The sequence below is a fragment of the Oryza glaberrima genome, chromosome 11 (genome assembly GCF_000147395.1).
Source record: "Oryza glaberrima chromosome 11, OglaRS2, whole genome shotgun sequence".
NCBI classification, from domain to species: domain Eukaryota; kingdom Viridiplantae; phylum Streptophyta; class Magnoliopsida; order Poales; family Poaceae; genus Oryza; species Oryza glaberrima.
Window position 1 is genome coordinate 17,590,160 of NC_068336.1, and position 140,323 is coordinate 17,730,482.

At 42.0% G+C, this 140,323-nt stretch overlaps 12 protein-coding genes and 1 long non-coding RNA gene across 18 annotated transcripts; 9 read left to right on the forward strand and 4 right to left on the reverse strand.

The window, feature by feature from the left end:
• Positions 1–4,119: 4,119 nt before the first annotated feature.
• LOC127753683 (uncharacterized) lies at positions 4,120–6,368 on the reverse strand. The gene is made up of 5 exons (XM_052279098.1): positions 6,333–6,368; positions 5,273–5,338; positions 4,761–5,119; positions 4,539–4,684; positions 4,120–4,306 (listed from the first exon to the last, which is right to left on the reverse strand). The coding sequence occupies exons 2-5, from the start codon at positions 5,315–5,317 to the stop codon at positions 4,152–4,154; spliced, it is 705 nt and encodes a 234-aa protein (XP_052135058.1). The 5' UTR covers positions 5,318–5,338; positions 6,333–6,368; the 3' UTR covers positions 4,120–4,151.
• Positions 6,369–24,694: 18,326 nt separating this feature from the next.
• LOC127755622 (uncharacterized) lies at positions 24,695–30,601 on the forward strand. Its single transcript, XM_052281313.1, has 10 exons — positions 24,695–24,843; positions 25,967–26,047; positions 26,226–26,256; positions 28,116–28,513; positions 28,627–28,871; positions 29,601–29,742; positions 29,826–30,093; positions 30,175–30,301; positions 30,384–30,473; positions 30,551–30,601. Exons 2-9 carry the CDS (start codon positions 25,986–25,988, stop codon positions 30,425–30,427), a joined length of 1,317 nt encoding a protein of 438 aa, XP_052137273.1. The 5' UTR covers positions 24,695–24,843; positions 25,967–25,985; the 3' UTR covers positions 30,428–30,473; positions 30,551–30,601.
• A 5,605-nt stretch (positions 30,602–36,206) lies between these two features.
• LOC127753806 (uncharacterized) lies at positions 36,207–40,110 on the forward strand. Its single transcript, XM_052279231.1, has 4 exons — positions 36,207–36,242; positions 36,481–36,567; positions 38,479–38,835; positions 39,129–40,110. Exons 3-4 carry the CDS (start codon positions 38,488–38,490, stop codon positions 39,738–39,740), a joined length of 960 nt encoding a protein of 319 aa, XP_052135191.1. The 5' UTR covers positions 36,207–36,242; positions 36,481–36,567; positions 38,479–38,487; the 3' UTR covers positions 39,741–40,110.
• LOC127753807 (protein ALP1-like) lies at positions 37,278–38,470 on the forward strand. The gene is made up of 2 exons (XM_052279232.1): positions 37,278–37,713; positions 37,794–38,470. Exons 1-2 carry the CDS (start codon positions 37,542–37,544, stop codon positions 38,252–38,254), a joined length of 633 nt encoding a protein of 210 aa, XP_052135192.1. The 5' UTR covers positions 37,278–37,541; the 3' UTR covers positions 38,255–38,470.
• Positions 40,111–40,679: 569 nt separating the features above from the next.
• On the forward strand, positions 40,680–46,896 carry LOC127754144 (protein HASTY 1-like). Of its 2 annotated transcripts, none has more exons than XM_052279617.1 (14): positions 40,680–40,844; positions 41,007–41,111; positions 41,676–41,816; positions 41,925–42,005; positions 42,097–42,166; positions 42,245–42,309; positions 42,411–42,574; positions 42,654–42,725; positions 42,801–42,843; positions 42,980–43,255; positions 44,005–44,114; positions 44,232–44,499; positions 44,636–44,787; positions 46,665–46,896. In XM_052279617.1, exons 1-14 carry the CDS (start codon positions 40,794–40,796, stop codon positions 46,774–46,776), a joined length of 1,710 nt encoding a protein of 569 aa, XP_052135577.1. In that variant the 5' UTR covers positions 40,680–40,793; the 3' UTR covers positions 46,777–46,896. The 2 variants fall into 2 exon arrangements, with proteins under 2 accessions (XP_052135577.1, XP_052135580.1); XM_052279620.1 differs by having other exon boundaries at positions 44,358–44,499.
• Positions 46,897–47,273: 377 nt separating this feature from the next.
• Positions 47,274–55,538, forward strand: LOC127754145 (uncharacterized). 2 transcript variants are annotated; one of them, XM_052279621.1, is made up of 18 exons: positions 47,274–47,520; positions 47,644–47,793; positions 47,901–47,981; positions 49,631–49,747; positions 49,830–49,919; positions 49,987–50,085; positions 50,172–50,228; positions 50,303–50,371; positions 50,438–50,524; positions 50,857–50,949; positions 51,034–51,117; positions 51,210–51,290; positions 52,934–53,014; positions 53,091–53,186; positions 53,293–53,349; positions 53,500–53,544; positions 53,644–53,709; positions 54,852–55,538. In XM_052279621.1, the coding sequence occupies exons 1-18, from the start codon at positions 47,407–47,409 to the stop codon at positions 54,861–54,863; spliced, it is 1,479 nt and encodes a 492-aa protein (XP_052135581.1). In that variant the 5' UTR covers positions 47,274–47,406; the 3' UTR covers positions 54,864–55,538. The 2 variants fall into 2 exon arrangements, with proteins under 2 accessions (XP_052135581.1, XP_052135582.1); XM_052279622.1 differs by lacking the exon at positions 49,631–49,747.
• Positions 55,539–58,394: 2,856 nt separating this feature from the next.
• LOC127755530 (uncharacterized) lies at positions 58,395–70,115 on the reverse strand. Its single transcript, XM_052281207.1, has 24 exons — positions 70,011–70,115; positions 69,683–69,793; positions 69,434–69,559; positions 69,244–69,347; positions 68,692–68,950; positions 67,526–67,671; positions 65,994–66,744; positions 65,785–65,922; positions 65,622–65,702; positions 64,965–65,081; positions 64,790–64,879; positions 64,623–64,718; positions 64,391–64,450; positions 64,233–64,301; positions 64,074–64,160; positions 61,930–62,028; positions 61,752–61,838; positions 61,589–61,669; positions 60,118–60,198; positions 59,944–60,039; positions 59,807–59,860; positions 59,653–59,697; positions 59,485–59,550; positions 58,395–58,745 (listed from the first exon to the last, which is right to left on the reverse strand). The coding sequence occupies exons 1-24, from the start codon at positions 70,113–70,115 to the stop codon at positions 58,734–58,736; spliced, it is 2,961 nt and encodes a 986-aa protein (XP_052137167.1). The 3' UTR covers positions 58,395–58,733.
• A 16,925-nt stretch (positions 70,116–87,040) lies between these two features.
• Positions 87,041–91,484, forward strand: LOC127753678 (uncharacterized). Its single transcript, XM_052279092.1, has 2 exons — positions 87,041–87,655; positions 90,512–91,484. The coding sequence occupies exons 1-2, from the start codon at positions 87,092–87,094 to the stop codon at positions 91,184–91,186; spliced, it is 1,239 nt and encodes a 412-aa protein (XP_052135052.1). The 5' UTR covers positions 87,041–87,091; the 3' UTR covers positions 91,187–91,484.
• Positions 91,485–98,413: 6,929 nt separating this feature from the next.
• LOC127754379 (RNA polymerase II C-terminal domain phosphatase-like 3) lies at positions 98,414–104,926 on the reverse strand. Its single transcript, XM_052279881.1, has 11 exons — positions 103,981–104,926; positions 103,743–103,881; positions 103,619–103,674; positions 103,463–103,523; positions 101,979–103,367; positions 100,840–101,451; positions 100,623–100,769; positions 100,266–100,534; positions 100,064–100,175; positions 99,672–99,976; positions 98,414–99,590 (listed from the first exon to the last, which is right to left on the reverse strand). Exons 1-11 carry the CDS (start codon positions 104,655–104,657, stop codon positions 99,530–99,532), a joined length of 3,828 nt encoding a protein of 1,275 aa, XP_052135841.1. The 5' UTR covers positions 104,658–104,926; the 3' UTR covers positions 98,414–99,529.
• Positions 104,927–108,892: 3,966 nt separating this feature from the next.
• Positions 108,893–111,094, forward strand: LOC127755188 (uncharacterized). Of its 3 annotated transcripts, none has more exons than XR_008012971.1 (4): positions 108,893–109,371; positions 109,473–110,136; positions 110,245–110,528; positions 110,620–111,094. It is a non-coding gene; the product is annotated as an uncharacterized LOC127755188 (long non-coding RNA). The 3 variants fall into 3 exon arrangements; XR_008012972.1 differs by having other exon boundaries at positions 109,473–109,631; positions 110,054–110,528; XR_008012970.1 differs by having other exon boundaries at positions 109,473–110,528.
• A 3,030-nt stretch (positions 111,095–114,124) lies between these two features.
• LOC127755604 (acyl carrier protein 1, chloroplastic-like) lies at positions 114,125–116,112 on the reverse strand. The gene is made up of 3 exons (XM_052281290.1): positions 115,943–116,112; positions 114,977–115,078; positions 114,125–114,619 (listed from the first exon to the last, which is right to left on the reverse strand). The coding sequence occupies exons 1-3, from the start codon at positions 116,015–116,017 to the stop codon at positions 114,350–114,352; spliced, it is 447 nt and encodes a 148-aa protein (XP_052137250.1). The 5' UTR covers positions 116,018–116,112; the 3' UTR covers positions 114,125–114,349.
• A 3,952-nt stretch (positions 116,113–120,064) lies between these two features.
• LOC127755129 (acetylajmalan esterase-like) lies at positions 120,065–122,689 on the forward strand. The gene is made up of 5 exons (XM_052280767.1): positions 120,065–120,411; positions 120,516–120,728; positions 121,584–121,732; positions 121,952–122,225; positions 122,343–122,689. The coding sequence occupies exons 1-5, from the start codon at positions 120,162–120,164 to the stop codon at positions 122,576–122,578; spliced, it is 1,122 nt and encodes a 373-aa protein (XP_052136727.1). The 5' UTR covers positions 120,065–120,161; the 3' UTR covers positions 122,579–122,689.
• Positions 122,690–124,952: 2,263 nt separating this feature from the next.
• LOC127755540 (coiled-coil domain-containing protein SCD2-like) lies at positions 124,953–138,412 on the forward strand. 2 transcript variants are annotated; one of them, XM_052281214.1, is made up of 17 exons: positions 124,953–125,354; positions 132,088–132,227; positions 133,382–133,460; positions 133,590–133,631; positions 133,719–133,781; positions 134,279–134,328; positions 134,408–134,435; positions 134,649–134,723; positions 134,796–134,906; positions 134,998–135,058; positions 135,263–135,379; positions 135,461–135,579; positions 135,721–135,790; positions 135,981–136,022; positions 136,196–136,236; positions 137,102–137,228; positions 137,966–138,412. In XM_052281214.1, the coding sequence occupies exons 1-17, from the start codon at positions 124,968–124,970 to the stop codon at positions 138,154–138,156; spliced, it is 1,743 nt and encodes a 580-aa protein (XP_052137174.1). In that variant the 5' UTR covers positions 124,953–124,967; the 3' UTR covers positions 138,157–138,412. The 2 variants fall into 2 exon arrangements, with proteins under 2 accessions (XP_052137174.1, XP_052137173.1); XM_052281213.1 differs by lacking the exon at positions 124,953–125,354 and adding an exon at positions 130,139–131,401 and having other exon boundaries at positions 132,092–132,227.
• Positions 138,413–140,323: the final 1,911 nt, after the last annotated feature.

Sequence of the window (140,323 nt, forward strand, 5' to 3'; positions counted from 1 at the left end):
CTCGAAGACTTGTATTGAGTTTACTATCAGTGAAAATGAATTCCTTATATTAAGTTATGACCTGGACTCGCATGAAATCAAACTACACAATAAGCAACAGAATATATAAGGACAAGTTATATGAAATGGAACTACACAATAAGCAACAGAATATAAGGACAAGTTAAAGTTTTTTTTTTTCAAAAGGTCAGCGCAGGAGGCTGCCATTATATTGATAGCAAGAACAAAGAATAAAAACAGCCTAGAGGCTAACTGTACATGTAGATTACCAGCAGGGAAGCCTAGTTAAGTTACAGTGATTTGGGAAGGAAATAAGGAAATCAGGGTGTGGAGCAGAAGGAAACCAAAGTAGAAAGCCTAGTTAAGCTACAGTGATTTGGAAGGAAATAAGGAAATCAGGGTGTGGAGCAGAAGGAAACCAAAGTAGAAAGAACAATAGTAGAAATAGAAGACAGGAACTCATTTCATTTGATGCTAAACTTAGTATAATTCTCCCACATCATCCAGGTTCCACTTGTCAGTGTTTCATCCAGCACAGCTGTAACACTAGGACTGTTGTGATGCAACCCTGACCCATGACAAAAGATTAGTTATCTGCAGTTCTTAGCTGGTTCGACCACCAAATCTAGGTGCTGCCAAGCCTGCTACTACGCTGGTGCCATAACACCTATGTCAGTGGTATGTCTGCTCCATAGAGCCGCCATAACAGGTACTTACATTGATACAAACTGGACAAAACAAGCTGTAAGCGACGCAAAGTTCACAAGAGGTTTTGAAGGACAATCACAAGTTTGACACAAACTTTTACTCGTTAAAGGTTTAAATACTGGAAGTCTCACTTATTGACTTTTCCTAGTTAGTTCAAAAAATAGTTTGCGTATCAAAAAGGGGAATTTGGATAAGTGATATTCCAAATATTGCCACTTCAAGAAATCACCCAAAACGTGTGTAATTGGATATTGGCAAATCTAGCTAATCTTTTGTAATATATACCAGCATGTGAACCACACCAACAATCCAACATAACAAGATAGTGATGCCCCTGCCAAATAAATATAATCCTAGGGAGTCAAAAGTGATCGGACTGCTAACTAAGCCATAGGCCCCGCGTCATCCTCCCTCACGGGCGACACGGGAGGCGGACACCACCGCCGCCGTCGTCTGATCCCCCCTCCTACCTCTGCCGCCTCGCCGCCGCCCGAGCGGCCGCTGGCAAAGCCGCTCGGCCACAAGGACGGCGGCGGCGGGGCTTCGTCTCTCCCTCCCGTTGGCGGTGGGGACACCGACGCGGCCTGGGGCGCGAAGACGGTGGCGCCGGCCTGCCCGGCCGGCTGGCGAGGTGAAGAAGGCGGCGGGGTGGAGGAGGCGGCGGCGGGGTGAAGGAGGCGGCGGTGCAGTAGAGGATGCAGTGGCAGCGAGGGCGTAGGAGGCGAAGTTGGCGGCAGGGTAGAGGCCGTGACGGCGGGCTCGCCGACGTGCGGCGACACCGGATCTGGCTCCCCTAGCGCCGGATCCAGCGCTCCCCCACTTGGATTTGGTCTCCCCTGCGCTCCCCGCGCGGCGGAGGCGTCCGGCGACGGGGAAGGAGGAGCGGCCGGCTTCTGTGGCGATGGCGTGGGCGGCGCCCGGTGGTGCGGCGGCGGGCGAGGCCGACTCCGCGGCCAACAGAGGCGCGCGGAGCCCGTGCGACGGCGGCGGCTTCGGCTGACGCAGCACTGGCGGGGCGGCTCGGCCAGCGACGGCACAACCCGGCACGGCACGGGCAGCGGTGCGTGGCTGGCGGAGGCCGGCGTGGTGGCCGCGGTGCACGGCAGGCGAAGGCCGGCATAGTGGCGCTGGTGGCGGCGGGGTTTGCTGGCTGCTTGTGGCGGAGGGCGACGGCGCAACGGAAGCTTTAGCGGTGGCGGCGGTTTGCGGAGACGGCGGCTGGTGTCGGCGGCTGGTGACAGTGGCAGCGGCGACGGTGGCCGGCTTGCGGCGGTCGTGTCTGTGAGGCGGTGGCGAGGTCACCGGATGTGACAACGGCTGGCGACGTCATGCAGACGATCGCCGGCGACAGCTAGTGGAAGCGGAGGAGTCGGGTGCGAGGTCTGGATGGCGATGGGCGTTCTGCAGCAGCGGCTGCGGTGGTGGTGACCGTGTCTGCGGTCACCGGAGGCATGACGGCTTCGGTCAGCTAGCCGAGGGCATGGCAGACGGCTACTTCTGGCTGGCACGGCATTGTTTGGAGGAGGGGTCGGAGACCGGCTTGGCGCAGAGAGGCGCAGCCGATGGCAGCGGAGGCCGGCTCGGCACGAGAGGCGCGGGCGGCGGAGAGGGAGGCCGCCGTGGCGCGAGAGGCGCGGCCGATGGAGGGAGGCCGGACTGGCGCGAAAGGCGCGTCTGGTGGAGAAGGCCGGCTTGGCGCGAGAGGCGACCTCGTTGTGAGGGAGAGCTGGCGGTGGGTGTGGCGCGGTCTTCGGTGCACGAAGGCTGGCCGGAGGGGGCGCCGGTGCAGGGGTCCCACATGTCGGCAGAGCTTGAATGGTGGTGGAGCATCGGGGCACCAGCCGTGGATTCGCAAGACCCCTCAAGGGTGGTTGTCGGGCGAAAGCCCAGTCTTGGCTTCTTTGAGCCCCGACGGACGGCGGCGGCGGTTCTTCCGTCGCTTTCTTCTTGAAGACGTCGTTTTGGCATCCCCTAGGGGGCGATCTAGTCTAGGTTCTTTTGTTGGTCTAGCGGCGGTCGGTCACGCTTAACGGCGGCCGGTCCGGTGCTTGCCTTCTCCCGGGCTTGTGTGTTGGCACTGTCGATGTGTGGGTGGTGGTATATTTTTTCCTTTTTTCTGGTTACGACCCTCCAGGTTGTAATCTTGTAATTTTTTCCTGCTCTATCAATAGAACTTCGCACCGTCTCGTGCGAGTCGTTCAAAGAAAAAAGTGATCGGACCATACAATCCATGTAGCCGGTAATAATAATAATATATTCCTTTCTTCCTGAACATTTTCTGTCTTTGTGAGTTTACTCGGATGTTTCTTTGATCTTCTTGGTCTTTGTTGACACTACTGTTATCAAGAAAAAAGTTTGTATGGGAATTGAACTTGGATATGTATAGCTATATTAATATGAGACTATCTTTTGCATGCTGTCCAGGAACAGTACATGCAGCCTGTAGTGAACTGGATTCAAATTCACAAGAAATTAACAATTCATTGTTGAAACGTAAATAACTTGTTCAATTAGAGAACATAAATAATCCGTCAATTAGGGAACATCCTGCAAAAGGTAATCAGGAGTGTATTCATTTCTTACAACAACTTCCACTGCATAGATTGTTACTTCCAAGAATGCTTAATGATGATATATGCATCATGTGGGTTCATACTTTGAGACCAGGAATATTTCTCTCATCAGGCCATTCCATTAAACAGATTGGTACAAGTACTACTGAAGTTAGGACATGGCAGAAAATATTCAGTTATACATGTTTTGGGCAGCATCATAGTAGAGTATTACTTCCAGGAATGTTTACTTATTGATCTATGCATCATGCAGGTTGAATACTTCTTTGACCAGGGGCATTTCCATCTCATTAGGAAATTCTACTATACTGATTGGTAAAGTACTGTTAAGAATAGAACAGAGTGGCAAATATTCAGGGTCTGTTTGGCACAGCTCCAGCTCCAGCTCCACCTCTCCTAGAGCTGGAGCTTAGCCAAACAGTTTCAGCTCCATCAAAACTGGGAGTGGAGTTGGGTGGAGCTCTCTCACAAAATGTACTAGAATTGTGGAGCTGGGTTTAGGCAGCTCCACAACTCCACTCCAGACTCAACTCCTGGAGTTATATTTAGGAGTTAGAGCTGTACCAAACAGGCCCTCAACTAAACATCTTCTCAAACATTCAATGCCATTATACTAGTTGTAATCTTTGAGCTGGCATGTCTAGAAGTGGCAATTGTTCAATTTTGTATATAGCATGGCTAAAGGAAAGAAAACAAGGAAATGTGGAAATCAACTAGTTCACAGAGACACTTCATGCAAAGTTTTATTCGCAGTGTATCTCAATAGCTACGGTATGAATTATCAAAACATAATTTCTTTCTCAGCCAAGAAAAAAATTACATATTTTGTAGCGCTAATATCAGTTCTCCAATTTTCTATAAAAACATAGCTCAACATTCGAAAAGAGAAAGGATAAGAGCATACCCTTCAAGTATGCCTTTGTTTATCTTAGTGCACAGATCTTCAATTTCTATAGTAAGGCATTTGTGGTCAACAGCAGTCTTTTTAAGTAATTGTCCAAGCCTCCTCCAATCAGTATGCTTATCTACAATGAGTGCAAGAAACTAAAAAAAATTAGAAATGATCGCTTCCATTTATATTGGAAAAGTAGTATGCATTTAAGGTAAAACAACTTGTAAGATGGGTACAAAGTCCCACAACTTCTATGTTGAACTTGTTATATGGGTGTGCTTAAGCAGTTTATATAATGTGACTTAGTTACAGAAAGTCTATAAAATTTGTACTCTGATGCACAATAAATGAAAAATTACAGTTACCTCCTGTGCAACCTGTGCAAATGCAGAAATGCCATATCTTCGCACTGATACAATTATTCTCCTTGAAGATAGCAATATGTTTGCCCTCCAGGTTTGGACAGCAAAATCCTTTTTCTTGCAGAGCTGACATTCCATGGACTACCTGGCTATAAACATTTAAATAACCAAATAAATTATAAATTTTTAAATACATGCATATAATTGATGTGTAAAAGAACTTACCTAGTCAATTGAATAAATTCCGGTGTAAATCTCTTGAACTCAAAAGTTTTATTGCTCTTCTTGTCTAGATAGTCAGCATAGGTCGTGTCAAAATAAGGAAAAGGCAGAACATGATTTGGAAGGTGTTGGTCGAAACAAATCACATCACCTAAGCTTCTCATAATGGACGGGTGGTTCATTAAATTCAACTTATCAACTGTGTCTTGTGCACTTCTATTATCCTCAAACAAAAGGAAAGTTGTCTTTATTGAAGATGAGATGTCAAATCCATATCGAATAGAACCTTGACAGTACTTTAAATCATCATCCATTCTTTTCACATCCGCATCAATCAAATAACACTCCAGCATGTCAACAGCCTACAATTAGTTGAAAAATAAAATAAGAAAATGTGCTTAAAGCACACACACATTTATGACTGTATGCAGATATAATTAAGTGAAGTAATAAAGATAACTAAAAAAAGTTATCTGTTAGATAAAGGCATGGTTTGGAAAGTACTGATTGCATACTTTGGTTTTTACTGAAAGAGGTGCATCTGTAATCACTTCTGCCATTTTCAGAAGATGTAGAAAAACCTGCAAACTTCAAAATTAGCTGGTCAAGACAACATATATTGGAACATGAACATACTCTACAAACATATCAGCATTTAAGCCCAAAAGAAAAATATATGCTTCAGCGGACAAGTTAGCTGAGCAGGAAAGGAAAGTTCATTGGTTTCTTTGCTCTTCAAAGCAAACGGTCCAAACATACCCAAGCAATCACTCCTTACTGGATTACTATGCTAGTGGTAGAGTTGGGATTTGGTCATGAGGAGGTGAAGTTGTTAAGCGCCAATGATCACATAAAAATAGTGTAGTAACAATATGCGTACATTCCAAGGCTTTACATGGTATATAGTACATTATGACGGTTTGACAACAGACAAAAAAATTCGTTTGCATGCCTATCATTTGGTCTCTATCGGAACACACTACATACATATTTACATAGATACATATCAGTTAATTTTAAATGTAGCACTATGACTATCAACCAGATCATAATTAACATTGATAATTTCATTAGAATTAGCATTTGCCGCTAGTGTAAACTATCATTTCCTGAAATTGAAGTGAATCGCCAACCATATCTTAAGCTAACGAGCAAGTGATTATCAAAGGTTTGATTTAATGTTCGAATGCCTCATCGGCTCACTGGGTGTGGCTTGCAGAAATGAGAAAGCAGTGTAGCAGTGCAATGAATTTGAAGGAGAAATTTGGTTAGAACATGGAGTTGCATAGGGGAGAGGGAGAGAGAGGGGGGGGGGGGGGGGGGGGGGGGGGACTAGGAGACAGAACGCCTGAAAATTTAAACACAATAAAGTAGTATCCAGTGCTCGATTGGAGCAGCCAGGCAGCCAAAATTTCAGTCCCCCATAACTTGATAGCATTTTATCCAAATGTAGTCAACAATGCTTTCTTTCAGAATTTCGGACAACATATGAATGTGAATATAAATATGACAAAGCACCTCCAATATTGCATTTATAGCTATGGGTACTTACTACCTGTTAAACTAGTTTATTACCTATATTTAGTATCACCAAATTAGATTGCATGGTGGGAGGCGTTCATTAAGATCAATATGGAATTTCCTGAAGTACCATTACTGAAAAAAATCAACACGATGAGCACTTTAAGAATCAAGTTTGTATGAAATTGTCGTTCAAAAAGTTTATATGAAATTATCTACCAGTAAACTTTAAATCTGAAAATATGTATGCGTTAGTAACCTTGCAACTTGTAGATTGAAAATGCACAATCTAGTTTCAGGTCATGGCACTTACGGGCGCGCACGGCGAGGGCGAGCACTTGAGAAGGCCGGCTGCGCGCCGCCGGGAGGTTGAGCCTTGGGGGAGGCAAGGGTCGTGCCCCGAGAGAGAGGTGTTAGGTAGAACCTTCGGGAAAGCTCCCGCGCGCTGCGGCGAGGTTGAGCGAGCCTTCGGGGACGCCGCCGACCGTGAGCAGCGCCGCCGGTCGTCGAGGTACGCGGTTGAGGCGGCGGAAGTGGCCGCCCGTCCGCACGGAAATGGGATTCACCTGTCGTCTCGGCACGCGGCGCGGCGGCGGTGGCGGCGGGTGCTTCACGGGAGCCGCTGCTGTTCGGGGCCCCCCGCGCGCGCGGAAGCCTCCGGTCGTCTCGTGGAGAGAGGCCTGCCTGCGGCAGGAATGGAGGAGCCGCCGGGCGTCGAGGTCCGCGGCTGCACGGAGCCGCGCGCGATGATGGGCCGCGTTCGGGTGGTGGCCTGTGCTCCGAACGCGAGGAGCTGCGGCGCCGGCTAACCGTCGCGCGGCGGGCGGGGCGGGGGAGACCGTGCGCCGCGCTCGCGAGCCGCCGTCGCCGCCGCCGCCGGCCAGCGAAGATTACGCAAGAAGGGTAGGGGTGGGTTGAGTTCGTTGCTGCGCTAGGGCGCGGGGGATGGAATGCGGGGGAGGAAGAGACGGCGGCGGCGGAGGCGGTGGTGGTGAACGGTGATCGTTCGCGGCCGGGGCCGGGGCCTGAGAAGAGCCTAGATGTTTCTAGAACCCTCCCGGATTAAAGGCTTCGCGGTGTCTCTCCTCTTGCCGGTGGGCCCAAACCCGAGGCGGAGAGGCAGGCTGTGGGTCCCGCCGCAGGCGAAATTCGACCGAGATTACACGATCTAAGCCGTGGGATCTCGATCCAACGGTTTCTGACCCCTGTCTTGCTCCGTCTCCTAAAATATTGAAATGTATTATTAATACTGTTCTCAAACTGAAATGTAGGCGTTCGTGTGCCGAAAATGTTTTAAGTATAAACACACATTTGAAGTATTAAACGTAGACTAATAACAAAACAAATTATAGATTCTGTCTGTAAACTGTGAAACAAATTTATTAAACCTAATTAATCCATCATTAGCAAATGTTTACTGTAGCATCACATTATCAAATCAAGGCGTATGTAGGCTCAGAAGATTCGTCTCGCAATTTACATGCAAACTGTGTAATTGGTTTTTTTTCACATTTAATGCTCTATGTATGTGTCCAAACATTTGATGTGATGGAATTTTTGAAAGTTTCAAGGGAACTAAACACTGTGTCTAAATATTTGATGTGATGAAATTTTTGAAAGTTTGAAGGGAACTAAACGCTGCCATAGTAAATCGATTTGTTTGGTACTCCCATTGTTGTATTTAGGATGGTGATATATCCTATAATACTATAAATATAAATAATTGGACAAAAGGCATAGAGGCCCAGCTTATGTGAAAAGAGAGTAACAGTATTCAGGGATGCCCATTTTACAACTTAAGCCCCAGCAAAAAAATTGGCACAACAAAGGCACCAAGTCAAAGTTCAACAGAGATCGAACAACTAACTATTAAACAACCCAACTCATCAGTAGGCTAACAAAATACAGAGTAGTAAAATAGAACGTAGAAGTCGCCAGCCTAAAAGGACTAAGTAAGCATCTCAACCGATCCCAGCTCTCTGCGTATTCAGTGTTGTAGTCGCCAATGCCTCAGATACCATATCAAACCCTTCAGCATCCTTGGCACTAAGGGATTTCCACTGCTGCAAATGAGAAACAATTTGAAAAGGAATGATAAGCGGGGAGCATATCAACTTATTTCTGAAGATTATATTATTTCTAGTGGTTCGCAGCACCTAACAAACAGCCACTAATAGAGCAATAAAAACTCTAGATTGAGAATGCTTAAGAGAGTTAATTAGTAAGAAAAATTCACTGAAATCTCGAGGTATTACACTCCACCCAAAAGCATCTCTGCAGATACACCAGATAAACGACGCCATGGGACACATGAAAAGGATATGATTTGTGGATTCCAAAGTACCACACAAAAGGCATTTTTCAGAGCCTTCCCCCTTCTTTTTAAATTGTTCAACTGACTGGATTCTATCTCTCATAGCTTGCCAGAGAAAGTGTTTCATTTTCATAAGGCTAGGGGACTGCCACACCTCTTGCATCTTCAAATCTCTCACACCTCTTAATGTTATGGCTTTGTATGGAGATTGAGTTGTGAAAGATTCGGTAGTTGTGAGTCCCCGTCTCATAATGTCAGGATTTGGACTGAGCTCTAGGTTATCAACCACTTCTCTCAGTGTGTTCCATTCCTCGATCTCACTTTCTCCAAAAGCTCTTCTAAAAGTCAGACTACCAAACCCTAATCTCATCACCTCTGAAACCAGAATGTCTTGCTGGTTGCAAGTCTCAGAGATTTTGGAAAAGGTCACTTTCAAAGGACAGGAACCCCACGATACATCATGCCAAAACCAAATGTGTAAACCATCTCCAATGAGCCATTCAAATCCTAGTTTCACCCAGCACCTGACCTTTAAGATCCCTGTCCAAAAATAAGAACCTCTTAATGATTTACTTCCTCCGTTTCATACTATAAGACTTTCTAGTATTATCTATATTCATATAGATGTTAATGAATCTAGCACATATATATGTCTAGATTCATTAACATATATATGAATGTGAGCAATGCTAGAAAGTCTTATAACTTGAGACGTAGGAAGTATATTGGAAGACCCCACACTCTTGCAAGCACTTTTTCCTCAATAACTCAATGCACAAACTATAAATATGAATAGTTGGATTAGTTGTCTAGATTCGTAGTACTATTATACCATACTAAATACATTTATATTAAAATGAAAGGAGTAGTATCAGAGCTAACGAGTTAGGCCGAGAACCACGCATGTTTGATGGTGTGGGCAAAAGGTTGAAAGCGATTGCAGATTGCAGCGGAGCGAGGTTTAGGATTATAGCGTTGATGAGATTTAGAAGAAAAAAAATGTGATTGGTGAAAAGCAAGATAATAAATTGGAATCCTTTAAAAAAATGAAGATAATGATTAGAGAACAATATCCTGATCAGATTGTTTGCCCTCAAGTTTGCCAAACCCTTTTCAAAAACTTGTTTCAATAGTAGGTTGTGCCACGAAACTTATGTCAAAAATTTCACTGGGGTTCAACATCTATCATCAATCGTAACTGGCGGTCCAATTTGGCATTGAGGTCAGAGCTGAGGTTGGGAGTTTAGTACGCCAAAGCGCTCAGCACTCACACCTTTTAGGTCGGCCATTGCTAGCGGATAGCTGAGATATTGAACCACAATGCCATCGGGTTTAATGTTGAGGTCCTGGCTTATTTTTAAATAAACTTTTGGTGCTGTGTATTTTTAAAATAAGTTTTTCAGAAAGGTCAGTTTGTCAACATTTTAGAGCTCTCGCTTCTTTTTATACATTTGGATCGATGCATGACAATCATGTGTGCGTGTTGATTTGTCTCGCATATACTGCAATTTTATTAGGGTTCCCATTATTGTATTTCACAATAGAAATCAAAATTGTATTTTGAAGAGGATATCAGTGTCCAACATGATACAATTCTATAAAGATAGGGAGTGCGTATGTTTCAAAAGATAGATCTAAGGTTTTCCTTAAAAAAATAGATGTGTTTGGATAATGGGAAATTAAAGGTGGGATTGAGATTGAGAAATGAATAAAGGGTTAGGATTAAATGAAAGATGGAGAATGAATGATTAGAATTTAAAGATATCTTTTGGTGGGTGGAAAATCATTTCACTATCCCGTTAGCCAAACATTGTCTAAGGGTTTGTTTAGTATCACTCTTGCTTCTTATTGCTGTGACCCTAACTCTATTCGAGTTGAATTCCTAGGAGAATCAATTTATAAAGCGCTTAGCTTAGTATGTTGAATCTTCTTGGATAACTCGAATGGGTTACGAGGGCCATATGTGACATTGTACAATTGGCACAGTCGCGACGGCTACAGCTAGACCTGGATGATCCATCACCCCTACGGACTGGTTTTGCACGGGCGAAATTCATGTGGGCTCTCTCTGGTTTGTGTGCACGCGTACATCGGTACATGCCTCTAATTGGGTTGGAGGCTGGAGCTTAGACACGCCCGATCATAACTTCATGTCAACGGCGACATACGCATAAGGGTTTTAGACCTTACGGTTTAATTAGTGGCAACTTTTAACAGAGATGGTAAAGAATGTTTGGGAATCAAACATGTTTCCAAAATCTTTGGTTACACTTGAGCGAGTTTAAGGAAATTTTCTTTGTCTCGATAGTATACCTGTGGCTACAATAGAACATCTACTAAGTTGATCAAACTTATATAACATTAGGCGTACAAATTGTGGCTGACAATCAAATACACCCTTAATATAGTGTGGCAATTAAGGCTATGTTCGGCACCCCCTGTAACCAACCCCTCTCCCTCATTTTTCATGTGCATGCTTTTCAAACTGCTAAACGGTGTGTTTTTTTCAAAAAGTTTCTATACGAAAGTTGCTTAAAAAAATCAAATTAATCCATTTTTTTAAAAAAATAGCAAATACTTAATTAATCACGCGCTAATGGACCGCCTCGTTTTCCGTGCGTACTGTTTCGGTTGGGAACAAAGGATACCGAACACAGCCTAAGTAGTATTGACAAGCTAGTGATGGTAAAGTGTAGAGAACCAAACAAACCCTAACGATAGTGGTTGTTTGTACATTCATTTCAAGGAAGAACATGCAGCCTGTCTGCGTTCTCGACCGTACGTTGCATCTACAACCTGACGGAGCCATCCGCCATCCGAAGAAAATTTCGTAGGACTTCAGTGCTTCCCTCATCCGTAAGACTTTGCCTCTTTGTTTGACACATGTCCGCCTACCATCTCAAATAATACCACCCAAAAAAACCTCTTTGAGTCGTATGACCCACTACCAAAAAAAAGTATTTTTTTTGCAAGCGAGCAAAAACATGTTTTCATAAGTGGCCAGCAATGCCACTTGTACCTCAACACAAGTAAAAGTCTTGATTTTCCTATGCGGGCAACTGGTCCATCTGCGAAAGAGATTTTGCAGCGCTTAAAAAATACACAGTCGATACCGTTTCAGCCAGCCACAGCTTCCCATTCCCCATGCAATTCAATCCACTTCCCATTCCCCACCAATCCAATCCAATCAAATCAATTTCATAGAAGCATCATAAATTCAAAAAAAAAAACCAATCTGTAGCATGACACAGGTATCGGTGATGGTTGTCATCGGTGGAGCTAGGAGCCACCATCGCCACGCTGAGAGGCGTGGTCGCAGTAGCCAAACCACCGCCACCTTCCCCTTTTGTCGTTGTTGCTGGCCTCCTCCCCTCCAGAGGATATGAGAAAGGGAGGGGAGAGAAGGGGAGGGGAGAGGCCATGACATCCCCTCCTCTGTCAGCCACATGCTGCTGCCATTGTCACCCTCCTTTTGTTGCCGCCAGTCACCGTAGACCGTGACCTCGTCCTCTCTGACTAGATGTGGAAGAGGGAAGAGAGGGGATAGAAGAGGAGGGGATGGGAGTTTCTGCTGCCGCCCCTCCTTTCCCCTACCACCGGTGGACGCCGCAAGACGTCGCCGCGTTGCCAAGCACACCTCCAGTCAGGGAAAGGAAGAGGAGGGGATATGAGAGGATAGAGAAGAGAGGAGAGCCTCCGCTGCGGCCCCTCCTCCTCCCTACCGCCAGGTGCTGCCGACCTACCTCCGGCTAGATTTGGTGGGGAGGAGCCGACGCCGCTGCCCTGCCGCAGGGGAGAGGAGTGGAGGAGATGGGAATCAATTGGGGAGAGGAGTGAGGCATGATGAGAGAGGGGAGAGGAACCGGTGGAGGAGGAGAGCGCAAGACTTAGCATATTTTAATAATGCCCCACACTTCGTAGGCGGACGACTTTAGAACCCATCTACGAAAATCAATTTTTATTTTCTGAGGCGGATATCTTTAGACCATAGCGGTAAAAATTGATTTTTGCAGGCGGGGCTGATTTTATGGGGGTCTCTTAGTATTTTTACAAACGATAAAAAGCATGAATATTTTTAGTCTGCCTAGAAAAAAAATAAAATCCAGTATTGAGAAAACTGCTTTTTAGTGATCCTACATCTTCGTTGTCCCACGTCAGAGTGACAGACACGCGCCGACACGGCAGACGACCGGGCGCGCGGCTTGATCGACTGCAAATCGGTGATGAGGAGGTGAGGTGAGTACGTGACTCAACATGGATGGTAGAGTTGACGTGAGATAAGATGCAGCTTCAATGCATTGTGATGCAGCTTCATGCTTGATCACCATTCCCCAACCTAGTGAATCAGCGATAGCACTGTGGTAAGATGAACTACTACCTCTATATTTTAATATATGACGCTATTGATTTTTTTTTCAATGTTTGACCATTTATCTTATTCTAAAAATTTATGTAATTATCATTTATTTTATTGCGACTTGATTCGTCATCAAATGTTCTTTAAGCATGACATAAATATTTTCATATTTGCACAAAAACTTTAAATAAAACAAATGGTCAAACGTTGGTTGAAAAGCAAACGGCGCCATATATTAAAATATGGAGGGAATACAACGGAACTACGGAAGGAAGGCCATCCAACGAGATTTTGAAATCATGCATGTTACTCCATATGTTAAATTCATGCGCTCATCACTACCTTCTTGCTAGGGGTCTCTATGAACCGTCTCTCCCCTTTGCTATATAGGAAAATTCACTGACATGACTGAGAGAGAGAAAAATGGAGAAACATTGATGTTTTGCATGACATCGAACCAACATCGACCCTGTTCGCTAAAAACACGATGATGTTGGAATTAGTAGATGGGCTAAGGCCCATTCAAAGATTAATTCTTTGGAAAATTATAAAAGCCCACCTCATGAGATGGCATGCATGTGTAGTTTAGTATCACCTTGCTTATTCTACGAGAGGGGGACCTCCTTAAAAGGGAGGATGCCATCGCCTGGCAGGGCAGGCGGCGCGCGTGCACGACGTAAGCGTCGAATGGTCCGCAAAATTGGCTCCTCACCCTTGCGCAGATGCAGCCTCCTTTTGCAGTTTTGTTTTGCTGCGGGATTGGATTCGGATTTGTTTTGTTTTGGAAACATTCCGAAAAATCTGGTGCGTGAAAACGGCATGGAGTCCGGATAGGTTACGCGCGACTTATCCGGTTCGGTTTACGCGGGCGCCCTGATCAGGCGATCTATCTCTATATAAACCGAGCTGCCGCCTTCACGCAACACACGCGAAATCAATCTAGGGTTTGCCTCCTACTCTATACTGCGCCGTCGCTCGTAAACTACTCCATCCCGCTCGCCGGCGTGCACCGGCGATCGGGAGAGCAGGTCTCCGGAACCTCTGCCTTCGACGTCCTGCACCGGTAGAAGGCGGCAATAAGGTTTTTGAGAAGCGCTTCGCGCGACTGCTCCCTGTTCGTCCGCGACGGCTCGCCTTCCTCTCCGCTCGCGTGCTTCGCGACTTCGTCGACGCTCGCAACCGCGAGTAATTCCTGCCGAGCAACCGGTCTTTCCGCCTCCTCGGTACGTGTTCGACAAGTTGCGCATATTTGATCTGTTCATGTTTTACTGTTTAGTTTACATGTGTAGATCTAATGATGCGTTCAATCTAGTTTACATCTGCAATGTTATGATTTATTTATGGAATAAATTAAATCATTATGTGCTTATAATTTCAACAATCCAAAAACCTTATTATAGGCGCTGTGATTTTACTATGGCTGGTTTTCCTGATGCACTGAGGCCGGATAAATTCACCGGTGTGCACTTTAAAAGATGGCAGATCAGGGTCACTCTGTGGCTGACGGCTATGAAATGCTTCTGGGTGAGTACTGGCAAACCTGAAGGAATTCTTACTGCTGATCAGCAGAAGCAATTCGAGGAAGCCACTACTCTCTTTGTGGGATGCATTCTTAGTGTTCTTGGCGATCGTCTGGTCGAGGTGTATATGCATATGACCGACGCTAAGGAGTTGTGGGATGCACTGAATACTAAATTCGGTGCTACTGATGCTAGCAATGATCTGTATATCATGGAGCAGTTTCATAACTACAAGATGGCTGACAACCGTTCTGTAGTCGAACAGGCTCATGAGATACAAACCATGGCTAAGGAACTCGAACTCCTTAAGTGTGTCTTACCCGACAAATTTGTGGCCGGGTGCATTATTGCGAAACTACCTCCATCATGGAGAAGTTTTGGTACTGCACTCAAACACAAGAGACAGGAATACTCCGTTGAGGGGTTGATAGCTGTGGACCCCCGTTTTTATAACAAGAATCAATCGTGTAAACAGTAACATTTCCCTGGATCAAGTAGTCTGGTATACACGAGTTTATAGCTGAAATACCAAATGCACATACACGAGAGTCTAGTGCGAATTATTACATCATAAGCCCGCAGGCATAGTCTTAGATCATCGAACCGAGCGGTCCGGAATACATTCCAAAAGCAGAAATAGTTAAGGCAGCGGAGTTAAGGCAGCAGCATGCCATTGCCACAGGCAACGACCGTAACTAAGACCTACTGAGCGCCATCGTCTTCATCACCCTCCTGGTAATAGGCATAGGGATCCTCCGAAGCTTCATCTCCGATCTCTGATTAAGTTTATATGGTGCAAGGGTGAGTACCAACCGTACTCAGCAAGCCACCACAGCAACAATGCACATGATAGGGGTATTTCAAGGATGGTTATGGTTCTTTTGTGCAAAGCAAGTTTTGTAATTCTTTTCACAAGCCTAAGACCTAGCATTGACTGATCAAATTTTAGTACCAGTGTTCACATTTAAACAATGACGGTTCTGTCCACCATCCATTGTGATCCCAAGGGTAGCTTCCCGCCATTGAGACGTCATGGTTTTCTGAGGACGACCACCTTCCCACCTCTCAGGAAGTGGCTCCAACAGCATAAAAATCATCATGCAATATCCCATCCCACACAAGTTAAGAATTTTGAGTCTAGCCAAGTGTAATACACGTCCCGGTGCTCAATAACCGCGAGCACGGCTATTCGAATAGATTGAGTTTACTCACACTGCAGTGGATGTATACTTTACCCGCACTCCGCGACTGCCCAACACATGAGCCTCGTCCCAATACATGAGACGCGTCACGGCAAAACTTTTCGATAACCTCGCATTGGCAGTACCCGCTCCATGAACTTTAGCCCTCATGCACTCTAGGCGTCATACATTTCTAGCAGTGAGAGGAGTTCTGGCGCTCCCGGGAAAGAGAAGTCTCACACACATATTAAATTATGGTTTAAGTTAAGTTCTCTCTCTCACACACTCATGGCAGTCCTACCCATGGCGACACCGATGTAGGGCACGACTCTCGGCCCTACCTTAACGGCTGTCCCACGGTAGCGCACCTGCCTCACTCAAGGGTGAACCATCTATGCAGGGATACTGCCTCCGTTCGGCTATTTAATCCGCTAGGTCTATACCCATACGAGAAGTGCGGTTGTACGGGGGTCGTTTCATGCTTAACTTCATGGCTCAGTCCTTAATTGACCGGGGACGGTACTAGCCTTTCCTAGATACCACCCAAATCCATCGTCCGCCCCAGTCTAAAACAAGTGTTTAATTTCATTTCTACTTTCACAAATCATGTCATCATCATCATGGCAATGTGGCGCTCATGTCTCCACATGCCGCATCTCAATTACCTTCCCAAAGCATATAGCATTTGATAAAATATGAGTGTGCATGAATCTAAAGTAGCATGTCTAAGCATGTGTCATAATTTACTAAGGACTCATACGTAATTATAGTTACAAGGATTTAAAGGTAAACAATAATCAAGGCATGGCATAATCACAAGTAGGATGTTCATCATTGCATGCAATCTTATTTGTAAACAAGATAATTTCGCAATTGGGATCAACATGTTCAAAGAATAGTGATGACTTGCCTTGCTCGAAGTCTTGCGGGTCTTGACCCTCGCTCGGATCCGCAACTCCCTCGGACTCTAAAATTACGTGCGACGAAATGATTTGAATTCAATTAGAATTAAAATAAAATCCAAATAACCCACATAAAAGTCGAACGCGATTCGATCGTTCTAAATTGACTACAAAGTTTGCGGAACCACTTTATTCGAATTGTTGGGTCATTTAACCTAAATTATTTATTTCCTAGGATCTCAACATAATTATTTATTTCCTAATTAAATCTAAATTCCTACCGTGAATCGACCTCTTATAGAGTTTACCGGAAATAATCTATAATCATACCAACATTCTACGACTCTAGGTTATAATTAACCTATAATTAAATTCTAATTATTCTAAATTTTCTAAACTTCTTAATCTCCCACAAATTCCTATTTTATTCCCCCTTTCTTTTCCTTTTCCTCTCTTTTTCTTTCTCTCTCTCTTTTCTTTCTTTTTCTCTCTTTTCTCTCTTTTCTCTACCCCCGACGGCAACAGCGGCGGAACGAGGGGAGGGCGGCGGCTTACCGACAGCGGCGGTGGCGGCGACGACAGCGACGGCGGCGCAAGGCGTGGCGCGGCACACGGCGCGGCAGCGGCGGCACCGAGGGCGGCGGCGCCCCGACACAAGGGCGGCGACGCGGTGGAGAGGGTAGGGGAGAGGAGGAGGGAATGGAGTGGGGAGAGTGGGGAATGGTGGAGCTTTTATAGGGGAGAGAGGGGGAAAAGGGAAGAGGGAAGAGAGGGGGGCGGTAATTGGTGACGCGACGGCGGCGCGGTGGCGCGGGGCGCGAGGCGGCGAGGAGACGGGTGCGCGGCGAGGGGACTGGCGACGCGACGGTGGGACGGGGCTCGAGGCGACGGTGGTACGCGTGGCGCGGCAGCGGGATGGCGACGGCGACGGCGCGGTAGCGGCGGCGCGTGGCTCGGAGCGACGACGGGACGCGACGACGACGGCGCGCGGTGGCACAGGGCGCGAGATGACGCGACGGCGATGGCGACAGCGACGGCGACGGCGCGCGGCGGCACGGGGCGCGAGACAACGCGACGGCGACGGCATGCAGCAGCACGGGGCACGAGACAACGCGACGGCGGGCGGCGCGGCGCGGGGCGCGAGGCGATGGGACGGCGGCGCGGCGACGCGACGGCGACGGGCGGCGATGGCAACGGTGGCGCAGGGCTCGGGGCGGCCAGGCGCGCGCGGCAGAGAAGGGGATAAGGCTAGGGACCTCGTCGAGCACCTAGAGTGCAATGAACAGTGTACTTTCCTATTTATCCCGATTTTAGCCTATTTCCTGTATAAATTCTATTCTATAAATCCTAATTTTTGCATAAATGAGGTTTACTCAATATTTATGTTATTCCAACTGATGGATCCACCCTAGATTAATATTACCCATATTTTATTTATATAATTTATTTAAATTTTTAATTAGGCAAATTTTTATTCCACCGCACTTAAATTTAATTTATACTAATATAGTCGCGATAATATTTTATTTATTTCCAACCTCACCTAATCTTTATTTTAAATTATATTTTAATCATTTATTTTGCCAATTTAATTTTAGGGTTTATTCCTAATTAATTATTCCTTATTCGCGATTGATAAACTTCGAAACCAAATTCCAATGAAATAGGCGAAGAAAATCGGCATGATGCAATTTATTTAAAAAGTTTTTGAAGGCCCATATTTTTAGAGTTTTGATTTTCGTTGGTCGAATTTTCAGGGTGTTACAATAGCGTCTCTTGATGTTGAGGAGAAAACTTGGGAAAAAGACGTCGCGTCCAAGGGCGATGGTGGGCAGTCCAGTGCCAACGTTGTGCACAAGGCCCAGAACAAGAGCAAGGGGAAATACAAAGCTCAACAGACCACCAACTTCAAGAAGCAGAAGAAGAACAACAACAATCCTAAGCAGGATGAGAGGACTTGCTTTGTGTGTGGGCAACCTGGTCATCTGGCTAGGAAGTGTCCACAGCGCAAGGGGATGAAGGCACCTGCAGGGCAGACTTCTAAGTCTGCTAATGTGACCATTGGCAACACTGGAGATGGAAGCGGGTATGGTAATTTACCTACTGTTTTTTCAGTTAATCAGTCTACTAATTGGTGGGTTGATACTGGGGCCAATGTACATGTTTGTGCTGACATCTCATTGTTTTCTTCTTATCAGGTCACATGGGGTTCCACCGTCCTAATGGGGAATGGGTCACATGTTTCTGTTCATGGTGTTGGCATGGTAGATCTGAAGTTTACTTCGGGAAAGATCGTGCAGCTGAAGAACGTGCAGCACGTCCCTTCTATCGACAGGAATCTTGTTAGTGGCTCCCGTCTGACTAGAGACGGATTTAAGTTGGTTTTTGAGTCTAATAAAGTAGTCGTGTCTAAACATGGATATTTTATTGGTAAAGGTTATGAGTGCAGAGGCCTGGTCCGCTTTTCCCTTTCTGATTTCTGCAATAAGTCTGTGAACCATATTTGTGGCAGTGTAGATGATGAGGCTAATGTTTGGCACTCACGTTTATGTCATATTAATTTTGGCTTGATGTCTCGGCTTTCCAGCATGTGTTTAATTCCTAAGTTTTCCATTGTCAAAGGTTCTAAGTGCCATAGTTGTGTGCAATCGAAGCAACCTCGCAAGCCTCACAAGGCTGCCGAGGAGAGAAACTTGGCATCACTAGAACTCCTACATTCAGATCTTTGTGAAATGAATGGGGTGTTGACGAAGGGTGGAAAACGATATTTCATGACGTTGATTGATGATGCTACTAGATTTTGCTGTGTACTTGTTGAAAACGAAAGACGAGGCTCTAGACTATTTTAAAATTTATAAGGCAGAAGTTGAAAATCAACTTGACAGAAAGATAAAAAGGCTTAGGTCTGATCGTGGTGGAGAGTTTTTCTCGAACGAGTTTGACTTATTCTGTGAGGAACATGGCATCATACATGAGAGGACGCCTCCCTATTCTCCCGAGTCTAATGGGATTGCTGAAAGAAAGAACCGCACACTGACTGACTTGGTGAATGCCATGTTGGACACCGCGGGACTACCTAAGGCATGGTGGGGGGAGGCATTGTTGACCTCAAATCATGTGTTAAACAGAGTTCCTAACAGAAATAAGGACGAAACAACATATGAGATATGGATTGGGAGAAAACCATCACTTTCTTATTTGCGCACATGGGGGTGCTTGGAGAAAGTCAATGTACCAATAACGAAGAAGCGCAAACTTGGACCTAAGACTGTGGACTGTGTCTTTCTGGGATATGCTCATCATAGCATTGCCTATAGATTTTTAATAGTTAAATCCAAGGTACCAGACATGCATGTTGGTACAATTATGGAGTCTCGTGATGCTACCTTCTTTGAGAGCTTTTTCCCAATGAAGGATACACATAGTGGTTCGAATCAACCCTCTGAAATAATTCCCAGTTCAATCACACCACCAGAACAAACTGAACATACACATGAACATGTCTCTAAGGAGGATGTCAGTGAAGCTCCTCGAAGGAGTAAGAGACAAAGGACGGCTAAGTCCTTTGGTGATGATTTCACTGTGTACCTCGTGGATGACACTCCTAAGTCAATTTCAGAAGCATATGCATCTCCTGATGCAGACTACTGGAAGGAGGCTGCCCGTAGTGAAATGGATTTCATTATCGCTAACGGGACTTGGGAGGTGACAGAGCGACCCTATGGGTGTAAACCTATGGGGTGCAAGTGGGTGTTCAAGAAGAAGCTTAGGCCTGACGGTACTATTGAAAAGTACAAGGCTCGGCTTGTTGCTAAGGGCTATACTCAGAAAGAAGGCGAAGATTTCTTTTACACTTACTCACCTGTTGCTAGATTGACCACAATTCGTGTGCTACTTTCCCTAGCAGCCTCATATGGTCTTCTTGTTCATCAAATGGACGTTAAGACAGCTTTTCTTAATGGAGAGCTGGATGAGGAGATCTATATGGATCAACCTGATGGGTTTGTAGTTGAAGGTCAAGAAGGCAAAGTGTGCAAATTGTTAAAGTCTTTATATGGTCTGAAACAAGCTCCTAAGCAATGGCATGAGAAATTTGACAAAACATTGACATCTACAGGCTTTGCAGTCAATGAGGCAGATAAATGTGTGTACTATCGCCATGGTGGGGGTGAGGGAGTTATTCTGTGCTTGTATGTTGACGACATACTGATATTTGGGACAGACCTTGAGGTGATAAATGAGGTTAAATCATTCTTGTCTCAAAATTTTGATATGAAGGATTTGGGAGTAGCTGATGTTATCTTAAACATTAAGCTAATTAGAGGTGAGAATGGGATTACACTCTTGCAGTCCCATTATGTGGAGAAGATCTTGAATCGCTTTGGCTACATTGATAGTAAGCCTTCTCCAACACCTTATGATCCTAGCTTGTTGCTTCGCAAGAACAAAAGAATTGCTAGGAATCAACTAGAATACTCCCAAATCATTGGCTCGCTGATGTACCTGGCTAGTGCAACTAGTCCTGATATCTCCTTTGCTGTGAGCAAGTTGAGCCGGTTTACCTCTAATCCGGGAGATGATCACTGGCATGCGCTTGAGCGAGTAATGCGCTATCTGAAAGGTACTATGGAATTGGGGCTTCACTATACTGGGTATCCTGCGGTACTGGAGAGTTATAGTGATTCTAACTGGATCTCTGATGTGGATGAGATCAAAGCCACTAGTGGATATGTCTTCACACTGGGTGGTGGTGCTGTTTCGTGGAGATCTTGCAAACAGACCATTTTGACGAGGTCAACCATGGAAGCAGAACTGACAGCACTGGATACTGCTACTGTTGAGGCAGAATGGTTGCGTGATCTATTAATGGATCTGCCTATTGTTGAAAAACCGGTGCCGGCTATCCTTATGAACTGTGACAATCAAACGGTAATTGTCAAAGTGAATAGTTCTAAGGATAATATGAAATCGTCTAGACATGTGAAAAGACGATTGAAGTCTGTTAGGAAATTGAGAAACTCCGGAGTTATAACGTCGGATTACATCCAAATAGCTAGAAACCTGGCAGATCCCTTCACGAAGGGACTATCACGAAATGTGATAGACAATGCATCGAAGGAGATGGGTTTGAGACCCATGTGAGTTATACTATGGTGGTAACCCAGTCTATGTGATCGGAGATCCCGTGAATTAGAACCTGGGAAGAACAAACCATTAGTAAACTAGAGGAGAGTACCAATCTATACCCTCTCTAAGTGAAGATGCATGTACTCTCGTGAGCTGCAAGGCAGGTTGGCTATGCCTTAATGAGTTCTATTGGCTTTAATTAGCGAAGATGCTGTCCTGCAGAGCAGTCTTGAAAGAACTCACCTTTGTAAGCTTGACTGTTGGTCGCAGTCTATGGAAATTTTGGGTGAATCTTAGGAAGCTTACTAAAGACCTAGGAGTATGACTTATACGCTCCACCCGAGGGGTAGTCTACAGACGGTCTAGTACCAGATAAGACTCTAAGTGAAACTTGCTTGCACAAGACTTGCAATTCAAGGCGTAGTCCATTGTTCAAGTTGTGAGTAAGTGTAGCTTGGAGTTCTAGGTGGATGTTCAATCTTAATCGGTCTCCATCGAACCGCTGGTATATAAACAGTACATTGGAAAAGGCAAATCTCAGTGGGATTTTAAGATTTGGTGGGGGATTGTTGGAATTAGTAGATGGGCTAGCTGTTATTATTGGTATTACTGGAGTAGAACTTCTCTAGCACTCTAGTGTTCCTTTTTCATCTGAACTTGGAGTTGCCACTGTCAAACTCTAAAACGAATCAGCCTTTACATGCTTAGTTGTAGTTTAGTTTCACATTAAAATTGAAAGTTTGAAAAAATTGAAACGATGCGACGAAAAAGTTGAAAGTTTATGTGTGTAGAAAAGTTCGATGTGACGGATAAATTGAAAGTTTGAAGAAAAAAGCTGAAATCTAGACAAGGCCTTAGCATCACCATTGGGTTGGCGTTAAGGTCTAACATCCTGTTGCCACCAATGCTAACATCTCCTCAGATGTGGGAAAAAAAGGAAAAATTATTTTAGGACATAGTTTTAACTTTTAAGACAGCTGATCGACGAAAACGATGAGAAAAGCACCTAAAACAAATTTTAAAATCTAGTTTAATGCAAAGTTTACTCAGCGGGAGGTGATAGAAAGAGTATGTTTCATTTTCCACGTGCACGCTTCCCGAACTACTAAACAGTGTGTTTTTTATAAAAAATAAAATTTGCTTTAAAAATATCATATTAATATATTTTTGAAGTTTAAAATTTTACGTTTTTTCCCAATCTTCTTTTTTCCTCTCCTCCTTATGCTAATGGCTACTCCCTTCATTTCTAAATACAAGGGATTTAGATTAGATGAGACACATTTTATTACAACGAATTTAGACATAAAGCACGTCCAGATTCGTTGTACTAGGATAAGTCACATCCAACCAAAATCCTTTATATTTAGGGATAGAGGGAGTACATAAGAAGCATTAAATTTCTATCCCATCGGCCTAGGCCTTGTTTAGTTCGCGAAAAGAAAATTTTTGGGTGTCACATCGGACGTTTGATCGGACGTCGGAAGGGGTTTTTGGACACGAATGAAAAAACTAATTTCACACTCCATCATTAGCGCATGTGGGTTACTGTAGCACTTACGGCTAATTATGGACTAATTAGACTCAAAAGATTCATGTCGCAATTTCTATACTAACTGTGCAATTAGTTTTTTATTTTATCCCTACCTAATGCTCTATACATGTGTTTAAAGATTTGATATTTCTAGGAAAAGAAATGTTGGGAACTAAAAACATGCCTGAACAAAGAGGTGAACCATAGGAGTAGTGGATTTTAATGGGATGGAATAGGAAGAGAATGTGATCACGTGGGTGTTGGACGAAGAAGCAACACATGAGCAGAAAGCAGTCGTTGGGCTCTCTGCCTCTCTCTCTCTTGTCGCCCCCAAAAAGCTGACCGCCTGCTTCTACAGTGCAGCTGCTCAGCGAGAGAGTTGGGTATACTTAGAGGGTGTTGGAAAATTAGGGAATAAATTTATTCCCTCTTATAAAAATATAAGTTTTTATGGTAGAGACTTATATTTTTATGAAACGGACTAAAGTTTAGCCCCACTTCAGTCTTTCCAACCAAACACCACTAGCCATTTCAATTCGCAGTGGCTCTGTCAGGTGGCGCCCACCAACGAGGGTGGCCCACATGTCAGTGGGTATCGAGCGCCAAAGAACGTGGGTGGCCCGCATCTCAGTGAGTAAAGGGGGTGGATTTCAAAATTCGTGTACTTGCGTGTGTCGATTGTTTTCTACTCCACTTTTCTTTCTCTCTCGGTCTCTCCCCTTGCTTCCCTCTCTCTCTCTCTCTCTCTCCATGGCCTCGCCCTCGCCTTCCTACCAAAGTTAAAATACCCACGTCACCACGTGAAGTGACGTCAGGTGGCCGTGGCCTCAAACCGCCTATCAATATCTCTCTCCGGCGGCGCTGCGGCGGCTGCGATCCTCTCCGTTGAGGGGGACGACGAAGCCCTAGGTGCGCCGCCGCCGCCGGCTGCCGCGCGCAGCGCAGCGGGAGGGAGGGAGGACGAGGCCGGCCGCCCCGCGCCCACACGCTGCGGCGGCTTCTTCTTCTCCACGCAGCACGCCGCGCGCGCGGCGTCGTCCTGCGCCACCGGGCAACGTGGGGGGGCTGCAAGCTTCCCACGTGCTCCACCGGGGGCGCGCGCGCGCCGTTGCGGGGGAGACTCGAACCCCTCCGCCGCCACCCGCGAGCTGCTGCGGCTCGGCTCCGACACTACAGGCTACACGCGCCGCGACGAGGCGCGCGCTCCTCCGCTCCGATCCACCACGCGCCGCGCGCCCGGCCGGCCGCACGCTGCTGGCCGTTGCCGTCCGTCACAGCAGGCGCCTCGTCCTGCGCCGCCACACGGGCTGCTGGCTTCCGAGTTCAGCGACCGCCACCACCCCACCACACCTGCCGCGGCCGCGGTGCTTCGACGCCAGGCCCCCCGAGGTAAGCGATCTCTGCTTGCGCGGCGCCGCGCGGCGAGGCGCTTCACCTGTCTTCACACTGGCTGGTCTCTGCGTTCTCCCTTGGCAGATCCCGATCGCCCATCGAGCGCCGCCCGCTAGCTAGTCGTGGCCGTCCGCCTCCGCCGTCAGCTGTGGGTTCCTCCTCTCCGTATCTGGATCCTGGAGTTCTTCGTCGCCTGCTATCTGCTCTGATTTTAGTCGATTGCTGCTGGGTACGTGACAAGGTACGTGACAAATTCTCACTGGTGGAAAAACCCTTGACAAATCCATGGTTGTATTATGATACCGATGAACTAATTTCTCCTAGCTCCGCCCGTCTCTAGCAATTGTTGCAGGCAATGCGTTTCGCTTTGTTCTTATGCAATGCCGTGCTTGTATGTGTTAATTCGCACGCTTTTAGATTTGCTTCATACGCCACCAACAATATTGGCACAGACGCTCCAAATGCAGATGCTATTTTCTACTCTAGTAGTGCAAGTTCATTCATGGCAATATTGGTTTGAATTGGATGATGTCTCCAATAATATCATCTGATCTTAATTCTTTAATGGGGTAGTGTCAGTTGAATGATCTTGATGCATCCTTTTTTTAGTGTTGAAGCTCTATACTACCTGGATTTTTGTACTTCGGTCTGCTTTATTTTGCCTCTCTTAAGATAGTCCTAGTTTGATTTTCTTTCATCAACAGCAAAATCAGATACGGAGAATTATGAAACCAATTTTACCAATGTTGTTTGACAAAGATATCCTCGACAAAACATATTCTAAGAATGGATCTGAAGGTTCAATAACGTTGGCACTGACATATACTACATCTTGGCTCGAAACTGAAGACCCTGACGGCAACATGTAGCAGTTAAACTAGCGGAGCATGCCTAGAAAAGAGGTCTCATGAGTCAAGGTCATGCTTAGAAATCATTAGTGGTCCTCACAAATGGCTTTAGCAATAGTAGTCCCAAAAATTACATGCAGGTTGTTTCTGTTCAGCATACAAAAAAAATGGCCAAGGCACCTTAGCAGTATCCACACTTCAGAGTGGAGCATTATAGATTGGTGTGCTAATCTAGGAGGCAGGCGTCAGGCGTGTAGCATTGTCTTGCGTATCTTTAGTTTTACTTCTAAGTCATATATGTTTTTGCAACTAGAGCTATGTCCATGTTTGACAAGAAAAGAAAAGATAGATAACTATTCGTATTTATTTACTAACAGAGTTCCATTTCCTGTGTAATAATGGAGGAAGTATTAGTTCCATACTCTAACATAGGAACACATAAAAATTCCATTATTTTTTCAATATTATTTGTGCTCGCGGCATCTAAACTAAGAGTGGCTATTTCATTGAATACAGGAATTTTATACCATTCAAGATGGCTCCAACAAGGAAAGGAAAAAAAATTGAAATTCCCATCAACAAGGAAACTGATGCTGTGTAAGTTGATCGTTCCGGTTCTTTTCCTTCTACATTTAGTGATAATCATATTATCATGAATCTGAGATGATTTCTTGAAACTTCATCTTGGTTTATCCTTCTCTAATTTAATGCAATATTAATTAAATATATGTGCAATCACTGTATTTGTAATATAAATATATTTTCTCTATCTCAGGTTTCCAATGGGGCACCATGGTGATGTCATGGTAACTGCTAAACCCCTTTTTTTTTGCGGGAAGTGCTAAACCCTTTGTCTTGGAAAAAGAACTATTTTACACTCCTCAGCTCTTACGAGAGTCTAGATTTCAACCATAAGCTCAAAAACAATACTTGTAACTCCTCAAGTATTGAAACCGGACAAGACTATTAGCATGGCATGGTTGCTTACAACTGAAAAGAGACTGCAGCTTTCGAATAGGTCATGCATAGAAAGAACAACATGACTTATCTGTCATTCACAAATCACAACAATGTTGGCTGCGGGTATGGCAGCAGTTGCTTTGGTAACAGGCCCGGCTCTGGGGCAGGGCAAAGAGGGCGACGGCCTAGGGCCCGTCCTGGCTAGGGGCTCATGTCTAAATATGAATGTTGTATGAGCCAAAGTGGTATTTAAGATTAGTGAATAATTCCATACTAGTATCTACTACTCCTGGTTATCTACATAATACTGATTAGTGAATTAATAAAGATTCTAGATTCAATAATCAAAATTGTATGTATAGATAGATTCTTGTTGATAACCTTTATAATTTTAGGTGCTGAAAAATTGTAATTTTAGTCAAGAAGCATTTTTATGGTGCTAAGTAAATAAATGGGAAAAATAAACAAGATCAGTTTAAGTGTTGATATTTTTCTATTTCTAAGAACATATATATGAATTGTTATCAATGGTCATTTCTCTCTATGATTAGATTTGAAAACACACTTTGAAAATGAAGGGGATGTTTAGATTGTAGCCAAAATAAATCTTACCAAATTTTGGCAATACCAAAATTTTGACAATTTAGCAATATTGTAAAGTTTTGGCAGGATTTGGTAAAAAAAACTAAATGAATGTATATTTTTGATAACTTTACCAAAAATTGATATGGTTTAAAATGACATCAATCTGAACAACCCAAAAAGTGTGAATATACATGTAACACGTCTCTCTGTAGGGGAGAGAGGGTTAAGGGTCATCTTGTCAAGTTTGCCCTAGGGCCCTCAAAACTGTAGAGCCGGCCCTGTTTGGTAAGAAATGGTGAGGCATGAATGAGCATGATGTCCTGGACAAATGAACACAATTTGGGGGTATCTTGGTGGTAGAGAGCGTAGCAGGAAAAGTTGGCCGTAGAATGTAGATTGTGGGAGAGATGCAAGAACTTATTATTGGGTATATCATTTGGTAGATGCTTCTAGAGTGATATATCTTTTTTTAGATTAGTCTGTTTAGAGTAGAATTCTAATTGATCAAAGTAGTAGTAAAATTATTCAATGAGTTTTTGTTTTTTTTTTCTTTAGATTAGTCTATGGAAATCATAAAGGTCAAGAGTGTTTGCTCCCATTAACTAAAAATGGAAAGGGCTGAGAAGAATGTGAGAAAAGGTTTATATAAGAGGCTAGGAACTCGATCATGGCGTTCCTTTATTCCTCACCATTCCATTATTAGATCCCGCTGTTGTCATACTACTACCAGTCTACCACCATTGTGCCTATCAGATCTAGCCATGATGTTCCTTTTTTAGATAATAGCCATGATGTTCCTGCCAGGCCAGGATCGACCTTCCTGAAAACCACCACCTACTTTTATTTCAAAGCAACTGGGAGCATGTTTGTGTTGTAGTAGTCTTCACCTCTTCACCATCTGTCATGCCCTGGTTGATGATGTTGTCAATTAGTCACCAACAAGGACAAAACCAATGGTGAAAAGGTGTTTGGTTTCAACACTTTCTGGGTGAAAAGTGTTCAGTTCAAGTGTCTAAGAGTTGAGTGGTGAAAAGTTGATCTCTTATATAAATCGTTGAAATACATGACCGTCATTTCTTTAGAGCTAACTTTTTAGGGTCTCTAAATCTTTAACATACAGGTTTGTTTATCAAGGAATTACAGGAGATTGATTGTGTACAAGAAGCTGATTCATGGTACCGTTCTGCACTATGCTGCAATCAACTGTGGAGATTTCACTTTGCAGTATTGCGCTGCTCAGCTTGTACAGAGATTGGATGATGCAGAACATATGTATGGACTCCTGAACAGATGTCAGCACCCGAATATACTTAAACCAACTGGTTTTTGGCTCTGGGAACACTTTGATGCGCTGAAGAAGCATAACAAGGCTGAGGCTTTTATCACATATCCTCTTATTGATGGGTCACTATTGGATGTCCCCATGGAAGACTTATTTTTGATAGAGAAGTTTATTGAAAATGACAAGCCCAAGTGCAGAGCTTATGGATTTACGGATGAAGGCTCCAAAGATATCTGGTAAGACAATTGATGCCATACACACTAAAAAGGTTAAATCAATTAGTCAATTTATTTGGTTTGTGCATTTCTCTCACTCCCTTGTTTGATATCCTATTCGTCAAAATTTTCAGTGATATTTTGAGCGCTGTTTCCTACATAAATGACCAACTTCCTACAACAATCAACAGTGGATCCACTTCTTCTAAGTATGAAAATGAATCTCAAGGGACATCATTTCCTTTATCTCCACTACGGATTTATAATGGTCAAATCTATTATAACAAGATGGCTGAGGGACAGTACCAAATTTTGTTTGGAAATTTCTACACTGAACTTCCCAACCACATGAGAGATAAAAATAGTCGTGGCCGAAAAGGTAACTACAATAATACCGCAGTTGGCTTATTAATTTATTTCTGGTACTACTATGTTGGAATTTGCTATTTATTTACTAGATTATAAATTTTGAAATTAAGTGCATAGATAGAAATTTGTCATCCTAGAAAGTGTACTAAAACAATATCATATGTTTCTAAGCTCTATTGAGTCGATGTGTATGCAAAATTTCTTTGGTAGCATTCAAAATTCAATTTGTTAAACATCATGTATGGAATTCAACTGAAGTTTCACAACTTTTCATAACTTCAAAAATTTTGAATTCTAGGTAGTCAAATTTCTTTACATAGCATTGAAGTCAATGATAATTTTATTTTTGAGTATTTCAACTTTTGTTTTTGCGTGGCAGTGTTTCAGTTCTTGATCGTATTTCAAATTCCAACTTGTAATCTAAAACTTAACTTTCTTAGGTTTGAATTTTATGCTCCAAAAGTTAAAAAAAAAAGTTAAAATTACAAAATAATTACCACATCTGCTAACAGTTAAATGGCATATGCTAAATAAAGATCTTGACATGATTCTAGGATTTGAAGAAAAATATTTAGTTGTATTCAGGTGATAGAATGAAATTACTTCTTCAACATGTAGTTTAAGTTATTTAAGTTCACATTATGAGCAGCTATACAGTTCAGTGACTTCTCAATAAGTAAATTTGATTAACTTTAGCGAGTTTATTATATTTGTTTTCTAATATACAATTTTTTAATAGCGCCTACTGTTGATGTTATAAAACGTCTTAACTGGGAAGCAGCAGCTACGTTTCTTGATGAACTATTACATAAGAATATGCTCGAACCCAATGATGAGATGAAACATCTCAAGGATAAACTGAAAAAAAATCCACCTGCAAAGTAAGTTAATTTGCTTGTCAAGCTGCAATTTTTATTTTTGTATAAAGCAATTTTTTGTTATGTAAGACTAATTTTGGATGCAGTTATTCTGACCTGCTATGGGAACCCGGCCTATGGACAACATATGTGAAGATTCATTTTCTTAGAGAAATATTTTGGTGCATTGAAAGCGATGAAGTTACAAGGAAGCTTGTACTGAGAAAAATGGATCCTCTTGGAATTGATAGCTGCATGGTAAAACTTGGCTATAGTGCTGGCAAGGAAAAGAGTCTTCTACATTCAATTAAATTTCTGAGAAAAAGGGTAGTGGCTCACCAAGATACGACCTACCTGAATTACAAAGGGGATAAGGTAATTTTCAAGCTCTATAGGCAGGAGGCTTTACCAAAGTTTCATTAAAAGCTAAGAATAACTGAAGTTTCTTTTCTCCAGAACGATGTTGGTGAATGCAAAAGATTGGTGGAATTACTTGTGCAGAAATCGAAGGCAGACTACATGATCGAGCTGGTATCGCATATACGCCAACTTGGCTGGGTGATGGAGTCCCCAATCCTGAGAAGTAAAGTCTTCAAAGCAGCTTCAATTAGTTGAGTGCCTTAACTTCTCCTTAACGTTTCACCTGCCATCAATATTACATACAGGTAAAACTCTGTATATGGAAGCGTTCAGGCAAAGTAAGAAGTAATAGGTAGCAGTTCTTCATCAGGTGTAAGGTTGCCAAGGATGATTGGGTGAGATATGCAGAATAGCTTATGTGTTAATCATTTATACTCCATCAGTATCCATAGCCATCTGATTTGTACTTTAGTTGGGCCTCTCTTCTCCAGGTTTGTGATTAGCTCGGAAGTTAGGAGGGCGGAACATCATTATGGGTCTCGCAAGGAAGCAAGCTCCAGATTTGGATGGAGAATTTGCACAAGACGTTTGGAGTGAAAAAGAGTTTAGGAGTATAGTGATGCTGAGTTCTTTGTTTTGCACTGGCAGTCAAATAGGCTTACCCTTCTTATTTTGTTTGTCTGTGATCCGTTGTTCTCTGTAAAGGATGCCCTGCAGAAATTCGTTAGTCTTTTCCTGTTAGGGTGCTGCTCCAGTAAGGGGGTTGCGCTAGCCTGGCTTTTCTTTTACTTTCGAGCTCTTTGTACTCGTCGTATCATTTCTAGTAATGGAAATGGGGGCTTTCAGCCTTAGTTAAAAAAAAATCATTATGGGTCTCGGCTCATGCTTTCTGAGAACATCTTGGTAGATGTTTTTTTTCTTTATCTTCTTGGTTTCATGTAAGTATATGCTTTGCTGTTGTTACGATTAGTCGGTTCTGCCCAAGCAGGCAAACACACATTCGGCCAGATTATGTAACACCGGTACGTGTCTCGATGTTCTTTTTTCCTTACATATAGTAATATTAGTTGAGGTGGCATTACTGTATTTTTTTGTGATGGTTTTGTCCCTATATCATTCATGGTTTTTTTTAAGCGAAATACATGTTGGTCCTTAAACTTGTGGAGTGGTGTCACTTAAATCTGTGAACTTGAAAATTGCATGTTTAGATCCGTGAACTTGGTTTAATATATCACCCCCCGGTGCAATCGTCATTTGACCATGTTTGACCACCAATGTAGCAATGCCATGTAGGCAACACTTTTGTGTTCAGTCCGCTCCGCATATACCTTCGCACATACCTTGCCCTGACCAGTGCATTTCAACCCAAATCCCCTGAAATATCCCTAAATCGGCTAGGGTTTCAACGGTGAGGTTAGCAGAAGGAGGCCAAGAAGCAACGCAATGTGGCTTGCACGCTAGGCATCCTATGGATTCTCCAAGCTCGTTCTCGTCTTAAAGTCGCTGAAAGAAGGTGTTGTTGATCAAGTGCCCGTTGTGCAAGGATAAGGTCATTTTGGAGTGCAGAGCAATGGTAATTGCTAATCGGGACCACATTTTCTATACATGCAAGGAGAAGAATGAGAGGAAATAACGATTTAAGATTTTTTTTTATCTAGTGTCACTATATAGCTACAAGGAGATATATGCGACGTGTTGTGATGCGGAGGGGGCTGAGAGCAAAAGTGTTGCATGAAAGGATGTTTGGACCGGGGCTGGTATATTAAACCAAGTTCACGGACCTAAATGTGCAATTTCAAGTTCACGGACCTAAGTGACACCACCGCACAAGTTTAGGGAACTGGCCATGTATTTCGCTCTTTTTTTGACGATCAACACCATACAGTAGCTTTTAACTAATAATTATACTAACTATATCTATACTAACTATTATGCATGTTATATTTCTAGATTCATATTTTAAAATACTTTCATGTGATGCTAATTATATATTTGTTGGGATTATAGAATGAAATAAAAAATTGGTCAAAGTATGCTATTGAAGACCGTGTAAAAAAATATAGGTCTTATAATTTAAGATAGATGGAGTAACTATTATAAACTTAAAAATAAATTTATTTGATTCTTTCAAAAAAATCTCTGTATATATTTTTCAGAAAAACTCACCATTAAAGTTCAGAAAGTGTGCTAATAGAAAATTCGGAAGTTGTTATTTAAATTTGCAACCAGGGTTCATAGTCCCGATACCGGATCAATGCTTAGGAGCAATATCATTGGATTTTGTGGAATCCGTCGATAAACCGACAAAAACTGATGAAATTCGAAAAAAAGATGTCAGAAATTTAAAATCCAGTTTGAATTTTCTTGAACTACCGAAAAATCGAACAGTTTGTACTTTCGACCCAATCCGAAAAATCAGGATACCACAAACTCCGAATCGGATTCCACTGAAATTACGAACATATGCTTGCAGCTTATCCGAAGTGCGGAGTACAATATAAAAGAGTAAATTGCATCCAAGGTATACGAATTTGTCAGGTGGGTGCAATCTAGTGCACGAACTTGTAAATTGCTCATTTTAGTGCATGAGCTTGTTTGGTGCGTGCAAAGAAAGGCGAAAATAACACTACATGGATAATAATTGATTTAGGGGCGGATTAGAATACTATGTAAACATATATATGAGAATGTTGCTATTAGCCATACACTTCTTCAATAAAAAGATAGAATGGGATACAGTGAATGCAGAAAAATATATGAAAAAAAATGAGCAATGATATATGGGTTAGATATATATGACATTCATCATTTCCATGATGAAGAATAAAGTAGAGACCAAAATTATAAATATTGTATGCCTTATGCATACTCGTTACACGTATGCACGTCACACCCTAGCGAACATCAGCTTGTAAAATTAACATTGCAAGCTATTTTGGTCCTCGCTCGTACGAACTAGACAAGTTCGTGTACCGAAACGAGCAACTTACAAATTTACATACTAAATTACACCTACCTAACAAGTTTGTGTACCATCAATGCAATTTACACATATAAAACTACGAACAGTACTAGAATTCCGCCGCAAAACCGAATTTGTACTAAGGTGGTGTTTGAATCTCCTGAAGATGAAGATGAAGATAAATATTAAGTTTTTCATGCAAAACGAGGTGGTAATAACATATGATTAATTGATTTTAATTATTACAAACTTGAAAAATGGATTAGCATGATATTTTAGAGCAACTTTCATATAGAAAGTTTTCGCACGAAACAAATCGTTTAGCAGTTTGAAAAAGCATGCCACGAGTATCAAAATTTAATCTTGTGCTTGCAGAAGAAACGAATAGGGCCTAAGGCTGTGTTTAGTTCCACGCCAAAATTGAAATTTGAAGAAATTAGAACGATGTGATGGAAAAGTTGGAAATTTATGTGCATAGGAAAATTTGATGTGACGAAAAAGTTAAAAGTTTTTTTTAAAAAAGTTGGAATCTAAACAACGCCTAACCTCAGCGAGTCAGACCCTGTTTAGATGGGACTAAAACTTTTAAGTCCCTATCACATCGGATGTTTGGACACTAATTATAAATATTAAACATAGACTATTAATAAAACCCATCCATAACCTTGGACTAATTCGCGAGACGAATCTATTGAGCCTAATTAATTCATGATTAGTACTCCCTCCGTCCCATAATATAAGGGATTTTTAGTTTTTTCTTACAATATTTGACCACTCGTTTTATTCAAAAAAAAATTTGTGCAAATATAAAAAACAAAAAGTTGTGTTTAAAGTAGTTTAGATAATAAAGTAAGTCAAAAAAATAAATAATAATTCCTATATTTTTTGAATAAGACGAGTGGTCAAACAGTACAAGCAAAAACGCAAAATCCCTTATATTATGGGACAGAGGAAGTATATGTGATGCTATAGTAAACATTCTCTAATTATAAATTAATTAGACTTAAAAAATTTGTTTCGCAAATTAGCTTTTATTTATATAATTAGTTTTGTAAGTAGTCTATATTTAATATTTTAAATTAGTATCTAAATAAGTAAACTAAGGTGGTGTTTGGTTGGAGGGACTAAAGTGGGGCTAAACTTTAGTCCCTATCAAAAAAACATAAGTCCCTACCATAGGGACTTAGGGGGTGTTTAGGAACTAGGAACTAAATTTAGTCCCTCTCATAAAAGTATAAGTCCCTATGTTTTTGTGAGAGGGACTAAAGTTTAGCCCTACTTTAGTCCCTCCAACCAAACACCACCTTATGTTTTTTTGAGAGGAACTAAATTTAGTCCCTAGTTCCTAAACACCCTCTTGAGGGGGGCTGCTGCTGCGCGCGTACACGCCAGCAATTTAGCTGGCGCGCACGTCAGTGGGGCCCCGTGCCCTTTTCTTTCGTTCTTTTCCTATCTTTTTTCTGTTCGTATATTTTTTCCCGATTTTGACGCGCGCGTTCTTTTTTTTTCCGTTTCTTTCCTTTTTTTAATCACCTCTTTACAAAAACAGAATTGAAAGTTTTAAATTTTGGTTTGAAAGATTTTAAATCTTGACTTGAAAGTTTTCAAATTTGGGTTAAAAGTTTTCAAATAGGGGTCGAAAGTTTTAAATCTGGATTGAAAGTTTTCAAATTTGGGTTGAAAGTTTTTAAATATGGGTTAAAAATTTTCAAATCTGGGTTGAAAGTTTTCAAATCTGGGAGAAAAGTTTTAGATTTGAGTTGAAAGTTTTCAAATCTGGGTTGAAAGTTTTAAATCTGGGTTGAATGTTTTCAAATCTAGGTTGAAAAGTTTTTCAAATTTGAGATGAAAAGTTGAAAGTTTTAAATTTAGAATATAGTCTTAAATTTGAAAAGTCAAATAAAACAACCAAACGAGATAATACAGAGGAAAAAAAAATCTAAACTAATCACAACCCTAATCACGTTTTCTAATACAACCTATAAACGATACGTGGTCTCTCTAGGCGAAAAAAAAACGATTTTGCTATATCTCACTCGAAAGATTTTTTCTTATCTCTCACTCGATTTTCTCACTCAAATTTACAGTGCATTTTCTTGTAAGTTACAGTGTAATTTATGAAACTTACACTGTAACTTTTGTAAGTTACACTGTAATTTTTGAATCTTCACATGTAAATTTTAAATTTTGTATTGGATTTGGTCTTTTTCTTGAGGATATGGTAATTTAGTGTCCATTATGGTGTTTCTTAATTGCTTTTTGCCTTTTATTATATCTATCGGATTTTAATCCAAAGATTAAAAATCTGTGTGATACGATCATAAAAATCTTTCGAAAGATGTATAGGTACTTAAAAAAAAGATGATGCGACAGCACGATGGTTTGGGCCGCATGAGACAGATGGGCCAGAAATACGCGCGATATAAGTTTATAGCGCGTAGGCACTAATTAGCAAAAAGTCCCTCGATAAGGGCAACACCAATGTATATAGCTAAAGTAGTCCATATAGATGGGACCCACATTTGTGGATTTTAACTATTGCAACATTCACAATGTATATGGTTAGTAAGTAGTATGAGGAGGAGAGAGGAAATAGAGACAAATGACATATTTTATTCTATATGGGTAGCCCATATGCTTATGGATGACTTTTGTTATTTCTCTCCTATGGACTACTTCCACAATGTGGTTAGATAGCTGAATGTATTATTTTATTGGCTATGGACTGGTTTTGAAGTACATTGTGGATGCCCTAAAGCACCACCTCAGCGTGGACTAGCTAGGGGTTGTTTGGATCGGTGACTCAACTTGCCACAACTCAACTTAGCCATGCCATAACTAGTTAGCCTAGTGTTTGTTAGACTAACGCACCTTAGGCTGCCAAAGAAAATGTGGCAGCTCTCAAGTACATTGCAGTAGCATTTTGCGCCAGACTTGTGGCGCTGAATTCGTTCGCCTCACTTGCGGCTCACTTGTGGTGTGAAAGGTGAGACTTGTAAAAGCTGGTGTTATGCTCACCTGCCCAAAGAAAATGGCGCGAAGCAGTGGCGCGAAATGAGAAAAAAAAGGCGGGAGTCTCCTGGAAAAAGCATCTGACACCAACAGTGCTCTCTCTCTCTCTTATCATCTCTACTCCCACATGCTCTCTCTTCTCTCTCCCCAGATTTTTCTCTCGAAGCAACTCAAGCATCAGGAGCATCAGGCAAGTATTCCCTTCTCTTTCCTCTTTTATCCTCTTCCATCTATCTCATGCATATACCATTTAGGTCCTCAACTTTTTTTCTCGAAATCCCTAACGCTAATATGTTCCATTGAGAAGTGTTGCCGTTCGAAAGTTTTTTTTCTTAAAATCGCCCCCCTCTTCTTCATTCCATTTTGATTTGATATGTATCTTCCTTTCCTTTAATCCCATATTCTATTTAATTTGCTCCTTTCATCAGGCTTGAGTCATGGTCTAGGCTGCAATTGCAAGTTCATATTGGTGAGGAGTCGCTGGTGTGGCTAGAGTAGGAATTGGGACCATCACGGTAAGCACACTGCATACCTGCTTATTCTGTTCTTCTTTAAAGGGATTGGGGATTGTTCATTTTTTCCTGTCCTGGACCTAAGGTTTGCTCTGTGACTCCATTATTGCAAAATCCTTTTAGCTTTGTTGGCTAGATGTGGATTCCCAAAACTATGAAACCGATAAATTTATTACAAATGGTAATGTGAAAAAAATGTTGATTGTTCTATGTAATTATTGTATGGTAGTTTTGTTGTTTTATTCTAAATATTTATTAATGTAGGATCTCTTAATTATTTAGATGGACCAAAGGAAACAAATATATTTACAGTACTACTTCAGCTACTACTACCAATATGACATATGGAGGAGAAGGTTGCTTGTTGCTATTGTCATATGTGTAGCTAGTTACTCATATTTGCTTGACATGAGAAAAAGGCAGCGAGAAGGTGTAAGATATTCTCCCATGCTTCTTAGAGATGTGGAGCGAGATGCACGGCTAAATCGTTTGTTTAATGGTACCGAGGCCAATTGTGTTTCTGAGCTACGGATGCGAAAAGCCATTTTTCATAAGCTTTGTGGTCATTTCAGATCGCGTGGTTTTTTAGTAGACACCTTGCATGTAACAGTGGAAGAACAGATTGCAATGTTCATGCATATAGTGGGACATAAATGGTGTAATAGGTCAGTTGGTTTTGAGTTTTTTCGATCGGGTGAGACAGTCAGTAGGTACTTCAACGCTGTTCTGGATTCACTTGTTTCAATTTCTAAGGAACTAATATACATCAGAAGCACTGAAACACATCCAAAGATCACAAGTAGCCCAGGAAGATTCCACCCGTATTTTGAGGTACACAACACAAGTTTCTTTTGTAGAAACCTAACCATATAATCCATCTGCTTGATAGACTAATTGGGCATTCATTATTTTTCTTTTCTTAGGGGTGCATAGGAGCTTTGGATGGTACTCATGTACCAGCATCTGTCCCTGCACATATGCAGGACAGATTTAGGGGTAGAAAGAAATCTCCCACTCAAAATGTCCTTGCGGCTGTTGATTTTGACTTGCGATTTATTTATGTCCTTGCTGGATGGGAGGGATCAGCCCATGATTCACATGTGCTTCAAGATGCTCTAAGCCGCCCTAGTGGTCTAAAAATACCAGAAGGTAGGACTTTAATTAGATCATGTACATCAACCATGAATTCAGCTTGCCACCACTGACTATAAGACATGTTCGTGTTATAGGAAAATTCTTCCTAGCCGATGCTGGATATGCAGCAAGACCTGGTATACTACCCTCATACCGTGGTGTTCGTTATCACCTTAAAGAATATAAAGGTGGTAGAGAACCTCAAGATTACAAAGAACTATATAACCATCGTCATTCGTCATGTAGAACAACAGTTGAACGGGCATTTGGAACCCTGAAAAATCGATTTAATATCCTCAAGAGTCAGCCAAATCTCCCTTTGAAAACACAAGTGAAGACAGTGATTGCTTGTTGTACGCTTCACAATTGGATACTGGATAATGGTGATGATGAATATGTATATGACCATGAAACCTGGTATAGAGTCTTGCCAAGGAGCAATAGGGTATATCAAGATATCCGTGAGGAGAATGAGGCTTGGGTGCTTAAACGAGATCAGATGGCACAAGCTATGTGGCAAGATAAAGCTGGGCAATCTACTTCAGCAGCTAATTAAGATATATAAAATGATGCTAGCTAGCATGTAGTTGTGGGTCTATATTTATCTTTTCTGAAGTATTGCTTAAATTCCTAGTATGTGTTCTCCTAGATTCTTGCCTTGCAGCAAAGTTCTTTGTGCCACATCAGATTTATGTATGAAACATCTTTTATTATTGTGAGATGCATGCTATTTTATCTTGCTGATATGTTACTTTATTATACTTTATCAACTTGTCATAGCTGGAATAAATGGGGAAAGCCAAGGGAAAGGGGAAGGTTGAGACTGAAGGGTCTTCTCGTGAGAGATCCATTAGTTGGGATGATGAACAAACTAAGTTCATGCTTGTTTGGTACATCGAGTACAAGAAAGACCAACATGCAAACTTCATATGGAAATCTCAGCACCATATGAAATGTGCTGATGCCTTAAACAAAGAGTTTGCTATGGGTGTAACGTCTGCCCAAGTGACCCGTCACTATAGGCACTACAAAGAGAACTGGAAGATAGTTGAAACGGCTTTAAACAAGAGTGGCAATGGTTTTGATGCTATTAAATGTAAACTGACCATATCAGAGTCTGAAAAGGCTACTCTCAAAGTAAGTGGCTGCTATAAACATTTAATTTTTTTTTGCCATTAGTTCTATGAGGTCAACTGTTTTGAGGATTTTATCAATATATACTTTTCGTAATGTGTAAATGGATAGTTTTGATTGCTCATGAATATGTGCCAATTTCTTGTAAAAAATGTATTGCCATGCTTTTGTACAGATTTAAGTTAGCAAGTATATTATAACACAATACTTCTGCTCACATTTAAATTTAGCTTTCTTGAGAATTATTAGATTCTTCCATGGTTTGCTTTTTTACTAATTATTCTATCAACATGCAGGATAGGGATAGGCGTTTGCTTTCTAAGCCAATAAAATACTTTCATGAGATGCAAGAGCTTTTCTCAGGTAGTAACGCAGATGGCTCTCTTGCCATGGACCAACAAACATGTTGTGACGTTGATAACAAATCTGATAGCAGTGACGACGAAGGATTGAATGATATTTCCAGCTATGCACGTCCTATCGACATTGCTGCAGAAGACTCGGACACATTACCATCTCCCACATGTGCAGATAATGGCTCTTCTAGTACATCTCGAGCTGGTAAAAAGAGACCAAGAGGTTCAAAGTCCCCAAGTAAGAAGCAGCAACCAAAGCCTAAGAGCCGTTTCACAGATGCCACTGAGAAAATTAGCAACACAATGGACCGTTTGGTGGATCAGCTTGGTAATCCTCCTCCTCCACCTCCAGTGCCACAGTTTTGTGACCCTTATGCTTCATTGTGGAAGAGGATTGATGCATTGCCCATTAGTACTAATGGTAAGGTTGTCGTTGGAAATTATTTGGGACGCCAAGAGAATGAGGGGGTGCGGGGATTTCTTGCTTCTTCTGCTGACACGACTGTGGAGACTTGGGTGTACCAGTTCATGTGCGACCGAGATGGTGCGTAGGAAAAATGAATCTAACTGTCAATATTTGGATATGTTGTTGACCTTTTGCTCAGTTAGAATAGCTGTACTAATCAGCTATATTAAAACCTTGTGAAATATGTTTATGTCCAAGCAAATAGTTACTTTTGGGAAAACACTATACTAGATGTGGGAGCACTAATTAGGTTATCTTGGATCATATCAATATGTCAGGTTCAAGCTGGTAGCTTCTTTTGGTTTCTAGAACTGTCATTATATAGTGATGATGCAAAAGTACGAACTTTCTGCTTCAGTGTGCTATGTAAATTTCTCTAGTGATTGAGTATTGTTGCCCATCTGTGATATATTTCGAAGCTAAAGTTAATTATGTGGTTTGTATATATATGTGAAAGTTGAGTGTTGCCCTCCAATGATATTTTCATATGCGCTTCTGCATGCACTTCTGTAGTGGCTATTGTCTGGTAGTATTTTGATTTATCTCACTTAAATGTTGTTGTCTAATTTGCCAATTATATATTATTTAAATATGATTATGTTTCATTCGACAACCTATATAATATGTTTTCTAATTAATCACTGAATAAAACATGCAGCAACATGTTTATTCTCGTATATCCCGGGGTGGTAATCTCACCACCTAATTGATTGGAAGTAACCATATTCAAGTTAGGCATCAACCAAACAATAGCCACATACTTTTGCCAAACTTGTGGCTTACCATATGGCAGGAATCCAAACAATACCCTTAACAAATTTGCCACACTTTTGTCAATCAACCAAACAGCTCTAACTTACCACAAAGTTAGTCATGTCACAACATTGTCATATGCCTAACCTTAGTTGTGGCAACCTAAGTCACTCAACTAAACAACCCCTAGATCTCCGGTTGGCTTACAAGAGAAGGAAGCCGCCGACTTGTTCCTCTCTCTCTCTCTCCCCCCTTTTTGTCCCCATCAGGCTAGTATCAGTATAACGGAGTAGCGTCGCCGCGCGCCTCTCCGCCCCAAACCCTAACCCGCTCCGATCGAGCCCAGGGCCGCTTGATCGATCCTTCGCCACGGGAGGGGAGCGCCCATGGACGCCGCCACGACGTCCGGCCGCGCCGTCGACTGCGATCCCGTGCCGGTGAGGGATCCCTCTCTCTCTCTCTCTCTCTATCTATCTCCCTCTCTACTGCTTGATCGGCGGCGGTGCTCGATCATGGTGATGATTCGGGGCTCTGGCGGATGAATTGTGCTCCAGAATTTGATTTGATTTCTTTTTTTTCTTTTGCTTGGTTTGCCGCAGGTGAGGGATGAAGGGTACGTTGATGCCTTGGTGAGGGCGTCGCTTCATCTTATCAGGAAGGATTTCCCTCATGAGGTCCGGGGACATGGCGTCAGATTGCTACAGGTCGTTTAATTTAATTCCTGATGTGCTGACATTATGCGCTTTTTCGTGGACTTGATCGGATGATAACCTTTTCGTTGTGTGCTTCCATTTATCTGCAATTTTTGCCCATCCTATCCCGTCTAAAATATTGGGTTGCACGGTTTAGTGGGAAGGGGTAGTGGATGGAGTTCTCAGTATTTGCCTAATGATCAAATACTTTAGTGAATTGCAACTAAATGGCAGCGTAAAGCAGATGATATATATTCTCCACAATGACACTGCAGATTGAAATTAAAAAGGAGTTGGGGATATATGTTTTGAATCAAATTTAGGAAGAATAATCGTGTGATGAATCTTGGATCTGATTCATTGCATTTTACTACCTACATGTCCTTTGAAACAGTTTTATGATTCATTGCATTATGCTACCATCATAATTATATCATTTGCCAGCCACCTTTTGATTTGTCTTATCACATACTAAGGTACTAACTGTGACGAGTTCTTATGTCAGGCCTGCAGTTGTTTGCAATGTTTATGCTATAGAACCGTGTATTCATCACCTTCTGTCTTGTTATTTTGCAGCATTTGATGAGATTCAGGTGGGAGGAAGTCAGCATCATAAATTGGAGCAAATTTGCTGATGTTTTTAGTTTATTAGGAGTTGAGTTGGGAGTCCTCGATGATCTGGTTTGGAAGAATGCAGCAGCTGATTTAGTTGCAGAGGTTATGATTTAATCTTATTTTATTTATTGTTTGCTGTGATACTAATTCATTTCTTATGTGTTATGTTGAAAATTCATACTATTTCTCAATAACAATTTAATGTAGCAGGTGGTTTGGAGCCATGGAATTTCTCTGTTGCATGACCTAATCCCCTGCCTTGTGTGTCTATCAGCAAAGCGTGCTACTGAGGTAAGTTTGTCTATTTTAACCACCACTTTGACCTATTTGTACTGACATTTGTGTGACTAATGTTATTTTGTTTTTTCGTGTGAATTGTTAGACCGAGTTAGTCTGCTTTATTCTGAAGTCAATTTCTGATAATCGAATTGCTCATGTTTCACATTTTGGAGGTAATAATCACAATTCTTTTATGGGTTTTAATCGAATAGTTCAACTAACAGGCAAATTGACACCATTGGTTTTAATAGGTGATAAAGGCGAACTGCTTTCCTTATCTGAGTTCCTTCCGCAGATTTTGCCATTCATTTCCTCTGTGAGTTTTTCTTGGCTATTCATCAGTAGTCTTGGTGGTTTATTGTTTTATGGAAACATGGATTTGATTCTTACTGCACTCCATTAACTGTCCAATTGTAGTTGCTTGAGAAACACGTTGGAGCTGTTTTGGGTGAAAAAGAGAAGTGTCAGGTGGAAGTAGCTGAGGAACATGCATCTGTAGTAAAAGCTGTCCTAGATGCAGCCATTACATATGCAGGGTGGGCTCATGTTGTTGATCTGGGGAAGCACGGTCTTATTAAGGGGTATGCTATCGACAAAGTTGAAACAGGGTGTTACATGGTCAATACTCAATGCTAACTATTGTTTTGCTTTATTTTGCAGATGTGGATGCCTACTTTCTTGCAATGATTTCTGTGTGCACGCATTGCAGTTTTTCAAACTTATATTGCAGAGGTACAGCACATATGTTCATTTTGTCTCCACTTCTGCCTTTTTCTCACTAGCTTGTGCCTGTTCATGTTTCTCCAGGAAAAGACCTGTTTCTATTGCGGTTGCAGATCATGATTTTGCAGTGAGTCATCTGGTTTCTACATTACTACTAAACATTCACAACATACTTTGACGTGCATTGAAGTTCTCAATAATTTATTGTTGCTTTAATCCTAATACATTTCTTATCTGATAACAGAGAGTTTTTCCTCATGCAGGATTATCTATTATGTCCACATACTACATTTCATTATGTGCAAGCTTTACATGGTGCATTGAGTATCTCTGCTTGTCCAAAGGATTATTGTAGTAGTTCAAGCAGCTACAGCAATATCTCTGGTACAATATCCCAGAATACTAGTGTGCAGAAGAGACTGAGCTGTGAAAGCAGCAGCAACAACAAAAGTAGCACTGCAGTCGTAATGAGTTCTCCTGATTCCTGTATCACTCTCAGCACACAAGTGGAGGGTAATGATTGTGAATTAGATCTCCAGGTAGGAGTATTTATCATGGTTTGCATATACATTTTATCTCATAATATCCCTATGTAGCAACTAAATCTTGCTTCTATATCTACTGGAGGCTCATGGCAATTGATATATTTGTAGTATTATGATATTTATTGGGGAATGATGGGCATGACAATGATAGTAGAGATAACATGCTGGATGCCACAGACCCAAGAATGTTAGTGACTGCGCTTCCATCTAATCCAATAATATATTTATTTGCTGTTTGATGTTCTGAATTAGCTCATGAAGAACACAGCAGATTCCAACAATTCGAATTTCCTATATAAAACTATACCTTCCATAAGAAGTGTGTCATAATTTGCTAAGTTTCGTTTTGATTTTCCATGGTAATTAGGTATTTCCTTTATTGTAACACCCCAGCCTCTGTGTTGTTCCCTCTCTTCCATGGGGTCAGGTTCACATACGGATAGCACTCGAGTACTCGACTTTCTCTTTCGTCCTTGCTTCATGTGATACATTGTTAACCCAGAAGTGCGATTGTTGGAGGCTTGGAGCGCTCTCCGTATGGCACTAATCCCATCATCATGTAGCACATTAGTTTTCACTCTAATCGGCGATGATACTACATGTTAATAAAAACACCCTTCAACTCTTTCTAGAGTAGCAATCATTTTCACTAAGATGCACATGCTTCTAAAGATGCACGCTATGCTGTATATGTATTCTATTGTTCTATTATGTACATGTAAGTGTTTCTATTGATGTTTCAGGGTAATGATGGAGCTAGACGATCAAACTCTTTCCACCACGTGGGCTGTCTACTCCTTGCAGAGCAGAATCTTATATCTGAAGCATTCCTTATTGTGTCATCCTGGTCTAGGTATGTAATTTGTTATTACCTATAATTAATTGTGTGGAGCTACTATGTTGTGCTACCGTAGTAAGCAGTAGCCTTCATGTAGTAGAAATAGTTACATCATATTATTTTCTCTTTTAGGATTCAGCAATACAAGGAAGTTCTTACTTGTATACTCAGTCCTCTTAGCAAAATTTGGACCCAGCCAGAGTGGGAAAGTAAATACACACATTATGCATGGTGCCTCACATGTCTATTTTCTAATAGACAGTTTGTGAAGAATGTTCATGATGTGGTGAAGTCATGGGAAGGGCAGCTCAAAAGGAGAGCAGAAGAGTCTCATGCTATCCAAATGCCCGATAAATACTCAGTTAGTCTCTTAGGGTTGATCCTTCCATTGCTCCTAAGGGTATATCTCCACATAAAAGTTCACATTATCATACGATTATATACATAATGATGTTGAATTCTTGCGTTACTTCTAGTTACTTTTGAAACTTGTGAATTATTTGTATATTAGTTGACTTGAAATTGTTGTCTCTCAGTACCTTCAATGCGTACATGCCCTCTGGAATCGAGAGATTACTTTTGATCTATCAAAAAAGCTTGCAAAAGCTAAAAGATTTGGGATTGATGAGGAGGAAGGTTTCCAAGAAATTGAGATGAGACAATGGCTACAGGATATCCGAGAGAGTGGGTATGTACCATGTTTATAATAGCTCAGATACTCATGCAGTTTCTACTTGCTGTGTTTTCCTCTATTACATGTCGTGAGTACAAAAGTTTTGGGCAAGATTTGTATATGTATATTTTGTCATAAAGGCATCTGCGCCACTGCCTAATTAAGGCTGAGTTCTTTCCCCAACTTTCTCAACTCACCTCCCTCGTTTTTTCACGCGCACGCTTTTCAAATTGCTAAACGGTGTATTTTTTGCAAAAATTTTCTATACAAAAGTTGTTTTAAAAAATAATATTAATCCTTTTTTTTAAAAAAAGTAAATAATTAATTAATCATAAGAAAATACTTAATTAATCATAAGAAAATACGTCACTCCGTTTTACGTGCGCGGGAGGTGAGTTCCCAACCTCACCTCCTGAACACAGCCTAAGTATCAACCAGTTAGTCAATACCCCCATTGAGAAGACATTGCATCTAGTCTATATTTATGATTTATAACTGTTTGCTTATCAGTTCGATCGTCTCGTTCCCCAATCCCACAGCAATAAACTTAGCAGCTTTTTTTATAATCACAATAAGTAGGTTTTAGAACCGTGGGCTGGTGCTGGTGTGGGTTGGTCAGTTGTTCCATGGTCATAAGAACTTAATACGGTTTTCACAGTTGCTGGGTGGGTTTTACAGTTTTGGGCTGGATTGCTACTGGGGCTTGTTGGTTGGGTGGGGTGCGCATGGAGTAAGCAATCAACTAATATGGACCAAATTACTTATTTCCTCCAAAACATCAATTTTGTTATAGTTTGTCAAGTTTCTTTTATGCTTATTCGTTTTTGGATTCGAATTTATTGTCACCTGTAGTTTTGAATATATTATTTTTGAGCACATTATTTTTATTCTGACCTGTCAAAATCATGAGAAACAGGGTCCAAGGCTCAGCAAATTGGTTGGAGCCTGTCAATTTCTTGTGAAAACCACTAGGTTGACAATTCTAATTTTAGCAATGAATAATTGCTGATTTCTACCAAGTTAGTTCAAATTTTGGCTTGGACTGATTTTTAGGGTGGGCCCACCATTGAAAGGACCAACTTTGTCTGAGTTTATTGAAATCTTTCATGGCTCAGACAGAGTGGAAGTAAATTCTGGAAATTATGATGAAGTTTATAGTAGCTTGAAGACCACCTTACTTTCAGGATTTATTTTTACTTATAAGAGGAACACATATTTTATACTGTCATTAATCTTTGCATGGGAAATGCTGATTCTCCCCTTCATGTGCACTTGTCCATGAGTGGCAGATGAATTGGAAACGGTTCAAAATCATTTTGACTTCGTAAGTTCATATAAAATAACCAATTTGAATGAAGTAGATGGTTTCTAAATTCATGTTCAAATGCTCGTTCGAATTAAATAGTTCAAATTTTAGACTGTAAAAGATTTCTGTACAAGGTTCTGGAATCTTTAATTAAGTGGGTCTTGAACATTGATATATTGGAGGCTCTGGGCTGCTTTTTGGTGACAGGTGGTATGAGAGAAGGGAGTTGGATTACGTGTTTAAACTTCTACTCACTTAAGACTCCCTCAATTTCATTTTTACCTTTGTAAAACCTTGTTTGATTGAGCTGATTTTTACTATGAATTATTGGTATTTTGTGCATTTACTTAGTGTTGTGCAGCTGCTAGTGCACAGTTTACTAGCCTTCCTAGGAGAGTGACATTTCAGATCAATTTTATATTTTTTGACAAAAATATCCTTATAAGCATACTCTTGGTGGTATAAGCGGTTACAGTGAAGTTGAAGACTTCATTTTCATCTAGAGAAATTGCAATTTTTTAATGGTTGTATGGTGCTTCCATTTGTTTCCTTGTGCACATTTTCCTAATCCGTTGTTACCTTGTAGGTACAACGTCATTGGTCTGTATGCATCTCTTGGGGGAATGTTATTTGAATGCACAGACAGCTCATGTTTTTATGCTGCTATCTTGAAAGATCTGGGTTCAATGGAATTTTGACATTTAAGCAAACTTATCCATCTGGTTGTTATTCCATTGGTAAAAAATTGCCCAGATAAATCCTGGAAGATTTTGATAGTCAACCTGCTGCAACCCTTACTTATGCATTTTGGGAATGTACTTGAACATGCATGGTCCAGTATGTTGCATCATGGCCGAGCCAGAGTTCCATATTACTTTGGTAATCTTCATGGGTCTTTGGAAATAGTTAGGAAATTGGAAGAGACCCTTCTACTTGAATTCACTCGTGAAGTATGTGATCTTCTTGGAGTTTTAGCACTACCAGAACTAAATAAAGGGTTGACCTCATTTCAAAACAGATCTCTTGTTGGGTATGTGATCTTCCCTGTTTTGTTCGTGTCCTTTTCTATTAAGAATCAAAAGAAAGTTTTCATTATCCCGATTGACTTGCAGATATCTTTTACTTAATGATTGTCTTGGGAGGTTAAGGATGAGTCTGTTTGGGTACTTGGTTGATGGTGAAGCAGCCACCAAAGCTATCCCCTTCTGTCGTGCTTTGATCCACCTTGCAGGTGCTGCAAATGATGACAAGCTTAGGGTATTCATTTCGGATGAGCTACTTCCCTGTTTGATACGGCTTATAGATGATCAACTTCCATGTGCAATTAGATGCCTAGTTCACAAGTTAAATTCAGTGCAAGCAATGATGCTATCAAGGATATTGTCGTCCTTTGTGAAGAAGCATATAACTATTTATCAAGCCATATTTATGCACAAAGCCAGGCAAGGACTTACGATTTATTGTTCTTTGCAATGTTAAACATCATGCTGTTAGTTTTGAGTTCTGTCAAATAGTGATTATGTGTCTATACCACCTGTTTTGTGTGCGTTGTTTTAAATGTGCAGGATTTAGTGAAGGAACAAAAGGAGATTGAAGATGCTGCAGATAGCTTTACATGTTGGTTGGTAAAGCAAAAGGAAGATCTCCATGCTAAGGCATGTTCTGCTCCTCCAAAGGAATTTTTTGGCCAAACACAACTAGAATGGAATTGGGAGGTATGTTCTCATATTTCCTTGTTTTCGATGATCTCAACTACAATTATAGTCGAATCGTGATTTTTGGGTTTCATCATCTATTAAAACATATGTTTTGTTTTATGCAGTTTGAAGATGAATTTCGAAGATATCTTCCAGTTTATTTTGATACAATACAAGAAGTGGATGCAATGGTTGACTGTTTGGAGGTAATTTTTCCGTGAGCAAACATACTACAATACAAAGAATGCTTATTATATGTTTATTTAAAGAGAACTACGGAATGCTTGAGTGTCCGATAGTTTAGCTAGGTACTAGGTATTAGATAATTTTATCCATTAATGTTTAGGGATTTAATGTGATTGGGAGGTGGGACGTGAGCGATAACTGTGGCAACAGATCTGTGCATATACTATGTAGTGAACATCTATTAACATCCTTACAAACTGCAGTAGTTCTAGAAACCAAATATGATATTGACAAAGTTCAAAGATCAATATAGTTGGAATAGCCAGCTACATGTGCTATGATGCATGGACACAGATGCGTATCTCTGAAATATCCTATTGCAAGCTGCCTTCAATCTAGTGTAGCTACTGAATCCAACATGCTGAACTTAGGAAAGAACAAGATGAACAACTCATGAGAGAGGAGGGGCTTGTGTGCAACTTTTCTGAAGTGTCGGTGCATATGTTATTGGAAACTATGTTCATTCATCTTAGTGTCGTGGGCCACTAACTCTACTGGCAGTTGGTAATTTAGAAACTACTATGTGTTTGCCATGCCTAGTTCTTTATGCTCTAGTCTGCTAGGTATTAACTCTCAAAGCTAACAGTGCCTAGAGAAGACAGCCATTAGGAATCTGCAGAACTTAATAGGTCTTTTGTGCTGTGTCTTTCCTGACTCCGGTTTGTTCAGTGGGTCTCAATATTCACATATGCATGATTCAGTGTGCCATTTGTTCTGAAATGTTCACTGGTCCACCAATTTAGTGTGGTAAGGTTGGCGTTTTTGATATCTGTATCTTTTTACAGATGAATCCATGCTTTATTAATGTAATGATTGCATTACAATTATTCCAAATAATTTTCATATGAATGCACAGTACAATGTCTAAGTACTTGTACCATGGAGAGATCAAGGAGGCTTGCTGCTCACACAAATATGCCACCCAATTTTCATTATTCCTGTCAAACTGAATCTAGAACTGTAAACCTCTAGACTACTGTATCTCTATGAAAGCTTGTAAGTGGCAGCAGATGAGAGTGCTATCATTTATTAAAGATCAGTTTAATTCAGATACAAGAGTCACTAATTTATAAGACCAAATTAGAGTGGTTAGGTTTATGAATTATGAAGTACAGGAAGAAGCTTGTAGCCGTAGGAATTGTCTGCGCATTAACAGCACCCTGTCAATCTGCCACATGCTGAAATACTGACCATTCGTATTGCTTATGAAACAAACCATTGACTTTTAATATACACCTAAGCTTTGTCAATTGAAACATACTAGCTTAAAAGTTAGAATGTGGTTATGTGAAACTTAGGCTTCCTATTACCGATGCAGTGTTGTTTAAAGAAGGGTTAGATAATCGGATGTAAATCCAATATGAAACTATTGGTTCTATCTTATTCAAAATGCCCTCTTCTTTAGTTAAATTGTGATGTAGGCTGTCTTTCATATGTTGACACAAATCTGTTTCGTTAGGTCATTTTGTTTCAATCTCAGTAATATTCTCACAGTAACATGTACAACATTGCTGATTGTCTATCCACATTATAACGTGAATTTGTTTGCACAATGGACTTTCAGCATTTAAGCGAACAAAGTAACTGATTTGATAATCTACACTTGCAGGTTGATTTTTTTGACCTGGAAGTTCTATATAAGAACTTGAGGCCTGAATTTAGATCCAAGTATGCTATTGACAGTAGCAAGCACCCCCATCTAAGGATCATGTCAAATATGCGAGAAGTATGCGCTTGTTATGATTTCTGATAATCAGCTTGTACATATGTTCATATATGCTAATTAATTATTTCTTCTTTTTTTGAAGCGGAAATATTATTCAATGATCAGTGCAAAACATCACAAACAAATATGTGAAATTCTTGGAGAACTCATTACTTTGAAACCATATATCAAGGTATCTCCTTAGTTTGAACTACGTAGTTAAGTTGAAACGTCATGACCTACATTTATTTCATTTGCAGGGCTCTGACCATTATTATGAAATTGTTGAACGTATTGGAGAAAAAATTGAGATACCATCCAGGATCTTTGACCGTGTTGATGCGAAAAAGTCCATCCGTGTTAGTATTTGCTATTGATGTAGGAATATTCTATTGAAAGACTCGCATACTTCTTACCCTAATTCTTAACTAAATCTTCTTGCCAGGTCCTCCTTCAAATCTTACATTTCTGGGAACCTCAGTTTCATCCTCTAATACGGGAGGTAATTTCCGGAATTTGTGAGAGCACTTTTCTTCTTTTTTTTCATTGTTTGTATATAATGTTTTCATCATATAGGGTCACAAGGACTTCCTTTTAGACATAGCCAGGCGGTTGGCCAAGGCAAAAGCAACAGAATATTCTGAGGTTTGTTCTTTTTTTCTTTTTCTGCTGTAATCTTAGAATACTACTTAAATATGTTTCCTTTTTCAGCCATTGATACCACAAATGGAGGATTTCTTGCCACATTTACAACCTTATGCATTCGCATTTATTGTGGCTACGCTAAAAGATCCAATGGTATGACATTGAATATTTCATGCCCACGCCTAGGCAGTGTTTATCACATTTCTCTCTTCTTTTCCTATTTGTGATAATGTTTTTTATGCTTTAATTGGCAAAAACTATCATGTTCTTGGTGCCTATATAGTGAAGTGTCCTACCAGACAAATGTGCCGTGTACTGTTGCAGTAGGATTAGGTCCAAAATAATAATATCTATTGCTTGTATAATTATTATATTTTAGGCTAGCATTAGTGAATTGGTATCCTATCTATTATACTACTGATCTATTTAGTGGTTTGTACTATGGTCCACATTCAAATTTATATTAACCATATATTTTTGTGTAGTACGATAACGCAAAAGTGCAAGTACAGTTACACGAGGAGTTTGACAACTATCTGTCTTCTGGTGAGCTGGATGGTCATTTGCAATCTATGAAGGTAATTGTCAATATAGTTTCTTGTAAAAACAGTCCATAAAGCTGCGTACTGTTTGTTATGCTGTTCATCCTTCACCTTATGCAGGGTATTTATTCCGAACTACCTTCTTCCACTGTGCCAACTCCTTTCTCAACTTTGCAGAAAGATCTCATTGATTTATCCCTCAAGGTACTAATCATGCACGCATAATTCCTTGGTTAACATTTCCTTTTCTTGTAATTCTCTTCATTAACAAATACCATTTATATACCCTGTTGCAGCGGAGGATTGAGATTGTAGGCATACACCATCAAGTTCTCACATATTCTAAATGTTTAAGATGCCTCCTTGAAAATGAGTCGGTAAGAGACATAATTTAAGTACAATATTTCATTCCTATGCGCACATTGTTTGGAATTGGCTGTATTACTATTTCCACTGTTTTTCTTTTTACCTAATCTATGTTCCTGATGAAGTGCTTTGTTTGTCTTAAGGAAACCACTAAATTACTAAACCTGTTTACTGAAGTAGTTGCTTTTGAGAACAAAGATTATCCCAGTTGTTCCGACAGTTTTCTGTTGATGCTTTAGCTGATTGGGAGGTTAAATGTTATGTTTGTGATTGAAGGAAAAATCATTATTAGACAACTTTGATGTGCCAACAACATTTTCGAATTTGTTAGGAAGTAATCCTTTATAAGTGTGTATCCTTCTAACTTTTGGAAATTCTCAAAAAGAGGAGATACCATTGCTTGTACACGCTTTTTTGTCTAAAACACAGTGCGCTATGTTCTATTGAGCAGATTCATCATACATCCGGTCACAAATACTTGACTTTCTGGACAAGATCTGGTCAAACTTTCGAAACTTTTGACTATCAACGACTTCTAAAATGGTTTGAAAACAATTTTTTTTCCTCGAAAACGCAGGAGAACTGCACTTCATTTCATTAAGAAGAGAGCAAAATATATACAAGGGAGCAAACAGAAACAACACCTCTCACACCGAGGAAAACGTAGAAATAGTATCTATAGATTTATATTGATTATTGCTTTCATAATGTCACAAAATTATTAGATTTTACAAATTTTTTCTCATACAAAATTGTGTTCAAAGTCGAACCTCAATGACTGCGAAGAAAGTCAAACATCAAGTATTTTTTTACTGGAGGGAATAGGTTTTTTTAATCAAAACCTTCTGTTGCACTTATTTAATGAGCTTCTGTTCTTCAGCAGTCCTTTAGGAACTTCATTGTAAAAATTGAATTGAAGACTAAGGTTGCAAAAGTGCATAAACCTTCTCTGCTATTCAGTTCCATTTTATATCATAATCCAGCAAAGTGTTTTACTTTTAAGCATTTATTATCTCCATTTCTAGGTGCGTAGATCTGAACTAATATTATCTTAGAAAGTCTATGCTTTTGAAGCGCTATACTTAGTAGGTGTCCTAAATTTGACCGGCAATTTGTGATTCCACTAAAAAAACTTGAAATTTGTTGAAATTTCTTTTTGATATACGTTTAGTTGACTTACATTTAATCCAAAAGCTGATATGACACTGTTCAGTGACTGAGTTAGTTCCTCCTTCCCTTGTAATCATATCTGTACCATATTATTGGTTTATCATAATCAGTTTACTAAGCAATGCTCTCTTCTCTTGGCCTAATAAAATTATCTCGTGAAGTTTCCAAATTTTGATGTTGTTCAGGTACTGTTTTCAATTCTTTCTTGTGCTACAGGTTTTTGTCTCATATGCTGAAAAGTTCCATTTTTTTTTCCTTGAGCAAGACAATCGAAAGAAGACACTAGAATTATACATAATATGCCATAGTTTGCTAGGAAAAGCATAATTGCATATGTGCTTTAGTTATTGTGCCATTATGCAATATATTTTCATCATTGTATTTATATCTACATTAATTTAGCAAAACAGATGCGTATAAATATTTGTGCCAAGAACTCTATTTTTGGCCTTGATTTCTTAGTTTGACTCATTTCAATTTCCAGTTGAAAGACGATCTCAGAAGTTTGATGAGTGAGTTAGAAGCAGAAGGTTTCTTTGATGTTAATGATAAGCACATCGATTGGGTACATCTTTTTTAGTGAATGTTTTCTTTTAGTACAATACCTTGTCCTGCATTGTTGTAATTTCTTTTTAATACAGGGCAAGAAATGTTTTTCAGAATTAGTAGACAAATTCAATGTTAAAGTTTTTGCTGGGCACTCCCTCCCCAGACACTATGTTATTCGGGGCATTATGGTATGTGAATGATTTTCCACATTATTAATGTCCAAAGCAATTTATCCAGATGACCGATATCCCCTCATATTTCAAGCTGCTAAGTTTTAATTGTGACCATTATCAGGACTACTGGACAATCTTATCATGGAAAGGTAGCAATTGGGAAGACACATTTGATAAGGTATTATAAATTTATAATAGATCTGGTCCTTCTGGAAATAAAAATCGTATTAACGAGTTGTCTTAACTGTCATCATCCTAGTCCTTTTGGACAAGGATTATAGATTCTTTGAGTGAGAAGATATGTCACTAATTAGTTAACTTATGCTAGGTGGTTGTAAAGGCATGTGGTAACTTGATTGCATATCTTCCACAGGTAAAGAAACATCAATTATATTAATGATTTATTACTTGAGATATCATGGCATCAATAATTATGTTTATTTATTCGAGTAAATATTATTGTCTATTCCAGCTTTGGAGCGATACAAGATACTACAATCACCAATATCATGATATCGTAAGGGAACCCTTTAAACAGGTCCGTGTCCTTATATGTCATGAAGCGAAACCTGTAGATTCTATTTTTTGCTTATTGTTGTCAATGATAGATGCCACAAAGTTACTCTAATTACACTAGCTTCAAAGTTTATGGTTATTATATTCTCATAATGTTATTATATGATTTAAACAAGTTGAAGAAACAACATATGTTTTGGCATGTGGTGTACATCTTGCACGTGCATAAAGCCTTTGGGTCAGCGTCAAACAGCTTGCTATTTGTTTATGTTCTACCAGTTAATAATTAAACTAGAACACTATTCAGAAATCATGCAGCTTGGAAGTGGTAAGCATTAAGTATTGCATAACTGAATTATGAAAATGATCTTATTACATGGAGTGTAAGAAGAGAAGCAATGCACATTTACTGGCCATCATTACTGCCATAAAATGCTGACACTGTCTCTTAATTAATGGTAGTTTAAGAAATTCCAAATTGATCTTATGTTTTTATTGAACACTTCGTACCACCATGCAATCTAATTTGGTGATACCGAATATAGATAATAAACTGGTTCAAGGCCTGGCCATAAATGTAATATTTGAGGTGCATTGTCATAGGCATATTCACATTCATATGTTGTCTACAATTCTGAAAGAAAGCATTGTCGAGTCCATTTGGATAACCAATATCCAGACTAAGATAGTGTTTTTTTAACTCAAATTTATCATATGCCAGCTTTTCCCAAGTTACTGGCTCTATAAATGCTATTCGGAAATGTAGGCATATAAATATCAGAAATGTTGAACCAGAAAGAGTTACTGGCTCTATAGAGTAAAGCAGGAATCTCAGATTTTGGGAACAAAACATACAAATATCAAATGTTGTGAACAAGGGATAGTGTTTCTCGACATTGATTCCCATCTGAGGCTTTGAGCAGATTAAATTATATATTGGGCCATGTGTCATGACAGTCATGTCATCATTGTGTACCAACAGGATTACATATTTGTCGGTGCATCTATGGCATATGTGACATGTTATTGACGTGTCATCACTGACTATTAGTAATTAGTTAACTGCTAACCTCATCTCGATTTAATCTCTGTTACTTGCATGTTAATGTTCTTTTAGATGTGGCATCTTGTATAATTTCTCTGACTCGTGTCAATTCTGGACAGATATCTGTATAGCGACCAGGGTGCTATTTCTGGCTAGTACACCCAAGGCACATCGGCAATGACTTAGCTTCTGACATCTCGTTGACTAAGACAATCAAAGTTTTGTATAAATGACGCCACTAGAATGTGCAACTTAAAGCTGGACTAAAACATATCGGTTTATGCAATGAAATCAAGTAAACAATTCAGCCGTATGTTTTCACAAAACTATAGAGTTGTGTGGATATTAGCAATAGCAATTTGTGGTTTCATCTAGGAAATCAGGTCAGTATAGTAAACGGTCTGTGGAAAGTTAATTTGTACTACCTCTATATTTTAATGTATGACGCCGTTGACTTTTTGTCCAACGTTTGATCATTCGTCTTATTCAAAAAATTTATATAATTATAATTTATTTTATTATGACTTGATTTGTCATCAAATATTCTTTAAGCATAACATAAATATTTTCATATTTGCACAAAAATTTTGAATAAAACGAATGGTCAAACGATGGTCGAAAAGTCAATGGCGTCATACATTCGGAGGGAGTAATAGTTATAGTTTGGTTTACAAATGATTGAATTTAAACAACATATGTAATGGCACTGCAGTATCGCTCATGGTTCCCACTCTTCTGATAGCGTGCTTTGTGCGACTCTGCACTGTGTCCTGCTTATAGGCAGAAAACACGGGGAAACATTTCACTTTAGCCATATTGCTATCGTCCATTACAAATGATGTCTCAGAAATCTTTGTTTCTTTTCTTGCTACAGACAACAAGGGAGTTTTAGACAGAAAATACAAGGTGCAGAACTAAGCAACTAATAATCAGATTGATTAAGGCATATAGCGTACAGATTGATTGTGCAATAGACGTATGGCGACAGAGGGCCAATAGCAGCGATAGGGCCACTGAAAAAAGATTGGTCAATAAAACAACAGGTCCCACTAGCTGCCAACAATCAAAATATTACTCTACGTACTAAAATATAAACATTTTTAACATAGTAACAAGTTAAACATTTTTAATTTTCACCATTAATAATAAAAAATAAAAAAGGTTAATCATGTGAAATTGATGTTACTAGATTTATTATTAAACAAACTATCATAATATGTTACTCTTTTTATTATAAATATTGTTGGTTAAAGTAGCATCTCGGATAAAAAATACTTATATTTTGAGACGGGGAGTATGGTCTAAGGAATTGTTTGGTGGAGCTCTAACACCTAAATTTAACTTTAAGAGCTGGATTTAGAGTGGAGTTGTAGAGCAACCACCTAAATTTAACTGTGGAGCAACCAACCAAAACACCTCTAGCTTATTTTGTGAGAGCGCTCTACCCAACTCCACTCCACACCTCTAGCTTATTTTGTGAGAGCGCTCTACCCAACTCCACTCCTATAGTCCTATTTTTGGATTTAGAGTGGAGTTGTGGAGCAACCAAAACCCCTCTAGCTTATTTTGTGAGAGCGCTGTACCCAGCTCCACTCCTATAGTCCTACTTTAGGTGAGTTGATTTTGTCTGGTTAGGAGAGGTAGGGCTAGAGCTGGAGCCGTGTCAAATAAACCCTAAAAATAGAAGATAGAAGAACTGTATCTTGGAAATACTCGGCTGGCTAAAAAAGATTAGGTTGAAATTCAGTATATTTTTGAGCCAAAAATATTTATTGGCAATTGCAAAATTACCGCTGCTTTGAATCGTTATTGCAAGACTGCTACTAAAAAATTATAAAAATACCACTCAAACTGTTATTCCAGTGGTATCCTTACAAAATTAAAAAAACCGTTGGCAAATTTACAAATGTCCCCAATTCTGAATCCGCTTTGTCTACGAATAAGGAAGCTAAATGGGTTGGTTTGATAAGACCCTTTTTTGCTTTGTTGATAAATAATAAAAAAAGAGTTTTTTTTTCTATAACCTGCTTGTTTTATTATAACAAGTTCTATATGGAAATGCCTGCTAAAGAGAAAATCTATCTGATTGTCTTTTAGCCAATATCCAATTTTAGAATTAGAAAGAAAATGTAAGAAGTCTCCCCACTTCAATTAGTCCCCGTGTTATTCTAATGGATCTCTTAATTGTTGAGAGGGTTGTCCAAATACGGTATATAAGGCATACCCAGTAAAGCTTACGAGTAAACCAGATATGGAGATGGCGACTAAAGTTGTTATTTCTATTTTTATAGAATTTCTAGATTACAATGGATCTAAAAAAGACTCTATTTACAACTACAACAGTACCCATGTCCAGGTCCATATTCAACATCCAATACCATTTCAAGTATTGAACATCCAATACCATTTCAAGTATTGGAACCACTTCTGCATCCGATTCCTATATAGCGAGTGTTCCGTAAAACACCGCGTGATGAAATTGTTTCATCGCCTGAGGCGATCAAATCCTCAGGTAATGGGAGCAAGCGATGTGGCCTCACCTTACGCCCTATTAGATTGAAGCTTCTATTTACTTGGGTTCTTAAATAGATGAAAGACGTCAGGCATATACTACCCTTGCTATTTTTTCCAATTGAATGAGAGTCATTCAATAGGTGGTGTTTGAATCACAACTATTTACTGATACATACTACATGCGGTTGGACAGGAGAGGATAGCATGGCGTGCGTACGTACACGTACATATTGGAAGGGGTGGAACGTGGGCCTTTCAATTTTTAATCTTTTGGTTAAGATAAATTCAATGGTAAAAGATAATGGGTCAAAAATCGATGATTTCTTTCTTTAAGAATTATTAGGATTTTCTCTAGTTTATTAAAACACTACGTGATAACTTAGGACATGTATATAGGTAGAATCAGTCGGGAGCTCTATACCACCTAAAGACTTATCTTACAACAATTGAGGCAATATGGTCTCTAACCATTAATGTGCCAAAATATTTTTTTCTTTCTCCCTTCCTTTCTTTCAACCTCATGCAACAAATATATTTTCTAATAAACGCTAAGAGTCATGCATAACAACCATGTTTCTTTTTCCTCTCCTCTCTTTTTTTTCACGTCACCAAATTTACTTGCACGGTAATAAAGAGCCCACCTCCCATCTCTTTCTTTCACGTCACCAAATTTATTTGTATGGTAATAAAGAGAGCCCACTTGTACATGTCCTAGAAGCATTTATACAAGATCATATGGCAGCTTGCAAGGATTCGTAGAAAGTTTGATGGACTGAGTATTACAGACCAGAAGGGTGAGACATGAACCTTTTAAATTTTTTAATCTCTTTTTGTAAAAAATAAATCTGATGGTACAAAATAATGGGTTAAAATTGATGACAAAATATATTTCTTTCTTAAGAACTGTTAGGTTTTTCTCTAATTTATTAGATTATCGAGTGATGGCTTAGGAACGTTCTTAAAAGGTCACGTGACAACTTGAGTTGATTTTAACTTCTGTGTGTTGAAGAGGAGGTTCGGATGCAGCCTTATACAGTATGCTTGGTTTCTTTATCGCCACAAGAACAGAAGGTGAATTCAGAAAACGAGAAAATCAGTTGTAAGAAACTTGTGCTCACCCATAGTGCCGATATAATAAATCTAGACATATGTATATATTGCTATATTTTAGAGTAGAGAGAGTATAAAATTACAGTCCAACTTATATCTCCAGTTCAGTAGCTGACGGCGAAAAATGGCGATGGTGCGCTGTACATGATATAAAACATTCGTTGCAATGTGCTGCACTAGCACAGCGTCTTTCTGGTCATGTTAGTTCTACAGTAAGTGGCATCTAAGCAGGCTCATCCAGGAGATCAGTAAAGATGATGGCACCAGATTAGGAGAACTTTGATTAGAAACATGATATCTGCCAATAGAAAAACACAGTATGCTAACCCCATCAACAATAGTGGCACCATCTCGGCACAGATTCCCCTGACCCGTCCCTACACAAAGATCTGCAAAGTATTCATTTATCAGTGACTGACAAAATGGAAAGCACTCATCAGCAAATTAATTAATATTTTTAGATAAACAAATTAATTAATGTCACCAGTAAATAATTCGGACTTCAAAAATTCTGTCAAAAAAAATCAGAACAAAAATAAGCCACAGTAAAAAGGGTGGCCATGTACGTCACATCTAATCCACAGAGTCATAGACTACCACAAAAAACACAACAAATGAACGCTTTTCAGATAACTATAGATGATCGATCACATTGCTTTATGATATTCTGTTTTCCAACCCGTGCCAATGAAACAACAGTCCTGTGATCCCAAATAACAATTTTAGGGAAATAGTTTTGAGTACAATTCATATATTAGAAATGAGGACCATAAACTCATTCTCACGATATTTGAGATTTGTATTTGGATTATATAGGTCATCATGTCAAGAAATTTGCATAAATAGGACAGCTGAAAATCATTTTTATACAAAAAACAACATGGTAAACGCTATTATTACACCAGGTCATGTTTGTTTTCTATTTATTCTAGTTTGATTGTTAGTAAATATAAGACCTACATTTTGCTGGACATGTTTTCTATGTTGATCAAGGAAATGCTACAGTCACCTCAAAATTGTGTTGATTTCTTGAGGCTCGTAGTTTCAATGTTTCATCCATAAACATGACAGTAAATACAAAATAATAAACGCAATATATTAAAAAGTTTTGTAGTGACTAAGACATACCTTTTTTAAGGGTTCCCTGACGATGTCATAGTACTCATGTTTATAATATCGTGTATCCCTCCAAAACTATAAAAGTATACATATATAATTAAGTAATGACACAGCCCCACGAAAAGAAGTCTGTACCTGTACAAAATAAAATCTGTGGAAAAATAATAATTTATGTACCTGTGGAAGATGTGCAATCAATTTAGTGGAAGTTCCAGTAACAACCTAAAAAAAGTTAACATAAAGCTCTTCAGTTAATTGCAAGGTGTAATCTACATTGCTTATGATGCAACACCTGGAATAAAACTAATGTGAACAAGATTTAATGTACAACCTTTTCAAAGGTTTGCCAAGTGTTATCCTTCTCTTGTAAGATTGCCCAATAATCCTGACATCAAAATCAATTTGAAACTAGCATTATTAATTATTAATTGAAACAAAAGAGATTAATGTTCACGAAAAAAGACTTACAATAATTCCTTGAATAGTGTAACGCCTGGGAAGGGAATGTCCTGTGAAAACTTCATTTTTGAATTTTTCTACAAGCTTTGAGAAACACTCATTGTCCTACATAACCAATCAATAAAATTAATACTGTGTAAGCCTTGAACATAAAAAACTTATTCATTTACTAAACAAACATACCCAATTGACAGAGTTACTGTCGATGTCAAAAAAACCTTCAGCATTGAGCTCACTCATCAAACTCATCAGACGATCTTTAAGCTGGATTTGTTCACATCAATTCAGAACTTAGTCAACCCAACAAAAAAGGCAATGTAAAACGTGCATTTCTAATTAATACTTATCAAATGTTTACTAGCTTAACGAATATAATACATCCCTGTATTTTGGCTGGTATTTATAAAATGGCAAATAAATAAATATTTGTCAGTTTTCTTGTTTACTGATCCAGCTTGTTAGATTAGGAAATTCACATGCACCCTTTTTCATTAACATGCTTTGTGCTATCAACATTTAAATTAAGACCTATTATCTAGTTGCTGATGTCAAGCGTTCAGAGATCAAACAATCACAATGCAGTTGTGCATCATATACAAGATTTAAACAAGTCCCTAGGAGTCTAAACAATATATATGAAGTTTCTATCAAGCAAATAAATCAGTCAGTGGTACTAAAGTTTTTACCAAGCCAATAAACAGTCAATACAATATACTTCCTAAAGTGCAAATAAATTTTCAGGAAAGGAAAATAAGACGTGATATAACCATAGCTTTCAGGATCTGAGCATTCAAAAGAACAGGAAAAAGTGAGGATTTCACATATTCTAGGGAAAAAGGTTTCCAAGATGCGAAAAAGTTGCCCAACATAAGTAATCTTGCATTCAATATGACCAGATTTTTTTCTTTTTTTGACAAACCCAGTGTCACGAAGATATTTGGCCACTTAATAGACAACGGAGTGATCTGTGATCTGAATATCCAATGATGTGTTAGAGAAAGCAAATAACTATGACATCCAAATGGTTCACAGTTTCTAAGTTGAACAGATTTTGCTCTGCGCATGAAAGGGGAAAGCGGGGGATGCCTGTTTTCCAAATTTCAATTCAGCAAAGCAGACGAAGCTTAATATGTCCCAAATAAAACGGTATACAGCACTTCGCATTTTTTATATGCTGATATCTTGTAAAGAAGATGTACATCCTAAGAACTCCATTTTCAAAATATGCGCTCTTGGAACATTTTGACTCAAACAAAACAGATGTAAAAGGTTTTTGCTTTATAACTTGGAATGGCTGAAGATTTCCTCCGAAAACGGACTGAGTTGGAATTGCATTAATAAATTCTTTTTTTCTACGGGATTGTTTATAACCTTTCTTTAGTATGGTTCTGCTTACTGGCTTACTGTTACCAATTAAAAAAAAAAACTACAAAGTGGCACCTACAAGAGATGACATATGGAAACCAATTAACCAGATCACTCGAACACACCCCAAAACATCCTCAGTTCTGAATTTGCAAAATTAGTTTTATCAGAAGATGGAAACTAAATGTTATTGTAGTTCAGGGTGACAACTAAACACAAGAATTAAGTTGAAGGAACAAAATTGGAATTCTCGTAAAGTATTATTGCAGTAGTGTTTTGCATTTCATACCGACTCATTTTCAAGGAGGTCTCTTAGACACTTCGAGTATGTGCATACTTGATTATGCATATCCACAATCTGAGCTCTTCGCTGCAAAACACAGATGTTTTTCAAGGAAAAAAAATTCATCAAAACAGATCTTCTAGGAAATTCTGTAAAAATTGCTTAGCACCTTGAGAGATAAATGGATAAGATCATGGTCCAAAACTGAGAATTTCTGTGGCACTGCATTATTTTCAACATCTTCATCAGAAAAATCCTGCAGGCAATTTACAGCATAATTAACATGTATTTATGAAACTCTGAAGTAATTTATTATCAGCATTTATTAGAAAAATTGTTGTTTATACCTCTGAGACATGCGAGTAGATATAGCTATCCAGTTGACCAGAAGCTAGATAGTTGTCATAATCCTCGTGCAAATGGATTTGCATTGCAGCCCTAGCATACTGAAGAAATAGATATAGTTTTCATACAAAAATGGAAGTGGCCAACTGGCCACAGAACAAGAAACACCAAAAAGTCGTTCCATCTAATAGACTATGGAAATACAAATGTCTTACTCAATATTTAATTATTAGTAATATATGTGTGATAACAACTATGGAAATATCATCAAAGCGCACACAATAAGTCATGCAACAGTGGAAGTTTGACGGTTACATGTTTGATGAGAGAGAGAAATGGACAATATTACAAGCCTTCCAACATGAAGTCTACTTTCACCAGGGGCAAAAGGTTTCATGAAGTTGATTAATAAAAAAAGACATTCGGTATCCCTACAGCTGTCAGCGTCAGGGATGTATTATTTACCAAACTTCTTTATTAGTTTGTAATGTTTTATTCCTTCTATCTTATAGTTAAAAATATGAGCAGCCCAAGTTATGCATTATGTGTAGGACTATAGACAACTAAGCATAATAAGTGTAGCATCAAAGGTGCATCCATTTCTAACCCAAGTTACTTCTTACAGTATCATTCTCACTTCCACTAAGAATAGTTAGCCATGTTGGTAGGTAAATAACGCTTATACGTATGCCAAAGTTGATACAATTAATTGTGTGGAGGGCTCTAGGCAGTGCTAAGCCCCAAACTGACTGAATAATTACCAAAAAGTTCATCAAAATGCTGTTACTGACAAGAAAAAAGTGTTATAAACTCATCATGGTAGCATGAAGTATACTTGATAAAAAAGAACAGCATTACAACAAGCACCACCTGACTAGCATTTGTAGTACAAAATATGCGCGAGAAAAAAAGAACAGTATATGAACATGGTGAGTGGTATTTGTGACAGCAACTTTCACAACAATCTAGAAAAAAAACTACAGAAATTGGCACCCATTATATGATTTCCTAGTTATGCAGCTGCTACACATGCAGACCTGCTTGGACTAATGTTAGTTTAGTATACTTCAGTTACAGTTGGATCAGAACCAAATGTTCTAAGATGAAAAAAAAAAGACTTGCAAATCTGAAGTAGATACTAAGCCTTAAACGAATTTTCTAATCTATTTTTGTGAACAACAAAAAGTTATACTGTGTTGTCTTGTAAGCTGAGAAATTTTGTCAGTCCAGCGTTTGAGCCAGTGAAGCCAAAAAAAAAAAAAAAAAAAAAAAAAAAAAGAGGAGTGCTCCCATGGACCACATTTGACAGACTTCAAATCTGCCAGGATGCAAACATGATAAGCACAAGAAAAAAGTAAGGCAAGCACATTCAGTCCATTGGCATCACAGATACTGTTTATTATCAGCTAAATGGTGTGGCATGGGTGGAAGAAAGGATAACAAATATGTGCACGTGTGGAGGCGAGGATCACATGTCATGGTGGGATTTGTTCCTATTTGTGACAAGGGGCTCTGACCGTTGCCAAATTGATGGGTGAGTTCTTTTATTTCACGATTAACTTAATCAAAGAGAAGGTTTAACTTCATGACAGGCTAACCCATCTAACTTATTGAACCAATCAACTAACATAACTCTAATATACGCAAACCCATATCACTAAGAAAACGATCCCAAACAAACATAACTAATTCATGCACCCGGTGCAGGCCTCATGTGCTAGGTGGAGTGGCTGATGTTGCCATAGTAGACCTGTTGGAATAAGTATTCCTGTAAAGGAGTTCACCACATCAAATTGCAAAACATAATTTCATCATAAAATTGTTTAATTTATATTCTTAGACATTCATGGGCATAGTTGTTCATCCAGGCACAGTAGCTTTCAAAGGAGATAACCTTCATCAGAAAGAAATTGTGACAGTGGCATGATATGTCGCTTTTGGTTTTCATTCTGACTCGATTTTATTCCACCAAGAAATAGTATCTCCAAAGTTTAAAAGAATGGTTAGCATATGAAAAATGAACTAGGAAAAGTATATTTATTTGCTCGACTAAAACTAATTAAATATTACTCATGAGCAGAGAAATATAAAAAATCAATTAAATGGTTGACAAAGGAATAAAGGACATGAATACTTTATACAATACCATGGACATCTTCAGCTTAGTCTGAATGTAGAAACGTGCATAAGGCTTCAAATGTGGCGCAAAGTCTCCAGGGTCTGGTGTCAGTGGCTAGAGAAAAGTGAAAATCAGATTTCAATGAAGTTCCAAGAAGATTCCCATATGATATGTATATATGCATACCTGAAACTGCTTGTTTTCTTTTGCATTGGTCAATTGACCAACTATCTGCAAAAGCAAGTCCTTGTGTTCCTAAACAGTCAGATCATTATGCAGGCCATTAAAAACAATCATAAAATGGATGGATGAAGATATAGTACTCTAAAAGACCCATAAGTTACTTCTCGTATCAGAGGATGAAATCGAGGCTCCCAGAAATACAGCACATGACAAAGTAGGACCTGGCAGGAGAAGAAATATTCAGACTTGAGAGGAGAGGCAACAGCAATATCATATTTATTGCCTGTTTGGGATTCCAAACAAGAATGTTGCAAGTACTTCACAGAAAACATGGTGCCCACATTAATAAGCCTCTTATAAAAAAGTAAATAAATTAAGATGACAAACACTCACACCAACCGACTGATCCACTTCATAAGCATCAAAAGTGGATTGTATCTCCAAGTTTTCTTCAAGACGTTCAATTACACTATAAGAACGGTCAGAACCCTGTAAAGAAAACTAGATATAGATCATGCTGTTTTTGAACTCGTTGACAATAACAAAGGTGAGGAAAATACCTTGATATATGGTTTGAGAGTGATGAGTTTGCCAAGAAGATCGTACATTTTTTTGTAATGTCTGACTTGATTCATTGAACAAAATTTCCGCTTCATTAACAAAAATAACAATATCATTAGAATATGCATATATGACAAATACATAAGTTGGAAGTTGAAGTAGCAGCTTATATACCTTCTGCATACGTGAGATCTCCCTCAAATAAGGGTGCTCACTGCTGTAAATGGCATACTTGGATCGGAATTGAGGATTCAATTTCTGAAGGAGAGCATTCATGCCCGAACAATCACCCTATAAATGTAGACAAATATAAATTGTACTTTCTTACGTCCAGAAACCAATCTTATAAACAAATCAAGAAACACTAATGAACACTGGAAACCCACTCCATTTTATACAAAAAAGAAATGGAAAATCACCCCATATTATCTTGGTTACTACGTTCATAAAAATTGTGACATTGAAACACTGTAGATTGTACCCACGAAAACAGTATGGCCATACAGCAAGGCTGCAGTTTACAGCAAGCCACCAAGGCAGCTGAGCATAACTAAAAGGGTTCTAGGCAGCTGACAAGGTTCAAGTCGGCCCAGTTGATTCTGGTTGAAGCCAATCAAGTTTGCTTCCGTTCCAACTCATTGACTCAACCTCATTGTTTTTCATCCACCATCCCCAGCACTATATCTACCACCTTGCTATCAATTTCAGAAGCACCCCCAAACAAGTACGAATGTGGAAGGTACAACCACTAATTCCTCTAGCACTCATAAACTACTTGTGTTACTAAATAAAGGTCTTGTGCAACCAAGTTAGTTCAATCTGTTACAATACCTCTGCACTGTCGTCCATGGCATCAACTTCTTGCAACATGTTAAAATAAACTGGAAGATACCTTTGGAATTCATCTTCAAACTGGAATTCAAAACCAATACCAACCCAGATGACGGTTCAACATTGAGATGTCAAAGAATAAATTGAAGTTAAGAGAATCAACCTCCCAGTTCCACTCCCCATTAAACTCCATTGGAGCAGAACAGAATGCCTTTGCACGGAGATCTTCCTTTTGCTTTGCCAACCAACATGTAAAGTTATTTTCAACATAAGCATTGCCTTTCTCTCCCCCCATCAGGTCCTAGTACGATTAAGCATACAGTCAGAATAGTGATCAATTTAAAAAATAAAATTCAACTGATTGTCACTTGCCTGGCTTTGTGGGTACAAATTGCTGGAAATATAGATGTATATTTCTTCACAGAGAACAATAAGATCCTTATCAACAGTATCATTTGTACTGGAGTTGAACTTGAAAATTAGGTTTCTCATTGCACATGGTAGTTGATCATCTAAGCGCCGAATTATAGATGGAAGCAATTCATCTGCAACAAACAGCTTGCACCTCTCATTGTCGGTACTGCCTGCAAGTCGGACCATAGCAAGGCAAAAGGAAATAGCACTTGTAGTTGCTTCATCATCCACCCAATACCCAAACAAGCTCATCCTTGAACTCCCAAGACAATCATGGGTTAAAAGATAATGTAAAAGCCCATTGTTTGATTCTGGAGACGATAAAACTCCCAGCAAATGAGACACTTCACGGGTGAACTCAAGAAGTTGAGTATCTTCAAACTTCTCAATGTTTTCTGTTGGCCCAGAGAGTTTCCCGAAGTAATAAGGAACTTTAGCTCGGCCATGGTGCATAAGGCTGAACCACGCATAGTAAAGTAAATTCTCACAGTGATCAAGTAAGGGTCGTAGTAGGTTCAACATCCACTTCTTCCAGAATTTGGAAGGACAATATGTTACCAAAGGAACGAAAACAAGATTGATAAGTTTGCTTAAATGCCTAAACTCCATTGACCCTAAATCTTCAAAGATAGCATCACTGAAAGATGAAATATCCAATAGATCAGAAAATGCCCCTTGAATAGATAAAGATAGACCAATGATGTTGTACCTGTGACATGGCATAGCATATCCAAATATAAGTTTGATAAGAAAACAACTCCACAGAGCCAATTTATAATAATATATGCATAAATAAGTTCGACTAAAATACATGTATTCTAAAATTACATCCTCATGTATCACATTAGATGTTCTCAAGAATGAGTAAGTCACAATATTACAAATAGTTGAAATACAGAATGAAAATAATCACATACTGCATGATGCAAGACAACATGGACAAATAAATAAGCCATCCATGTTAGACCATGCTTATGGGAAGCATCCCACAAAAGATGCATTATCACCTAAATCTCGAATTTGTAGGATACCAAGTTTCGTTTTAGTTCATTTTCTATTTTCTTTCAGGTTCAAGTTGTTAGTGCCAATCTCTATTTAAGAGATATTGTGATCCGCAGATCGCTTCTACTGTCCCATCAGGACCATGACACTTCAAGAATAGGAACATCTAGAATCATGTTTCAAATTCACAAGTACAAAACCAAATAGTACAAATCTGTCAAGTTCCAACTAATCATCATACATCAGAGCCATTGGTCTAATAGTGTAACATGGACCCCAAATACCATTCTCCTAGTACAATAGTTACTAGTTGAAGACAAGTATGTGGACATGAAAAATAATGCACAAATTATGACCAACTACAATCATTGAATCTAACAAAAAAATACAATAAATTACCAATAATTAAGTCAATAAAAGTAGAGGTTACATAGATGAGAAAGGCAATCAAAATAACATATATGAAATGCTATAAGCAACAAACTCACCCACTCAGTCGGATTTCCTCCAACAATTTTCTTGTCTTGTTTTGTTGGACATCTTCATCACTCATCTTGCTTTTAGCACTTTCAAGTTGATCAGGAAGACTGCCAGAGATTTGTCCTCTCCAAAGAGAATGTATGCATTGGAGAAACTGTAAATCAGACAATTAACACAGTTAGTATGATAGTTAAGAACGACTCAAAGGCACACAATATTAAACACCGTTTGGTCTATGCAATTAAGACATGAACTAGGGAATTGGAATTGGGCTTAGGTAAATATTGCAGTTAGGATGGAATAGGAACAGGAATTGATTTTGGAGCTCAATTCCAGTTGGATTTGAGGACAACAAAAACAGCACCTCCACGATTCAAATCCCCACCCATTGGTTTGGGAGGATACCTCCTTATCCACCCTAACCAGCTAACCCTCTGATGCGACCTCACTGGAGCCATGACTGATCCAGCAATGCTGAACTTCACAGTTTTCATGGCTACTGAATCTGAACCATGCCCGCTTACTTAGTGATATAGTGTCCAAAGACCACTGACGCTGAGCTACACTATGCCGCCACCACCCTGGGTAAAATTTGATCATATACCCTCCGCTTAGACTGAAATTGAGGATTTACCCTCCTGACCCCCATGTAATTGACCATGGTTACCCCACGTCATTGGCATGGGAAGGTAAATCCTTAATTTCCAATCTGAAGTGAGGGTATATGATCCAATCTCCCCCACGATGGCCATTGCAAATACCATGGCCATCGGTGCCACCATGGCTGCAACTGATACCAAGTTCCATGGAAGCTGCCATAGGGAATTGGGAATTTGAGGCGTCGAACTCCATGGTAGTCAGGGGAAGTGATCTCCCTCTCCTAGGGTGGCATCAAGGTCGATGGTAGAATAGAGAAGAAGGCTCAGACTCTAGGTTAGGAGAAGAAAATTCCACTCGACGCAATTCTGGTCAAAAATATACACAAGCATGAAATGGAGTTCACCAAGGATTCTCTTTCCAAGTTGAAGATTTTATTGGCAGCCAAACACAAAAAATGGGATTATACAATTCCCTCTGGAATTGAATTGGAGGCCCAATTCTATCAACCAAACGAAGACTCATGCGTATTCAACTCAACTATGTATTAATAATATTAGGTTAATTGAACATTTACCTGCAATAGAAAGGGAAGCATCAATCTTAAAAGAGAATGAAGATCGCAGAATTGCATCTCAATAGACTCCAATGTGCTTTGTCGGAGATCATTTTCGCAGAACTTCACAACTTTATAAACCATCTCCAAGAAATGATCAGAGAATAGACAGGTTAGGCCAAATGCAGAGTGCAGAAATGTACTTCTCCACTCTGATTGGACCCATATTTTGTTGAGGGGCTTAAGAAGATAGTGAAGTACCCCCTTATACTGTTCAGACCTGTAAAAGGAACTTAAAGGTAAGGAATCACTTTTTGTTATATAAAGTAAAGTCATTACCAATACTCCTAAATAAGTGACATATTTTCCTTACAAAAAATGATCGCTGACTTCTATAATAGCATGTTAATGGAAAATATTAAGAATTGAACAATATCATTCTCATTTAGGCAACCTAATATATTATACGTGTATCAATAGCTGATTGCTAAATATGACCACACTTTTTTTTAGAAAATCATGTATTTATGAATAGAGTAACAAAATATAGCAAAATATCAAATGATGTCATACCTTAAACAAGATGTTACAACATCAAATGCTTCACATAAAATATTATATTCTGCAAGAAGTAGACAGCCCTTAACTTGATGGCAAGGTACTGCACCATTGTTGCACTGCATCATCAATGAGAAGACTTTACAGAAAGAATATGCTTGACAGCACATTATTATAATGCATGTTAAAAAAGAAAAAAAAATACCCGCATTCTTGGGTGAATTATATCATCGAATTTATTTGACATGTTAGTACTATCAGTGTCATCTTGATGGATCAAACTACTGCAATCAAAACTGCTCAATTCCTCACGCCTGAATTTTAGAAGATGCTGCAAATGGAGAAAAAAATACCACATATTAATGTCCACTATATATTTATGTTCATATAGTTCCTGCAATAGACATTTTACACATACAAAGCATTATTAATAAAAGAGAACATTCATATAGACCTGAAGCATCCTAGCACCATGACGCTGGACCTCAGGAGGGAAATCATTGCTGACCAACAGAAGAGATGCATCCACCAACAAGTCGACATAGCCTTTCTCTCTCTCTTTTACCTATCCGTAGGGATCAAACAAGATCAGTAGTTATATATATAGTTTGGTAGATAGAAGGAAACAACCAAAGAATGAGCAAAATTTTGAAGCGTGCAAATCCAATACACTAGTAGATTCTTAAAACTGTGCTAGAGAACCAGGAGATGCATAATCTCGTGCTGCATAACCACATTATTTTGCCCAGCGTTAAGCGCGAGAAGGCAAGAGAGATACGAACCGGCTCCGGCTCCAATTCAACAGGGTAGGAATTCCTGGCGCAAGTATTGACACTGCTACAAGCCCAAGCCGCGGCGGGACCAGCGGCGACCGAACAAGTGTTCATCTTCTCAGTTAGCTAGCTGAGAATTGGGGGAGAAAAAGGGAAAAACTAGGGTACTAAACCTAGTTGGCGGCGGCGCGGGGCGGAAGACGGAAAGAGAGAGAGAGGCTCCACCTGCGGCGGCGGAAGGCCGGCGCGCGTCCAGGCGGCGGGGAGAGCGCCGGCGCGGGGGCCCGGTGCGTGGGGGATTCGGGGCGTGGGGTTAGGGGGAACGAACTAGTACAAGTCGACGGGGGTGGCTGTTGCGTGCGCACCTCTCTTTATAGTCTCCTCGCGTAGTTGCGTACATACGTTATACAAATACTCTACAATGGTTGTACGTAGATATACAAAGTATATAAATACGTGTGTGTATTTATATATATAATTTTTATGTATACCAAAATAAATTGACGTATACACAATATACATATATACAAAGTACTCCCTCAAATATGAAGTTAGCATCATATGAAAGTATTTTAAAATATAAATATATATATATATATATATATATATATATATATATATATATATAATTTGTTTGGTGCTCCATGATGCCTGGGCACCATAATTGAAATTGAGTATATACCCAATTCGAATGAGTATGAAACTTTTTTAAATGTTTAGGTATTAACATTAACTACTGTAATATATATATACACATATATATAGAGAGAGAGAGAGGGGAGGAGGAGCCTACGGCTCGGGCAACCGATCCGATTGGAACAAAATCGGGCGTTGATGTCAGCACCCGATTTACGTGGAAAACTGCTTTAAACTGATTTTTCTCCTAAATTACTTATCCAAATCATTATCCGATTGCACCATTAAATTCATTGCAATTAAATCTTCAAAACAAGACCACACATGGATATATTCCGATGAAAAAAAATATCTTATTATTGAATTATTTTTAAATGTTGCACGATGTTCCACCAGGTATATCGGAATTGTTTCACTAAGTAGATCGAAAATGTTTCATTTGTTTAAATCGGGTGTTGTTTCATCTTATATAAAAACAATGTTTCAGCAAATAGCGAAAGAAAGAATGTTTCAGTTCACTGCAACATTAGATCTATACATAGTGAAACATTATGAGTACACTAGGTGAAACATTTTTCGGTAGAACGGAAAATAAACCAAATTCCCTTAATAGGGGTTTCCAAAATATGTGTTTTTTTTACAATGGAATGTCTCGTTCACTGCAACAGTAGATTTAGACATAGTGAAACATTGTGAGTACACTAGGTGAAACATTTTTTGTGGAACAAGTAATAAACCAAATTCCCTTAATATAGAGTTTCCAAAATATGTGGTTTTTTTTTTTGCAAAACAATATTTTAATTCACTGCAACATTAAATCTATAAAAAGTGAAACATTCACACTAGGTGAAAACATCTTTTGTAGAAAAAAGGAGGGAGAAGTGGTGGGCCCAGCAGGTAGCACGTGGGGGGAGGGGCGGGGGGGGGAGCGCCCGATCCGGCTCCCCCGCGCCGATCGTCCGAGCGTAAGTATTATTGATATATATATATATATATATATGTATACCAAAATAAATTGACGTATAAATAATATACAATACAAAGTTTGTACGTGAATATACAAAGTATATAAATACGTATGTGTATATATAACATTTATGTATACCAAAATAAATCGACGTATAAACAATATACATGTATACAGAGTACGTACATATATAAAACTTTATAGAATTTATATATAAAGTTTATATACGTACGTATACAAAGTTTGTGATATATGTATAAATCTATATCTATATCTATACTAATATAAAAAACAGGAGTTGTCCTAGCGGCTAAATCACCCATACCGCATCTAATCCATCGGCTGCGCAATCCCCGCCACCCCATGCCCCGCACTAACACCGCCACCGTGCGCCCTCCTCCCCGGATGACGCCCCCTACTGCAGTGCATGCATGCTCCGCCCATCATTATTGCTGCATTGGTCATCATCATCCTCGCCACGCATCTCGGATTCTCGGCCGCCGGTCATCCCCACCGGCAGTGGCCATCGTTCCCTCCCTCCGTCGTTGGCCTGCAGGTGCCATCCATATCCATACCGCAACAAAGCGAAATCAGTGAGGGGCTTCCAAGTCACCGCCACCGTCTTGACGCCAGGGGCCTCCGCTGCTGGCGCTGCAAGGCAGTGGAGTGCATGGCAATGGAGGGCTTCTTCTTCCTCCTCTTTTTTCCTTCTTCACCAAATCAGATCTGTGTCCAAAAAGGGAATCGCTCAGATCCAAAATCCCCTGATTGACGAGGGTCTCACGGTCTCACACGATGTTGCTCATAAAGAGAGCGGCTCAGGAGGTTGGGGCTCAGGGTGGATCGACGACCCAGCAAGGGAGGACGGTGGCTAGCCCGATGGAGCAGCAAGGAAGGCCAGGTGATGGAGGTCTGTGGTAGAGCAGCTTCTCGGAGGGATTCGCTGGGCAGAGCAGCTTCTCGCAGGGAGCTCTGTGGCGATGCCTGTGCAGCTCCTGGAGTACAGGATCTCCCGTGGCTGTGCGGGAATCAGGTGGCGACCCATGGCAGATTGGCGTCTCGAGAAACGGGCAGCCACGCCAAAACTGCTGTCATTAACAGTGGGAGGTTTGCTCTGAGAAAAATTTCCAACTATTATACTATTTATTGATTCCATATTTATTTTCAAGCTGTGGTTGATGTAGTCTAATTCCTTGCCTGCAAAATTTTGACACCTCATCGAGCCAGTAATCTACATGGATTGTTTGTTCCACTAATGATTTGAATGATGGTCCTGAATGTAATTCAGTTCACTGATGTCCGCTCGGCAGCCTACTTCAATGGACATCAACACAACATAGAAGCTCCCCATCAGAATCGTAAAAAAGAATACCGAATGAGAACATACATTACATATGGCATTCATATAATGCTACTGGATCTCAAACTTGTATATTGCTGATGGTGTGTTTCTCATTTTACTTTTTTCAGCTCAATGTTTTTTCTCAGTTTGTTTGTCATAACATTAGTAAAACATCACTCATCGTGGTGTACAATTGTATGACATGTACAGTCCAAACATTTGGAAATGAAGCGAGCAGATATTAACAGTAGCTGAGGTAAGTCGATTACTTCCACTCTGAATTAACTTGACAGATTCTATAAGGAATTATAAATGCAGCTGTTAATTTGATTTACCTTTGTACATGATTCAAGATTCAAGTGCAGGAGCTGAAAGGTTTTTTTTACCCCTGATCAAGAAGAATATGAACCTTAATGGCCAGTGTTTACTGTGGTTTTACATCATGATTCACTTGATGGATGCCAAAGTGCAAATATAAGCCCATCAAATGTGTCCTTACCTAAATGTGTATTTGCCTACGTCGCTGATTGGGACAGGTTCTGAACTTCTGTCATGTCCCTTTAACAACAATTATTTTTGGCATTTATAATTTTTCATAGCCACACTTTATTCATGTAGATAAACAAAACCTCTTGGTGATATTGCTAATTTCAGTTGAATTAAGTATAATAAAGTATGCTAGAGAGAATTATCTCTCCCTCACTGCTGACAAAGGGAAGAATTGGTTCAAATGAACTATGAGTATATGTAGCACAAGAAGGAAGCATTTCTAGAGCAATAAACTTGTCTGCCTCTACTTCTATTAGAGGTGAGCTGAAAACAATCTATAATTCTACTTGAATACAATTAGCATATAAATACATGTCATAAACTCACAGTGTATGAACTTTTGTATTTGAATTCAGAATCAACAACATGATCTGACACGCACATCCAACTAAGGGGAGCATAAGACAGGCTTGCAATGAACAAGCTTTCGAAGAAATGGGTCCATTCAATAAGATGATTTTTTTCTCGACAGATAGAAACCGCACTTCATGACTTCAACTTAGTTTGTATAGGCAGTAATAAGCCCCATAAAAGACAATACTAAGAATTTTTTTTGGGTAAAAATGCATGTTTTTTCCACATAAGTTTCCTATAATAGTAATATGATCGAACCCCTTCCTCTTTTGATATGGGTTTTCACTTGCAACTTTTCTTCTTTTTGCAGCAAACTTATTTGCAAAGCACTCAATTCACTACCCTGCAATTGCTTCACAAGTTAAATTCGTGCTTTGAAATTTATACAATTCATTCATAAATAGCCCACCATCCAGCTGCAATTAATAGTTTCGATGTTGAAATGCTTCGATATAACATTGGAACACTGGGCTATCCTTTTCTTAGCGATGTTAACTGCTCTCATCAAGGGGCAACATTAATTGGAGAGGTCGGAAAGTGTGAGGAAAAAAAATTCATGGCATCAGCATTTATTCAGCTGGATACTTACAGTTTTCTTTTTTACCAGAATGGAAATACTGAGTATGTCCTTTGTACAAACACCAAGGGCAGATGTTGTAACCAATAAAATACTGCACAACTTAAGTGCAGGATGGACAATATATTTCTTCATGGCAGTCTCTAATCAGTTAGAAATTGGCCTACCGATTCAGCAGTACATGTCATTTGATGTGAAACTTTGTTGGTTTTAGGTAATTAGCTTGTTCGTTTGATTTATGTGTACTTTTCCCAATTTCTTTTTTGTAAAATAGGATATGTTTGATAAACTCGCTATTGTGGAGGGCTCATATATTGTTGTTGTTTTAGTGTGTGTGTCTGAGATTTTCATCTAACACGCACATATGAGATTTGTGTATAACAACGAAGCTAATTATTTGAATCATCGAAGAGTTAATACTTTGCGCCAAAATTTGATCTTTCCAAAATGTGTATTGCACGTGCATGATTACTAGTTAGGGAAAAAAAGGGAGAAACCGGGAAAAAAACTGCAAGAGAAAACCAAAATAAACAACTAGAGAAACTTAAAAAACATATATGAAAAAAAGGCCACGCGCCACTTGCCCTCGCGCCCTCCCATCGCCCCTCTCTCCGCTCGCGCCACGTGGTTGCGCTGCGCAGGAGAGGGCGCCCGCCGCTAGCCGCCTGGTAGCCTTTTCAGGCCTCTTACCGTGCAAGCTATGGGGCCCGTACCCCTAGCTCAAAAGGTTGACAAAAACACCCATGCTACAGTACAAGCACCCATATATGTGTGCCTTAATTGGATGGAGGCACTGGTAAAAGGTACCAAGCCCACAGTGGGCGTGACCCTACCACGAGGAGACGGGGGAGCGCAACGAAATTATTTCCTCACCTACCCTCGCCTGCGCGTGGACTCGTTTTCATCCCATTACATCGCCCTTGCCCCTCCCCGCCGCTTCTTCTCCGCCCCACCACTCCTCCTCCACGTGCGGCGGCTTTCTTCCTCCTTCTCGGCCGCCGCCGCCATCTCTGGCGCCGATGGGGAGGCGCGGTGTCGGTCGGAACCCGCTCTCTCCTCGGGGCACTCGTCCTCTGCGTCCGCCACCTCCTCTCCCTCGTTCTTGGCGGCGGCTCGCCGGTGCGCGCGCAGCCACCGGTTCTTGGCGGTGGGAGGCACCCCCGGCTGCCGCGGCAGCGTTGGCCACCACCACCGTCGACCTCGCCGCCGCCCACCGCGTCGGCCACCACCACCGGCCTCGATGCGTCGGAGGATTTGGATTGGGAGTTCACTAGCAGCAGCAGTAGAAGACAACACAAGCGCAGCAGCAGCTGCAGGAAGGGAGGATGGAGGAGAAGCAGCTTCAAGAATCACCAACAAAGAGTGAGCAAGAGAGAGAGAGGTGAGAAAATGGTGGTTCTTTTGATCTATATGCCCTGCTTCTGTTTGTAGAAATGCGTGTGTGCTTGCAGTATTGTCTTGTGGGTTGTTTCTTGGGTTTTTTTAATTGTATGTATGGCCATTGTTGTTGTGGGAGGAGGAAGAAAGGGTGAGAGCTATCTTGATTGCTTGGCTTCTCCAGGTCCATGGCTTGTTTCAGTGGTAGCTAGGGATAAAGATCAAGAAAAGGCCTTCTCCTTTTGCATTGCATACTTTTTTATTTCCTTTTCGTGCACTCTTTGTTTCATGTCTTTGTGGTTTCTTTGGTCTGAGGAGCAAGTTCAGTCCCTTTTTTTAATTGAAAAAAGTCAATTCCTTTTGAATCCTCTCATTTCCATCTTGTTCTTGAAATCTTGCTAACCCCAAACTTAGAAAGAAGCTAGTACAATGCGGGCAAGGCAAAAATCCAGCGCACGAGCGGAGGAATCGGTGGCGGGAGAAGGAAATCGGTACGGCGGGAGAAGATTTTGGAGGGTGAATCGGAGATTTCGCCAGAGGAATGGGCGTGAGGCCACGGGTGGGCTAAGCCACGCTGCCACAGCGCGCGTTCCTGCCGATTTCGTCGCCGCGCGCGCCCTCGTCTCTGCGAGGTTTCGCGTCGCTCTGCTTGGGTACGAGAACCAAGTTAGGTTCCGGGCGCGCGCTCCACATCAGCGGAAATCCTCCGTGGCACTGGTAGGTAACGCGCTCCAGCTGGTTTGCACTGTGAGAGGCCTCACAAGTAGACCGTTGTATATTGGGTGGTATTACCCGTAAATAATGCAAACTTTGTACAGAATAAAGTGTATTACGGTTTTTCTCTTTTGTTTAAGTAACTAGTATAATACCCGTGGATTGCGACGTGTTCTAAATAAAACTTATTGACATGAATTAAAATACTAAGCCTACCACAATTGGGCATAAATGATGAAACAAATATAATTGTAGAAATAACAACATGAAACAAGTAACTTTGACCTGAACGAATACGAATTCAATATCATGAACTAAATCATTTTTTATTTAGCTATATACAATTCAAATACGAGGAATTATAAGTTTCAGAAAAATTTAATGGATCAAATACTGATAAAACTAACACTATAAATGAAAAAACAACTTAAATTAGCTAGAAATTAAAAAAACATATTTAAGCCCATAAATAAATGATCCATTAGTTTAGAACGGTTACCCATTTCATTGACATAAATTAGTATGTGAGTGATATAGGAGCATGGTTGGGCTTAACTGAGAAGGAATATTGCCGAACATGAACTGTTCATCGTCTTTCTTAGCCAAAGGCAAGAAATAGAAGAGGGGAAAATGGACGTTGGTGATCCAGCGACCAAACGGCGGTGAGGAAGGTTGTCACGCCCAGAAATTTAGCCAAATTTCTAGACTATTTTGTGTATAAACCCTTGTCTAAGAATCAAGACAGGTACACAAAACGATAAATTAATATACAAATCCAAACGTAAATAAAATATAAATACTTACAGAAAAGGCACTTAGGCCTCACACAAAAAAAAATCCTCACACCAAAAAGAAAGCAGCAATGGAAAAATGCAATCCTATGAGGGCTTCAGCTCCACTCCACAAGCAAAAACTCAACTGGAGTATAATCCTTGGTCCTTTAACACCGTCTTTAGCTCAGAAAGCACTACATTTCTGAAAAGGGAGAATAATAGCAAGACTGAGTATAACGATCGTACCCAGCAAGCCACACCAATGATTAATTTGTTTGTCAATTTATTTAATTGATTATATGATGTATGTATTATTAGAATAACTTCTTGAGCTCTCAAAATTCACAGAAAATTTCAAATAGTATTTTAGGGCATGAAAAATATTACAAAAGTATTTCTAGCCATGATTTTTAAAGAAAATTTTAACCCCCTCATTAATTTCACTTGAGAATTTGCTTTAACTTTAATATAAATTCTCGAAATGCATCATTTAATATTTTTTAATCCTGAACGAAAATCGGGGCATGATAAATCTACCCCTACAGGAATCTTATCCCAAGATTCTGGATGGCTAGAAAAAAAAACTAGGTGTGGACGGTGTTGTTGTTCCTTTCTGTTCCAACTGACCGATTGATTAACCAAACCTCATGACTGAACTGGCTGGATTCAACTATGGTGTTCTGTCACTCCACAAAACTGAATTGACTTATTATGCTTTTATCTGACCCTAGCCTTGACTGTAGGTGCTCATAGATCTTACTTTCCTTGGACTAAACTATTAGCGATGGCATCTTTGATAACCTGACCCTCAGGCTCTGTTCGTTTGGGAGGTTCCAACTCCTGTTCCTCGTCTTCCACGTGCACGCTTTTCAAACTACTAACCGGTGTATTTTTTGCAAAATGTTTCTATAAGAAAGTTGCTTAAAAAAATCATATTAATTCATTTTTTTAAAAAAATTAGCTAATACTTAATTAATTACGTGCTAATGGACCACTTGTTTTCTGTGCATAGGTTCCCATCCCCCAAGCCAACAAAGCCTCACCTTGCTGACTAGAAATTCGATAATGATTATGCTCGGGCGACCAGGCGGGGGAGGAAAAATCGGGCGCTCCCCCTGCCCCCCCGTGCGCGCACATGCCTGCGCTCCCCTGGCCCACCACGTGTCCACACACAAACAACTCTATTGCAACAAAAAACCCACATATTTTAGAAACCCTCTATTAAGTGAATTTGGTTTTTTTCCACCAAAAATGTTTCATCTAGTGCATTCACAATGTTTCACTATGTATAGATCTAATGTTGCAGTGAACTAAAATACTCCATTGTAAAAAAAACCGACATATTTTGGAAACCCCCTATTAAGGGAATTTGGTTTATTTTTTGTTCCACCGAAAAATGTTTCACCTAGTGTACTCACAATGTTTCACTATGTATAGATCTAATGTTGCAGTGAACTGAAATATTATTTCGCTATTTGCTGAAACATTGTTTTTATATAAGGTGAAACAACGCCCAATTTAAACGAGTGAAACATTTTCGATCTACTTAGTGAAACAATTCCAATATAACTGGTGGAACATCGTGTAACATTTAAAAATAATTCAATAATAAGCTAATTTTTTTCGTCGGAATATATCCATGTGTGGTCTTGTTTTGAAGATTTAATTGCAACGAATTTAATGGTACAATTGGATCATGATTTGGATAAGTAATTTGAGAGAAAAATCAGTTTAAAGTAGCTTTGCATGTAAATCGGGTGCTGACGTCATGCTGATGTCAGCGCCCGATTTTTTGGAGTTTTGGATCGGGCGTCACCCCCTATAAGAGGAAGTTTAATAGTATAGCCCACAACTAGCTCCAAATCATCTATAGACAATGTAATAGCCAATTCATACAATATTTGCTTACTATACTATTAATACCTGGTCCCACCTGTCATATACACATTAAGTATTGGAGTCCGTGCTGCAGCTAGCTATAGATCTGTAGCCCGCTGCTCTTCTCTCTCTTCCTTTATCTCTTTAAAATATGTTTATAGCTGGTTATCTATAGGCTATCTACAAGAGATCCATGTCAGCATGTTTTCTTACATGGAAGAGATTAAATGAAGAGAGAGAGCAAAGCTATCTACTAACCTGGAGATAGTCTATAGAGAAAAACGAGGCAATGGATTAGAGAGCTATAGATACCCATATAGACATACCATTGAGGTGGTTTACTATTAATCTAGTTTATTGTTGAGATGTACATGTTTTATAGAAAGCACCTTACTTTACCATTGTGGGTGCTCTTATAACCTGCTATTGTACCTGCTCTAAATTGGTAGAGATTTCGCACTGACTTTCGTGAAACATAGACTTTGCTTTGAACTGCTCTGGGACTGAGTAACAAGTATACTAAAAAGCTGCTTGATCGATCTTTCATCTGGGCCGCGATTGTTCCTTACGATGAATTGTTAACATGGCCTCGCGGGTGTACCTTAGAATTGAATATATTGACTTGTGGTTGGTGCAACTCTTCTAACACGTTGCAACTGACTTTCTCGAATTCTTGATGTGCCATTTGGACAAATCTTGTGCAAAGTTTTCTGAATTTTGCAAGTTCTTGAAACATTTTACAGTCTGTGCCACTCTACATGGCTGAAATGGCACCGGCGCGATACCGGGAGCGTTCAGCGATGGCATCCAGTTCAGCCTGTGTCTCGGAGCTCTCACCGCCACGACCGTGAACTTCGCCGTGGAGAAGATCAGGAGAGGCTGGGGATGGAGGCTCTCGCTGGCGCTGGCCAGTGTCCCCCGCCGTGTTCCTCGCCGTCGGTGCCGTCTTTCTGCCGGAGACGCCGAACAGCCTCGTCCAGCAAGGCATGGACCGTGACAAGGCCAAGGCGTTGCTGCAGAAGATCAGAGGTGTCGACGACCAGCTGGACGAGATTGTCGCTGCGAACGCCGCCACGGCGCAGCGAGAGAACGGCCTGTGGCTGGCTGATCCTATTGATGAGGAGCCATGGCGGCGGGATCTGGCTCCTGCGCCATCGGCGACGGCGATAGTGGCGGCGTGGGGGGAGGCCCTCCTGCTCCCCCATCGTCGCCGCCACCGCCCTCGTCATCCGTCATCGCTGCCGCCGCCTCATCGCCCGTCGCCGCCGCCGCCGCCTCGCCGCTAGACTCCCGCCTCTCCCACCGGCTTCCTCCCCACCCGCCGGCTGCGCTGCCAGTGAGAGAAGAAGAGGAAGAGAGGTGGAGAGGGGAGGGGAAGAAGAGGCTGACATGTAGAACCCACATGGGTCCTACGCTGAGTTAGCTGCCACGTCGAACAAAATCGGAGTCAAAACCACCGAGGGATCAAGATTGCACTGGTTTTGTAGATTGAGAGAAGTGTTGTATCTGGTTTTACGGTTCGATGATGATTTTGCTCAATGACAAATTGAGGGACCTTCGGTGTACTTCTCCGCAGGAAAACGACTAGGCCCAATATGCATTTTTGGAGACCTGTCCAACAGGGAATAAGTTCATCTGAGTTCCCTAACTTGTCAACGAATCCGATTTTCATCCTTCAACCAAAAAACCAGATGCAACAGGTCCCTCAACTATCAAAACCAGTGCAGATGAGGTCCTCGGCAGTTTGGATGGCGGTTTTGGCTGACGTAGCGCTTACGTGGCAATTCGATCCGGAAAAATAATAAACCCCGTGGGACCCACATGTCAGTTTCACACCCAAATTAATAAAAAATGGTGGGGCCCATGTGGGCCCCACATGCCATTCCCACTCCTCTTCTTCTTCCTCCTCTCTCCCCATCTCCCCTCTCTGCGGCAGCGCTCGGCATTCCCGTGCAGCGGCGTCGGGGGCGATCCCGGAGGAGGCCAAGGCGAAGGCCGCCGCGACGGAGGCGGCCTCCTCGAATTCGTCGAACAAGCCGGCGGTGGACGCACAAGCGAAGCAGATTGAGGCGCTGTCTCTCTCCGTGCCGGAGGAGCATAGCAGCGGTGGCGACGGGGACGACCAGTGCCTGCCTCTCCTCGGCGACTCGGATGAGTCCCAAATCCAAGCCGTAAGTTCCGCTTCGGCGCTAGTGCTGGTTGCCAATCTCGATAGAGTCTGCTTTCTAGGGTAGTTTGGTTGATTGGTCGATTGATTTCGAGGTGTTCCTGCTCAGGTGACGTCGGGCGTCACGGTGTACGAGTCGGCGGCGACCTTCGAGGATCTGAAGCAGATTTCAAGTCCGCGTCATGGCCGACCACGGGCCATGGGCGCCGGCAGCGCCGACTCCCCGGCTGGTGCGCCGTCACTCGCCGGCGATGACGAGGACGACAGCGGCGGGTCTTACCGCACACCGGGGTCCGACAACGGCGGGTCGAGAGCGATCGGATAATCTTATCAGAGCGAGGCGACGTCCCTGGCGTCTGGCGAGATGTCCCTCCTGATCGGCAACGATGATCAGTACCGACGCCTGTCGGTCTCGTCGCCGCCCCGGCGCGGGCAGCGCATTGGCCGCGAACCCGTCGTTGAGCGCGTGATCGAGAGAAGCTCCGCGTCTATAGTCTACCCCACGCTCACGCGCACGAACTACACCGAGTGGTCCATGGTGATGCGGGTGAACCTCCAGGCGCAAGGCTTGTGGGAGGCCGTCGACCCCGGCACCGACGATTTCCACGCCGACCGCACAGCTCTCGCCGCCATTCTGCGCGCCGTCCCGCAAGACATGCTGATGTCGCTCGTGCAGAAGGAGACGGTGTGTGAGGCCTGGGAAGCGATCCGCACTATTCGCGTCGGCGTCGAGCGGGTCAAGGAGGCCAATGCGCAGAAGCTTCGCCAGGACTTCACCGCGATCACTTTCAAGCCCGGTGAACGTGTTGAGGAGTTCTCCTTGCGTCTCACCGGCCTCGCAAACGAGCTCCGCGTGCTCGGTGACCCTATCACCGACAAAGATGTGGTGAAGAAGATGTTAGAGGTGGTCCCTAAGTACCTCGAGCAGGTGGCCATCTCCATCGAGACACTCCTTGATCTGGGCATAATGTCCATCGAGGAGGTCACCGAGCGGCTGCGGGCGGTGGAGCAACGGAAGAAACCGGCGAGCAGCGAGGCTAAGGATAGCAGCGGCCGACTACTTCTCACGGAGGAGGATTGGCTGGCATGTTACAAGGCTTGCGAGCAGGAGAAAAAGGGTGGTAGCTCAGGCGGCAATGGCGGCGGTGGCCGCAATTGCCGCCGCGGCAGAGGAAAAGGTCGTGGGGGAGGCGAATCGAACCGGACCGACACTTCGGGGCAAGATGGGCCGGGAAACACCAGCCGTAACTGTGGAAAGGCCGGCCATTGGGCCCGTGATTGCAGATCGAAGCCCAAGAAATCCGGGGAGGCCCACTTGGCCCAGGAGGAGGAAGCCACGCTACTTCTGGGAGAGGTGTGCGCAATCTCTCTCACCCCTTCGTCCGTATCGCCCCCAACTTCACCGCCGCCACCACTGTATCGCGCCTCTGCTCCGCCTGCTGATTCCACGTCGCTACCGCATCGTGCCTCCACGCCGCTCACTGATTCCCTGGTCCGCGAGCCTATTCTGTCGCCCGTGCCTTCACAGGTTCGAGAGGAAATCCATCTAGTCGAGGAGAAGGTGCACGCCCAGCTCTGTGATGAGGAGCAGAAGGATGACCGGCGGTGGGTGGTCGACACTGGCGCGACCAACCACATGTCGGGCGCTCGATCCGCCTTCTCCAATCTCGATTCCACCGTCGGTGGCTCCGTCAAGTTTGGTGATGGCTCGGTGGTGCGGATCAAGGGCCGCGGGACTGTTGTCTTCAACTGTAAGAACGGTGAGCACCGCTCCTTCACCGACGTGTATTTCATCCCTAAGCTGCAGACAAACATCATCAGCGTGGGTCAACTCGATGAGATCGAGGGCGAGGCCCTCGTCCACGACAGATTCCTTCGCATGCATGATGAGGACGGGCGGCTCCTGGCCAAGATTCCCCGCACCCCCAGCCGGCTCTACGTGCTCGACCTCACCATCGCACGGGCCGGCTGCTTCGCGGCGCGGGGAGCGGAGAATGCCTGGAGGTGGCACGATCGCTTCGGCCACCTCAACTTCCCTGCGCTGCGGAAAATGGCGCGGGAAGGGATGGTTCGAGGCCTCCCACAGCTGGAACAGATGGACCAGCTGTGTGAGGGATGCCTCGCCGGCAAGCAGTGGCGGACTCCGTTCCCGGAGTAGGGACAGCTGCGCGCCGAGCGAGCCTTGGAGCTCATTCATGGAGACCTCTGTGGCCCCATAACACCGGCAACGCCTGGCGGTAAGAAATACTTCCTGCTTCTTGTCGATGATTTCAGCAGGTACGTGTGGGTCGAGTTGCTCCCGTCGAAAGACTGCGCCCCTGCTGCAATCAAGCGGATACGGGTGGTGGCCGAGACGCAAAGCGGGCACAAGCTGAGCTCCCTCCGCACTGATCGTGGGGGGGAGTTCACCTCTGCCGACTTCACCGACCACCTCGTCAGCACCGGCGTTCGCCGCCAGCTCACTGCGTCGTATTCGCCCCAACAGAACGGCGTGGTTGAGCGGCGCAACCAGACGATAGTGGCAGCCGCCCGCAGCATGCTCAAGGCCAAGAAGCTCCCTGGATATTTCTGGGGGGAAGCGGTGGCGACGGTGGTCTATCTGCTCAATAGATCGCCTGCAAAGAGCGTCGAGGGGATGACTCCCTTTGAGGCCTGGTACGGGAAGAAGCCAGCGGCTCACCACCTGCGCACGTTCGGCTGCATCGCCCACATCAAGAACACATCTCCTCACCTCAAGAAGCTTGACGACAGGAGCACAAAGATGATCTTTGTGGGGTAGAACCCAGCACAAAGGCGTATCGCGCCTATAATCCAGCCACCGGGCGTGTTCACATCACGCGTGACGTGGTGTTTGATGAGGTGGCCCAATGGGACTGGGGTGCAGCAGCAGCCGACTTCGACAACACAGAAGCGGAGCCATTCGAAGTTGAGTTCATGGCGATCCCGTTCGTTGAGCCGACCGACGATGTGGCTGCAGCGTCACCACCGACTTCACCCGCGCCAGGAATAGCTGCTGGGGGCCGAACACCGTCCCCAGCTCCCGTGGAGCTCGCCACACCGCCAAGCTCACAGGGTGATCTGGACGCTGACCACGGCGATGAGGCCCCTTTGCGTTTCCGCAGGATTGACAACGTCTTGGGAGATGCTGAGGTGCCTGGTCTTGCACACCGGGAGCTGGCTAATGAGCTCAATGTGGTGAGTGCAGAGGAGCCAGCCTCCTTTGCTGAAGCAGAGCGAGAGGCCTGTTGGCGCACCGCCATGCTTGAGGAGCTTCAATCAATCCAGGACAATGGGATGTCGTCAACCTTCCTACAGGACATCGCCCCATTGGTCTGAAATGGGTGTTCAAGGCAAAGCGTGACGAGCGCGGGCACATCGTCAAGCATAAGGCCCGCCTCGTCACGAAAGGCTACGTCTAGCAGCGCGGCATCGACTTCGACGAGGTGTTTGCGCCGGTCGCAAGATTGGAACCTGTGAGGCTGATCCTCGCCGTTGCTGCGCATCAGGTCTGGCAAGTCCACCACATGGATGTTAAATCCGCGTTCGTGAATGGGGAACATCAAGAGGAGGTATACGTGCAGCACCCACCAGGATTCACCGTCGGCAAGGAAGGACAAGTCCTGAAGCTAAACAAGGCTCTGTATGGACTACGGCAAGCACCGCAAGCCTGGTACTCGAAGCTTGATGCATGCCTCGTCTCCCTCGGCTTCACCCGTAGCGACCACGAACATGCTGTGTACACACGGCGATATGCGCACAAGCCGCTAATCGTGGGAGTGCATGTCGACGACCTCCTCATCACTGGCCAGGATGCTGGTGACATAAAAGAGTTCAAGTTGGAGATGCTGCAGCAATTCAGGATGAGCGATCTCGGCATGCTCTCCTATTATCTGGGAATTGAGGTACGCCAAGATCACAACGGCATCTCTCTCTCTCTCAGTCTGCATATGCCTTGAAGCTCTTGGAGAAGACCGGGATGGTGGACTGTAATCCCTGTCACGCTCCCATGGAGGCCAAGTTGAAGCTGAGCAAATCCAATACTGCTGCTCTTGTTGATGCCACATACTATCGCAGCATTGTTGGTGGCCTATGATACCTCGTCAATACAAGGCCTGATCTGGCTTTCTCTGTTGGCTATGTGAGCCGTTTCATGGCGGAGCCGCGCGAGGATCACATGGCTGCATTCAAGCACATATTGAGGTACATCGCTGGCACCCGAGATCATGGTGTGTCGTACTCAGGAGGCAAGACAGAGGAGCTGAAGCTGACTGGGTACAACGACAGCGACATGGCCGGCGACGTCGACGACCGCAAGAGTACCACTGGCGTGCTGTTTTTCCTTGCTCAGATCCCCATCACCTGGCAATCTCAAAAGCAGAAGGTGGTGGCGCTCTCTTCTTGTGAAGCAGAGTATGTGGCTGCGACAACGGCTGCGTGTCAAGGGGTGTGGTTGCAGGGGCTCCTCAGCGAAATACTTGGAGCGCCAGCGACGACGCCAATTCTCAAGGTGGACAACAAGTCCGCCATTGCTCTATCAAAGAACCCGGTTCACCACGATCCAAGTAAGCACATCCAAACTCGTTTTCATTTCATTCGAGAGTGTGTTGATGCCGGGAAGATCATCATCGAGTATGCCAGTTCAGTGGAGCAGCTAGCTGATCTGCTTACCAAGTCCTTGGGAAGGCAGCGTTTCCAGGAGCTGAGCGAGCTTGTTGGTGTGATCAACACAAAAGGCCAAAGTTGAACTTCACAAGATTTAGGGGGAGATTTGTTACAAATAAACTTGTGTCGATCTGCTTTGTGTTTTTGGTTCTGGTAGTTTTTCCCTCCCCTGTTTTTCTGTTGATTCTGTTAGAGTCACGCACATGACCTCGCTGGTTTTTCGGCTGTGTGCGACGTTGGGCTCGTCGTGTGCGTTTAGTTTGCACGGGAGCGCGTCATGCACGGGCACGATCCTGGTGATTGGGATGGCAGTCGCCGTTGAGGGATCGTGTCCGCATCAACCGGGCCAACGTGCCCATGATCTTGTATTCGCAGAATAAAAGGAAGAAGACCAACAGAAAATGCTGCTCAGTTGTTCGCAGTGCCAAACATTTATGTTCTGTGTGATTACTATTCTTCTCTCTCGCGTCCACGTTCGCGTGCGTTACGGGTTTTTTTGCTAACAGATCTTTCTATGTTGTGATCTCCCCAACCAGAGGAGGAGGGATGTGCGGCGGTGTGCGGTAGGTGCTCTCCTCTGGAATCGCCGCCGCCGTCGCGTGGTGGTGGTGGTGCCGATCCCACCCTCCCCCCCTCCCCGGTCGCTAACTCTCCGTCGTGCCTGGAGAGAGAGGAGAGGGGAGAGGGGGAGGTGGAGTGGGAATGGCACGTGGGCCCCACCACTTTTTATTAATTTTGGCGTGAAACTGACATGTGGGTCCCACAGGGTTTATTATTTTTCTATACCGAATTGCCGCGTAAGCACCACGTCAATGCCAAGACCGAGTCAAATTAGCCGGTAAACGCCACGTCAGCTAAAACCGCCATCCAAACTGCTGAGGGACAGTCGAGGGATCCGTTGTACCTTGGTTGAAAATCGGATTCATCGATAAGTTAAGGGACCTCGGTGAACTTATTTCTCGTGTACCTTCATCGATCCAGCACCAATCTCAACGTGCGCAGCGCCGGAGAAAAATCCGACCAGACTTTTGTTTGTTCAGCTCTTCACTCCCCCATCTCGCACTCAGATCCCGCCGCCGCCCGCCGCCGCCGCCATGGGCTCCGCTCACTCCTCCCACTCCTCGGTGTCCACGGCCGCCGACATGGACGAGGAGGACGACGACGAGCCATCGGCCGCGTCCGCCGCGGCGCCGGCCCCTCCGGCGCCCGCGCCGGCTCCCCCGGCGTCCGCGTCCAAGGTGCTCGAGCAGGAGCCTGAGGAGCTCCCCTGCCGCGCCGCCGACTCGCCGCTCTCGCCACAGCCCTCCGCCGCGGGGACGCCGCGCCTGCTCGCCGCGGGCCCCACCATCAAGGTGTGGGACCCGTGCCACGTCCTCCTCCCCCCGCCGTCGCCGCACCAGTCCCAGTCGGCGCGGGCCGGGGCCGGGGCCGAGGCCGCCGCCGCGCTGGAGGTGGTGGTGGTCAGCCACGGGGAGTGCGCCGCGGCGATGCGCCCCGACCTCGTCGGCGGGCGGTGGCCCGCCGCGGCGCTCACGGCGCGCGGGGAGAGGCAGGCCCGCGCGCTCGCCGTGTTCCTGCGATCCCGCGGCGCGCGCCTCGCCGCCGCGTACGCGTCCCCGCTTGACCGCGCCCGCGCCACGGCCGCACTGGTCTGTCGGGTGAGCGCCTTCTTTGGCTTCCCTCCCTAGCATATTCCATGCTTCTGCATTGCGCTTGTTCAGTTTAGGTGTAGGATTTTGTGGCACTAACATGTACTAGGATTGAACAGAAAATATTAGTTCTGGTTTCTCCATTCTGATTTGTGATTGTTTTATGCGATATTGCGATTCGGAGGAATTGTCTCAAAGATGGCAGCATTGTTTGTAGCAAAGCTGCAAGCCTGCAACATATCATGCATTTGAAATCAGTGCCCTTTAGCAATGGGGGATTTCACCTAATGTGATCTTGAAAATTAGCGTTAATGAAGTGATTTCGGTTAGCCTTCAGGCAAAGCACTTGTGGGCTTGGTGTGGGGATGGGATCTTTGTGATGTGATGGGGCAAAAATTGCTAAATGCTTGTGTTATGCAGTAATGCAGTGCATCCTTACTCTGTTACTCATCATGGTCTCATGGATAGCATAGGAGTGCATGGGCCATAAGATACATGCTTCTGAATAGAGCATTTAGCAGTATGTAAAGGGCGTCCGTTCAAAATTGATGCTGTCTTGGGTCAAAGTCTCTTCAAAGTTTGCTGGTGAAATTAGCTCAAATCATAGTCATTTGATCTCTTTTGGTCTACACCATGGCCATCAATAAGCCTAAATGTGAAGTATGAAAGCACTTATGAGTTACGGTGACCTTCGATCTTGTCAACAGTGCAGGACCTGACAGTTCCACTTATAGGTACAAAAAGACATTCGAAAGAATAAACATCTGAAGGAAATAGGAGTGAGTCATTTCATTGCAACCTTCTTGATATACTTCTGAAGGGAGTACCCTGGGTCTGCTACTTTGAAATGGTAAATATTTAACTGTGCAAATGTTGGAAGACAAAATTAGGGGCATTAATGAAAACTAGCTCTAGATGAGATGAGCCTATTCTTTAGTAGTAAAAGGTAGGCAGCTTTGAAGGATCTCTTATTGCCTTTATGTAACCGGTTGACAGGTGTATTGCATTTGCACCCTTGCAGTTGCAGTCTGTCTCTGTTTTTTCTTGTCTTATAACAGCCCTAATATTCCTTGTTTGTCTTTTACATGGACTGATGTCAAAGAAAAGGAATAATTTTGTATTTGCGAACATTACAAAATAGTGGCATGGGGATACTCTGCATGCTAAAACAATGCTTTCAAGGCATGCTCAATTGACTTTATTTTTGATAAAATTGGTGGCTATGAGTTGTGAGGACAGTCTGGCAGAGCTACAGCTGGGCTTTAATTGGGTTTTGCTATGAGAGCAGTTATTCTTGTGCACGTAATTTTTCTTGCTCCCACAGAACATATGGCTTCTTATGCCTTCATCATCAATTGTAACCTGACATCATGATCATTAGGCACTTATTTAATGTGTATTTGTGCTTTAGTGGGCGTAACTGTCTCATCTTAGTATGTTTGTTGGATTGGGTGGCCCAATTACATTTCATTTGAAACAATTGTCATGCCGTATGCATCTATGGTAGTATTGGCTAGCCACTGAATTATGGGTCTATGATCATTGGTTATCTGTTCCTTTGAAAGTGTGTTCCGTTATTCCAGTGTTCACAACTCATGACCATGGAATGCAGCTTGTATGGGAGCTGGAGCACACCCTCTGGTGAACATACAAACTGTCCTCTTATGCATAAGAGAGTTCACGCATAGAGGTTCTGCCATAATTACGTGTTTCCCGCCAGAATAAATCAGCAAAATAAAAAGGTGTATTTATTTCATGTATAAATACCCTTGTCTCAAACTCATATCGTTATTTTGCATAGATTTAGATTGACTTGCAAACTCTAGTAAGTGGAAAAGGCAGAATTGTTTACCCTCATGCTAAAAGTTTAGTATCTGGATGTTTTTACATTAGTTAGCTCCCCTTTTACCTGCCTGCATCCTTTCTGCTCTGTCCCTAAAAGTTTCACCTAGATTTCTAGCCTCTAGGATTGAATTCAATTTGAGATTACAATCCATTATTCCATAGATTTATCCTGGGCAGAAAAGCCCAATGCCTTGAAATTTTTTATTGTTAGTCACTGGTAAGGCTGGTTATCCATTATGTAAACAAATGAATGCAACTATCCTGGTGTCTACTGGACACTGGCAAGGGACATGTGCCTGCTAATCTGCTATACAAGTTTGACTCTCACGCTATCAAATGGTGACTTACATATTCTTGTGTTGTAGACTTGTCACTGTCAGTCTTGGACCCAAATGCCATAAGTCAGGAAAGACAGATTGAAGAAGCTGGGGTTCAAACCCAGGATTTCATCAACTCGCTGCTTTACTGTTGGGCAGGCTGGGTGTTCATCAATGTCATGGCTTCAACAGCCTTAGCTTTAAAAATCACACATATCTATCAAAAAATCACACATATCTATCAAATATTTTGCTGGTACAAAATTCTATCCAAACCTAGTACTTCCCTAGTAATGCCAGTTATTTCTGATACTACTATCTGGGATAGGGATTTTCCCTGGTCCTGGGATGTAAATGTAACTGAAATTTATATGTCATTCATTGCTCTTAGCTTTTGGGCCCAGGTCCACATATTATTCAGACACCCGGATTTTTTTGGAAACTATACCTCCCAAGCTACTTTGTGCTATGTAGGTATAAACTTATATCTGAAACTATATCTGGAACATGTAGCATTTGACAAGTAGTGGTCCTGCAAATGTGCAGTCTTGTTTTAATTATTAATTAGGGAAGCGGAGGAACTACAGCAGATGTTATTTTCCCTCTTCATTAGTTTTTATATATATGCATTCCTCTGTTTACGTTTTCTTTTGATTGGTCTTCAGCACTGCAGTTCGTAACATCTGGCAATGTTAATCTGCAGGAACTTGATTTTCCAGAGGAGCAGATTCAAGTATCAGATGCTCTGACTGAGATGAGTCAAGGTCAGTGGGAAGGCTGCCCGAAATCAGAAGTATATACTCCAGAAATGGTCAACCTGATGGATAGCACTCAGCCAGATTTCTCAGCGCCTGCTGGTGAGTCTCTCAGGCAGGTACAGTTTCGGATGATGGAATTCCTTAATCAGACAGTCGTACGGTTACCAGAAAAGGTGGCAATGGGGGACTCACTATCACAACAAAATGAGGCGAAGGGTCTGTCTCGGCAAAGTTCCACCAATTCTGTCCAAGATGGTCCCCCTTGGGATTTGCTTTACAGGCTCAATCGGCATAGCCTCCAAAGGAAAAAATCTGGGAAAAGCCGGCTTCAGTTTGTCACTTCAGGCGACAATGAGACTGAGGATGACTTCTCACCAAAAGAAATAAATCAAAGGCATATCCTTCATGAAGCAAATCTAGCACCCTCGGTCACCTCCATTGCAATTTTCAGTCACGCAACTCCCATCCGATGCCTCGTTGCTGGCGTGCTGGATTGCAATCCTATGATATCCCAGAGAATTTGCATTGAAGATTCCTCCATTACAGTTCTTGAGCATTCACTAAAAACAGGATGGCAAATAAAGAGGCTGAATGATACTGCTCATCTCAGACTTCTCTAAATGCAAGCAAGCTGTTGTGCTACGCTGTTCGAGAGGAATGTATCTCTTTGTGCATTGTACAGAAACTATCAGATCATATTCCTCAGATCAGATGCCAAGGCCATCGGAAGTGGGAGTCTTCTGATTGTATTTCATTTGTATTTACTGACATATCTAAATGCCAGGAAGATCTGGCCCTGTGATAGTGTTGTATTGTATTTGTTATTATTCTTTTTTTCTTGAGCTAAATTATTTGGTCAAGTGTAATTTCCATGTAAGGGGGGATACATTTTTAATGTATCATTCTTTTTGCCGATCACTCTGTTTTCATTTTAATTTATCATTTTTTGTGCATTGTCCTTGGATTAGTTCCATCAAAACTTCTTGAGGGTAGTTAATCTACAGTGGATGGTAGGGGAAGATATGAAAATTGTACACATTTTGTAGACTAAGGTTACCTTCAGTTGTTAAAGATGTAATTTGGAATTTTGCGATAGTTGAGAGTGTTTGTTCCGATTTAAAAATAAATTAGAAACTAGCTGTAGTGTATGGAACGATGCCAAACCTTATTAATTATCTTCTTGTTAGCATTGGTCCAATAGTAACCATGGACATATTGTGTTGTGATGGCAAGGAACAAAACAAGAAAAGCGAAGCAAAAGTGTAAGTGAGACAGGCTGGAAGATAGGCCTGGACATTGTCCATCTACTACTACATGGTTTGGTTCACTTAGGGTATTCATAATGTAGTGGAATTGCAGATAATAATCATTAAATACATCTTTGTTATCACTTTAGATTTCATGTTTAGAGATTTCTTTTAGGTGGATCCCACCTACCCATTTTGCACATGCATATATTATTATCTCTCTAATCTGTTATTATTATCTGACACAGTCCATCCTAGCACTTAGTTTTACAACAAATATTGAGGAAATGCCTTGACAATGTCCAGTGTAGGTGAGGTTGAACAATCACCAACCGTATCATTGCCATGTCCACAATAAAATTTTGTGTTCCTATTCTGGTAATTGGCATCGCTACCTTTTTGTTAAGTGTCGTCACTATCTTCTCTTGATTAATTTCTCCTCATGGTTTCATTCCGCGTCACACTGGAGATGGCCTTACCGCCCATAAACCAGTCAGCCGCAACACCCCACCACAAACCAACCAAAACAAAGATCACTTTAGATCCCTGAAAATTATCGCCGAGTTTAAACTTTATCCCTGAATCACAATATCAGATACTATAATGCATCCCTCGACTCCCAAAACCAGCGTAAATAGAAACCCAAGATGGTTTGGATGGTGGTTTTGACTGACGTGGCATGGACAGGGCACTTAAACTTAAGAAAAATGTGGGACCCACGTGTCAGTAAGTGTTCAATTAAAAATAAAGAAATTACAGTTGTTACAACTATGATAAGGCCAGGCCAGCGATCGATCCAATTCACAGCTAGGGTTCTACCTATCGGATATACTCCCTCGGTTCGTAAATATTCGACGTTGTTGACTTTTTTAAATATGTTTGACTGTTCGTTTTATTCAATAACTTTTGTAAAATATGTAAAACTATATGTATACATAAAACTATATTTAACAATAAATCAAATGATAGGAAAAGAATTAATAACTACTTAAATTTTTTTAATAAAGCAAACGGTCAAATATTTTTAAAAGAGTTAACGCGTCAAATATTTTGGGATGGATGGAGTATATCGTCTGTAGCTGCTGCGACAAAGGTGACCGTCGGCGCCACCGCGCGCTCCTCGATCGTCATCCGCTGCTGCTCGCGGCGTCCCACCTACGACAGCGAGCTCTCTCGCAGCCGCAGGCAGGCGCAACGCTTCCTTTGCTGGAGCTCGTCACGACCTGTATATGGCGCCGCGCCACCACCTGCTCGCCGGCCGCATCGTGCTCGATTGTCCGCCACGGCGACGTCGCGCGCGACGAGGTAGGCTGGCCTGACGTACGCCTACACGCGCGCCGGTGCCCGAGCCCGACCCCCCCCCCCCCCCCCCCCCCCCCCCGCGCCGGCCGAGAACTACGGCGGCGGCGGCGAGACTGGAAGGCGTACTACTGTACTTGTGCGTGTCCCCCTACGTTGGAGACAAATTACTCCCTCTATATTTTAATGTATAACGCCGTTAACATTTTAACCAACATTTGACCACTCGTCTTATACAAAAATTTTATACAAATATAAAAATACTTATGTCATGCTTAAAAAATATTTGATGATAAATCAAGTCACAATAAAATAAATTATAATTACATAATTTTTTTGAATAAGACGAAAGGTTTGTAAAAAAGTTAACGACGTCATACAGGAGGGAGTAGTTAATTAAGATGCATGCGCGTCGATTAGGAGAGGTGCAGCCGCCAATAAGCTCAGCTAGTAGCTTCTTCTACCGCGTACCGCCTCGCATGATCGAGGACCAGATCGAGAGGACGACGACAGGGAGTGCATGCATGCAGGAGTACGTACGTAGCTGGTCAGTGTCGTACACGTACTCCCTCTATACTCGTAAAAGGAAGTCGTTTATTAAAAAGTGATATATGTATATTTTTATGAAAGTATTTTTCAAGACAAATCTATGCATATAGTTTTTACATTTTCAAACTCAACAACTTGGGAGTTATTCATGATTTATATTCTTAAGATTTAACTTAACCATTGTTCTAAACGATTTCTTTTATAAGTACGGAGGGAGTACGCTGGTCGGCTGCCTCCGTTCGGTCGCAGCCCGCGCGGTGAGGCTCTACCTCCAGCGAGCAGAGCACCAGGCCCGCCCCGCCCCGCCCGCGCACGGGGTTTATCGAGGCTTCAGATACGAGAAGAAGCGCATGAAGCCGCAGCCTGCCGACACCAGCGACGTCGACAAATTAGGAGACCTAAAGTGGACTTATTCCTTAAAAAAAAAACACTTATATATATCCACAATATGATAACAGAGTATAAGAGTTTATCGCCATATTAATTGTTGCTGAGATGGAAATGAGAGAGAAAAGAAAAAAAAACAGAAGCTTTATTATTTAAGGGCATTCCCAATATAAAAACCAGATATATATATAGTAAGTCATTACTAGCTACACGATAAGAATCATCGTGACCGCGATAAATAGTACAAGTACGAGGCCACAAGAGTACTATCCAAAGCAAGCAAATAAGTTAGTCATATGCATAGTATTTTCCGACGCAGGGAAATCGTGGTGTTCGTCAAAGATGCAGCTAGATTCACTTTACCAATAGGGGATGTTTGGTTGCTTACTAATTTACCAAACCACATGTTAGGCAAAAATGAACGGCTAGCAAAATGTTAGCTACAACTTAGCCAAAGTTAGCAAAAAAAAAAAAGTGTATAATATATGGAGCCATATATAGAAAATGTGTAGCTAGCCACACTTGTATCATCAACCAAATAAGTAACTAAAAAACTGTGACATAACTAACTTTAGACGTGGCAAGTTGTGGCGTGCAACCAAACAAGCCCCAATATTCAGTTTTGGTAATATATATGGAGAATGCCCTCTGGTATATCCTCTAGTGCAGCATAGTGGGGCCCACTGGTGGCAGGCATAGCCAGCCCAATTGAAACGGGGTACAGGCGAAACGATGAGCTCAATGATTTAAATAAAACATTAAAAAATAACAATATACAAACAGCTAGTTATTAATTAGGTAAAATTTATTATAGAACACTTAAAGTTTGTGTAATTTGCTGCTAGGCATCGTAAAAGCGTGTCAAGGATGAAAGACACTCTTAAAAAAACTGGTAATTTGCTGGAGAACACTTTCAGCTCAATTGTAGATTGAAAATCTTCGAAAAGACAAGAATACCCCTATGGTCAAAAGATTTTGAGCTAAGATTGGAGTGAAGATAAAATATGATGTATACTAGTGATGTACTTGGGGTAATGGTAAATTTAGAATTACATAATTTCTAAACTTTTACTCTAATGTTGTGTTGAAGCATATGATTCTAGGGGCATTCTTGTCTTTCTCAAGAATTTATCTCGTCAATTGAATCAAAACGGTCCTCTAGAAAATTATCAGTTTTTAAGAATATATTTCAGCCGTGATATGTTTTTTCGATGTCTATCAGCAAATTACACAAATTTCAGGTGTTATGTAGCAAAATTTGCCTAATAATTATATATTTCTTCTCATTCATCTTTTTCTGACGAGGATTATTTTCGAGCCAATGGCTGGTAGCTCTATTGATCTTTAGTCTAAGTGTGATAGAAAAAAATCCACGTGCATAACTGTGATAGACGAACAAGCCGTTATAATCTATTTTTCATCTTGAATTATAGGACTGGTTTTTTATTCTAACTTTTAATTTAGAACCAGAAATACATCATAAATGATGGTTTTCACCGCTATTATAGTGATTTTTGGCTAACATAGGCTTTATTAACTAGGCCCAGTTCCACGGTTATGGACCTGATTAAATGATACTTCCTCCGCCCTAAAATATAAAGGGTTTTGGTTTGATGTGATACATCCTAGTACTATGAATTTGGACTAGAAGACTGTCCAAATTCGTAGTACTAGATTGTGTTCCATACAACCTAAATCCCTTATATTTTAGGACAGAGAGAGTATCTGCATCAGAAAAATATGCAACAGTATTATTCTAGAAAAACTGCATGCATTTCAAACAAAATCACTACAACATATGTAGAAGGTGAAAAACAACCGCTATTGTTGTGCAGAGCGAAAAATGGACTGAGTACAAGGGACTTTACCCAATCATGAGAGCTCGTAGAAGTACGTACGTATATAAGCCTTATTTGGATCCTCTGAGCTATTAAATAGCCCTCTGGAATCTTGCTATTTAGAAGTATTAAACGTAGATTACCGACAAAACCGATTCCATAACCCCTAGGCTATTTTGCGAGACAAATCTAATGATGTATATTAATCCATGATTAGCGACTGATTACTGTAGCAAATCATGGATTAATATATCTCGTTAGATTCGTCTCGCGAAATAGCCTAGGGGTTATGGAATGGGTTTTGTCACTAATCTACGTTTAATACTCCTAAATAGCAAGATTCCGGAGGGCTATTTAATAGCCCTCCGGATCCAAACAGGGCCATAGTACTACTATGCTTGCACGTACGGTTCAAGACTAAAGTGTTGTGGCTCTATCATTTTATCCGTTTTAAAATATAAATATAATAATACATAAATATAAATCTATATTTAGATTTATAGAACTAGGATTAATTAATAGAATACAGCCGTAGAGGCAGCCCACACGCGTCATCTATGGGGAAAACAATGTGATTAGCTACCAAGGAGAGCCAACATCGCCGAATCTATCCACCAACCTTAAGATTAAATGATAGCATAATTTTGATAATAACATGTTAATTTGATCACCAATAGTTTTTAAATGATAGCATAATGCTTGTGTCTAGAATTTAGCACACCTTAGGGCCTGTTTAGTAGAGCTATAACTCCTAAATTTAACTTCAGTAATTGGATTTGGAGTGGAGTTGTGGAGCAGCCAAAACTCAGCTTCATCTCTCAAATTCATTTTGTGAGAGCGCTCTACCCAGTTCCGATCTTATTTTAGGTAGAGCTCAAACTGTTTAGGTAGGCTCCAGCTCTAGTAGGGGTGGAGCTGGGGCTATACCAAACATGCCCTTAATTTTTTTTTAAAAGCATCAATGGTGTGGGTGCATGACTTCACTCACCTGGTGCCTACAACTATTACCCTTATATAGGTAAGCTTTCTACATGAATTTAGTAAGATCATAGATGTGTCACTGGTTTTCATCTATTTGAGCATGTGTTAGGGGTGTATTCGTGAGGGTGTGAGTCTGTAAATATCTCACGAGTCTGGTGTTGCATGTATAGTAGTGTATGCTGCGCTGACGGTAGTATTGAATCTACTCCCTCCGTCCCAAAAAAAGACAAACCCTGGTTTCCGTGCCCAACGTTTGACCGTCCGTCTTATTTGAAAAAATTATGAAAAAAAATTAAAAAAAACAAGTCACGCATAAAATATTAATCATGTTTTATCATCTAACAACAATGAAAATACAAATTATAAAAAAAAATTCATATACGACGGACAGTCAAAGTTGGACACGGAAACTCAGGGTTTGACTTTTTTTTGGGACGGAGGGAGTACTACTCTACATACCCCATTATAAATTTTACAAATTATCTCTTAATTTTTTATATTAAAAACAACCAAATTTAAATAGATGTCCACATATAAAATTAATAAGTGAATATTTCCAAGATAGGTAACATATTTCATGAAAAAATATTTTTATTTATTTGATATAATACTTTCTACTTTTTTAAAAGGAGTATAGATAAACTATTTTTTTACTTCGGTATTAAATTTTTCACATATTTTTTTAATATCTATATCTAAGCTAAAAACTTCTTATATTTTACAACAAAGATAGTATTATGATACTCCCTCCGTCCCATATTATAAGGGATTTTAGGTGGATTGAACACATCCTAGTCCTATGAGTTTGGATAGACTCCGTTCAGATTTGTAGTCTTAGGATATGTCACATCCACCTAAAATCCTTTATAATATGGGACGAAGGGAGTGTATGTTTTTTATATCTATAATAAAGCACGTGCATTTAGGCTCTCGCGGATGTGACCCATCATCTCTGTCCAACCTCGTGACGTACAAAGATCACCATGGGCTTCTCATGCAAGTACAGATTGAATCACGAGTAATCTCACAAACCATGCACGCCGTACGTACGCATTATCGTCGCCAAACTAATTAGCTCGTCTAATCGTGGTTTAGTCGTGCATGGTCAGCAATAGCTTGCCTAAGCAAGCTTTACAAAAAAAAAAAAAACGTCAGCCATAAGTAAAAGGTTCAAGTCCTCGTCATAAGCAACTAACCACCATTAGTTAGTGCCAAAGCTTATCTCCAAAACACACTGTTGATTGTCTTGTTCCATCTTAGTTCCCACCTTCACGCATGTTGCCACGCTTGCACGGCGCAGTTCGTTCATGCGAAAAAGTTTCTTTCGCCCCCCATCGGTTGCTGATGGTTGATTATATGTCGTAATGACTTATTAGCAATAAAAAATAATTTGTAGGTAAATTTTTTTATACGTGTGTCCCTACCAACTTAGAAACCAATGTAAAAAATTCATTCAAAAAAACAAAATCAAATTTAATAATTCAAATTTTGGCAACGAATTATAAGTAATAGAGCAAACAATGAGGCCCTTCATTTCCAGATAAAGTTGAGTAGAAACAGCGTAGTCATGTTTAGGCTAACCCAGAAGATGTTTAAAAAAAAGTGTTCGGTTTTGTTGTCGTGTTTTTTTTTTACCAAGTATAGTAAATATTTACCCAAAAAGAATTACCATCCCTGCAAAAAGAAAAACAAAAAACATGAAAAGCATCCCTCACCATCCCAATCTTTTCAGTTTTCACCCATCCGAGTTAGTAGTAGTAATTTTCAGCATGAGCTCCCTGTGAGCCCTCCTCTTACAGTTGTTCACCAAACCAACCACATCTTCCACGTTCTTCTTCTGCCACCCATTGACTCCTCAAGTTGGCACAAGAAAAGAGGTATAGCCTCAACCAACAAGGGAAATTCTCCCCTGTCGCAACATGAATCCTGCATAGTACATATGCCCTCTCCCTGAACCCTCCTCATCTCTTTTGATGAAGAGAGGCAGGAGCATCCTCAGGTGTCCTTTTCCATGTGGCTTTCATCAGAGGGAGGGCACAAGAGGAAGGAATCGGCAGCTGCAGTATTACAGCCACATGAATACACAGAGACACAGTCCAAAGCAGTATTGCTCCTGCTCCTTGCCTGCTGCTCTTGCCAGTCGACATGCCACTCTCACCTGGTCTCGATGGGTGACTGCTACCAGCAAGCCACCACGGAGTAGTCTGTGGCTAGTAGTAGGAGCCTGGCAGGACTGCAGCAAAGAGGCAGGGACCTAGGACTGCAACCAAAAATGTACCAGATTTACTACTACATGTTACACAAGGGGAGATTGGTGAGCATTTGCCATTTTTTATGCTTGGCATAATTTTCTTTCATGGTTCACACTGGAACCCTTTTGTCAGGCAAACGCTCAGCACCTCAGAAACAATGTGGATTGCCCTCTCTTCTTTCAGGCTTTGTTGTATGATGAAGCGTTCCTTTACCTGTTTTTCGCCTGAGATTCTTTTAGGGGTTTTCTTAGTACGGTCCGGTTTTTTCTTTCACTTATGTTGTTTGATTTTTGTTGTCATGTTAGGTTTTCCTTGACCGGATCCTGTCCCCGGGAAGTTTACTCACGACTTCGGATGGTCCCAGGAAGTTACTCACGACTTTGGATGGCAAACAGGGATTCATTGTCGTGTTATTTAACCGCAAAGTCGAGCTCACTGGCACGCCGGTATAATAGAGCTGAAGCTTCTACCCTGTTGATAGCAAACATGATAAGGAGTTTGAGTCATGCGATAAAACAGGATTCAATCAAACGGATTATCAATATTCCTCACCATCCTGGATGAACGACGAATCTGCCTGTTGATAGCGCCCAATTCACCTTGTCAGTCCCGAGGGAGTTGGCCACAACATGGGTGACCCGATCATCAATTTGGTTCGTGCAAACTGCACCGAACTGCTCAGCAGTCTGCCACAAAGGATGCATATGGGGATTGGCCTCTCCAACCGGGAAAATCCGGCTAAAGACAATACGGCAACCACCAAGTATCCTCTGCTGCTCAGATGCTAGTATGCTCCGCACATCAGCATCATTGAGATTAGGATGAGAAAAGAAGTTCTTGTGAATGCGCTCAATAACCTATTTCAAGAATTCAACAAGTATGTATATCATAATCAAGTTGTATTACAATACTTAAAAGTTCAGATGTAGCAGAAACCATCATACCGCGAGTGAAGAAGCAAGAGTACCATCCTCTGGTCTTTCATCTCGATCAATTTCAAGAAGTGATGGCCCAGGAAGCCCAAACTGACGCCTGCTGCAGGGGAAATAGGTGTATCTAGAGAAAAAAATGGAAGGGGGCCTAGTAAGATGAACCTGTTGTACTGCTGTTACCTCATGTAGCAAGAAACATTAGACAGATTCATACCTCTCTACAACAATTAAATTGTGTTTGTTGTGGGGCCAGACTCTCACAGAGTCATCAATGATCACCACTGCAGATTCCATCCCCAACACCCCATCAAGATCTTTACTTTTTGGCACTCGCTCATCACTGTCAAAAGGATCGCCATCATCGCCTCTTGAGATAACACGCCCAGCAAACAGGGTTCCAGTAGGATCAAGAACCTTAGCCATCTCAGTAGCATAAACCTTGTTGCCCATTGTGTACAGATGCAACTCATAAAGTTTACTTGCCTACAGCATAAGTACCAAACAGGACAATATTCAACTCTACAGTGGAAAGATGCTTATGGTCATTTGAGAGATATCCAAGATAGCAAACCTTCTCAAGAAAGTTCCATATTCCAGGTCTCAGTTTGGTCCACATTCCCATATGATTAAAACAGAAGAGATGGCGCTCAGCCCTCTCTCGATCTTGTTCCTCTTTCTTTCGTAAAATTTCCCCGTGAATATGGTCCACTTCTATAAACTGAACAGGAAGCATGTAGTGTGTTAACAAAGTTTCAAAAAGTAAAGTTATAGGATACAAAACCAAATACCTTTGCAGAATTGAGGAGCGTGTGATCCAAATCAAGCACCAAGCAAAGTTTCCGTGCTGCAAACATCTTGTGTTGTTCCTTGATCCGCCTTGCCCTTTCCTTCTGAATGAGAGCCTTCTGCTGATCATCATAACCATCAAGGAGATGATCAACATCTCCATATGGGCTAGCAGGCGGCACAGCATCAGGTGCTGTTACAGGACCAGTACTTGTTGCAGCATCATCATTAGATTCATTCTGTCCAGCAGCTAATCTTGGATCTGCCTTATTTACACTACTTGAAGTTTGCTTTGTATTGCCATGAGGAGGCATAAGTGCTGTAGCAGCTAACTGTGAATTTGAGACAGGATTTGCATTCATGGTGACTGGCCGTGCTGATGATGTAACAGGTAGAGAAGGCAATGCAATAGCCTGAAGTTGCTCTGCCTTTTGGTCTTGGTTGAGCAAATGGTCCTTGCTGCTCTGAGAGTCTGGCGGAGCAGTTCCATTGCTTTTGGCTTGCTCAACACCAACTGGAGGAACTGTATCGTTCTTCTGCACTATGTTACTATGGAGTATGCGACGAGGATCACGTGGTTTCATACGTATAACTCCAGTATCATTTTGTGAGTGCTACACAAAAAGCATTTTTAAACATTATATTAGTACGAGATCCTAAATATTATAACAAAAGGATTTGGAATTGGCATTAGTAACACGGTGGTTCACTGTGGTATGACGCACAAGCTAATACGACCTACTCATAATAAAAACTTAGTTTTACCTCATTTATGTCCCTTGATATGCATATAATATATATACTTCTATAAAAAGAGTTGGCAATAATGCAATATGATCACTGTCTCCACACAACAAATTGAGTTGGTGGATTCTGTTGATGGATTTTTGCGTGGGCATCTCAAAAGTTATCCATGACTCATTGACGAGACAAAAACTATGCATGCAAGTGTTTAATATAAACTTTGTGGATGCAGTTTTTTCTAACTTATGGCATGTTTATTTGAGATCTTTTGCAAACTTGCAAAGCACATGCCATTAACATCATATGGTATATAAAATTGTATTTGAACCCATTAGGAAGCAAACAGATAAATTGTAAGTACAAACAGAAAACACAGGTGCACTAGTAAGAGAGTTACCATGGGAGCTGACTGCATTGGAACTTGTGGTCTAACAGAAGGGACTGCTGCAACTTCTGTGGTCTTTGGAGCATTGCCAAGTGGTAAAACCATGCCAGGAGTTACATTACTAGTCATGCCAACAGAAGCAGTTACCTTCTGCTGAGGTTCTGATGCTGACATCTTCTGCTGTTCCATTTGAATCCATTGCATGAGCATTGTTGGATTGACAGCAATGTCTTTTAACATAGCAGGCAATGAAACAGCAGGAGCAGAACTGGTTTGCGGAGCTGAATTAGTTTGGGGTGCTTGTACAATTCCAGGACTAGTTCCACTATTATTTGTCGTATTATTTAAGTTACTAGCAAGTGTACTATCTGTCCTGATATTATGATTTCCAGTTGTGTTATTTCCAAGTCTTGTATTTTGATTTGGCTGAAACCCATCACTAGAATATGAGCTAATATTACCTCCATCTTTAGCCCACCCACCTCGACCTGTAGGTTGCATATCTCTCAGGTTGCCAATGCCACCCCTAGATCTTTTTAACGCGTTTTCATCCACCATAGGTTCATCAACTGCCTTATTCTTACGGCTATTGATTGATACTCCACCACCCATGGTCCTATCTTTAGAAGGATTTGGTTCTGCAAAATTCACACGTCGGTTTGCATCTGCAACACCACCAGTATCACGATTTAAAAACTTAAGCCTTGGATCTCTACTTTTAGCTGTAGCTTTTAGCAGGTGGTTGGATCCTGAAACAGAGTTTTCAATCTGTTTAGCATAACCTGGTGGACCACCTGCAAAACTGTCACTGTTGCTGCTAACTGTGCTAGGTCGAGAGGGCATCTGATTCACAATTGGCAACGCAATCTTGTTTGAAGCAGAAAAGCTCGAAACTTCACCAAATACATCACCCCCTTTGTCTCCAGATTTATCTCCATCACCAGAAGGAGTTGGACTTGGTAGATCATCGCTTGCAAAGTTAGACTTCTGCCCATGCTTCTGTTGGTAATAGCAAACAGCCTTCAGTGCATCGTTAAAGGATTGATACGAAGAATTCTTCGCAGGCTCAACTCTTTCTAGAACCGATGGTCTGTCAAGTGCCATTGGAAGTGCTCCATATCCAATGGGCTTTGGCACATCAAAAGGTGGTGCACTATCTCGAGTTGGTGAGGGTAAGCTGTTTTCGTCATAATCTGCATGAAGATCCAACAAGGGGCTAACCATTCTATTCTTTGCTGGTATTTCAACCTTGCTAAATGAATTTCCTGCTCCTGATTCAAATGGTAGTCTCTCTGATAAAACCTGACCACATGGAGCTGCAGCATTAGTTGAAGTGGCATTTGGACCATTTGCATTGTCTTTTCCATCCTCAAACACTAACTGCCTCACACGGCTATCCAGCTGACACAAAGCAAAAGAAAAATAAATGAGCATGCTACCACAGCCAAAATTAATAATGGCAGCCTCTAAAACCACAAAGTACAAGGTTTACAAACCTCATCTCGTTGGTCAGGTGTTAGCATGTCTGAATATCTGTTTTTTATGTGGAATAACAACCTACACATTCAGACGAGAACATTTTAGTTTATGCTGCAAAGAACACATAGCACGTTAGTTCTTTATGTGATTAGAAAAGGATGAACTTATATTACTTAAGAAGCATGTTCTTGGTCTGCTCCCTCTTCGGCATGTCATACGAATTTGCCACCTACAACAATGCGACAACTGTGAGCTTTACAGTCCACAACACAGAGCCAAGTGAACAGTCGGTCTTACGGTGGTAATGGTGTCGATTCCAACAAACGCCTGCTGCACAAGGGCATCAAGCATGGGCATCGGGCTCCCGCTCTCTGGGAATAACGGCTTCAGGTTCTCGAAGCATGTTCGCAGACGCGTACATGCACCCTCAAATGACCTACAGAACATCAGAATCGGGTCCCTCAGCAACTGAATCATACACCAAAACACATCGAGCACATGAACTTTGCCATATAGAAGTATCATCAGTCCATACTTCTCAGCTTCCTCAATGGAGACCATCTCAAGCTCCTCGAGTATACTCCCCACACGCTGGTCAAAGTCCACTTCCTCCTCCTCAGCACCGGCCGGCGCGGCGCCACCGCCATCCATGGCCACCATCGACTCGGACTTCTCCGGCGCGTCGGAGTCCAGGTCGATGGTTTCGGGCGGCTGCGCGCACGGCGGGGACGAGGAGGAGGTGGTGGTGGTCTGCACGGCCTCCCCCTCCTCGATCTCGCCCTCCTCCTTCTCCTCGTCCGAGGTGTCCACGACGTGCTCCACCTCGTCCTCGTCGGCGGCGTCGACGGCGCGGGGCACGAGCGGCTTGTTCTGCACGGCCTGCGCCCACGCGAAGCTGTGGAACGCCGGCGCGTAGCTCCGCGGGATGTTGTACCCCATCCAAACCCTAGATCTCTGCTGCGCCGCGGCCGCCGCCGCCGCCGCCGCCGCGCCGCCGGCGGCCGACGACTCCTTCTTGAAGTCGTCGGCGCTGATCTCCTCCAGCGACCCCGACGAGTCCCCGTCGGACCCCTCCCCTCCCCCTCCCCCACCGCCGCCGCCACCCGCCGTAACGAGGTCTCCCCCGGGTGCCACGACCGCCGACCGCGGCCGCTCCCGCGCCATGAGCACCACCAGCCTCTCCTCGTCCTTGGGCGTCACCGTCACACGCATATGCCGTCCCTCTCTCTCCCTCTCCCTCTCCCGCCTCCGGCGACCGCGCGCCTCCGCAAAAATCGAGTCGAGCTCCCGTTCCACGCGGCCAAATCCGTCGACCCGGAGCTCGATCCGCAGCGCCCCGCGCCGCCTCCCCGACCAAATCGCCGCGCCGCGCCCGTGCCCCCGCCGGATTCGCCGGATTCCGCGGCGGATTGGCGCCGGATCGGAGGCGCACGGGGGGAGGAGGAGACAAGGCGATGCGAGATTTGGGGGAAAAAAAAAGAGAGGGGAGAGATGGGGGGGAGTGCGTGGGCAGGGTATTTATAGGGACCGGCCGGGCCCGATCTGACCGTTGGTGTTTGATTTGGACGGCGGATGATGCGGACACGTCGTCGCGATGGGGGGTTTGTTGTAGGCGGGGGGGGGAGCACGAGGTGGGGGGGCGTATCAATGCGGTGCACGGTGGCTGGCCTTTAGCTCATGTGAGTTCATTCCTTCTGTGATGATGCAATGGTTGTGTGTGGTTGGTTTCTTGTGTTATCCATGTGTTGGATGCTGTATTCATGCTGGTTTTCATGGAAATTTACTGTGTTTTGTGGTTATTGTTTTACGATTTTTTTTCTCTCTTCATGCAGTTTGGGAATTGAATTCGCCTCCCCGTCACGCAAAACGAAATACACATTATTGTATGATTAATTAAGTATTAACTTTTTAAAAAAAAATAGATTAATATATTTTTTTAAAACAACTTTTATATAGAATTTTTTTTTTTGCAAAATACACATCGTTTAGCAGTTTGAAAAGCGTACGTATGGAAACGAGAGAGGTGAATTGGGAAAACTGGGGGAAGAACACAGCTTAAATGTATTATAAGCATTGTGGTAATGAATTTGGATCTTTGTTCTTAAAAGATGAGTTCTGCCTAGCTTAGGGTAAACCAATGATAAAAGTTATTCGAAATGACTTAGTTAAGTGCGCACTTCAATCAATATTATTTGATATTTCAGATAACAAAGTCATACTAAATCGCTTATTAATTTTGGGCTTATTCGGAAGAGCTAGATGCAACTGCACTATGGCAACAACCTACAATAGCTACGATGGCTGCAAGGGCAGTGTAGGTTCAACGGCTTGACATTGTGACACGCTCGCCGAACGGCTGGGTTGTACAACTGTAGCCTAGAAATTCTTGTTTAGCTCTTTTGAACCACACCTTTTTCTCTCTTCTTTTTTTTTGGGGGGGAGGGGGAGGGAGGAGGGTTGGGGGTGCACCATTATGCCTTAAACATCGTATAAAAGTGATTGGAGGAAGTGTGGCTAATTAGGATGAATTCTAGTAGGGGAATGATATTTTTCGGGGATATACAAAAGGATTGTGTGCTTTTGTATTAAAATGAATAAAACTCATACATGTAGGGCCAAGCAAAAGAAAAGCCAGAAACCAAAAGAGGGGGAACAAAAGATGAAACAGAAAAGAAAATAAAAGACTTATATATTAATTCTATTCTCACGAAATCATTTGAAACGACCTAGCGACATAAGCAATATACTAATAGTGCTGGCAATGATAGTGAGACAAGATACTGGAGGTCAGCTTCCCGATCCATTGCTCCACCGCTTCCGACAACAAAATGAGTGGACTAATAGAACACTCGACTATTCCTCTCCTTCCAAATGGACCAAGTTCTAAGGGTTGTGATTGTGTTGAAGCCGCGGCGGCGTTCCATGTGCACTTTCTTTCGACTAGCGCACATCCATTCGTTGAAAGAGGAATTGTCAGTGCGGAAGCACTAAGGAAGGCCGAGAACTGAGAGAACAATCCACCAAAGCTAGAGAGATTCAGGGCACTCGTTCGTTTCCTCAGGCTGATCGTGCAGAACGATTAATTTGTGTAAACTTTGATTGTTCCAAATAGGGTCATAACGGATTTGGATCATGAAATATACTTCAATTTGCTACGGTTTAGGGTTTATATGTAACGAAATTTCCGAGAGAGATATTTCCAATGGCATTTGTAGAGTCTACATGTTGTTAATTAGTTGGTTAGAGATAAGTTAGTACTATTAATATTGAATTAGACTGGCCATACATAAACGGCCCCAAAAGAGCAATGATATCATGAACCCCTTACATGTGTGATTGCAATTATTCTTCCTTTATTTTTTTTCAGCTAAATATATAATAAGAAATTTTGCTAGCTATGAAGCGTAGATGCAATGCAATCACTCCTACAAAATTGATTTTTCTATCCAAGACCGTCTTTAGGTTCTAGACGGGTTATAAGTGCTCTCGTCTACAAAAATCATTCCCCCGTGATAGGTTTATGGGCCACATGCGAAAATTGATTTTCACATAAGGGCCTCTTAATAGACCCACGTGTGAAAATAAGTGTATTTTCGCATGCAGACCTGTTAAGTGACCCGCACACAAAAATAGCCATATACCCACACCCATCTCTCCCCACTCCTTTTTCTTTTCTCCCCACCTCTATATTTCCCGCATATATATTCTCCCCTTCCTACTCCTCCCATCTCCCCTTCCCACTCCCCCCTCTCTACCCACTCTTGACGAGGGCGGCGGCATCGGCGAGGACGGCGACGGCATCGACTAGGGTAGTGGTGGCGGTCTCCCGGCAACCGTGGGGAGGGCGGATCCGTCGTCGGCCACCACGGGGACGACGGTGGCAGGCCTTGGGCAGGGCGTTGACGACGACGGCGGTGGCGGTAGCATTTTCACGGCAATGGCAGTGCCGCGAGAGGAGCATTGGATCCACAGCCGCCAGGCCTTGGGAGGCTAGATCCCTCACTGACGACCCCGGGGACGACGGCGGTGGGCCTCGGGTTGGACGACGGTGGCTGGATTAGGGTTCCAGGGCTAGGGTTTCGATTTTCGGGGCTTTTTTGTTGCAATTTTCTATTTTCGCATGCGGATGACTTAAGCGCCCTCACGCGAAGTTGGATTTTCGATTTTCGCGTGCGGGTACGCCACCCGCATGAAAAAATCGAATTTTTGCAGACCTTTTCATGCAAATGGATGGAAAGATCCGCACGCGAGAATACCGTTTTGGCCGTATGGAAAAACAAATTTTGTAGCAGTGAGTGCTGCCTTTCCTATACGGAATTTGTACCATAATAGACCCTTTGTGCTTGTTTTGATTGCTCTGGTGGTGGGCTATCCGTCCAGTTTGTTTGTGGAATTTGTTGCGTTAACCATTGCTTCTCTTATAAACAAAAACAAGACGCTGTAATTTCGGTCATTATTCTACGCAGGTGACAATCTGACTCAAAACTATTGAGGATTTGGCATTTGTTTGGGGCCACTTTTGTTTAGACGTCAAAGTTGACTCGAAACCACCATGTGGTCAAAGAAATTTTTGTCCCAAAACCGTCAAACCTCTCATTTCAGGTGCCTTTCCTAGGAAGATGCGAACAAATTTGCACTGAACCTGCATGTGAGAAATGTGTGTCTGTATAGTATATGTGTAGGACTACATAGGGTGTGTTTAGTTTGCGAAAAGAAAATTTTTTGGTGTCACATCGGACGTTTGATCGGATGTCGGAAGGGTTTTTGGACACGAATGAAAAAACTAATTTCATAACTCGCCTGGAAACCACGAGACAAATTTATTAAGCCTATTAATCCATCATTAGCACATGTGAGTTACTGTAGCACTTATGACTAATCATGGACTAATTAGACTCAAAAGATTCGTCTCACGATTTCCATGCAAACTGTGCAATTAGTTTTTTTTATCTATATTTAATGCTCCATGCATGTGTCAAAGATTCGATATGACTTTTTTGGCAAAAAAAAAATTTTGGAACTACACAAGGCCATACTTAATGTCCAATGTTGACACATTATATAGCTCGTCAAGTAATGTCTAATGTTCTTCATACTTGCTGATTCATTCCCTAGACCTTTTCAAGAGTCCCACTCCGGTGCTTTATACTTGGAGTAGAAAGTAATCTGAGTCATTGATCATATATAATTGTAGGATTGAGATCAAGTTCTACTCCCACCAGGATGAGTGGTAGTAGAAATGTGGAGGGGTATTTTCGTCCAGGGATAATAATTTACTTAGGGGTATTATCGTAATTTATCACCCTCTCCCAATCCTATCGTATCGTCGCCATCTCACTCCATCCCAACGCCATTCCCCTCCATCCCCATCTCCTTCGCCGTCCATCTCCCTCGCCGCCTCCGTCGCCCGTCCTGGCGTCTCCTCCCCCTCTAGCGCCGGCGCCTCCCCCGCCCTCGCCGCCTTCTCCGCTCCCTCCGTCGCCGTCCGTCTCCCCCGCCCTCGCCACCTTGTTCGTCTCCGTCCGTCTCCCCCACCCGTGTCTCCTTCTCTGCCTCCCCCGCTCTCGCCGGCTTCTGAGCCCCCTCCGTCGCCGTCCGCCTCCATTGACATCGCCGCCTTCTCCGCCACCTCTGCCTCCTCCGACTCCAGCGACCTCGCTGAATCCGGCCCCGCCCTCTCCGCCTCCAGCGCCGTCGGTGTCTCCTCCCCCTTCAACGCCCTCGCATCCCCCGTCGTCCGCCTACCCTGCCCTCGCCGCCTCCTTCGATGCCATTCTCAGCCTCCCGTTCACCTCCATCGTCGCCTCCGTCGCCCGTCCAGCTCCCTCGCCGCGTCCGTCGCCCCCAGCGCCCTGCTGCTCCTTGTATTGTCGTCGACGACCAAGGGTGGCCCTCCCTGAAGTTTTCATCTCCCCTGTGAGCCCATGTAAAAGTCTATTCTTTCTCCCAATTATTGCAGAAAATGTTTGTTTGTTTTTCAATACATTGTATTGTTTTTTGATTATTTGGTTGAATGGTTGGGAGCAGGGTCAGTATGCAAGACGGTGGCATGCGTGAAGGGGGTCTGCATGTCGGCAAAGGGGTTCTCGGTGTACAGGTGCGACGTAGAAGCAGATGCACGTCGGTTACGTGTACAGCTTAGGTCATTGATGGTTGCTTGATAGCCATAAGGAGAAGAGGGACAAGGTTTCAGTCAAATGCAAATAATATAAAATTGGTGGACTTCAGTCAAATGCAAATAATATGAAATTGGTGGACTTGTGTCTAGATTTAAGTCATCTTATACTCATAGTAATATGTTCTCGCTTTGTTCACATATAAATCAGCATCTTAAAAGCAATATGGCGTATGAGATCTGAAGCCATTTTTATCCTTAGAAAAGCATATATTTGTCAAATATACTATCTGATGCACTCTAGTTTTAACATGAATAATGTTAATTGGAATATATTTATACTTTGAAGCATCAAAAATATCGATAGCAGGTAGATGGATATGCATATAGGAGTAAGACAGAAGGAAATCGGCACATAATAATACAATCAAGTAGCCAGTACTCTTTTCTACTCAACTTTCACAATTAAACTGTTAGCATTTTTCTTTTGCAGGCTTCATCTAGAGATTACATACTATGGAGTACTTTAGGAATATCTCCATGTGCTGCTTTGTCTAAAGAATTATGATTGTCGATGTATGTTATTCACTGAATATAGTCATACTTTGGTGCCTGTTCTTTGCTGTACAGAGCCTACAATATAGTTTTTCGCGTGTTGAAACAGTTAGCATTTTTCTTTTGCAGGCTTCATCTAGAGATTACCCTTTTGAGTCACTAAATATCCATACCAGGTAGTATTTTTCTTTCTTCCCTTTCAAAGTACTGAATTTCATTGTTCAAAAGTTACAACTTTTTATAATCTTCTTGTCCACTTCTCTGCCTAGAGGCCAAGTTACAGTTCCATCACAATTTTGTGCCTCCTTCATGTGATCCTAGAAGCCAATGGAGCCACTGTAAGTCGGATCCTGGTGCAGAGTGAGCTGCAGGAAACATGGTTTGCACCAAATTCGCCCAGGTTGCAAAACAAGGTACTGGCAATCTACATGAAAATGTTGTGTATATGCAGTGTATTGCAGGCAGACATAGATGATATCTGGTTACATGCCATTGGTGTTTCAGACAATTGTAGAGCTGGTTGGTGATTGGTACTTTGAGAGAGGGCCTGGCAAAGAAATCGATTGCGCATATCCTTGCGACTCAACTTGTCACAACATTATACTACCAGGCTTCATCTAGAGATTACTAGTTTTGAAAGTTTTGAGGTCCTGTTATATTCTCTCTAGATTTAAGTCATCTTATAATCACTGTTATATTATCTCTGCTGCTGCAGAAACCCGTCATGCTAACATGATTATGGCGTCGCAAAATATTGGAAAAGAGAAGTTTGTGGTTCTGAAAGTGTCGATACGTGCATATCATAGCTTTTGTGGTTGAATGTATATTACTTGTAATTGCAATTGTAAAGTCGTCGTTGGATTGGAGTGTTTCGATTGAAATTTGGCATTGCAACTGTAAAAGGCTCTGTAAAAAGATGTACCCGATTTTTCTTATGTTGGCTTGTGCCTGTCATCGCTAGATTCTAGTGTTTTCGTTTGCTTGTCTTCGGGGGCTCGTAATTTGGTCTCATGTTGTATTTTTGTATTTTGATGCCCAGACAATCTAAAGAAAACGAAAAACATGCCTCATATCTATCGACATATATGTGTACGAGTTGGGGATGGTACACCTGGAATAATCATTGCGATTTTCTTAGCATAGCTCGGAACGGAATAATAGGGGATTGAAATGGGAAAAATAGAAAATAGATTAAAAAACGGCCGAGATCTGCAGTATTAAAAAAAAAAGAAACCTCTTCTATTTAAAATGGAATAATAGGGGGATCAAAACTGGATATTATATCTCTAAGTATGGGATCAAAACATCCGGATAGATTTGACAAGAATTTAGACCAGTTGTTGGACAGCCATGCATGTTTTTTTAATACTATCAAACTCGGCCAATTTCATGGACTATTATTTTTTATTAAACGGTCCTAGACTTAATATTTTATTATCGAAAATAAACCGTTCCGCTATATTCTATGCACGATTGACCGGAAAACCATGGTTTTTTTAAAACCGACCTGATCCGGACGGTCTAGCACTTAATAGTTTATTTCTTCAAAATAAACCGTTATGATTTATTCTATGTGCGATCGACCGAAAACCATGGTTTTTTTAAAATCGACCCGGTCCGAACGGTCCAGGACTTAATATTTTATTTGTCCAAAATAAACCGTTCCGCTATATTCTATGCACCATCGACTTGAAAACCATAATTTTTTAAAATCGACCCGGTCCGGACTGAAGAAGTAATCCCCTAGAGAACACACCTGTTACTTTCCCTGCATACACAATCATCCTGGAGGTAGTGCATAAAACTATTGTGCAATTTGTAAACATCTCCACAATACAGGACAGGACCCTACTTTCTGACTGATGTTCCAACGCAAGCCGTAGTTCTCATAAACAAAGTTACTGAAGTTATTTGGATTAGAGATGCAACAACTGCATTGATAATATATGTACATGAACATGATAGACTAAGTGCTGAACATGAACAAAAACAGTTAACTGATGCTAAAACAACAGCCTAGTTTGAACTAATCCTCTTCGAAATACTTCTCCCCAGCATCGTAGTTGGCTTCTTTTGACCAATGGTCGTCCAGCATCTCGTCATTATCGATCCGAGAGTAGTAAATTGACCAAAGTCTTCACCGGACAGGAACTTCTGTTGCATCAAGCTGGTAAATTGTTCAAGCTGATCATCCATCTCTTCAGCAGATAATGTTTGCTTCGAAGTCCCTGCAGGGGATCCTCCAGTTTTGTTGGAGTCAGCCATCTAAAATTACAGAGTTACAGCAAGGGCTCAGCGAAGAATTAATGGCTAAGTTGAATACAGGGCTATCTGAAATTGATCATATATTACATATACGAAGAAACAAACAATCTGATTTTCAGAATGTCTAGCAAATGATGATGCTAGGCCAGTTTGCTATTTGCCAAAATCTGAACTGTCCGCAGCAAGTGGTTTAGCCAAAAACTGGTAAAATAAAGACTAGTAATAATATATTCTGTTAAGGGCTCTGCAGACTTCTAATATAGTAAGACGCAGTATTTACATCACACTTCTGCCATTTACAGATGAACTCCAGAGAACAACCGCATAGATTAAAAAAAAAATCAGTACAACCACCCAAAATAAGATTATGTTCGTTTCATCAACTGCATAAATTAGATCTCCAGTTCAATTTAACATCCGCAACTGTAGATTCTCTAGTATAGTTACAAGCTAGTATACACAGCCATTTACAAGCTAGTATATGCATTTATAGAGGCAAATTTCAGACAAGTTCACCACTGAGGCAACGAGAAAATAGGCAGACTAGCATAGGCCACTCGCAGCGGACAGAGGGGGCGCAGGAGAGGGCGTGCTCCTCCGCGGAAGGCCACGACGGCGAACCGGGATGCCGGCGTGGAATAGAGGAGAGGAAGGGGAACATATACAGGTGTGGGGTGGGAGGAGTGGCCACCTGAGGATTTTGCCGCGCCAAGCTGCTTGCAGCTCTGCCGGAGATTTTCGCCCAATGCGACGCGCTGCGCCGCCGGGCACCGGATGCGATGCGCCTCGCCGCCGTGCACCAGATGCGATGCGCCTGGCTGCCGGGCACCTCCGTGGCACCTAATGAGACGCGCCGGAGGGAGCGGAGACGGCGGCGAGGGCGGGGAGGGCAGGGGAGGCGCACGAAGACGGAGGGGAGCGGAGAAGGCGACGCGGGCGGAGGAGACGGACGGCGACTGAGGAGGCGGACAAGGCGGCGACGGAGGCAAGGCGGCGAGTCCGGGGGAGGAATAGCGCGACGGAGTCACACCTGCGATGCGAACCGAATATACGAACCAATACGAACCGAAGAAAACATCCCATACCAAAATTACCCCTAAAGGATATTAGGAGATTACTTACCTACCCTTTAAAATAAACGATCCAGATTAATTCTACTTGGAGTATAATACTTCAAGTATATTGTACCGGAGCATCACCCTTTTAAGATACAGGGTACACCTAGTAGATCTCGGAATACAAGAACTAATTGTTGTTCTCTGTAAATGCTGTTTGAACAAGGTAAGAATCGAATCCAAACAGTGCCGTGTGTTACACTCGCCATGAATAATGAATAAATGAATGAAGTACAACCTGTTACTTACCATGTTAGGAAAGCAGCCCAAAAAGGGACTTCATGTCATTTCCATGTTAAGCAACCAACCGAACAAAGAATACAAAAGGTGTGTTTAGTTCACGCCAAAATTGAAAGTTTGGTTGAAATTAAAACAATGTGATGGAAAGTTGAAAGTTAGTATGTTTAGAAAAGTTTTGATGTGATGGAAAAGTTGGAAGTTTGAAGAAAAAGTTTGAAACTAAACTCGGCTAAAGATGGACAAAATCTGGAGGAGAAAAACGAGTAGCGGAAGCCAGACAATAACCAAATTATAATTTGGCCAGGCAGACATTACTTTGCTTTATGAAAACCCCATCATCTAAAATTTAAAATTGTACCGAACAAAAAAAAAACGGCAGCAAAAGTACATAAGTAAACTAGTACTAGTAGTAGCAATCAATCGAGCAACCTAAGTGACAAAATTGTTCGAAATTACACGCAAATACACACCGATCGATCACTAGAAGCGCAAAGAATCAACTTCTCTCTGATGACAAATGTGCTACTCGAGCTAGCTAGACTGACGTCTCTTCTTCATCAAACAGAAGTGGCGATGGTTTCAGAGCAAGAAGAAGAAGAAGAAGAAGATCAGATTCAGGCGGCGGCGGGGGGCTTGCCGCCGCCGCCGGCGACGAGCTTGTCGATGAGGTCGGCGGCGTCCTGGATGGTGGTGATGCTCTGGGCGTTGTCCTCCTCCACGGTGATCCCGAACTCCTCCTCCAGCGCCATCACGATCTCCACCGTGTCCAGCGAGTCCGCTCCCAGCTCCGTGAACTGCGACTCCGGCGCCAGCTTCGCCTCCTCCCCCAGCGCCAGCTGCTGCTTCACTATCTGCATCACCTTCCCCACCGTCTCCGCCTTCGCCTAAAATCTCGTCAGGTTCAGAAAAACATTCAGACAACACAATAGAAATGCCCCATTGCATTGCATAGTTAACATTCAGACAAAGAAAGAAAGCCACATTGCATTGCATCATTGAACATTCAGACAAAGAAAGAAATGCCCGTTGCATTGCATCGTTAACATTCAGACAAAGAAAGAAAGGCCATTGCATTGCATCATTGAACATTCAGACAGAGAAAGAAATGCCCATTGTATTGTACCGTTAACATTTAGATAAAGAAAGAAAGGCCCGTTGCATTGCATCATTGAACATTCAGGCAAAGAAAGAATGAAAGAAATTAAAGGCCATTTGCATTGCATCACTAGCGAGCGAGTTACCGCGCAGCAGACGCGGAAGCGAGGGGATCTGAGGGAGACGAGGCCTCTCCTCGCTGTCATCGTCTTCATGGAGACCAGGTTTCTGCTTGAAATTCTGCTTCCCTGCAAGTTTTCAGATAGAGTGGTGCACTGTCACAAAGAGGTTTGCACTGACAGATTAACCAGAGCTGGAGTTAATTACATCTACATGAGCCCACTTCTGGATATAATTCTTATGTAAAGATGACATTGGCAGTTTGGCAATAGAAACTAGATTGCACAAGATAAACCTGTAGGACATGCATGGCGCCATAGGTCACATATGGGACATGTTATTAAAGAAGGGATTGAAATTCCCGGTTTTTAATTTTGGTCATACACTGGAAAGAGCACAAGGAAACCTTCAAAGAGTAGTGCAACAGTGTGCTAAGAATTGTAAGAGTGGTAAACCATCTTTTAAAAAAAACATAGAAAAACCACAACAAGTTTTTAGCCTTTAGGGTTAGGGCAGGGGACATGCTTTCTTAATATTGTCATGTGATTACTGACTAGGCCAAGAGATTTTCACTCTTTTTTGGCTTCTTTTCAGAACAAAACTTTATGTATATTATGCATGGTTAGGTCAAGTAGCCCTCAACATTATTCCCTTGTTAAGCAGCTGCAGAGCAAGAAAGCAGACACTAACCAACCAATGCCTTTGCTGCCCCACTTTATTAAGCCCCTAATGACAACACCCTTTGTGGTTTTGTACCACAAACACCCCCATTATCTCGAGATTAGAAAAAGAATAGCCGCAAATTATGCAACACTCTCACCATTACCACTCTAATCAAGAAAAGAAGCAAATCTACAGAAACAATTTGTAAATAAAAACCTACAGATCGGAAAAGATATCTACTGTAGTAAAGAACAGCAGCAGAAATAACTCTGTAACAACTAACAAGCTGCAAGGCATCAGAAAGTGCAGGGAAGTCATCAGTTCTTCACCTTCCAGCTACCGAGCGCCGCCGCCGGCGGGCAGCCGAGCTTGGCGGAGACGACGGCGGACAGCGCGGCGGCCATGGCCGGAGGCGGAACGACGACGAGGAGGAGGAGGAGGAGGAGGAGGAAGGGGCTGGGTGCTCGACGGAGATGGAAATGGGCAGAGTAGGAGTAGGATTAGATGAGGGGGATTAGTAGGGGCAAATGGGAGCTGACGTGGCGTGACCGTGGCCGCCCGCTCCAGCTCATCCCCCCCTATCTGCGCGTGTGGGCCCGGTCTGACGAGGCGGTGACATGTGCTGTGTACCGTGTCTTTTAGAGCAAGTTTAATATAATAGCCAACTACTAGCTCCAAATCATCTATAACTAATGTAATAGTCAATTTATACAATAGTTATTTATTATACTATTAATATCTGGTCCTACCTATCATACACACATTACATCTTGAAGTCGGTACTACAGCTGACTATAGATCTATAGTCCGCTACTCTTCTCTCTCTTTCTTTTATCTCTTTAAAATATATTTATAACTGGCTTATAGCATGCTATTATACCTGCTCTTATAATGTAGCAAGCTCAACAACGATTGAATTTACTGTTGAGTCTCACTGCAACTCAATGCAGAAGAGGTTATTGTCGCTATACGGCAAGTGCAACGACAAATTTAAGCTAAGATCATCTCTAATAGAATGTGAATTTGACTCTCCAAACTAAAATTTGATCAACATAGAGAAAAAAGAAAGCTATACAATAGATTCTTTATTCGAATGGCCAAACGTAGCTAACCTCCTCCACTAGCCTAAGGTGTGTCCCACCCCCCCTCTCCCATCTCCCTCCATGTTCCTACACCGCCTCCTCTATCTCTTGTCTCACCCACAAATAGGCAACAACACCATCGTCGTCGGGGCTACCAACCACTACGGATGTCGTCGTCGTCTAGCGTCGGCCCTCATCGCGCGAAACAAAGCCCTTGTGTCACGCAAAACAGAGCAATCGTCGTGAATCCGTCGTGTGAGCCACGGCCATTGCGGATTCTGTCGCCCATCGTCGGAACCGAGCCGCTGCCGTTGTGGATTCATCGCGTGAAAATGCGCTGCCGACAGCAGCGCTCCCGGTCGACGTGCCACCTCGTCTCGAGCATCCATCGCCGCCTCTTCCTCATTCGGCTGGGTTGGTTGGGGAGGGCCACCGGCTAGATGGGGAAGGGGAAAGATGTGGATGGAGAGAAGGAAGAAAAAGTGTAGAGATTGATATGTGGGTCTCACTGTCAGATGGAAGAACTTAATAAAGATGCAGTTAGAGTGAAAGATAAATTTGACCCTCTAACTTTTCTGACAAACTAGCTAAATAGACATTTGGAGAGTCGGATCTGAAGATACTGCTGAAGATGCTAGTATATCCACATTAACAAAAAGGATGAAATGGTGAGGAGAGAGAACATGAGCGGCGACAAGGCCAGGAAATCGAATGGCACTTAAATGTACAAATCCAAAGGAAACCTATAAGGTCATGAAATCATACATATAGCAAAATGCCCATGCTTTGCTATGGATAGAAGGAAACAATATCATAATATGTCATGGAAAAAAAATACTCCCTCCCTCCCAAAATATTACGGCTTTTAGCCTTGAAGATTTGTTAAAAATATAACAATTTCTCCACCAACGTTCTCTTCCCAACCAATCACAACCCTCTACCATTTACTTTTTCTCACCTACCTCCGCTACTCATCCAATCACAATCCTCTACCACTCACTTTTACCTACTTTCTAATAACCTTGTCCAACCCTAAGACTTTTTATATTCTGGAACGGAGGGAGTACTTTTTTTTATCAAATATCTTAGTCTCACTTGTTTGCTCATTTGATTATCTGTTATTCACTTGTTTGATCAAATGCTGGACTATTTCATAATATTAAAAAAATATCAGGTGACAATTTGTAAAAACTGTAAAAATAAACTAGAGGTTTTAAAAAAGTATAGATAAGACATCCAAAACTCAGATACGAATAAAACCTAGTATGCCACTCTTGAACTAAAATATGTTGTAGTATATATGACTAGGGGCGGAGACAAGGGTGGGGCAATTATGGCTTGAGCTCTAGACTCAGGACCAAATTCCCATTAAAATCTTACACAAAATACTGTGAAAAACTGAAGATATAAAGAGATTTGCTGGTCCTAGGCGTGATCAATTATTGGCTCCGCCACTGTATATGACGCATGTTTTGATACGATCGATGAAGCAATCAACGTCTTGGACTGGTACACCACTACACCTAATGGTGGACCAGCGCCAGCAAGCTAGCCGCCATCTAACTAAGCTTATGTGTGTGTACATTCAAGTGCCATTCGAAGGCTACACAACAACAGAGTTGACTTCAGTTGATATGCAACTCAAGTTAATTTGCATTGTAAACCACAAGTACTTGTACTATACTTCGTATATTAATTAGTAAACAATTAGAATTACCTCCTAAACTGTTGAGATAGTACGATTTACACCTTCAACTCAAATACTAGATATTTTACACCCTAAACTATTTTATACTGGACAAATAACCTCTCAAGCAATATTCTAGACGGTTTTGATCTGGTTTTGACTAAGGGTGGCATACGTGGTGCCGAAGTGGCATCTCTAATCAACAGAAAGTTTTTTTTTAAAAAAAGAAAACATAGGGGCTACTCATTTCTATCTCCTTGCACCCCTCTCTCTCTCTTTCTCCCCAACATGCGTGGCAAGGAACACCCCAGCATCTAGTGATGGTGGCGGTAGTGAGGAGTGCCCAATGGTGGTAGCAGCGTCGACAGCTACGAGGAGCACCCAGTGACGAAGAACGAGCCCACCAATGGGGCTCGAGGAGGGCGCGGCTCCAGCCTTCCAATCTGTCCGCTTCTCATCACCGCCTCTACCTTCACTGACCGCCATCGCCTCCGCCTCCACAGAACACTTGAGGAAGAGAAGGCGAATTGGAGAGGAGTGCGGTGGTGGTCCCCGATCAGTAGCTCTGAGGCAGGGTCTTGTCGCCGCCTTCACCTCGACCTCCCATATCAGGTCCGGGATGCGCAGGAGCCGCATCTATTTCCAGGATGAAGACAATGGCAAGAAGATGGTGCCTAACTTCTAGCGCCCAATCTGCGGAGATCTCGAGCTCCATCAATACTAGCTTCCTCCTTAAGCGAGCTCCCCCTTCTTCGCCACCCCGAGCCCAAGCCTCTAGCTTGGCTCCGCCCAACAGATGGAGATAAGTCCTTTGTTGTCCCCATCCCAAGCCTTGCCTCCAGCCACCTCCGCCGCTGGCCACCGCCCCTATCCCTTGCTCCGACCGCTACCGTTCCTTGCTCCAGCTGCCTCCCCCATCTGGCCATCCCGATCCCAACTAACAGAAGATATGGTTAGGGAGAGGGAGAGATGAGATATATGAAAAGTGGGCTCCACAATTTTTAAAAATTCTTTTTGCTGATTGGATGCCACGTCGACGCCATGTGTACCAGCTTGGGCCAAAATCGCATAGAACAGTGCTTGAGTGGTTATTTGTCCGATTTGAATAGTTCACAGTGAAAAATGTCTGCTATTTGTTGGGGGGTAATTTGATCGACCGCAATAGTTCATGGGGTAATTTGGACTTTTTCCTATTAATTATCCCCTTCTTGAATATTCAGGCTTTTCACCGGATTCGGAATTCAAAATAAATTTGAACAAAATTTTGCCCAAAATCATGAGAATCCATGGAATTCAGTTAGGAGAGTACATGGTAGCCAAAAAAAACCAAATCTCACTTTATCTAAAGGTATAAAGCCATAAAAACAGCAAAAATGTGATACTAAGCAGACCATACAAAATACAACTTTACGATATACAAACATAACACATATGTCTCTCTCTATATATGGTCTCATGGTTAGTTTGTTAGGTTGGCCAAATGCTCACCAACAAGCTTCCTCATGTACTCATCCGTCAACTCAAAAGTAATTAAGTTGTCCACCTGACCAATCTGAACTTGCAGCATGCATACTTAAATCAAAGCATTTTTAAAGTTTTTCACCTGCTTTTGAGTTTTAATTAGCTTGCAAATTAAACAAATCAAGTACAAAACCATGCGAATTTTTCCAACCAAATCGAAACCATCTCAATTATAACTAAACCCAACAAGCTGTGCCTAGCTCCAACAGCTCAGCTCAGCTAAGCTAGTTGCTAGCAGTGGCCGGTGCGTGATCGGCCATGGCGGCGGCGGCAGCAACGGCGTTGGCCGCCGTGCTACTGCTGCTGGTGCTGGCGACGACGGCGGAGGCGGCGTGCTCGGTGAGCGCGATCTACAGCTTCGGCGACTCCATCGCCGACACCGGCAACCTCCTCCGGGAGGGCCCCGCCGTCGGCGCCTTCGCCTCCATCGGCACCTACCCCTACGGCCAGACCCTCCGCCGCCCCACCGGCCGCTGCTCCGACGGCCTCCTCATCATCGACTACTTCGGTATACGCACCCAGCTAGCCGCCGCCATCGCCGCCGGCGAGGTGTATGTATGTGGCAAATTCTATGGAACTAATCGAGTGTATGTGCTGTTCGTTTCTTGGCAGCCATGGCGCTGAACCTGTCGCTGGTGAGCCCGTACCTGGAGAAGGGGGCGAGGTTCGAGAGCGGGGTGAACTTCGCGGTGGCCGGGGCGACGGCGCTGGACCGGAGCTACCTACTGCAGAGCGGCGTGGTGATGCCGCCGGCGAGCGTGCCGCTCAGCTCGCAGCTCGACTGGTTCAGGTCACACCTCAACTCAACCTGTTCTTCACACCAAGGTACGAGTTACGACAGGGTTTAATCATTCAGTTTGGACGATATACCAAAATTTTAAACGAATTTTAATCAAATTTGAAAATTTTTTGCCAAATTCACAAAAATAAATGAAAAAACAATCTTTTTAGCCGAAATAATACATATCGGGGGGAGGGTGTGTGTGGGGTTCTAATATGACCGAAATTTCCATAACTTTGAACCCTGTGCGATGATCGAATTGATTTTTTACTGCCACACGCTATTAATTTGGATTAATCACCAACTTGAAACAACTACTCTTAATTTTAACCTCGTCATAATAATTACTCCCTCCGTTTCAGGTTATGACTTTAGTCAAAATCAAACTGTTTCAAGTTTGACATAAATATAGTAATATTTATAATACTAAATTAGTTTCATCAAATTAATAAGAGAATATATTTTCATAATAAGTTTGTCTTGGGTTAAAAGTGTTACTGTTTTTTTTCTATAAACTTGGTTAAACTTAAAGCAGTTTGACTTTAACCAAAGTCAAAACGTCTTATAACCTGAAACGGAGGGAGTAACTAAGACATTAGTTTTTGAAATTTATATAGTCTAACATATAAAACTTTTTAAATTCACCATTAAAAACAATTTCACCATATATAATTTGCATGTTGTTAAACTATAACAATTTCTAAAAAATTATGGTAAAATTTAGAAATGTTTGACTCTGGACAAAGATAAAACAAGTTCATATGTATGTTTGATCGATCTGTTTTCAAGCTCAATTACGCTGCAATTAATTTACTGTTTGGTAAAACATGATTTATCTTTATCATGACAACATTAATTTGTAAGTATATAATTAAGTTTTGCATTTGAGTATCGATCAGACTGCGCGAAAAAGCTGTCCGGAGCTCTGTTCTTGGTTGGGGAGATAGGAGGGAACGACTACAACTACGCCTTCTTCCAGGGGAGATCCATCGAATCCATGAAGACCTACGTGCCACAAGTTGTGAGAAGCATAATGGACGTTGCAAAGGCAAGTATAGTGATCATCATTGGGTTTTCATAATTCAGTGAGTCATTTCATATTTGAGAGAAAAAAAGAGGGTGGTGTTTGGTTAACCATCTGACTAGTTTGTTGAGCTAATTGTTTGACTCATCCATCTCATGTAATCTGACTTGTCCATACAGTAATAATTTTGAATGAAATGGCTAATTAATTAATCAATTAGTTGTTTGTTCGTTTGTTAATTAGGAGGTGATCGAGCTAGGAGCGACCAAGATCGTAATCCCGGGCAACTTCCCGATCGGGTGCTCGCCGAGTTACCTCTCCCTCTTCTCCACGGCGATCTCCGGCGACTACGACGACCGGGGCTGCCTCAAGAGTTACAACTCCTTCGCCATGTACCACAATGATCAGCTCCGGGCCGCCATAGATGACCTCCGGAAGGTCAACTCCGATGTCTCCATCGTCTACGCCGACTACTATGGCGCCTTCATGCATCTCCTCCAAAAGGCTGACCTCTTAGGTACGTGTATACCTATTACCCATCAGAAAAGGAAAATACAATAGCCAAACACACAATGTGCACCGATCAACAAGGATGATGATGTATCACGATCTTACAATGGCTGATATATGTTAGGGTTCGAGGAGGGCTCATTGTTCAAGGCATGTTGCGGCGCAGGCGGAAAGTACAACTTTGACATGAACCTAATGTGTGGCGCAGTGGGAACGAACGTTTGTGCAGACCCAGCGCAGCACATTAGCTGGGATGGCATCCACCTCACTCAACAGGCGTACAAGGCTATGGCTTTGTCCCTTATTATGGAAGGGTTTGCTCAACCAGCTGACATTGTGCAAAAAATCTGGAGTTGCTAGGAGCTTGAGCATGTATATTGTTGAATGTTATAAGCATTGAATTCGTATGAGCCAACAGTTATACAACGGTAACTATACAAGTATATAGAAAACACATTCTAGAAAAGAGTAAACCCCCCCCCCCCCCCCCCCCCCCCAAACACACACACACACAAAACTCATGGTGGATCAACCACAATGAGTTTGGAGAGAATAGCTATGTTGAGCTCTTCTCTAGGCCTTCGTGAAGAAATCTACAAGCTTAAGGAACATACTGAAGAGCTACAACATCATCATGCACCTACAATCGCATGCGTGAAACATCAACCCCTTTTGTGCTTGGTGAGCTCATGCTTCACTTGGTCCTGAGCAATGCTGATCACACTGGTGTTGTCCCGAAAAAAGGAGAGTCGGTGAAGAGATAGGAACTCCAAAATCCTTCCGGATCCAACACGTAGCCAAGTGATCTCAGCTATCAAGGCTACCATAGCTCGCAACTCAGCCTCCGCACTCGAACGGGATACTGCAGTCTGCTCCTTGGTCTTCTAGACAATCAAAGAGAAGCGAGGAAGACACAAATAAGCGAAGAGAGAACGACAATCAATGTGATCACTAGCCCAAGTCGCACTAGAGTATGCCTGAAGCTACAAGGAGCTAGAGCGAGGGAAGAAAAGGTGACAAGAGGCAGTGCCACAAAGATATTGTAAGATGCGAACAAGGTGAGAATGGTGGAGTTGAGTAGGAGGCTAAGAAACATAAACAAACTGACTTAAAATATGAACTGAGTGAGAAATGTCAAGGCGAGTGACGCCAAGAGACTGAATCTAATTCATATCCTTGAACCGTAATACCGGATATATCGACCTCCCAACTATTAAAACCGAAGCAATTTGACTCTCTCGGTGGTTTTGGAGGACGGTATCATGACGTGGTGCCTACGTGACGGTGTTAACCTAGTCTTCGTCCAACGTGGCGCTTATGTGTCATTAGAATTTAAATATATATATATGGGAGTATGGGACCTATTTGTAATTCACACAAAAAGTTGTGGACCCACTAACATGTGAGGCCCACATGTCATCCTCTCTCCTTCCCTTCTTCCTCCTCCCTCGATCTCTCTCCCTTCTTCGGCCATGTGCGGGGAGCGACAGCAGCGGCGGCGGCAGGCGAGGGCCGGAACGGTTGCGACGGCTGTGACGGGGACCAGTAGAGCGGCAGCGGTGGCTTGCCGCGGTGGACCAAGATGGTGATGGCACCGTCGACGGCATTGCGCAGCCATGCACGAGGAGCTCAGGAGACCAAGGCGACCCGGTGGCATAGCACCGAGCTCCACCAGCCCATATCCAGAGCTGTGAATGTATCAAAGTGGCGTCGGGGTTGGGCTCCGGCTGCGGAGCCGCGGAGATGGTGGAGCTAGGAGGAGAGGCGTAGGATCTTCGCCTCGACGTGGCTGATCTTGGCCTCGACGTCGCAGCCGACAGCGACATCAACCTCGGGGCGGTGATTCACTTTGTTGTCCTTGTGGACGGTTGCGACGACGGGGTTTCGGGGTAGACAAGCCGATATGTAAGACGAGGAGTCGCCGGAGACCACTCCTTGCTTCACGCCCCCTCGAGGACAAGACGTGTCGTCGCTCTGCCTTGAGGAGAATGAGTCGTAGCTCCGCGCTCGAGGCCACTTTGTCATCGCTCCGTCTCGAGGCCAAGAAGGGAAGGAGAGAGGATGACGTGTGGGCCTCACATGTTAGTGGGCCCATAATTTTTTCTGTGTGAATGACAAATGGGTCCCATACTCCCACACACACACACACACACACACACACACACACACACATATATATATATATATTCGAATGACATTTAAACACCATGTCAACTTCACGTTGGACAAAAACCAGGTCAATACCGCAACGTAGGCGTCATGTCAGCGAAACGACCCTTCAAAACCACCGAGTGAGTCAAATTGCACCAGTTTTAATAGTTGGGGGTTTACATATCGGGTATTATGGTTTATGGATATGAATCAGATTCGACCACTAGTTAAGGGACTTAAAGTGGACTTATCCTTGCACATTTGCACTCGCTCATGGGCTTGGGCTTAACCTTACTTTTTAAGATGACACGCTTCAAAGCCCATCATTATTCCTTCCATTTTTCCATCACCGACCTCTTCATCCCTCTAAGCAAAATAATTAATTATAATTAAGATGCGGTATTAATACCAACTTAGCTTAGCCCTCTGCCCCTCGACTACTAATCACTAAATCGCTAATCAAAACACACACCCTTTCCCCTCTCTCTCTCCCCACATCGATCTCGATCAGCCACGCGAATCGCACCCCGCGCGCCACCCTGCGCCGCGACACGCCGCCGGCCTGCGAGGCTAGCGCCGCGCGCACGGGGGGCCGGGCATGATGGACTGGCGGCGGGCCGGGAGCCCGACGTACGGCAGGCGGCGCTCGCCGGCGGCGGGGATCTACTCGGCGCCGGCGTCGCCGGCCCACCCGGCGGCGGCGGGGGCGGCGTCGCCCGTCCACCCGCTCGCCGCGCGGAACAAGGCGCGCGCCGCCGCCGCGCTGGCGCAGGCCATGGCGCGCCCGCCGCCGCCGGCCTCCTCGCGCGGCGCGAGCGAGGACGGCTACGACGACGACGACGACGTCGTCGGCGGCAGCGGAGGCGGGAGGTACGATGGTGGCCGGAGCCCGCTCAACGGCGGCGTGTACGGCGGCCGGAGCCCCATGAACGGCGGCGGCGGCGGCGGCGTGAAGGACAAGTACTTCGGCTTCGCTTTGCCTAAGGTATTTTTCACAGCTACTCCTCCTCCTTGCTAATTAATGCTAGCTAGAAATTTACTCCTCCCTTAATTTGGTACTACTAGTAAAATTCCAAATTAGACTCAGGATTTAACTTAGCTAGTAATTAAAATTCCTCTTAAACTCAGGGTTAAACTGCATGCGTTGAGAATTCATCCTTTTTCTGCTTGACGTTTCATGCTCTTGAATTAAACTACTAGACAGTTTCCTCACAACCCATTTACCTGCGAAATTTGTTTGCTAGTAGTAGCTAGTAATAATTTACCTGCAAAAACAGCTTTGAGTAAAGTGTAGATACAAAAATCATATATAGCTGTATGTATTCTAACACAAATAATGCTCACTAACATTGATATATATAGATGTATTACGTGTTTTGAAACTCACGATTCCTTTCCTAACCTCAGTAAAAAAAATTGAACCCATGATTAATTCCTTCTCCTAATCTCAGTAAAACTGTAAAAAGAAATTCAATTCAATCAAGTTCAGCAACAAGATGGTTTAAAAAATTAACTAGGGTGGTCAAGGCGAAGGCCAAGGCACGGTACGTGGAACCGGGAGTACGACCTCGCTTAGCTTGGGGAAGAAAAAGTTAAATTAGGGTGTGAATCCCGAGGCAGTCTGTTTTGTGGGGCCCACATGCATGGGTGCGTGCATGGTCAACGCGGCCATAAATGCGTTTTCCCCTTCTCGATGCGTCGGTCGATCGATCGAGCCGGACGCGGGAAGCGCACGTGCGGCGGGCCATCGCGGCGATCCTGGCCGTCCGATCGGGATCCGGCGGCCGATCCAGCTGTCCTAGTGGTACGAGAAGCTAGTGTTGGTTAAACTTGGTTTTGGTTAGGCCGATTTGAGAAGCAGCGTAGTAGTGCATATATAAATGCCATGGCGGATGATCTAGTAAAGTATTACTCCCTCCGTTTTTAATAGATGACACCGTTGACTTTTTCTCACATGTTTGACCATTCGTCTTATTCAAAAATTCTATGTAAATATATAAGATATAAATCACACTTAAAGTACTATGAGTGATAAAACAACTTATAATAAAATAAATTATAATTACGTAAATTTTTTAAATAAGATGAATGGTCAAACACGTGAGAAAAAGTCAACGGTATCATCTATTAAAAAACGGAGGTAGTACTTGTGTAGCTTTGGAAAATATTATATCAAATGCTTGCTATGAAAATTGTATTTACAATTAATAAAAACATTTGAATTTTATTGTTGTGCATCCGATCCGCAGCCGCATAATTGCATTTGTAGATTAGCATATGGGCTATGTTCTTTTGGAAGGGTTGGGAATCCCTCCTCTACGCACGTAAACAGAGCGATAAATTAACGTATGATTAATTAAGTATTAGCTTAAAAAATTTGAAAATAGATTAATATAATTTTTTAAATCAACTTTCATATAGAAACTTTCTAGAAAATATGTATCGTTTAGTAGTTTGAGAAGCGTGTACAGAAGCGAGAAAAATGAGTTGGGAACTCATGGAAAATAACTCAGTATTTGGCTTGTGAGCTCAATCAACCATACCAAAAAAAAAGAGAGACACAAATATAACAATGCCAACAAAATTAGTCATCTATCTTGTTTGTTGCGGAGTAAACGTTACAGCCAAAATGTTTGGTACTCCAACAAGCCAAACACAGAAAATAAACCTAAAAAAAACCATGTCGAATTGGCAAATAAGGTTTGGCATTTTGCGAAAGGACCAAACGCACAGAACCTTACATGCATTCGTATGCAGTGAGACCATACGTAATATACGCTTTACCTAATTCAGAAGTAGTCATGCACTTTGCGTTGTTGCGTCTCTTAATTAATTTTGCCGCGTCTTTAAATTTGCGTCGTTTCCAAGTAGCAAGCTAGGCGGGGAAAAGAATGTTCCAGTCGATTTGTTGTGCACGTACGTGCTACAGTAAGAACGGGGAAGCTACAAATTTACTTGAATTTCGTTGACAAGCAAAGCTAAATACTCCTCCATCCAATAATATAGTAGCAAATTGCGATCGAATGGAATACTTTATAGTATAATAAATCTGAACTTGATACTATCCACATTAATTGATATCTACTACAGTGTTGTTCGGCTTCGTCTAATTTGTGTGCATGGCTGCAGTTTACAGCCGTGGATACTAAGCAACAGCCGCGGCCGAACAAGCACTACATTTATTTTTAAAAGAAAAAGGCTGTATATATCTTTCTCTCTTACAAAAACTGCATATATCTGTCTCTCTCTCACTCTCTCTAATGGAAAATATCAAAATATTGCATCTCTTTGGAAAGCCTTTCTGGCCCAACTTCTAAGCTGGGCCCTTGTGGCCGTGTTGCTCTTCCCCCCTTACAGGCTAGAGCCCAATAATTGTCCATAGCACATAACTATAGAGCCCAAAGAACAACAAAATCTGAACATTAAGCAGGAAGGTTAGTACAGGACTACAGGCTTGACTCTTGTTCCATTTTTTAAAAAGAAATTTTCTCTGATTTATATTAATGACAATGTACGCTTAAAGCAAAAGAGGATGGTGAAACCGATGAAGAAAAGAAAACATTTCATTTTAGCTTGGTCATCAAGTTGTATCAAGAAAGCTATGATGGTTCAGTACCAAGGATCAAAATCTATTACTATGACACATATTCCTGATTTCAAAAACCATATATATCATTTTAGTTTGGCCATCAATTTGTATCGACATAGTTATCTTGATTATTGCCCTTCATGAAATTCGCTACATCCAGATTTCAAACAATAATAACACTTTCCCCTTCTCCCTGCCAGGCAAGGTTGCCAGTAGGACTTCATATTGTCATTAGTTAGTTGAAAAAAAAATATCATTAATTGTTCCGTAACTTTATCTTTTTCCTACAATTTGTAGTTACAAAGTCCTCACAAGAGAAAAAAGAAGCTCCAAGTGAATTTTCTTTGAAAGCTTCATCTGAGAAATAAGAAAATAGAGAAAAATTCAGAATTAAGGGCCTATTCACTTTGATGCTATTTTCAATCTTATCAAATTTTGGTAAAGTTGCCAAAAAAGTGGCTACATTTAGTTTGTTGCCAAATTTTGATAACTATATAAGAAATCCTGCCAAAATTTTAGTAAGTTACCAAAATTTTGGCAACTATGCTAAAATAATGACAAAATTTGGTAAGTTTTTTTTGACATCAAAGTGAACAGGCCATTACTTCTTTTTTCCCTCTAAAAAAATATTCAAAAAAATTGCTCTGCGAAGGGAAATCATTTGCGTGTCATCGAAGCCAAGTCTACCCCTTGACGTGTCAAACTTGATACTAAAAGGGTGGGGCCTACAGAAAATAGAAATGTGGGCCCCGCTTGTATTGCATAACCGAACTCCGAGTCAGCCCTGCTGGCCCAATGACATGTGGGCCAGCCCGTCCATGACCGTCGTCAGTAGCACGAGCGTTTCCACGTTACGTTTAGACCCTGTTTCGCACTAAACCGCCTAACCTTTTTCCTATTTTGCTCTTTTGGGTACGACTAGTACTGACTAGTATAATGCATCACATGTAGGCCCCTAAAAACTTTATGAATTTCATGAAAAACAAAAGGTTGGGGAGGGTTGTGTAAATTGACTGGTTTCTCATAAACAAAAGTTTTGAACTTGTACAAGTTGATGATGTGGCCCAATACGAGGGCAATATCTTCATTTCGTACCTCCTGAGGGTCTAATTTTCATGTTTTGCAAATTGAAACGGTCATCCTGAATTCCTGATCATCACCCCCAACAAAGATACCCAATTTTCAACAACTAAAAAAAACTATACATAGTGGCAACCAAAAACGATCCGAGCCTTTTGCTTCTCTGTTGACGCCGTATTTAGTTCTAATTTTTTTTCAAACTTTTAATTTTTTCATTACATCAAAAACTTTTCTACATACATAAACTTCCAACTTTTTCATAACATCATTCCAATTTCAACCAAACTTTTAATTTTGATGTGAACTAAACACAGCCTGAGTTTGATTATGCTCCCATATCAATGCTCCAAATTAAAACCACATAGCTCGTTATTTGAAATCAAATTAGTATTAGAGTAAAATACTATTAGAATTTAGGTAAAATGGTGATCTAAAACGTATGTCGGTTAGACTGTCTTTTAGGCTGTGTTTTTCCCTCAAGGTTACAACCTTATATCTTTTGTTTTTTGCGTGCAAGCTTCTAAACGGCTAAATTATGTGTTTTTTGAAAATGTTTCTACATAAAAGTTGTTGTAAAAACTATATTAATTAATTTTTAAATTTTTTAAGCTAATACTTAATTAATCATGTGTTAATTCATTGTACTGTTTTGCGGAGGTGTTCTGACCCTTTCACAAGAAATCAACCTAAACTCAGCACGAAAGCTCGGATTTGGTGTTTGTGATTGAGTTCGTTTATTTCGAGATATGTCGATCCACATTCTAGAAGCACTCACGTAAAGGTTGGTGTCTATGAGCGTATATATTTATATTGTTGTAGAAAGATAATTTTAAGCAGAGAACTGAGTTTACTTTCAAATTTTTTCTTCAAACTTTCAATTTTTCCATCACATCAAAACTTTCCTACACATATAAATTTTCAACTTTTCTGTCATATCGTTTTAATTTCAATCAAACTTTCAATTTTAGCGTTAACTAAACATACCCAAAATGTAATATCCACAAAAGAAGAGAGAGAAAAAAAAAAATCCAATTTAGAGACCCGCAGCCTTCCTCTCTTCCATCCTTTTCTTCCCGCAGCCTTCCTCGAAACGCCCAAATTCCCACCCTCCCCCAACGAGACAAAGTCAAACCCAAGGTCAAAGCGGCGCACGCGGCCGCGTCCTCCACCCTCGCCGTCGCCGACGCCAATGGACGCCGCGGCCGCGGCCGCCCCGCGCGGCGGCAGCACCGGGCGACGCCCGACCTCCTCCTCCTCGGCCTCCAGCGCGGCCGCCGCGGCGCGCGCGGCGGCGGCCCGCGAGGCGATGGCGCGCATGGAGGAGATGATGCTCGCCCACGCCGGCGCCGCCGGCGAGTTCAGCATCATCCTCGACGCACCCCTCCCTTCCCTCCACCACTACCGCCGCAACCCCACACCTGACGCCGCCGCGCGGCGCGGGGGCGGCGGGAGGGACGAGGTCCCCGCGCGTCTGCGGCGCGAGGGGAGCGGCCACGACGCCGCCGCCGTCGACGACCTGAACGCCGCGGCGCGCTCCCGCCGTGGGGCGGACAGGTACCGGGACGGAGCCGGAGCGGGGAGGCCGCGCGCTGACAGGTACTACCGGGGTGGGGAGGAGGAAGAGCGGGTGGAGGCGCCGGTGCGGTTGGTTGCCCCGCGTGGCGGCGCGCGGAGGGAGGGTGCCCGTGGCGGTGGCGGTGGCGACGCTCCTCCACCGCCCGTGAGGCCCGCCTCCGCCGAGGGGAAACCGGCGGCGGCGGTAGTAGAGGAGGATACAGCGCTGCAGCTGCTGGCGCGTGGCCGTGGCGGGCGGAGCTCGAGCGCGACGAGGCGCGTGGAGGAGGAGAGGCCGTCGAGCCGGCGATCGGGGCGGGAACGCGCCGGGGACACCGGTGCGATTAAGGCCGTCGAGCCCGAGAAGCCGGCGGCGGAGGTCGAGGCGGAGGTCGTGGGGCGGTGGAGCAGGCGAGAGCGCGATGACGGCGGCGAGGAGGCGGCGGTCTCGCGGAAGCCGTTGGCAGCAGCGCCGGTGGTCGTGGATGAGGAGGAGACGCCCCTGCAGCCGCTGGCGCGTGGCGCGCGGAGCTCGAGCGCGGCGAGGCGCGTCGTGCAGGAGGAGCCGCAGGTGGTGGAGGCTGTGGCGGCGAGGCCGTCGAGCCGGCGGTCGAGACGGGAAGGCAATGGGGACGCCGGTGTGAAGGCCGTTGTGCCGGACGCGGCGGCGGAGGTGGAGCCGGAGATCGCTGGGCGGTGGAGCAGCCGGCGAAGCGAGGATGGCAGTGAGGAGGCGGCGGCGGTTTTGCCTAAGCCGTTGGCCGCGATCGTCACCGGAGCTCGGAGCAGGAGCAACTCACCGGCGATAAGTAATGTCAACGACGATAGCTTTCTTTTGTTGGTTCAAGCAATTGGTTTGAAATAATTAGAATACATTTTCTAGAAATTTGTTCATCTATTGCGGTAGATGTAGTCTCTGTTTGATGCTCTGTTGGGTTTGAAGTGAGAAGATTACAGAATACACCTTTAGTTTTGAAATGAAACTGATAGTAAGTAGTACATTGGTATGAGATCATGTAGTTGTTGAATCGTCTCGACTTGCTTTCGTTTCCAGGCTGTCTGGTTAGTGATTGGACAAACTGCATAGGAAATTAATTGGCGGGGGAATAAGGGATTATCTTGCAGTTACATCATTGTTGATGCATTGTTTTGCTTACTTACAACATGAGTTTAGTAAGTTATTTTCATGTTGGTGCTACATTCGGCGCTTCTTGCTGATGCAATTTAAACTTGTAATGCTTCTGCCTCATACAAAACAATCAAAAAAGAAAAAATGTAATGTAGATTTGGTCTGACTTTCAGTTGTCTGACAGATATATTGCTGCATCTGCAAGATAAGATGATTGTTGCTCATTTATATGATGTTCCTTTCTTGAAAGACTTTTTTTTTTTCAATTTGACATTTCAATCTTACCATACTGTTTCTAAATATAATATATTTTCAGTTTTCATTTCTTGAAGATGGGACTTATTTTACTTGTCCTTGTTTACCTAGTTAGGTCGGAATGGTATGGACACTGGTGCAGCAAATCGCCCACCATCAACTGGAAGGTCAACTTTTGCACCACCTGTTGGGGTTAATATCAGACCTCTACAAGCGGTGGAAATGCCAAATGGGACCCCTCGGGAAAGAAGGTGAATTAATATATTCTTATGAGATGATTTGGTTCTCTTAGCCAAGAGTGTTGTACTGCCAAAACCACTTCTTGTTTCTCAAAACATCGGTGTCATTATCAATCTATTAACCTTTTTTGCCTAATGCATTTTGTTTAATATTGTGCAAGTTGGTATTCTTTAGTCTGTTACCCACTTAATAGTAGGCACTCTTGGTTTTAGTTACATTTTTTTTAAGTTAGTTTTAGTTCCATGTTGAAATTTACAAGCATGCACTTCATATGACCTTTGGACATTTCAAATGATTTTTGAAAATTGAGTGCGAGGTATGACATACAAGCGTGTACAACCGTAGTGGCACTGTGGAAGTCAATTTATAGATTGATGTAGTAGTAAGAAATTAATAATAGTTTAATGTTGGAAAGAACTTCCCTTTGGCTTTCCATAACATCTCCAATGTTGAAGGAGACTCTAGAATATCAACAAATTGAAAACTTTACTCTATAGTGTGAACTGGGTAGCATTCCTGTCAGTAGAAGCATGATTTTGACTTTGGATGCATTCAGGAAAGGTCCTACTATTCTGGTTTTCAAAATGCTGTGGCCTGTGGTATTAAGTTGTCACACAATAAAACAATATGAACTACAGTTGATACTCTACTGGGGTTTACTATCTTTTTTATTTTTTTATGTAGTTAATTCTTGATTTTCGTACATTTGTACAAAGTAAAAATGTTGGAATCTATGAAAATGTTTCCTGATTGCTGGATGGAGCTAGTTTCCAGTACATGCATACTGTGAGCACTGACCTTACATTGCTCGAGTCATCAGCAGTTCAGCATAGTGTCTCTCGAGTCTTGACAATAGGCCTCACCCACATCACTCTATTTCTTGACTCCCTATTATTAAATATTTTTAATATTTGTTATTTACATGTTTTGAGATATTACTAATCGTTTGATGTGTTTATGTAAGAACAACAATCACTACAGTTGATATCCATCATATCATTTCTTTGATTTCTCTTTATACAAGAAACTAAAGTCACTTCCATGTACCATTTCCCCTCAAGACTGACAAAATTTAGTCCTGTAATTTATGTAAAGTTTTACATATTAGTAACTACATGATTCTTGTGATTAAAGTTCCTATATTTTATTAATTTTGTTTGTTTAGGGCAATCTATCCAGATCCCACTTTTGCTCAGTCGACACGGTCACGAGACTCACATGACAGTTCAACAATAACAGAAGAGGTCTGTCCTCAATTGTACCGATTCTCCCGGTATATTATGAGGTTTCACAGGATTTTTCCTTTAGAATTTGTGAAATCCTATAAAGTATTCCTTGATAATATTCTGATTACAGCTGCATTTACTTTTCAGCTTGAGATGCTAAAAGATGAAAATGTAAACCTTTTGGAGAAGGTATGTTACAATTTCTTTCAAACAGTTAAAGGGTAGTATCTTCTTTTCTTATGGAATTAGTGATGATGCATGTTTTTTCAAATTCAGCTTGGACTAGCTGAAGAGAGATTTAGACAATCTGAAGCCCGGACAAGGGAGCTCGAGAAACAGGTATCTTTCTGTTTTTTTGTAATTCTTTCATAGATTTTGACACTGCCATTTGATATTTTCTACTTATGTACATATTACATAATGTTAATGATAAAAAGAATAGTGTTTCTTTCTCTCAAAAACAACAGTAGTGTTTCTCAGCTTTCAGTAATGAATGCCTGCATCAAAGGTCATCCAGTTTGGGTTTTGTTTATCTGTTTAAGCTTACTCTGAACTTGACACTTGCTTTGAAAAGGGTTCTTTTGTTTGTATAATTGGTTATTCATTGTCATATGACTTTAAGGTTGAATAGGAAGTAATATGACCAATGCTATAGGATAATATCTTTGAATGAAGAAATCTAGTTCTCTTTTTTTACAAAAGAAATCTATCTGTAGTTGCTTTTATTTATCATCTTGGGAGTTGAGACGCTAATTCTTATGAATTTGAGCTAAAAATGTTGTCATGAAAAGAACACATCATATCCACCTAAGATCTTCTGTCTTTATTACTTTCAGGTTGCTAATCTCGGTGATGGGTTATCTATGGAAGTTAAGCTTATGAAAAGGTAATATTAAGCACATTTTGGGTCCTCCTGAATGTTGTTTTACTATCACATCATTAATGATTTTCTGACATCAATGCAGGAGGGAGGAGATGCTCGTAAGAAAGGAGGTATAGTTTTAATTTTGTGTGGGCATATGCTATATTGCATCAATATAATTTTATTTTAAAAGAAACATGAAAGTGGTTAAATAATATTGGCATCCATAGAGCAACTTGAGCAAATGATGTGTTATATTGTATTCTATAAATATTTTTGTATTTTCCCCTGCTGAGTGTAATGGATGAGCGTGATACTGATAAATATGTTGGTAAAAAAAACAGCAAGAAATAAGAAAAGCACTTATATCAAAGAATGATAAAAGCGAGGAAATTGCCACTCTTCAAAAACAGCTGCAGGTAACAGACCAGCTTATGATAATGTTTACTACCACAACCAGCGCTGTGCATAATTTTTATTCTCTGCTCTAGTCTGCAAGAGAAAAGGAGGCTGCTGCTGTTCAGAAACTCCAAGAAGCAGAGTCTGAAACAAAATCTTTACGCACGATGACACACAGGATGATCTTGAGCAAGGAAGAAATGGTAACATCCTTTTTTCCTTTTCTTCCAAAGATGGCAATCAAACAGAGAGGTCCATTTATCTGTGAATGCTCATTTTAAGCTATTTGTACAGGAAGAAGTTGTTATGAAGAGGTGTTGGCTTGCTCGTTATTGGGGCTTGGCTGTTCAATATGGTATTTTATTTCATGCGCATTGCATAACATTCCTTTGTGATGTTCGCATTGAAAGAAGGAAAGCTTTTGTTTGTGTGTAAATTCTTAAAACTGAATCCTTTGTGGGGGAACTCGTAAAATCAAACTTCTAGTATTACAAGTCCATTGTTCTGACTCCCTTATGCTCTGTTTCCTGCTCTAAATCTGATTCTTTCAATTCTCCAGGCATCTATCCTGATATTTCCATGTCAAAACATGAATACTGGTCTTCATTTGCTCCTCTTCCCTTTGAGTATGTAACAGCTGCTGGACAGAGAGCTAAGGATGGATCTCTTCGTAGTGGTCTGCCATCAACCTTTTTACTGTTAAAAAATATTGGATTTAAATATTTCATTGATTGATTCCTATTATATGCTGAAACAGGTGATGATTTGGAAGACACAGAAAGGTTTGTTCATGAGTTGACAGTAACAGCTGGAGAAGGCAACATAGAAACCATGCTTTCTGTTGATAAAGGGCTTCAAGAACTAGCTTTCTTGAAGGTTTTAATACTTTCCTTTGGCTTTTATTCACATTTAAATATAATAAACATTCCAAAGTTATCAGTTCAGCAACCATTTCCTGAGTCAAAATTTGCACTTTTAGTGTTGGTCTAACACAACAATTTCCTGATTCTTTTGAAGGTTGAGGATGCTGTTCTTATTGCTCTTGCCCATCATCATCGTCCTAATGTTGCTGAACTAGTAGACCCAGGTATCTTGCCATATTTTTTTCCCTGGTTGTTTTGATAAGTAACTAAAATTACCAAGATTAGGATTACCTTTTTTGGTAATTATATTGTTGATACATCCTTAAATTATTGTGCATTGATTGATCGTAATTTACTTCCCTGCACATCACAGAGGCTTACCAGTTTTTATGTCACTGTGTTTATCATTTACAGATATTAAATCATCTGGTGATGAAAAATTCACTGAAGCATTTGGTACAGCCTCAATTCCTTTATTATCCGCATCATAAACATAATTAACTATATGAGAAAGCTATTCTTTTGGCACTAAATAGCACTGGCACAGTATGCAGTAGCACTATGACATTCTATCGTGTTCTGTGGGGAACCCTGCATATTCTGAACAATACTTCAATCTTGTTCTGCAGATCTCAGCAAGGAGGAAGAGGAAGATGTATTGTTCAAGCAGGTACCTCTAGTTCTCGACCTATATGTAATTTTTGTTTTGTTCTTGACTTAGGCCCTGTTTGTTTCAGCTTATGATTATTATAATCTAGATTATTAAACCAGATTACTGTAAGCTGGATTATAATAAGCTGACATAGAATAAGCTGTGAGTTGTTTGTTTGTTTGGATTATTGGAGGCATGGATTATTGGGTTTGAAAGGCTAAAGTCTATAATGCCCTCAGCTATCTGTTCGGTTGATGGCATAGGTGGGTAATTTTTCTCAAGTATGTAGGGGTAGTGGGTCTTTAGCCACTCAATAATCTGAAAAAAGCTCCTCTAGAGCAACTTATTAGATTATAATAATCTGCTATAATAATCTACTTGTTTGTTTCAGCTTACTCCTAATAAGCTAGATTATAATAATCCTAAGCTGAATCAAACAGGGCCTTAAAAACGTGCATAGTAATTTTGTTGATGTTGTGCTGACAGAGTTAATATTACTCTATTAGTATTACCCCTTGAACATTTGGTTCCCATTACTTTCGATGCTTCCATTGATATATGCTCCTATATTGTTTTGCTTGTCTAGCAAGACTCTTTCAGATCATAGTTCTTAGTAATCTACATAAAGGTATATGACAATTGGAAAGGGAAACACAAAACCGTTGCAGTCATTTGATTCTGTATAAATCTCAATTGAATTATATCTGTAGGAAGGAATTACCAACTACAACATTGTGCAAAACGTGAGTTACTGCACTTGTATAGGGATAACTGACATGTGGAGTTTGTACAAATTAATTATTGAACACAACTTACTGTTCCTTATGCAGTACTTCAGTTGTTATTTGCCAATGCAAGTGACCATTTATTTTGGTGTGCGCAGGCATGGCTCGTATATTTCTGGAGAAGGGCTAAAACCCATAACGTGGAAGATGATATTGCTGAGGAGCGGTTGCAGATGTGGATTGATCGACATGGGCAGCAGCCCACCTCACATGATGCTGTAGATGGTGTGTGCTTGGCGACTTATACACAGCTTACTCATAGGATATTTCTGCTTTATTTCATTTGCTAGGAAAATATACAAGCTGGCAGAAATAATTCTGCTCCAAAAGTCCAATACCTGAAATCAAATACATTGCATAATGAAAGCCAATATATTTAATACATGCAATTTAGTGTGTCTTTGAAGTCCCAGGTACCATTATCTTAAACCCCAGATTCACAATTCAAACTTGCTTCACAACAAGTTAAGACATGCACAGTACATCTGAATGCACCTTTAGAGTATCTTATTTAAAATAAACTTGCTTGATGTCATAAGTTAACTGTTCATTAGTTGGAAAGTTCACATACTAGGAATTATATTTTTGCTTCCAGTCAAATTTACTGGTGTTATACAGTTTTGTTCATCTACACATTGTTTTATTACAAATTTCTACCTGAAATCTCTGTGTGTTTTGCCCTTTCCAAACGTTTGCTGCCGAAAATGTCGGCTTTTAGCAATTATTTTCCTTTTCAACATCTTGTTTGCATATATATGTCTTTGCTTCTTCAATAATCAGTATGGCATCTTTTGATGATTGTCATGCTCTTTAGACTGGCATTATATCGCTATCCTGAGCTGGAATTTTGAAAGTTCTCTCATTTTTTCATGAAAAATATCAATCTAGAAACAATTTATTTGGGGGTGCATCTGCATTCCTCCTTGCCCACTCTTAACACTTGAGACACATTTTTATCACAGTTGATATGGGTATACGCGAGCTGAGGCGCCTAGGAATCGAACAGCTACTATGGGAACTTTCGCGGAGAGAGGCGAACTCTACCAAAGAAGAGGAGCTGAACAGCACCAAAGAAGAGCTGAAAAACACCACCACAAAAGATGAGATGGACACCACCAACGAGGAATCGTCCGATGTCGAGGATCTGACCTAGCAGCCTCAAACAAAGCTTGCACTGGGTCTCAGACTTTCAGTTTTTCCCCCTCTGTGATGTACATGAACCGTAGAACATTACAAAAAAAGATGTTTCTTGTTTATGATTTTGAGTTTTTGTTACAACATAGTAGTCGATTGATTCTTTTTTTGGTGTACATAACTTGCATCCCCAACCCAAACAGTGTTGTTGACTTGTTACAGCATCTTGAAATGATGCATATTAAATCAAATTGTGTACTTTCCATAGGCCTAAACATATATAGCTGCTTGACTTGATGTTTGTTGTGTGTGAGTGACAATCAAGGGAGCCCTTTTGCTGTCCCCATTTCAATCCAGCCGAATTAGCAGTAAACCTAAGTGTCCAGTCCTGTCACTAGTCTCACTTTCGGCTGGAAATTTTAACTTTGATTAGTCTCATTCTTGCCATGCATGTTACTAACATGTTATTGAAATGTGTTTGATTCCTGCTTGATATTTGTTTCTAAAAAATTGGACCAAGATTGTCTCGAGATCTGTACTAGAGCATGTCTCCTTCTGGGGATTTGCTAGAATTTAAAAAACTGTGTTTTGTTTTTCAATGAGGGATTGTTTTTATGTGTTTGGCAGCATCATGTATTGAATGGATCCATAATTATATCAATCTGCTGTTGCTGCAGCAAAGGATGGGGTGGTGGTGATGATTAGCGTGGATGGATCGGGACCACACGATCCCCATCCGATGGCCTCCAGTGCTCTCTGCGGCGGGCACTGATTCACACATGACCAATCCGAGCTGATCAATCGTTTTTGAAACTTTTTTTCGGCTATTTTTTTTCAATTCTTAATTCGGATGAACTTCAAATTGCAGAGATCGAAATCGAACTCGTGAAATCTCTCTTCCACACGGAGTATATGTACTTCAGCTGAGCATTGGATCTCGCAATACCATCATGAGGTGCAGGCGCCTTTTTGGCACCGTGTCACTGACAGGTGGGCCCCCACATGAGAGCCTGGGGCCCACGGGCCAGTGGCACGCCTGAAGTTGGGTCGGGCTCTTTTTGTCGTACAGGGAGGGTCACGTGCTGTATGGTAAATGGACTTCCGGTTGATGACGTGGCGGGTACGCGATGATGACTCGCATGGGACAGGGACCACTAGATCTTGATCCAATGGCCATGAGCGCGCCCCTCGAGGCAGCATCAGCAGCCACGGCGGCGTCATTTAACTGCGAGGAAAACTAAACTAAGAGCAAGTTTAAGAGTATAGCCAACTGCTGACTCTAAATTATCTATACACAATCTAATAGTCTATTTATATAATAGTTGACTATAAAAATATAGTACACTATTAATACCCGATCCCACCTCTCATACACACATAACGTTTTGGGAACCGTATTGCAGCTGGCTACAAATATGTAGCCCGTTTTCTTCTATCTCTTCTCTTTTCTTCTCGATATGTGGTTATAGCTGGCTTATAGCCTGCTATTGTTCCTGCTCTAACTCCCAACCTTTTCATGTGCTTTGTGTTTTCCGAACCGCTACATAGTACTTCCTCTGTTTCTAAATATTTAACGCTGTTGACTTTTTTAAATATATTTGATTGTTTGTTTTATTTAAAAAAATCAAAGTAATTAGTAATTCTTTTTCTATCATTTGATTTATTGTTAAATATAGTTATATGTATACATATAGTTTTACATATTTCACAAAAATTTTAATAAGATTAACGGTCAAACATGTGCTAAAAAAATAACGGTGTCAAATATTAGAAACGGAGGGAATATATTTTTTTATAAAAATTTTCTATATAAAAGTTATTTTAAAAATCATATTAATTTCTTTTTTAAAAAAGATAATACTAAATTAATTATGTGCTAATGAGTAGCTCTAAGTAAGGGAGAGATTAGCTCCTATCTTAGGCCCTTTTTGTTTAGGCTTATAAGCCAACTTATAAGTCGAAAAGTCTAAGTCTAAACAAACAAGCAGCTTTTCCGTTTGGCTTTTTTAAAGCCATAAGCCACTCTATCACTATTAAGCCAAAAGCTAGGTTGGAGAAGTTTTTTTTGGCTTATGTGAGGTAGATGTATTACTTAACCACTAAACTTAGTACATTAAATCCACTGGCTTATAAATCATATAAGCCAATAAACTGATTTAAAAGTCTAGGCCAATAAATCTAAGTCT

Bases quoted from the DNA above. Each gene is read 5' to 3' on its own strand.
- LOC127755604 (XM_052281290.1), bottom strand. From the start codon at position 116,017: ATGGCCGCCGCGCTGTCCGCCGTCGTCTCCGCCAAGCTCGGCTGCCCG. The intron at 115,079-115,942 runs GTGAAGAACTGA...GAAAACTTGCAG, and splicing joins CGGCGCTCGGTAGCTGGAAG to GGAAGCAGAATTTCAAGCAG. The intron at 114,620-114,976 runs GTAACTCGCTCG...ACGAGATTTTAG, and splicing joins GCTTCCGCGTCTGCTGCGCG to GCGAAGGCGGAGACGGTGGG.
- LOC127754144 (XM_052279617.1), top strand. From the start codon at position 40,794: ATGGACGCCGCCACGACGTCCGGCCGCGCCGTCGACTGCGATCCCGTG. The intron at 42,310-42,410 runs GTGAGTTTTTCT...GTCCAATTGTAG, and splicing joins TTTTGCCATTCATTTCCTCT to TTGCTTGAGAAACACGTTGG. The intron at 42,726-42,800 runs GTACAGCACATA...ATGTTTCTCCAG, and splicing joins TTCAAACTTATATTGCAGAG to GAAAAGACCTGTTTCTATTG.
- LOC127755530 (XM_052281207.1), bottom strand. From the start codon at position 70,115: ATGAACACTTGTTCGGTCGCCGCTGGTCCCGCCGCGGCTTGGGCTTGT. The intron at 68,951-69,243 runs GTATGACATCAT...TTCCTTTTACAG, and splicing joins GTTGTAACATCTTGTTTAAG to GTCTGAACAGTATAAGGGGG. The intron at 66,745-67,525 runs GTGAGTTTGTTG...GCCATGTCACAG, and splicing joins GAGGAAATCCGACTGAGTGG to GTACAACATCATTGGTCTAT.
- LOC127753806 (XM_052279231.1), top strand. From the start codon at position 38,488: ATGGGGAAAGCCAAGGGAAAGGGGAAGGTTGAGACTGAAGGGTCTTCT. The intron at 38,836-39,128 runs GTAAGTGGCTGC...ATCAACATGCAG, and splicing joins CTGAAAAGGCTACTCTCAAA to GATAGGGATAGGCGTTTGCT.
- LOC127753678 (XM_052279092.1), top strand. From the start codon at position 87,092: ATGGGCTCCGCTCACTCCTCCCACTCCTCGGTGTCCACGGCCGCCGAC. The intron at 87,656-90,511 runs GTGAGCGCCTTC...GTTAATCTGCAG, and splicing joins CGGCCGCACTGGTCTGTCGG to GAACTTGATTTTCCAGAGGA.
- LOC127754379 (XM_052279881.1), bottom strand. From the start codon at position 104,657: ATGCGTGTGACGGTGACGCCCAAGGACGAGGAGAGGCTGGTGGTGCTC. The intron at 103,675-103,742 runs GTAAGACCGACT...GCATTGTTGTAG, and splicing joins GAATCGACACCATTACCACC to GTGGCAAATTCGTATGACAT. The intron at 100,770-100,839 runs GTATTTGGTTTT...CTTCCTGTTCAG, and splicing joins CGCTCCTCAATTCTGCAAAG to TTTATAGAAGTGGACCATAT.
- LOC127755622 (XM_052281313.1), top strand. From the start codon at position 25,986: ATGGCTCCAACAAGGAAAGGAAAAAAAATTGAAATTCCCATCAACAAG. The intron at 28,514-28,626 runs GTAAGACAATTG...CAAAATTTTCAG, and splicing joins GAAGGCTCCAAAGATATCTG to TGATATTTTGAGCGCTGTTT. The intron at 28,872-29,600 runs GTAACTACAATA...ATTTTTTAATAG, and splicing joins AAATAGTCGTGGCCGAAAAG to CGCCTACTGTTGATGTTATA.
- LOC127753807 (XM_052279232.1), top strand. From the start codon at position 37,542: ATGCAGGACAGATTTAGGGGTAGAAAGAAATCTCCCACTCAAAATGTC. The intron at 37,714-37,793 runs GTAGGACTTTAA...TTCGTGTTATAG, and splicing joins TGGTCTAAAAATACCAGAAG to GAAAATTCTTCCTAGCCGAT.
- LOC127753683 (XM_052279098.1), bottom strand. From the start codon at position 5,317: ATGGCAGAAGTGATTACAGATGCACCTCTTTCAGTAAAAACCAAA. The intron at 5,120-5,272 runs GTATGCAATCAG...AACTAATTGTAG, and splicing joins CTCTTTCAGTAAAAACCAAA to GCTGTTGACATGCTGGAGTG. The intron at 4,307-4,538 runs GTAACTGTAATT...CACTCATTGTAG, and splicing joins TTGCACAGGTTGCACAGGAG to ATAAGCATACTGATTGGAGG.
- LOC127755129 (XM_052280767.1), top strand. From the start codon at position 120,162: ATGGCGGCGGCGGCAGCAACGGCGTTGGCCGCCGTGCTACTGCTGCTG. The intron at 121,733-121,951 runs GCAAGTATAGTG...TTTGTTAATTAG, and splicing joins GCATAATGGACGTTGCAAAG to GAGGTGATCGAGCTAGGAGC. The intron at 122,226-122,342 runs GTACGTGTATAC...GATATATGTTAG, and splicing joins CCAAAAGGCTGACCTCTTAG to GGTTCGAGGAGGGCTCATTG.
- LOC127754145 (XM_052279621.1), top strand. From the start codon at position 47,407: ATGCCTAGTTCACAAGTTAAATTCAGTGCAAGCAATGATGCTATCAAG. The intron at 47,982-49,630 runs GTAATTTTTCCG...CTACACTTGCAG, and splicing joins CAATGGTTGACTGTTTGGAG to GTTGATTTTTTTGACCTGGA. The intron at 49,748-49,829 runs GTATGCGCTTGT...CTTTTTTTGAAG, and splicing joins TCATGTCAAATATGCGAGAA to CGGAAATATTATTCAATGAT.
- LOC127755540 (XM_052281213.1), top strand. From the start codon at position 130,228: ATGGACGCCGCGGCCGCGGCCGCCCCGCGCGGCGGCAGCACCGGGCGA. The intron at 134,724-134,795 runs GTAACAGACCAG...TCTCTGCTCTAG, and splicing joins CTCTTCAAAAACAGCTGCAG to TCTGCAAGAGAAAAGGAGGC. The intron at 137,229-137,965 runs GTGTGTGCTTGG...TTTTTATCACAG, and splicing joins CTCACATGATGCTGTAGATG to TTGATATGGGTATACGCGAG.